The 144,179-nt window shown below is 47.4% G+C and overlaps 1 protein-coding gene across 1 annotated transcript; it reads right to left on the bottom strand.

Annotated features, from left to right (window-relative positions):
* Positions 1-36,308: 36,308 nt before the first annotated feature.
* On the bottom strand, positions 36,309-138,890 carry LOC119383345 (insulin gene enhancer protein ISL-2). The gene is made up of 4 exons (XM_037651423.2): positions 138,676-138,890; positions 79,030-79,366; positions 40,981-41,106; positions 36,309-40,204 (listed from the first exon to the last, which is right to left on the bottom strand). Exons 1-4 carry the CDS (start codon positions 138,680-138,682, stop codon positions 39,724-39,726), a joined length of 951 nt encoding a protein of 316 aa, XP_037507351.1. The 5' UTR covers positions 138,683-138,890; the 3' UTR covers positions 36,309-39,723.
* Positions 138,891-144,179: the final 5,289 nt, after the last annotated feature.

The following is a 144,179-nucleotide window of genomic DNA, read 5'->3' as shown; positions in this document are numbered from 1 at the left end:
AATCCCCAGTGACCACGCTCAGTCGCCGGGGTCCGCTGTGTGACTGCCCCTAAAAGGTCGCGGTTTCCAGGAACTTTTCGTTTCCTTCCCTCAGCCACCATTATGGATTACGGTCGGCGACACTCGTTCGCGAGGGGTTGCACTCCATTGAAGCGTAATGTGAGATGATGCGTAACCCGGGAAGTGGCTATCGCTTCTCCATGCCCCCGCAGGGTTGTCTCGGCCAAATGCTGTGCGCACTGTGGCACTTTGCCCGTATCAGCGCACTTGCTTTCCCCTTGAAGGCAAGGTATAGGCCTACCGTGACTCAACTCCTTCGGAGTAACTGAAACCCTGTGGTTCCCCTCGGACGTCGACACAGGTCTCCCCAAGTTGCCTGCGTTTCTACTACCGTAGTTGCTTGCGAACAGACGTCTATTATTATTATATTAGTATCATATTGTTGTCGGTGTTGCTTCTTTTTCTGCAATGTCGCGAGATGTTGTAGACCATGGACAGCGTTATGTTGGTGCAGCTTCAAGTTACAGAAAAATCTTATTGCACGAATTAGTCGTGACAGTTGTGTTAATCTTAGGTGAACAACAGCTAACCTCCAGTAGAAGAACCGGGCAGAGAGAGATAATTCGCGGCTACGGGCTGTGTTCGGTGGTTCGAAATTACGGAAGGGAAAGAGAAATAAAATCGGCGACGATCTTTCGTCGGTAAGCAAGTTCTCCCTCTTAATCATAAAGAAAATGTTGAAGCTCTCATGGTCACCGCTTGCTTTGTTCCCCTAAAAACTGTCGGCCAACGTTCCTATAGTCCAGTTTCAAGAAATTTACAAATTGAACATATAGCAACTACTTGTGTTTCTGATCGCTCGTCGGCCCACAAAGCAGTTAAAGGACTTTTGTGCTTTTTAAGGACTACGGGCCTTTATAAACGCTTGTGACTATTGACTATTGTACAGTGCCACCGCGACATACGTGTCAGCGCATTTATTAATCATTTCCATTTCTTTTCCTTCCTCTCACTCTCTCTCTCTCTCTCATGTTCTCACTCCCCTTTCCCTTTCCCCCAGCGTAGTTTAGCCAACCGGACTGCCGTCCGGTTAACCTCCCTGCCTTCTCCCTTTTTGTATTCCTTCCTTCCTTCCTTCCTTCCTTCCTTCCTTCCTTCCTTCCTTCCTTCCTTCCTTCCTTCAAGGAGCTTCACACTCTGCTGTAAAAAGCAGTAGGGTACAACGAAAACAGCAGTGAAGCTTCATACAACTGTCCTACAAGCCCTCTACAACAGTGCTCGCACACGGGTATAATTCTTCGACATGCCAATTGCTTTGCTCCTATCGTCATGCTTGTAATCAAACTCATATATTTCGAAACAACTGTACTGTATTAATAGAAAGGCGTTGTAGCCAAATAAGTCCGCCCGCGTGGCGTTCTTTCTTTCTTTCTTTCTTTCTTTCTTTCTTTCTTTCTTTCTTTCTTTCTTTCTTTCTTTCTTTCTTTCTTTCTTTCTTTCTTTCTTTCTTTCTTTCTTTCTTTCTTTCTTTCTTTCTTTCTTTCTTTCTTTCTGTTTTGCGCATGCATATTGTCACGTGTGGCACATTATACCTGACTGCTTCGTGGACACCACTTACCCCGAGGCCCAGAAGCAGAAGCATCGATCAACCGTAGATGATTGTCATCCTTCCGTTAAGGCAATTGCGAGAGAGCTGAGAGACGACTGCCCCTCTCCGAATCAGCTTGGCGTGGGCGTCCAGTCGACAAGAATGACCGAGTCCTAGGACAACCTCGGTGCATCGTTACGCTGCGGGGCACAGCCGCATGAAACCTTGTAAGTCGATATGCCGCGAGCTTCGCGATCATCGGTCTCTTACTGAGGAGCAGTAAAAATCTCATTACGTCATTTTTATGTCGTTTCTCGTATTGACGCAATCGAGACTACGAAATTTCGTTTCAGGTGCTCACTAGTTGGACAACTTATATTCGGATACAACTAAAAGGAATACTGACTCCTCCCTTCCCCCCCCTCCGCTCTCGTCCTACCAGGACCCCTCCAGGCGCCTGTCGCGTGACGGAGACTGCCGACGCGTTTTGTCTCCTCGTGTGCAGCCCTCGCATGCTTTCGCACGCTTTCACTCGCACATAGACTATACAACGAGCGGTTTGATGTTATATATTTGGACTTTATACTGAACATTACAGCGACGCCGACGGCGACGGCAAAAGTGCGCATGGAATGTCCATAAAATTGCTATCGCAATAAAGGTAATCCTTTGATAGAGACCAAGGAGAGTTTAGCAGCAAATTCTTGGAAAACGTGAAGACTGACGAAACTTGCATTCTGTACAAAAAAAAAAAAAAGAGAGAGAGAGAGAGAGCGCGAGAGTATACTTGCACATGCACTATTTGCTTCATTGCCTTCTGGCGAAAAAAAAAATGTTTTCCCAATAATGCACTCAGCTCTCAGACAGATCTCCTTCAATCGATGTTTTCCCGCCCAGTGAACTGTTCTTGAACGTCGTGACGACGGCGCATCAATTCTTTTTTTTAATTGAATCCTATGCGCGAAAGTCTTCCTAATCCCAAAGATGCACTCATCAAGCTGTTTGTCTTTTGCACGTGCGCACTCGCGCGAGTTGGAGGAGGGGATTGCGGAAGAAATTAGACGCCGCTCTCGACGTACGGTACATATATATACTAACTACTCTCCTCGAATCGTCTTCAAAACTTTCAGATCCGTCATCTCCTATTCAAAACCGAGCAAGCAAAAGGCGGCAGCGAGCCACTTCCCGCGTTCCCGATCTAGTTAATACCTTAAGCCCACTGTCGCGCGAGTCGATTCTTTTGCGGCCGTAGACCGTATGTATAAAGCACGCGGCGGGTGGCAGAAAGAGTTGGTCCCAAACAAACTCGAGGGGCGTCGGGGTGGAAAACGTGGGAAGAAAATAAGACTCGAACCACTTCTCTGACACTCCGAGGAATCCGGTATGTGCATCTGTGTGCGTGCGAATAAAATGCGCGAGTTCGAACGTGACGAGTACTGAAGAAGCGTCTTCCCTCATCGCTGTACTCTCGTTCCAGGGGAGTGGCGGAGGGGGTGTGCGAGACGGGGCAATCTCTTCGGCAGCGCCCCGATAAGCGGCAACATCAACAGTTCTTCGAACAGCCCGAAATAAGCGCGAATATTCAAACACGACTCTCCTATAGACCCCCGAGTCCTCCCACACCCCCTTTCCTGTTTCCCTGTTCGCCCTAGGATAATCCAATTAAAACAGACCGAATCCAGTTTTCCGTTTTGTTTTTTTTTTTCCTCGCACGAGATTTCTTACCAAGGAGCGAGAAAAGGAAGGAGGACTGGAAAGACACTGGGGGACAGCAAACAGGCGAACGCGTATAGGAAGGCACGGACACGTATTGGGGACGACGGCGAAGCGCGATTGTGTTAGAACGAAGGCAAAATAAAAGGCGTTCCGACGTGCATATTAACCCTAGCCAGCCACCGAGTTTGCCAGCGAGCCAGTCGTCGGCGAACCCTCTGAAGATCGGGCGGGTATTCCCATCGCGTTTCAAACTATTGACCCTTCCCATTCGCAAGGCTCGCATAACATCTCCGCTAAAGCAGGAGCAGTGCGACGCCGACTCCTTCCCCCCTCCCCCCCCCCCCCCCCCCACCACCGCTCGGACTGAACGAGTACGAAGCGAGAAGAACAATCGAATACAGGGAGAGAGAGAGAGAAGAGGAAGGAAGTTCGTTTTTTACTCGCCGAAGCAAATATACACTGCACACTCTACTCTCGAACTTACTTGCCGCGGTTCCCCTCGCGCTCGTATGTGTATACCGCCCGCACCGTCCCCTCAACTTCAACCCTATCCACACTCTGAAGTGAAATCGTGAGAAACTCCGATGTGTGCCGGAATCCCCCACCGCTCTCACACCCGATCCCGACCTTTTTCTAACTCAGACTTCTTTTTTTCCTGCGTGAACTTCTTACCCACCTTTTTTTTTCTATCGTCGTTTTCAAACTCTCACGTCTCTCGTGCCTTCTAGGAAACGTGTCGTTTGCGAGGACAGATCAGAGGAATTTATTTAGCAGGAACAGGAGACCTTTAACCCTTGCATACATTCACACCGTTTCTCTCTCTCTGCTCTTGCTATTTTTCAACTTTTATTTCCCCTCCTCAGCTCTTTGAGCTGCCGGAACCCTCGAGACTTCTTAATCCCACGGTGACACTGTCAACTGAGCTTAATTAAATTGCAAAGACCGCCAACTTCATCAACTCCTTTTTTTTCCCTGTCTTGAATGTCGCGCCGAGTGAGTCGTTCTAGCCGCGTAGTCTACGCACCGTGGGCTGAAAGGCACTTTTGCTCTTTGGCCCTCTTACCGAACCCCTTGCTGCGCATTGCGTGACCTGAAAGCCAATGCGTCCCTTTTGTTACGGGTGCAAATGAAAGCAATAAAAAAATTAAATGAGAAGTTATATTATTCACAAGCAGCGTATACTTCTCCATAGTATGTTGGAGCGGTTTTTTTTTTTTTTTACATGAGAGCACGTAAAATTTTAACAGGCAGTGCATAAAAGGCCTCCTTCAAGACTAAGGCTGTGTGCGCCGTAGACAGATTGCTGCTATTTATCTTGAAGCGTACTGTCATGTCGGCTACAGTAATGAATTTTCGCAGTACTTTAGCGTGGTAGTGTCAAAGTTCGTAAGTCTAGCAAGGGCACTGACTGCGTTAAGTTTATAGTTATTGCAAAACTGCGCTCTAGTCTCTGCTTTACGTCACGGCTCACATTAGCAGCTATTTGCAGAAATCATGCAAGTTCACCATGAGGGAATAGGAGAAGTTCATAAAATAATATTCCAATGGTTGTCCAGTCACTGCGGCATTCAGGGAAATGATCAACTGGAAACAGCTACACGATCCGCCCACGACTGCGTCAGCAGTGTCGCCACGCTCCTATCCTGACCTGACGCAACAAAAAGATTTAGTGTGCTAGCACATAATTTAAGGACGTGTGGAATTCACTCACGTTTACAAGTCCACGCTTATGCATGCCTTAAACCCTGACTTTCAACCAGGTGCGTAGACAGAAATCTTTTTTTTTTTTTGGGGGGGGGGGGGTAAGGGGGGGGGGTCAGTCATACTTTATGGATGTTCGTGCGTGCGTTTGTCTGTGTGCATGTATATACGCAAGAAAAATTGAAAAAAAAAATTGAAAAGTTTGAACACCACCCCCCCCCCGGCTGCGCCCCAGCTTTCAACTACATAAGCCGTCCAAGCCTATCATGACGGGATTCTGCCCTGCTGGTCCGTCGACGGCTTGGAGTGGCATTCTCTAAGTCATATTCGTTAACTATTGGAATGGCTGATTGCCCAATGTGTGAGCTATGCGGGTGCAGCGATACTCACCTTTTCTGTGACTATACCCGCTTTCACTTCGAAAAAGCAGCCATATCAGCCGCTCCAGGCCACCCGGACAACCGCCGTCGGACGGAAAACAATATTCTATGGCACTGGCCTACCCGGACTTCAATGCGAGCCGCTATGAGGGCATTGTGGGGGTATCTCAGAGAAACCAGACTGAACGACATGTTGTGACAGTTTACTGACGATGTTAGTACGTTGCTTTTGGACAGTGCTATCTTTTTTTTTTTACTTTGTAGTGTCGCTCCCTTCTTCTCCTTTTCTGTTTTCGTTCCTGGAGTATCGCTAAAGACTCTCTTCTCTATCATTCTTTCACACCTCATTTTCCCTTCCCAAGTACAGGGTCACGCAACCAATTATTGTATCTTTCGAAGGCAAAAGACAATGTTGTAACGTCACAAAAACATTGCAGCCATTTTTCCATGTCGTTGCAAAGAGAATGGAGAACTTGAACTACGACTTTCTCCGCGACGGGCTCCGTCCTAAATGTTCTGTACTTAACTCCGTGAATGGCTGAGGGCTTTCTTAGCGATCTAATTTTATTTGTGGTCTTGTTTCCTTAGTTCACGCTCAGCCTTCCTTGCGAGTTCATTTAATTCAAAGTCCGAGACTTCTTCGCACACGAAAGACAAGCCGGCTGCAGGCAGGCAAAGTGCCCGTTTCGCTCTGCGTTAGCGCTTGGCATAGTGGCTCTCGGAAAGAAGCCGTGGCTTCCTGCGCGCCTCTTCGGCCGTCAACGTCCAAATAGCTGGAGAAACAGTCTATATATACTGCCAGCCCGCGAAACGCGTGGCGTAATAATAAGCACACAAAAATCGGGCGTTCGAGGCTGCCGGAGGAGAAGGGTATACGCACCCTACACGGCACGCGGAGTGCGGATCGCAGCGAAGAAAAAGCAGCGCGCAAAGTAAAGGCCTCCGGAGACCGATCTGACGGTAACATGCCTTTCGAAACCACTTCCAGGTCGCGCCGAGCTACAGCGGAAGCACATTAAAGGAAACGAGCGTATCTTGTAGCGCTTCGACTCGAGGTCCCCCTCCGATCCATCCCGGAGCCGAGCCGAGCCAAGCCGGCGCGAGGGTCTCGCTCGCCGCCGACGCTGAAGCCGAGGCCCCAATTGAGAACGCATGTTGCTGCTCCCCGAGAACAAACGGTCGTCGGAGAGCGGCCGTAGTGAATGCACGTGCCGTCCCAGGTCCGCGGCTTTTTGCGAAGAAAAACACAGCGGCCGCGAATGGTGCTGAACTTGACGCGCGCACTGTGCCAGTATCACCACACTTGCAATCTCTCTCTCTCTCTCTCGAGCGCGCGTACAATGCTTCTTTTAGCGTTGTTGATCTTGGCGAAAGGATTAGAAGGATGCGTGTAAACACATTCAAGAGAGTTGCATCGTAATTCATGAGTCTTTGTCAGCTTGTGGGGGCACGTCTACTGCCCTTTCCATGATTTCGTTGTACACCCTATGCATAGAGTTTCCTAATAGTACACTAGAAGGAAATCTGGCGCTAGTGTCTATGGGAGCTGCAACGCATGGCGCTTCAGCCAGCATGAGAATGATGGGTAGTGCATGGATCTGTCTAAACTTCGTTCTTTCGGCTCCGTTTGGATCCGTGCAGCAGCAGCCGCTTTGTCGCAAGACGAAGTTCAGCAAACGATCAGAAGTCCACCTCACTACCTTGACCTTTTTAGGCTCACCACTTCAAATCGGGTCACAAATTTACAACAATTCATTCTTTTATCCGAAACAAACGCCAAAACTCAACAATGAACAAAGCCACATGAGCATTTGAAGCCGCAAGCACGAAAATCGGGCAAATCCGTGTACTACCCATCATTCACATGGTGCTGTACGATTGCAGCGCCAGATTTCTCTCTAGTAAACATTGTAGGAAACTATATGGAACAACTCTGCCGTTGACCAAATGGCCCCAAACTCTTAAGAACCACTAGACCATCACACCGCCCCGACCAATGCCAGCGGTTCCGATTACAAACTCCGGCTGGCAAATCAGGCCTATTTATACAGATTGTCGGCCAGGAAGTTTCCGGCCGCCTAGTGGCCCGACCACACTTAAATGTATTGTTTAAATAAAGTTTAATCCATTGCTATAGCAATGAAATCTAGGTTATAGTGGCATGCACCGCGAATATGGTGCTGATGCCTCGGCCGACGTCGAGTTAACAACGCGGTGTGTAATGAATAAAGATTGCCATAGAAAAGAAATTGGAATTAATTTTGACCACATTAGGTTTGATGGAACTGTCTGTGAACTTGTCTAACGCGTTCGGACACTATCAAGCGAAGTTCGGGACAACTGTTAAGATGAAAAAAAAAAAAAACATAAAATCCCAAATCACCAATTTTGATGGTTGAAGCTCGTTTGGTTTGAAGCCAGCAAGTCTTTCTTTTACAGAGACGGAATCTGGAAAGGACGCATTTGCTCGATCAGGCGCACGTTGCGCATCTGCGCAAACATGAAATGACAAGAACTTTGTTGGAGTCCTGAGGAACTCAAATCTGGGGAGCCGGAGGCTCCCAGATCACGTTGGTGGCTCCGCCCACGATGGGACTGGAAGTCCAAGTTCCGTCGCGATGTCGTGGGCCCTCTGGACGGCCTGGAGTTGGGTGTGTAGATCTCTACTCTTCAGGGATTCCTCCCATTGATCCTTCGACTGCGCAAGACCCCACTTTTTGCCACTCTTTTTCTGTTACCCACCCTTCGGTGCCACGTTTAAGTGCACGTGCGTCGCTTATGAACGCGTGTTCTCGGTATTCGCAAAGGAAACCGAGTCGCTGCGGCCGCTTGTGTTTCAGTCTTTTTTTCTTGCCATCTCACTCAAAAGCACCTCCACTTTTCGTGACTATAAAGAGTCAAGACAGGGCGATAATTCCCGGCACAGCTCGCGCTCGAAGCACGACCTTATCTGAATTTGCCCCGCCTTGATTCTCGTCGTTGAGATGAAAATTTTAATAGAGTGTTAAAATACAAGAAGAAAAGGAAAGTAAACCGCACAAGTTACGCGTGGGGCTACGCCCTGAGCGCGACTTCCGCAACCACGAAGAGCTGCGAGCGTGACGGGACGTCGTTAAACCGACACGATCGTTTCATCGCGACGAGGCGAACCACCTTCGTGTGGTACCCTAATTGGGGCAACAGGGCGCCGCCCTCCCCTTATTTTCTATAAGAGGCTGCGGATATATAGCCAAGTGTTGCGATAGTATAGTAGAACGAGACACGACAGGATGGCACGGGAGGGTGGGGCTCGTCTCTGGCCGCTGTTAGTGAATTGCCGACGGTGGCGGAGAGTTATCGACATCGTCTCTCGAAAGGGGCTCGGCATCTCTATTTGAACGCTAAGTCGAAAGTTTTATTTTCTTTCTTCCTGCTGTATACTTCACCGTCTTTGTGGAAAGGAAGTGAAGATACTGTCGGACAAATCATGTTCCTTAACGAATTCTGTTTCTATTTGAGCTAAGCACCCCACAGGCGATGACACTGTCATATCACTCTGTCCGGGGCGCCTCCTTGGGGCGCGCAACCCGAACGTCTCCATGGCGTCGACATTGTCGTCGTAACTTGGGTGCTGCTTCATTCCAGGCGCACGGTCGTGAAACTACGACTATGCTGATCCATGCATGCATACAGTCACGTTGAAAGAGAGTAGCGGGCACTTCGGTTTACGCAGCCTGAACTCGACGTACGTTCTGATATAATTTAAAAGCAGTTTGCCTGTTGCCAGTATAGAAGAATATTAATGAGAACAGACAATAACGCCAAGGAAAGTACAGGGGGTGTTATCTGTAGTATTTAGAATGTAAATGTGAAGAAAGTAAAGTGGACGAAAAGATGACTTGCCGCCGGCAGGGACCGAACCTGCGACCTTCGAATAACGCGTCCGATGCTCTACCACTGAGCTACGGCGGCGGTCATCCTCCCGTCCACTTTCTGGGGTATATATGTTGATTAAACCTAGGAGTGTTAGTCAGCGCCAATCGCAGCCATGGCGGCGAGTGTGGAACACTCTTTTTTTGCCTCTTGGCGTCACGTAGCACGTGATCTTTTTACGAGTTGGCAGCTGACCAATAATCCCTCGCATACTACCTGAAGGCATTAAGTCTGCCAGGACGAGACCCTCGCTATGAATGAAGGAAAGCTATGATTTTTCAAGGGCTCGTTTATCTTTGTTAGACACAATATTAATGAGAACAGACAATAACGCCAAGGAAAGTACAGGGGGTGTTATCTGTAGTATTTAGAATGTAAATGTGAAGAAAGTAAAGTGGACGAAAAGATGACTTGCCGCCGGCAGGGACCGAACCTGCGACCTTCGAATAACGCGTCCGATGCTCTACCACTGAGCTACGGCGGCGGTCATCCTCCCGTCCACTTTCTGGGGTATATTATTGGTCAGCTGCCAACTCGTAAAAAGATCACGTGCTACGTGACGCCAAGAGGCAAAAAAAGAGTGTTCCACACTCGCCGCCATGGCTGCGATTGGCGCTGACTAACACTCCTAGGTTTAATCAACATATATACCCCAGAAAGTGGACGGGAGGATGACCGCCGCCGTAGCTCAGTGGTAGAGCATCGGACGCGTTATTCGAAGGTCGCAGGTTCGGTCCCTGCCGGCGGCAAGTCATCTTTTCGTCCACTTTACTTTCTTCACATTTACATTCTAAATACTACAGATAACACCCCCTGTACTTTCCTTGGCGTTATTGTCTGTTCTCATTAATATTGTGTCTAACAAAGATAAACGAGCCCTTGAAAAATCATAGCTTTCCTTCATTCATAGCGAGGGTCTCGTCCTGGCAGACTTAATGCCTTCAGGTAGTATGCGAGGGATTATTGGTCAGCTGCCAACTCGTAAAAAGATCACGTGCTACGTGACGCCAAGAGGCAAAAAAAGAGTGTTCCACACTCGCCGCCATGGCTGCGATTGGCGCTGACTAACACTCCTAGGTTTAATCAACATATATACCCCAGAAAGTGGACGGGAGGATGACCGCCGCCGTAGCTCAGTGGTAGAGCATCGGACGCGTTATTCGAAGGTCGCAGGTTCGGTCCCTGCCGGCGGCAAGTCATCTTTTCGTCCACTTTACTTTCTTCACATTTACATTCTAAATACTACAGATAACACCCCCTGTACTTTCCTTGGCGTTATTGTCTGTTCTCATTAATATTGTGTCTAACAAAGATAAACGAGCCCTTGAAAAATCATAGCTTTCCTTCAGTATAGAAGAAGATATATAAGTGATAATGCCTAAGATGAGTACCTGACTTAGAGCAAGATTGGCCAGGGCAACCCATGCGTGCTAGCTGAAGCGCATCTTGCAAACCTCCGTAAGCTGAGGTAAAGACGTGGACTCGCTCAACACCCAATGAGTGAGACATCCGGCTGAATGACTGATGAATCTACTGGTAATAGTATTGCTTAAGTCAAGAAAAAAAAAAGCGCCGCCGCTAGAAGCACAACAACACTATCAAATATGTACAACGATCGTATTCTCGTTCACTTGTTGAACTAATTAGGAAAGTTGAGTATTACCTCGTCGGTCGTTTAAAAAATGCATTACGCAAAATTAAAGACCTACGGACTACGCCGCTAGCAATAAGAGAAAGGCAAGACAGCCGTAGGGTGCAGTATTAGCGAAACCATTGTGCGGCTCTGTCGCGCGTGCTGTCGCAAAAAGAAAAGAAGACAGAGAAGAACCAGAGAAACAAAAAGAAGCCATTAGTCAGGATGCTTCGAGTGTTATGTTTCTGCAAAACTCGCGAAGTAAGCCGTTCAGCAGTATAATTCCGCGCACATTCGTGAAAAAAATAAATAGATAAACGAAAGCCAACGCACTAGGCGCTCGGGAAAGGAAAAGTCTCGTCCCTCTGAGACTGCGAAATCAGGAAGCAGATTTAATAATGACAAACGTGCCGCTTTGGCAAAGAGGGAAGTCATGCAGAGCGAGCACGAAGCCTACTACTGCACTCAGCTGTGCCACCAGGGAAAAGGAAGGGTTGAGGGCGACGCAGCAGCAAAGCGAGATAGAAGAGGGAGAGGGCGGTAGTGAGGAGTGAGATGCAAATAAGGAAAGCTAGGACACCGAGGGCCAAGGGTTCGGGTTGGGAAGGCAAAATCGTTGATCGTCGAATATTATATGGCGGCACAGTTTTTCGCTGAGCGGGTGGAAACTTGAAGACGAATTCGCAATATGGTAATTTTCGCGAGTTGAAAGATCGGAGGAATAGAGGCGAGGAGCTTTTGCGCTTACTCCGTCGACCCGTTACGATCGTTCTCGCTCGTCCCCTCGCGAAAAAAAAAAAATTGTTTAGCCTCGCGCTTATCTCGTTCTACGGTTTGTTTGTTTTGTTGTATAATTCCCGTAAAAAATTATCCGTTAACACTTTCTGTGGCCAGTGAAAGTTTCTTTTTTTTTTCAGCGATGTGGAGAATGTCAACGCTCGCCTGAATCATATCTTGTTTTATGCACAAGAAAAAAAAAAGGCAGGATGGGTATGGACAGAGGATTACATCAGTTAAGAACAATTTGCCTACGAGACGGAACCTTTTAGGAGGTACGCGCCCCATTCCAATCTCGACTCTGTAGATATTTTAAAAGCAAGAAGAAAAAGCACGACTAAGGCTGCTGCTGCAAGCGCTATAAAACCGACATCTCCTTTGGGCCCCGCAACCTCGTAGTGAACGCTTAATTAAAAACGAAGTGCTCGGGCCTCAATTGGGGCCCCGGCAAGAGGATACCTTAAAAAGCCGGCGCGCGTTTCCCCTCTAAGCTTTTATTAAAACATAATTCAGTGAGGGGAAAGCTGTGCGCGCGATTATTAAGCAATTTCGTACGCCAAAATTAAGCTCTTTATGAATTCTGGGAGTGGGCGAAAGCAAAATAAAGAAAGGAAAGCAGAAAAGTCGGCCTGTCAGCGCAATATTCGTTCTGTGCGGCTTTCGCTGACCCGTTTGGCGCTGAGTGCGCCGAATGTTACACGTCAATCGATAAATTGGCAGTGAAGACTCATTTCAGAGTCGCAGTCGCTCAGCAGTTGGAGCCTGTTCTTCGTGTATTCTAATAAGATTCTTAGTCGCCATACTAGCTGCTCGTGTGCATTAGCAAGGCTGATCCTCTGGTCATTAGTGTAATTGAAGGGGCCCTGAATCAGCCGCATCGTGATCGTGCGCTAGAACTACGGGACAGAAAAAAAATTAAGGTTGTCCACTTTGCGGTGTGATTTCGTGCAACGCCCTTATTAGTGCAAGCTCCGTAGGATCTCTCGCTAAGCGCGTAGCCAGTAGTAACAATGTTTCATGGGCCATGGTCAACGACAGGTGAATAAAATGGAAGTGTGTGCGCATAGGCGTTCACAAGGTTCTCGCCATTAAGAGAAGCGATGTTTCACCCCCCCCTCCTTAATTGGTCGAATTCGAAAGCAAGCAAGCTTCATACTGGTTTGCCACGTTGTTCGGAAATGTGCAGAAAGAATTGCTTTGAGAGAGAGAGAGAGAGAGAGAGAGAGAGCGAGAGCGGGGCAGATACAGATGCAGAGGCAGTTTAATGCATGACATTTAGTCTACCTACGCCAGAGCTGCGACGCACTGGGTCCTCAGGATAAGTTCTCTCAGGCAAAGGCGGATTCGTCACCCGGGCGTCGTCAACACGAAGCGCACGAAGCATGGCGCGCTTCCACGCGCGGCGGCCATCTTGCATCTTGGGACCCCTGTATAGTGTTTCTTGGGAGTGAAAGAGAGAGCGACCGGATCAGTTGTACGCAGGATCACAAAGGCAAATAATTAAGGCCAGGGATCGCGAGCGGCGCGGTGCCTGCGCGCTAGAAGGCATGGAGGGGGGGGGGGTGGTGCCCAGCGTGTAAGCTGCCGCCCCGAGGTCATTGTGTTGTCTCAATGCGACGCAATTTCGTTGACGCCGCCCGGCCCACCCTTTTCGCCACCCACCTTTTGTTCCTTGCTTTTGTCTTGGCGTCTCCGAGTGGCGCTGCAGCCAGCATCCGTTGTGTCGAAAGCGGGGTAGCAGCAGCAGCAGCTGAAACAACAGCTTTCTCGGAATAACCACGTGGTATACAAGCTTGCGTATATAGCGGGCTCATTTACCCACCCGTGCAGGGTTTCGATCGTTGGGCTGTGTGAGCAGACCATGCGCACCTGGGCTAAGAAATCGAGTGTACTTATTGCTTGTTTATCTTGTCTTAGTGTCGCTCTTAGGAGATAACCTTAACCTTTCGCGTTACTGTTAGCGGCTTTGCTATCGACTTCATGATCTTTTTAGGTAGGGCATCAAAGTAGACCATCGTGGCAGCTTAGCGACTAAGGTGTAGCGCCGCTAAGCTCGACGAAGCGCGTTCTATTACCGACCACGGCACAGATGTTTGGATGGGGATGGAATGCAAAAAATGCCCGTGTACTTAGATGCCGTCAAAGAACCCCATATGGTCAAAATTATTGTGGGGTCTGCCACTACAGCGTGCCTCATAATAATGTATTGGTTTCGGCACGTAAAACCCGATATTTCCTTCTTTTCTTTTTTTGACAGCAGAGCTGTTATGGTCGAGGTTACCGAGTGCTGTAGATAGAAAGTTATGATCATCATGAACCGGCACGCGCTCTTTTCGTCCTCTTCTTCATCGCCTTCCTCTTCTTCCTCTTCTGCTTCTCTCCTAGAACTCGTGCGCCGATTTTTCCGGCGCGGGATGCAATAACTCTGATGGGCGAGAGCACGAGTACAGAGAGAGAGAGAGAGAGAGAGAGAAAGAGAAATAAAGATAAAGACAGAAATTCTTGGGGGAAAATATTTCTTGACGAGGCGAGATTCGAACCCGCGTACCCACGATCCGAAGACACGATCCTTGCGCGACTTCGTGCAAGCTGCGCTTTTTTTTTTTTGACGCATCGAAAAAAAAAAGCAAAAACATTCCTGGTTACACAAACAAATGAAGCGCCTTCAGGAATAAACTGTAAAGAAAATAGGACTTACATAAGTGACCAAGATATTTTTTTTTTCGTACGCGTGTTTACATGAGGACGTAATGGTTTTTGTTTGTACCGCAACCTGGACCGTGGTGCTCATTATAGCGAGCTTCAGAACTTTAGAAGTCGTGTATACGGGAGCCTCGTAAGAAGCGTCGTGTGGCCACGAGTGTGCTGTCACGTGGTGACGTTTGTCGAAGACCGTGCCACATTTTAAGAATGACACACGAAAACCGCACGCGACCTCGTCATCTAGAACGTAAGTCGCGTGGTGAGTCAGTTGTTCAGTCACCGCGATTAATACTTCACGGTCATTCATTCGTTTTTAATACAGCGTACACGTTTAACCCTTTAATGCCTGAATTATGAAAGCGTCCAAGAAAAAAAATGGTTTTAGTTTTTCAGCTTTAAATAGCAACCGTTAATTAAATGCACAGTTTTAATATACCAAATGCAACTTTTAATGTATACTTTTAGGTATGTCGCGAATTCGCGACAACCGGCACTTAAGCCAATATGTAGCTCAATACAGGGATATGTTCAAGGCAACGCAACTGTGGCATCGCCGCATCGATAAAGCGGATCTGTGCAGGGCGACGTAACTTGGTGTCGTCATTGGTGTTAAATGCGAGTTTGACTTTATTGTCTCCCAATGATCACGTGACATCGTGTCGGCCACCGTGTCGGCCCTAGTCTCCGCCACCCAGTATAGCCGACTCCTTGGGAGTCGACAGCGTGACATGAGTGTGGGGGCACCGAGAAATTGATCTAGCTCGTGACGAGACAGAGCAAGTTCTGTGTCGCAAACAGATATCCCTGCTCAACGATGTGATCCATGAATCTGTCATAAAAAAATTCCTTGAAATATTCAATATGAGCTCGGACAGTGTCACATTGAGGAAGAGTAGTTTTCTAGTGTGGCATTTCCTTATGTTCATGGCAGTGTTTCTTTTTCCACCGCACTGTATGTTTTAGAGAGGCACGTGGTTGGTCTACCGCATCTTCGTCTTCATCCTCACTGCTCAATGAAGACACATCGTCGTCTTCGCTGTCACTAAGAAAGCTGTCGTTACTTTTATCTTCAAGTGGCAAGCGCATGCGAAGCCCTTTTTTTCCATAATTGGGTCAACGTCTATCACAAACTTGGCATACCGGCAGTCATCACTGACTGACTCAAATGCCGGATGTCGCGAATTTCGCGACATACCACAGAAGCTAGAATCGCGCAAGAAAAAACGTACTTCAAAACAACGTAGCATGTCATGTGCAACCTCTTGGATGCGTGCACACCGAAAAAAATTTATAGGCGATGGAACATACGTCTTTCAGGCTGAAAACAACGAAGAAGTCAGAACTGTTGCACGTGCTCCGTGCTCTCCGGCAACTGATACACAACACTGGGTTCCAGCTTGGAAAACCTTACATCAGATGGTGCTATATGTCACGTGCTGAGAGCTACGTTCGCCGCAAAAACATCACAGCAGGCGTTGAAGGCAGCACGCGTTTCGCGCGTTACTTGGAAGGCATTTTTCGGTATGTCGCGAATTCGCGACAACCGGCATTAAGACATTACATACCCTTCCATATTGGGTGTATATTGTAACGTGCCGTGACGGTGAACAAGGCTCCAGCTGGACTCAGAAATACGGAACTCTTTATTTAGACGAACTTGTGCCCGGAAAATGAGCGGCCAAGTATACAAGCAATCGAGGCTGTGCACTGATAGCGGCGAGAACAGCGTCGGCCGTAGAGTAATCTGATCTGTGGTAAGGCACGTCGACATTTATACACGCGGCATCGAAGGCTCTAGCGTTATCGCTGGTGCTCGCGAAAGCTCTCGAATAAACTTGACTGTTCGCGTCCTGTGCATAATCTTAACGGAATGATCTCAAACAATCGCGAAGGTTTCCAAACATTTCAGCGTGGTCTGCGCCGAGCACTGATAACAGTTTTTGTGGGTGACACCCGAATACATCAAAATCAGACAATAAACGCGCTTGGCAATATGGTCGCGTTTAGCTGGTGATCTACGTAAACTGTTATTATCCAGATGAGGATAAATCTCTGATTAAATATTCTTTGCCTCAGTTACTACATTGGTACGAATGCGCAGTCGCCATTCTGGTGCGTCGCAACCCTCGCTTTGCGAACTTTTGTGAGGATTACGTTAAGCCAGGAGTCACTGAGGCGACGACGCGTTTCGAGAACTACGGCAGTAATGACTTCATTTGGTGGCCCAGGGAAACAAAAAAAAAGAGGCTTCGGTAAGGATAGTTGCTTATGGGAGGCGGTGGATGCATAAATCAGCGTGTGGGCAGATGGCAAGATTATGAAGAGGAGGTCCGCTTCGTGTGGGGACGGTAGACAGTGAAACGCTGGAAACGTGAACAATGCTCCGGACTGGATCGCAACAGTGGGCGCAGTGTGTTATAGTCACAGAAATCTCTTAGGCAGGGAAAAACAGACAGGGAGAGAGAATGAGCGGAATGGGATAATGAAATGAGGGGAAAACACGGATGGCACTGAAAAGGTGCAATCTAAGGGATGTCGCTCCCCTATGATGCATGACGCTTGAGTCAACTGCCGCGTGCATCCGCGGCTAGCGGCTGGCTCACGTGTCTCCAGCGGTCGTGATCAACACCGGTCGCCATGGGAGAAGGCGTGGCGCAGCGAGTCCTGCCATGCGCGCCGAGAACTGTCGGGGGAAAGGAAAGCCGAAAGAAAATTTGCCCCGTATACGAGCTCTCCCGTTCGGAATGGCTGGTCGGCAGTTGCGAGCGCGCGCGCGCGTGCACACGTGTTGTAAAATTTATTCAAATGAACAGGGCGCGCTTTCGCGCTAATCCCATTTGCGCTCGGACGCTCGCTTTGTCTGAGCAAACAGTGATTCCTCTTCAGCGAGTGAGCGCAGCCGTCGCAGAGAAAGCGACGCCGCGCGGCTGCTGTTGGTAATAATTTAGTTTTGGAGACAGGCGCAGGTTGGCGAGGCGCGCTCCGCGAACCGAGCACGCTTTATAGCACGCGGAATGATCCTGAGCTCTTCCCTGTCTCCCCTGTTAAACTAACAACTGAACGGCTGGGTCGCAGGCTCGACGCAGTTTAAGCGCAGTTGCTCCGCATTTCGAGCGTCGGGTTGCCAGCGAGCGACAGTTGATACTGCTTGATGACAAAGATGCCTCTTCGTAGGCGTACGGGTTGTTACTTCAACGGCACGGGATAAGCTGGTATACACAATCTATACATTTTTTTCTATGTACTTGGATCACAATTGTTGCGTGACTCTATATTTGCATTACCGAACACTTGCTTATAAATTATCATGAATAACAATATTTAAGTGTAACGGTTATCGCTTCTAGACAGACAACACGTTGGTTGTTCAAGAAGTTATCGATTTCTTGTGTAGATGAATCCTCGTGCGAGCTTGAAAAGAAATTTGCGGTGACTATTGTGGGGCTTGTAGGCTTTCAGGGGCTACATTATGACGACAGGCAATATTGGTAAGGTATTAACTCTTTATAGCGATCCTTTCCTGCGAATGCCTCCCTGCACCCAGTTACATATTAATATTGCTTCAATCCCTTCAGCCCGAATTACTTTTACAGGAACGATATGTTTGTTTAAATAGCAGGGATTGCATTAAGGACAAATTGTGTCAGTTGCCTTCTTCGGGCTTTTATGAACCGATTATTTTCAAAGCTTAATGTTTCTTCAACTTATTCTTTCTACCAACCATTTTCCCTGGTCTCCTCTGATGATTAGCTGACTGGACGGTTACACCTGTTAGAATGTAAGCTTTTTTATCTGTCCTTTTATCTCTTTCGAGCTGTCACTCAGTTGTCAAGCGTAGACTCCGAGCAGCACGTAAGAATAGGTATTAGTTTGCAGACCGTACGGCGAATCGTTGGTGGAATTGAGCCAGCTATTTACAGAGAGTCTTGTCCATAAAAACCTGGTTTATATCTTGGAGGTGGTTTCGCTAAAAACATAATTTGTATCGTATTTGGCAGGCACCTGATTGTACATACTTTTTTCACCATTAAGAAACGATTTTTCGATATATACCGCCCGGCTGCCTGCTTTCCCACTCGTTCACGTAACCTTAAAGTGGAATGAAACCATGTGCTTGAGAATTACCGCACGGTTTGGCTCCACTTGTCGCCGCTATAGTGCGGGATACCTAAAGCCGCTAACCAAAATCACAGGTTCTGGCTGCTTTGAAAAGAACACGATGAATATACGGAGGTCAGAAGTTTAGCCCTTACCTAAGTTCAGTAGCATACTCTTCTTGTTACGGCAGAGCTGTTATGGTTGAGCTTTGCCGTGTGTCGTAGATAGAAATCTATCATGATAATGAACCGGCACGCGCTCTCCTCGTCCTCCTCTTCATCGCCTTGCTCTTCTGCTTCGCTCCCAGAACACGTGCGCCGATTTGTTCGGCGAGGGATGCAATAACTCTGATGGGCGAGAGTACGAGTTACGCAGAGAGAGAGAGAGATAGATAAAGAGAGAAATCTTTGGCGAGAAAGATTTCTTGGCGAGGTGGATTTCGAACCCGCCTCCTCACGATCCAAAGGCGAGCGTCGTAGCCACTCGGCTATCCAGGCACGATAGCAGAGCATAGCATAGCCTTGTAGAGTATAGTATAGCAAGAGGCTGTGAAAAGGAAGCGATGGTGAGGACAGATGTGATGGTGAGGACGAGGGAAAGGAGGAGGGGAGAACGAGTACAGCTAAAGAGAAAGAGACAGAGAAAGAGAGAAATAGATGGAAAGATAGAGAAAAAAAAGAGTGAAGAAGATAGAAGGCAACTGTTGAAAACCAGGAGCCGAAGTAGAGAACGTCTTGTTTATTTGACGCTGGGTAAAAAACTAAAAACGGAATGCAGGCGCGCGCTCGGGCCCACGTTCGCCTGTCACTTCTTCGTCTACTCTCCTCTTGACAAGCATAATATTTAACAGCTCCCGGCCGAACAACTTGTGCGGGGCTTGCTTCTTTTCAAGTGTCTTGTTTACGAAGTACCGAATCTTGTCCAGCAGATTCCAGGTGGTACAACATCTGTACTGGTCTCCGCAACGTGGTGCCACCATGCAGGAGTGCGAATCTTGCATGAGCGAACTTTGCCGTCGCTGCCCGGAAATACTTCGGTGACCTGTCCCATCTTCCACAATTGCCGCGGCGAGTTTAATTCCGTTATCAGTACGATATCTCCTGTCTTCACGGATTCTGTGCTTGTAGTTTCATTCACATGAGCTGAACGAAGTTCTTGGAGGTACTCTCGTCGCCACCTGTTCGTATAGTGGTTAGTACCTTGCGTTGTGGCCGCAATAACCCAGGTTCGAATCCTGGTCACGGCACCATACTGTTGAAAACCAGGAAGCGGAGCCGAATTAGAGAACGTCTTGTTTATTTGACGCTGGGTAAAAAACTAAAAACGGAATGCGGGCGCGCGCTCGGGCCCACGTTCGCCTGTCACTTCTTCGTCTACTCTCCTCTTGACAAGCATAATATTTAACAGCAACCGAACGACTAGAGAGAGAGAGAAAGACATTCCTCCGCAGTCCTCCTCACCTTCATCTCCCTTTCTCACCTATTCATATACTATACTATAGCAACGCCACCTAAAGAAATTTCGTCGAAGTTTCTTTAAGTGGCGTTGATACAAGACAGCTCCACTAACGGGAAACTTGGGGAGTTGTGAAGCACCGGTGTTCCCCATAGAGACACGTCAATAGCAATGAGTCGACAGCGTCCTCTCATTACTACAGACAGCATCCAGCGCCCATCGCACACAGCGTCCATCGCAGAAACGGAACTTTTCGCGATCCAACGCGCCGTCTTATTTGCCACTCGGAGAAGCGCACGAGGCGTTGTCTGTCGCGGGCGAGCGCGCGTTCTCGCGAGCTTTTCCTGAGCGAACGCGCCGTCTTATTTGCCACTTGCTTTACCGTGACGGGCTACGACGACAGGAGGCACCGTCAGCCCGACAGGAGGCACCGTCAGCATAAGGTGCTTCGCACCTAAAACTTTTTTTCCAAACCTGTGCGGGGCAATCAGTTACCGCCAATGTGTAGACCACATTATTTAGCTCTCGCATCCCCGATTAGAGCAAGTATACATAATCGCGAATCCAGTTATCAAATGTCGGCGCTGCTAGAGCTGGATATGCGATTTTGTTACGTCACGGGAGATGGTGAGCGAGCACAAACGGCAAGCGCACAACTTAGAGCCGGCCGGACACCCCTGTGGCCGATGCTCCACCTTATCCGCAGCCACGGCCGATCATGGCCGCCCCCTTCAAGCGATGAACATTCTCTTTTATGGTTACAGCGGAAACCGGGACCAGTAATTTAAGTCAGATGACGTTAAATTCATCTGGCGAGTTTTCATGGAATCACTGAGCATGTCGTTTCGTCTTACGACTCTAAAGGCAGGTGAGACTTAGTAATAATATCTGGGGTTTTACACGCCGAACCGACAATATGGTTATGAGCCACGCCGTAGCGAAGGTCTTTAACGCGCACAGTGCACGGCTTTCAAGCATTTCACCTCCATAGAAATGTGACCGCCGTGGCTGGTATCGAACCCGCGACTTTTCGGTCAGCAGCCGAGCACCGTAATCACTGTACCACAGCGGCGTTCAAGCAACCAAGGTTTCGCTACACTATAGTCACAGAGGAGGGCAAAATAGAAAGATAGAAACTGGGCCCGTATATTAACGCAGCCTTTAAAACGAAACAGAACGGACTTTCACACAAAGACAACCTTAAGAGCCGCTAAGTATAAATCATAAAGTAGCATTCTCGGTGCTCGAGTGACGTAGTTTTCAGAAGAAGAGAAGGCTTATTTCTTAATATCTCACAAATGACTGCAGAGGTTCTGATCAAACGCATATACGTTCTGTAACAAAGAGCTTCGACTTATTAGGTGCGCGTATTTGCCGCCATTAGACGCTCTGTAAACAAATGAAATCGAGTTCCCGCAACTCTGACGCAAACAAAACACTCGAGATTCGGAACAGAAGCGGACAAAGAAAAAAACGAACAACGCGAGCGACGCCGAGAATACGTTCCACCGACCGAGTCGCCTCTGGAAATGTAGCTCAACTACGCAGTAAATTTAATCACGGCAAATCTTTCATTGGACAGCTCTCACGCGAGGCTGCTGTACGCTCCTTTCGTGTTTTTTTTTTCGTTTTTTTTCTTTTTTTAACGATTGTTTTCTTAGGGCGTCCCATTAATAACCTCGGCCGAGCGCGCGCACCGATGTTTATACAATAAAAGTAGGCAATAACGAATTTGCCGCGGATTCCGCCCCTAATGCGGCCTATATTTACATAGTATTCTCCGACAAGGACAGACCGCATAATCTCCTCCATTTTCTCAATCCCCGCACTTTATTTAATATTCTATTACTGACACCGAGCAAGATTTCATTCCCGGCACATAAAGCACACATATCTCCCGAATACGCGCAGGAAAAAAAAAATACAAAAGAAAGAAAGAACGTGAAAGAAATAGAACAAGAAGAAAACGTATTCATGGAGGACTGAACTTTTCGTTTTCTTTTTCAAGAAGAGCCATTGCATTTTTTTTTCTTTCGTTTGTTAGCGCGTTTAAGATGAAGAGCTTCGAGCGAACGTAAAAGTGCTATCAGTGCGTCGCGATCTTTTCGGAGAAATTGCTCATTGGTGAGGGAAGAAAAAATAAGGCAGTTGAATCGCGAGCGTGCCGTAACTTAGCGCGGTTGCGAACTATAAAGACAAGAGAAACATTTTACCGAGTTTAATAAAGCGCGCCACCGTTTCTCGCTGTTCGTGCTTAACAGCAGACACGAGCCGATGGGCACAAAACGGAACAGAAACAAAATACACTAACACACAGTCCTCCTCGCTCTTCCCCCATTAATAACTGTCTCCGACCGAGCACTATAGCTCCCAGCTGCAAATGAATATTAGCGACTGAACACAATAAAACAAAATTTGCGGGACTAAAATACCGGGAAAAGGAGCGAGCGGGAAACCGGTTGTACCGAGACATGGAAGAGTATGGCAAATATAGTCGACGTAAAACGAACAGTAATGCCGTAGTGAAACGAGCGTAAGAGAGAGAGTAATGAAGAGGAGGGACAGCGGGCCTTTCTTACCCAGCCGTTGACGCATGGTCCCAATTCCCTCGATTTATTATTCCAATCGCATTACAAAGCTGGCGCTGGCGCGCACGCTCGAGGACAAAGCGACGTCGTCGTTCGTCGTCGTGATGCGCTGCAAAGCCGCATTAAAACGCGGCAGGAGGACTGCGAATCGCGAGTATACAAACACAGAGCGCGGAGAGATCCTTTTCTGGCTATCGTCAAGGGGGCAACGTGAAGATGGGGAAAAAAATTTAAGAAAAAATGGAGGGAGAGAGAGAGTGGTGCTATATGAGGAACGAGAACTGGAGGAAGAGGACAACTTTAAAATCACCGGATGAGAAGCGTGACAGAAAAAAAAAATTAAAAAATAAGGAGAGTGCTCAACAATGACCCGAAGATGAAGCAAAATAGGAGGAAGTAATAGGCGGAGGCAGTAATTTTCTATCAAGCCTCCTTTTAGAAAAGACATCAACTCCGGCGTCGTCGTTTTCGGGGGTTCTTTAACATACTCCTTGTAGCCGCGCGCTTGCTCTTCCACTCGCTGCATGCTGGAGAGAGACTAGTTCTGCTTCTTTGTTTTTTTTTTTTTTAAATCTCTCTCTCTCTTTCGATCGTTCCTCGGCGTCGCCTGCCCACTTTATTTCCTTTGTCCGATTGCCATGCAAAGAGCACTCGTGCCCATGACGGCTTCACTTTGCGTTGTCGTCGCCGTCTTTTCGGTGCCTCATTCTGGGGTTTTTTTATAAAGAGAATAAAAAGCGTTTGTTATCCATGCTGATTTTTGTTCCTTCCCCCCTTCCCTTTGGATTTCAACAGCTCCGCGTGCTCTTCTTTTTCTTATCCATTGCTTTCTTATGTCGGCGTGCCTTTTGGGCCCCAATATCTTCGTCTGTAACGAAAAAAAAAAAAATACCGACGAGGCTCGCCTGTTCATTCCGCCCGAAACTAATTTGGCTCGTGGCTCCGTAAAAAAGGCGTTTTGAATTCTCTCGAAACGAAACGACGTTTAAATTAATGCCTTGATTTGAAAAATGGGTATCTTTTGCGCAAACAGTCGCCGGAGCTTAAGCTCGTTCCGCCGCTTCGGAGGGAAGAGCTCGCAGCCGGAGAGAAACGTCAAAGCAAACAATAAGGGAAGCGCGGATGCAGCGCCCCTGCACATAACCTGCGTGTCGTTTTCTAGGGGACTGAGAGGAAGAAAACAGTAAACTAGCTTACTGGCCAGCGTCGGATGCGAGAAATTTTTAGCCCCCTCCCCCTTTTAACAGCAACGCTGTTGTAGCTCGCCGTAGTTTATGCGGTGTAACCAGAAAAGTCCTTAAGGGGGTACGCGCCGCAGGAATTGGGCAAGCCCCACTACCGCGTACAGCAGGTGTGAGTGTCTAACGAAAACGAACACGTGAAAAAGAGAGGTAGAAAGAAAGAGATAGAAAATTAAAAAAAAAGAAATAGAGAAAGAAAGCGATAGAAAGAAAGAGGAAGAGAAAGATATAGAGAAATAAAGGGCATAAAGACATAAAAAGATAGAGAGACGGAGAAAAGCATAGAAAAAGAGAGAAAGAGCTAGAAAGAAGCAGAGACGAAAAAGAGAGAAAAACACACAGCAAGACAGAAGGAAAAATGCAGATAAATAAAGAGAAAGAAAGAAAACGCGAGAAAGAAGCAGAGAGAGAGAAAGAGATTGAGCTTAAGATGGAAAGGCATAGAAAGAGAGGGAAAGAGGCGAAGAAATCGAAATAAAGATTGAAAGAGCGAGAAAGATAAGGAAATAGACAGAGAAGGAAATAGAAAAAAAATTAGAAAGAAATAGGTACGAAAGACAGATACAACGAACAGAGAGAATGAGAAATAAAGAAAAGAAAGAAAGAAAGTATAAATAGAAACAAGGAAGGCCGCCCAGCTGCGCTATTCCTTCAGGTTTCGCAGTACTAGGGCGAAGCTGCCGTCATTTTCTTCTTTCATCTCCATTTCACCTCCTTTTCGTTTGTTTCTTTTTTACCGAGCTTCCTCTCAAACATGAACGCCGATGTACTTCTGAGTCTATAGAATGCAATGAAGCTTGGAGCTACAGTAAGTTGGCATATTTCGTACGGGTTCGGCGTAGATAGTTAGGCGCGCACATGGGTGTAAGAGAAATGAAAATCGTCTTTGTTTGTGTTCCTTGTATACGTTCTCGCGTCGATGCCTGTAAGCCATAGCGTTAAGTAGATCTCGTCTAAACGTGGCCGCAGAAGGCCACAAAGTGCTGCAGTCCTGAAAGGGGCTTAAAAGCGTAGCACTTCAAGGGCCCGGCTCGTCGTCCATCCACAGATCTCATGGGGCGTGATCACGCTCAAAATCAAGTGGTAAATACAGACCTAAAACAAAGCTAGCAATGCTCAAAACCGGGTTAAAATAAACGAACAAGTCCTGAAATAATATGATTAACAGAAATAACCAAGAAGTAATCGCAATAATTAACTTCAAATTGCTAAAAATGCTCAGAAAACGTGCGACTGACACCTGCGCCGCGCGAGAGAGGGCGCCACCGCCTCACCAGGTGCATGATTCTACCTCCCACCAGCGCTTCTTCGGCGCCGGTGTTACGAATTTCTGCGAGAGATGATTCATAGACAGAGACTATTAGCAGCACCGCGGGAATCGCTGGGTGCCCGTGCTACGCACTTCCTAGAGTTTCATAGTAGTGGAGCTGCATTTAGCACAGGATTAGAACTACACCAATCGCTGCATAAGAACGACGTTAGCTGTGGACGTTAGGTAAGAGTATTGCAGGGTATTCAGGTAATGGCGCAATCAAAGCAAATATGTGCGGTGGGTCTCTACACAGTCGGTGGGTCCCTATATATATATATATATATATATATATATATATATATATATATATATATATATATATATATATATACAGCTTTGTTAAATCGGTACCACTTCTAATATTCGTGAATAGAGACGTTATTCTTGTTTTAGACCAAAATGCATCGATATACCTTTTTTTCCAGAGCATGCACTTATCGCGTTCATCAGGATAGAGAGCTTGGCTATGGCGCTTCATTCTCCTATGGTGTGCGGCTCCTGAACGTAAACCTATCGTATATTTATTTTTCTCCATATATTCCTGCACTTTTGTCGCGCTTTATTTTCTGAACGTGCTGTTGCCCCCCCCCCCTTCCCCCCTGCAACCTTACAACTGCTGCTAATTGATTAGATTCCGTAAAGAGACGTACATAGAATCGCTGTTCAGCCCGCTTTTGTATGCAGTAAGCCGAACACCGCTGAACGCCTAAAAATGCCACGAGAAAACAATGAAAAATCAGTGGATCCTACGGATATCTGAGAATTAGATAATTAAATGTAAGCGAAGCTTTCGCTTATACTTTTCTAACAACCCTTCGCTTCTGAACTAGTAGCCCAGTAGCCCTCCCTGCTGCTCTTCAATTAGTCATGGAGCAGACCCCTAATTCGTGGTCTATGTTATGCGATAGCAAAGCAGCCCTCCAAAGACTACCCTCCGCTTTACGTCATGGCTCACATGAGCAGCTCGTCTCGGAAATCAGGCAAATCCACCATGAAGCAATAGAAAAAAAAATTGCAGTGGCTTAGCTCGGCTAAGCCAGGATACACGTAGCGTTAGGTAAGGTTCAGCTGATTATTCTGAGTTTTCCAGATTGTCTAGGATTAGCTTGATTGTCATACTTACTGCTGCTCCAATGACACACACACGGTATACGTATTATGTGGCACATGCATATTTATTTTTGCTCAACGTCAGGTTGCTTCTTCATTCTTCGTGCGCTGAACCACTAATTCCAAGGCAACTACTTACGGGATCCGATGACACAAGCTTCTCGGCTCTTCTGCGCCGTTGAGCAGCATTCGCGCTCTCCTTCTCCATTGCGTTACCCACCTGCAAACGCCAGTCAGAGGCGCTATCAAGAGGCACCAGCGCATTGTCAGACGGCGACTGCACAGCGAAGGCGAATAGCTGTGCGCGGCTACGACGTCACCCCTCTCGAATGCGCAGAGCAGCAGCGGCGAGTCGCGTGCGCCGGCGCCAGTCTGTCTGCCCGGCTACGACGCCACTCCAGCCACTCCTCCCGCTCTCCGCCACCAGCAGCGGCTAGAGTCACTGTATATGCTACCTTTAGGTAGCAGAGTTGCGCATAGGTCCGGCTAGCAACCACAGTTATGCGGTAAAGTCGCACTTCGTTTTTGCAGGCGACATGCCTACCGTGTCGCCGATTAACCTGTCTGGCGTGTCGAAGACCGACGATGAACATTGGCTGTCGATGGCTAGTGTTAATTCAGCTCGCTGCAGCGGCGGCGTCGAGAAATCAACAAATTCGCCCAAGCGGCAGCTTCTCCGCAATGCATGGTTGCTAGCGGCGTTGGAAGACAGATGCGCAACTCTGCTACCTAAAGGTAGCATATACAGTAACTCTAGCAGCGGCGAGCCGCGCGCGGCGGTGGCGGAGAGCGCGTGAGATGCCGGCTCCGCACTGATCCGCACTGATCCTCCGCACTCATGAGGAACCACGTGAAATCGGCTGCGGCTAGGCAAGCATAGCTAACGCTACAAAAGGGCACCGAGTAGTACACTGCGGCATTCAGGGATATGCCCAAGCGGACGTAGCTGCCCGATCCGCTCATGACAGTGTCAGCAGTATCACCGTTCCCCTGTCAAGATAGGAAGCCGCAAGAGAACTTCTTGTGCTAGCTCGTCGTATAACGTTGGACTTGTGGAAGTCATCATCGACATTTACAAGTGCGCGGCTGCATGCCTTGGACCCTGATCTTGAATTACGCATCCCGTCCACCTTATCACGACGTGACTCTACCCTGCTGGTCCGTCTATGGCTTGGAGTGGCCTTCTCAAATGCCTATTCGTATATTATTGGAATGGCTGACAGCCCGTAGTGTGAAGTCTGCGGGCGCAGCGAAACAGTCGCGCACCTTCTCTGTGAGTGCACTCGCTTCAACTCCGAAAGAGCGGCCCTCTCAGCCGCACTAGGCCAGCTGGACAACCGCCCTCTCACGGAGAACAAAATCCTAGGGCCCTGGCCTACCCGGTCTTCAGCACGAGCCGCTCTGAAGGCGTTGTTGTGGTTTCTCCAAGCAACCGGACTCAATGTCAAACTGTGACTGTTGGCACAAAATGGCACAAAATGTTGCTATGTAGTACTTGGGCTATGGTCATGACCTTGCGTTTTTGTTGTTGTATTTTGTCGCGTGCTGTCGTCACATCTCTTCTTCTTTCGTTTTTTTATCCTTTTACATCGCATTTTTCCTTCCCACGTGCAGGGTAGCTAACCGGAGAATTCTTCTGGTTAAACTCCCTGTCTTTCCTTTCTCTCTCTCTTCTCTCTCTTTCTTCGCTTCTCCTTCACTTTTATCTAGCTCAACGTTCATCCCTGAATCCACGCTTTGGACTTATTTTGTTCACTCATCTTCCGATGCTGTTCCGTGTGCTGGAACAAGCTGCCCCTGCTGTAGGCATCACTTAGCCGCTGGACGAGGCGACTTAACTGTTATACGAGCCCACATGTTTTCTTCGTTGCATGGTATTCGTGCTGCCACGTCCCGAGAGACAGTAACGACTGAGTTGCGCTCATCGGAGCGTGATGCATACAAACCAGGGTGTCGGAATGGAACGAAAACCAAAAACGAAAAAAAAAAACGATATTTTTGACCGGAACGGAAACGTAACCGAAACTTTATCTATTATTTCGTTCCGCAGTGAAACCGAAATTTTTTCAATCGTTTTTCGGTTCACGAGAAAACTTGGCAATCCCGAACTGAGGTCATGCAACGTGAGCAATTATGCACATCTCAGAGTACAGTATTAGCGCGTACCTCAGGCAGGAATTCCAAAGGAAAGATATGTTGAAATTGTGCGAAAAACGAAAACAGTAGCAACCAGATATGTTTATATTAACGCAAGTGGACTTTTGCGCGCCTGTCACGCAGGCCAGCGTGGAGAGGGCATGGTCGGCACCGAAGTTTGTTACAGCGAAAGCTGTTATGTGATCAGAGCAGCCGATTTTGGCGCCATCCGCCGGTGTCCGTAACCGCTAAAGCGTGAAATAAGAAAGAAATGAAATGAGAAACAAATTTCTAGGATCGGAATGGATTTTAACCAGCGCCCTGTGCGTGGCAGTCGAGTATCCCACCACAGTGTCACGCTGGTGCTTGTAACTCCTCCGCAAAAATACTCTACACAGGCGTCATGTCGGTCAAGGAATCGTGTTAACATATGTTATATAGCGTGGCAGAAGAGTAAAATAGCAACCTGGCGTCACACAACGCGAATTGCTCAAGGAGTCAGTCGTTGAATGCTTTCAACCCGTTACAAAGGGCTCAGCCATAATTCTTCATCGTCATTAGCCACAGCACAAAGTGCACATAATGGATCACAGATGTGTAGCAGGTAGTACGATTCTCTGAAGAATGAAGAAAAATGGCATAGTGGGTGCTTCGCTACTACAGAAAAATTATGATTTATGGCGTGGTGGGTACCTTGCATGTGTACTTGTATTAGTTTCCCCAAGAAAGTATAGAACGGGCTCTAGAAAGGCTGCTGTTCCAGCTTACGCTGTGACTGTGCTGCGTGTTCCGCGCAGGCCTGGCGAATTTTTTTATTCAGATCAGCGGTCTCGCACAGAGAGTGCACTCACTGACGTGCTGCTTTTGAGATCGTGCTCACTCCCTTGACACAAAGCATTGAGCCCGCTAAAAAAAGTCGTAATTGACTTTTGAGAAAATAAATATTATGACTTTGAAGGGTATAGTACTGGTTTATGCTAGTTGGTAGGAATTCGTGGTAGAATTTTTTCCACTCCTCTGAAGAACGTAGAAAGAACGTGTTTTACCTCTCTCCCCCTTTCTTAATTGAGAGGAGGGCAGGTAACTATATCACAAGTCCCATGTTTTTATGAGTACTCTAACTTCAAATTTTTGCATTAAAAAAATAAAACGTTACGAACCGTTACGGAACATTTCTTTTTTTTTTCGTTTCGGAAGAGAAACGGAACGGAACTTTTTGCGGTGAAACGAAACTAAAACCGAAACGAAAAACATTTCGTTCCGACACCCTGATACAAACACATATATACGTGCTTGCAGTGTGAGTGCCTGGATTCTACTGTGCTTTAAGTATTCGGAAAACCGGAAGTAAGTACTCGACGAGTGCTCGGAAAAGAAACAATTGTCACTCGTTGCTCGTGCCATGTGCTAAAATAACTTGGATAAAGAATGAGGAAGAGAAACATACCTGTATTGCTTTCTTTTCTTTCTTTTTTTTTTTAACGGGCGTTGCCACATTCTTCCCTCACGTGTTAACCGACCGCGTAAAACGCTTTGCTGGGTTTCGCAATGTAGAGAGAGGGAGAGAGGGAAGGGCAAAAAAAATGGCAGGGAGATTAACCAGGACGTACCCTGTTTTCTACCCTACACGGGGGGAGGGGGAAGGGGAGAAAAAAATATATAGAAAGCAAGCAGGAAAGAGAGAACAAGTAATGCGCGCGCACACATAACAGCTTTCATCGCGCACATCCAGACAGCCACAATCGCGAAACATTTGAGATCAGTTCCTTTGCGGTCGTCTAAAGGTAGACTGGAACCGAGATGTTAAAGGACCCCTCGCGAGGTCTGAACAACTTGAGCTGACGAACGCAATGCATACACTGGGCGTTCACGATCACGTCTGCCAAAATTTCCAAGGCTACGTGCCGTTGAACTAGGTCACATTTCAAGCTGAACGCCGATTTCCCTTCGTCTCGGGGGCGCGCGCCCAAAGAAGGAGGGGATGACGCACTGCTAGGAATGGCTCTACGTAGTTGTCAATATTTTGAGGTCGCTCCTCTACGTAGACATCTGTGCTCTGACGTCGCCCGCAGTAGCGCGTGACACTGCGATAATTATTTGACGCGACATGTGTAGTTTGCATAAATTTTGCTTGAATAGATGAATGAAACTTTAGAGATGCATGTTTTTCTTTTTTTTTTACTGCGAATCGCAGCGAGATGCGGGACCAATCCGCATCCGTTTCGCATGCGTCCGCGTTCTCGTTGTTTGCGCGTCTGGCAGACGCCAGCCCTGACAAAGAAAATAATCTTGTGGCGCGTTCGAGCGTTCATTAGGCTCATTTGTTCTCCCGCGTCTACCTAAATGTTCATGCGGCACTGGCTCTTGATACCGCTAGTCTCGTGCCGTACAAATGTCGCAGCTTTTCATGCCCGTCCCGCAGACACAGGCAGTAAATCACAGAGAACGCCGACACAACGACCACGGCCGCTATATATTGTTACGGGGATTATTTATTCGGCAAGCACTGGTCGAGCTAACACTGCACACAGTGCACAGGAACGCAGGTCAAAGTGCCCCACAGCAGCAACGTCGTCGTCGTCTTCATCCATCCGGTATCAATGCGGCGCCCGTGCCAGAGTGACCTTTCCATACCCGTGACAATATATATATATTATATATATATATATATATATATATATATATATATATAATATATATAATATATAATATATATATATATATATATATATATATATATATATATATATATATATATATATATATATATATATATATATATATATATATATATATATATATATATATATATTGTAATGACGAAGAACGACAACGGGGCTCTGGCGCGAGAGCAGGATGCGCGAAGAAGAGAAGAAGCAGGGAGAATAGAACAGCCGGCCTTGTCAACAGGCGTTGTGTCTATTTCTCTGTGTCTTTCCTTTACAATGGCGCAGTCTACGAGCTATATGAACCGTAAGTGCGTCCTCGTGGCTCATCGGCGCTGCGGACCTTCGCTCGAAGGAGCGATTATGCAGCCCATCTCGCTACTACTGCCGGAAGCACCTGTGCCACCATTCAAGGACGGCGTCCAGGCCTCCTCGGAGGCTCAAGGGCAGGCTTACCCCGGCGCCGCCAAGACAGCACACAGCCTACCTTTGCCCGGGAATGCCCTCCACGCTTCCCGCAGCGACAACGGCACTACTCAGCACTACATCGGCTCTACATCGGCACTACATCGGCACCCGAGCCGCTTAGGGGTGCTGTCCAAGCTCCCTCGGACAAGGGTCCCTCCTCAGTGAGTACGCTGATCGTGTCCTACTCCCCGGACGTCACCACTGGCTCCACGCGCGGATCGCCCGAGAGCGCCGCCGAGCTTTCCGCCACCATCGCGCGACTCCGAGTCACGGTGAACGCCTTGGCAACGTCAATCTCCGTGCTGTGTCCTGCCGCCTTGCCAGCACTGCACTCGCTCAATGCCGCGTTGGCCGCCGCCGCCTCGCAAGACCATGAAGAGAGCTCACCCGAGAGCCGCAGAGAGCTGCGGTATACCCTCACGGAGCTCTCATACCAACTCGGCTGGTTGGCGTCGTCATGCTCCGGAGTTTCGCCTACCGTATCACCATTACCGGCTGCCTGCGAACTACCGGAATTCCGCGGCTTTCAGGACGACGTTTTCGGGTGGGTTGAGACCATAAACTCGCTCGGCACCCTCCATGCCTGCTCGGAAAATCACAAATGGCTGGTGACCATTTACCGCCTTCGAGAAGCCGCCAAGGCGTGGCACGCCTACGAAGGCATCAGGCTAAGATCCTGGTCTGTGTGGTGTGCCAAGTTGACAAGCCTTTTTCGGCCGCTTTCTGATGCCAGCAACCTCCCCACTGCCGACCCATTCTCTACCGCGGATGAGAAGGGTGAGGCGCACCTTCTCGACGCTGCTGTTTGGGAGTCCACCAACGTGCCCTCCCTCGGAGACCAAGCCCACCAACACCATAGAACGGCCTCCGTAGGCACGCCTCATCCGACCCAGTCAAAGACTAGGCCCCAAGTTTCGCCGTTGCTACAGGTGCACGTGGTGATGCCAGCTCCTGTCGTGCCTGACACGCAACGAGCATCGGAAGAGCCCATGGTAACCATAAACGTGCTCGTAGACCCACCGGAGCAGCTTCCCCAGATTGCACAGCAGTCTTCGGCACACGATCACCTTCCACCGAGCGAGAAGGTTCTTCCGGACAAGCGCAACATTGTTGCGGCGTCGCTACTCCATCCGCCTGTTGACGTGCCATCTATTCCGAAGACGTCTTCGTTGGACCTCCCACTCAAGGCACCCGGTGTACCCGAAGGACCGCCTCCGGAGCTGTTGGACGGCACCGAAAGTGTGGAAGATGAAATCCCCGTCATTAACGTGGACAATGCGGCTGAAGAAAATGATTTCTCGGTCTCCCCAAAGTCATGGAAGATTTTTCCTGACGATGTCCCTCACTGTCCTCCCAGTGGTGACCACGACTCATCTTCAACCGGCTTTCACAAAGACGTGGCAATGACACACCGACAAGCCGTGCCAGCCCCTATGGTTTCTCGGATGCTGTTCCGGCAGCCTCCTCAGAGCAAACCACCTACGCCGTTACGACCACGACAGCAAAGCCTATGGCGCCCTCCTGAGTCGCCATCTGCAGCTCTCCATGCCAGATGCCAGCGTGGCCAAGACCAGCAACCCCTACGACACAGCCAATGCCGACCGCCGGAGGCATCGTTGGCACCTGATCGGACCGAGCCGCAGCTGAACCGATATCTACAAAGACCGCTAAGGTGCAGTCAGTTTCGCCCACCAGAGACATTTCGGCAGCTCGTCATGGTACGTCGCAGTCGTGGCCGAGTGTAAGGAAGACAGCGCCGCTGGGGCGCGTGCGCGCGCTCGGCTACTAGAAGACGAGACAGAAGAAATAGGGAGAATAGAACAGCCGGCCTAGTGAACAGGCGTTGTCTCTGTTTCTCTCGTTACAATGGCGCAGTCGACACGGCCTACCGTTGCCCAGGAATGCTGTGTCCTACTCCTCGGACGTCACCACTGGCTCCACGCGCGGATCAACCGAGACCGCCGCCGAGCTTTCCGCCACCATCGCGCGACTCCGAGCCACGGTGAACACCTTGGCAGGGTCGATCTCCGTGCTGTGTCCTACCGCCTTGCCAGCACTGCACTCGCTCAATGCCGCGTTGGCCGCCGCCGCCTCGCAAGACCATGAAGAGAGCTCACCCGAGAGTCGCAGAGAGCTGCGGTATGCCCTCACGCAGCTCTCTTACCAACTGGCCTGCTTAGCGTCGGCTCACTCTGGATTTTCGCCTGGCATGTTACCGTCGCCGGCTGCCTGCGAAATACCGGAGTTCCGCGGCTTTCAGGACCACGTCGGAAATTGGGTGGCGACCGTCAACGCTGTGGGAGCGCGCGAGGCCTGGACAGACCAGCAGAAATTGTGGGTGGCCATCGACCACCTTCGCGATGCCGCCAAGGCATGGCATGCCTACGAAGGCGTCCGGCAAGGATCTTGGCCGGAATGGTCAGCCAAGCTGATGAGTCTTTTTCGCCCGCTACCTCATGCCTTCGACCACCTAGCTCAAGATCCACTGTCAACCCCGGATGGGAGCTGTCAGACCCATAGCCTAGACAGTGCACCTCAAGCCTCTACCACCCTGCCCTCCCTCAATGACCGAGATCTTGAAGGGCATCATCCCGACGGTGCAGGTGCGCCCTGCACCGACGTGCTCACTCTCAGGTACCGAGTTCCTGAAGAGAACTGCCGCGACGATACAGCTGTGACCGGCACCTCATTAACAGCAAGCTTTGCGGAACGCACCACCACAGACACTGACGCAATCCGCAAGGCGGGCATCGCAGTGCAGATCTCAGACTCCGCGTCTGGACACACCTCACGACATACCTTGCTCCAGACCAAGACCACCTGCGGGCCACCGAAGCCGATGACGGGGACCCCAAGCTCATCATCACTTCGAAACGTGGAGACTCCGGCTCATCTAATGCCTGACACGCGTGCAGTCCAGAAGCCGAACGAGCCCATGACAGCAGATGGTCACCTTGCGCCTAATGGGAACCGGGGAGACCCCCCGAAGGCCGGGAGGCCCATGGAGGCCGGGGAGACCAACACGGCTGCAGACATTGAAGACATGCCTCTGCTATCTGTGTTACGCTCCCGCGACGCCAGCGCAAGACGTTTCCTTGCACACACATCTGTCACCTCTGTGCGACGCTAAAGTTATGGACACTGATGACTCGGCAGCGCTGAGCCTTCTCCCAAGGTCGCGCAACAAGAGTCATCCACTAGCGTCATTTCCTGCCGCTCAGCCTGCTAAGTCACACCGCGACCAAGGCCTTCAACGACCACCCCGACACAGCCAATGTCGCCCTCCGGAATGCTCGGCAGCTCAGCCGGACAAGTCACGGCGTATCCAACAACGACCACCGCGACACAGTCAATGCCGCCCGTCTGAACTACGTTTGGCACCTCATCAAACCAAGTCACTACGTGGCCGAGATCGGCCACCTCGATGCAGCCAGTGCCGCCCACCAGAGGCACTGTCGGCAGCTGCGGCCGCTCGCAGTCGTGGCCGAGTGTAATGACGAAGAATGACAACGGGGCTCTGGCGCGAGAGCAGGGTCCGCGAAGAAGAGAAGAAGCAGGGAGAATAGAACAGCCGGCCTTGTCAACAGGCGTTGTGTCTATTGCTCTGTGTCTTTCCTTTACAATATATATATATATATATATATACATATATATATATATATATATATATATATATATATATATATATATATATATATATATATATATATATATATATATATATATATATATATATATATATATATATATATATATATGAAGGGATTTGGCTTGCGAAGGCTACACGGGGCGAGTGGCAAGGGTTTGAAACTCACCCCCTCGCATCATGGTTTAGCGCCGCTACAAATTATTATTTTTATGAAACGATTTGAAAAATTCTTGCGGCATAATGCTCTTCATTCGACACAAAACTTCTAGCGTCTAACTAAAATTTGCTTTGTGGCCTGGTGAGGGGTCCTTTAAAAAAAATAAAGGTATGCAAGGACTGGCTCCAAGGGATCAAGAACTTGCAGTGTGCATTGAGATGGTGTAGTTGTCATTCTGTTGAAGAGAGTGCGCATGGTGGTCATGAGAGACCTGTGGACGATGAAGTACATTGCCGGGCATTCGGCGCCGGCTCTTTATGAGTGCGCAGTGGTGGTATAGTGAGAGCCACGCGACATCCGCCGCCGCTTTCAAAGCCTCTGCGTCTTTTTGGGCGGTGGCGGTGGAGGCAGTGGTGGTAGCTGTCGCGATGTAAACGTACGTAAGTAAATGTCATAGTACTCATTCTGCTGCAGTCGCGTATCTTTTTTCGATATTTTTAGTATCTGCGTTCATAACTATAACGTGTGCAGTCCACTTCTCTTCGCTGGGGAACGTTTATCGTCGAACGCTTGATACCAATATTATTAGAATAAACTTCAAAAACAAAAATGAATAGAGTTCCTCTGTGTTCGTAACGTAAAGCAGGTTAAGCGTAGCCCACGATCCTAAGTTTTCCTGTAGACCAACCAGATGGGACGTCATTAAAACAACGTCGTTCCGTTTTAAGGGCTCTATTTTTACATACGTGTGGGCGAAGATGAGAGACACCGTAATTAGCCGAGCGGGCCTTCTTTAGGAAGCAAAGAACTGCTATTGGAAAAGGACAATGCCTCCGCGAAGAGACGACAATAACATAGCGGATTACGTTACGCTAATGGACAAGTATCGATTTACTGTGCACGTGCTCCATCGGAAGGAAAACCGTTATTAGAAAGAGTATTCGGCACAAAAAGGCTATTGCAGTAATAACATTGGCCGCAAAAACGCAACAAGGAAGAACACACAGGACACATGGAGTCAGCTTTTGTGAAACGAGTGTATTTATTGGTCTAGAGACCTTCGTGTTTCTTTATTTTACAGAGGTGGGCTTTAATTACAGTGGAACAACGCGGAAGTATGTCTGATTTGTGTTGCTTACCGTTGGGAGTCTCTATTTTTTGAAGTTCATGGCATAGCATACATGCTATCTGGTTTTCGCGTTTGAGTGCTCCTCTGACTAGCTGAAGGTTAAACCATAAGGGGCAAAACAAAAACTGTAGTAACGGACTAGCATTTTGGGACAGGTGAAACATGCGGAAAACCATTACTCTCGACACTTAAAGTTGCATACGAACGATACCGGTGTGAAACAATCGTTTCGGCTGTGTTTGTGCGAATGAAACAATGACGTGAAGAAAAAAAACATGCGAGCATTGCCTAGCTATTTACATACTCAACAAGGTGAATCACCAGTTGTTTCATCCAAGCGGGTTTAAACAAGTCACACAACAAACCCCCGCAAACGAATTCCTCGACGCTTGTACTACTTTTTGTCGACCCTGAACCATCATGACGTTACGATTGCTTTAGCCACGTGTAACTCCCGTGTTATAATCCCCCGATTCATTGGCCAGTGTAATTTAAAGGCGCTGCAGGCGCCTTACCATGCACTCAGATCGATAACGCGAAACGGAATGTAACGGTAACGGAATCAATGCCGTATTTCGCTGCTTGCACACTCCAGAAGTCGGGGATATTTTTTTCACCATTCGCAAACACTGGCAAAGCATTTTTCTGGAGGCTATACCTTGTATGAATGACGCAATTAAGGAAATAACATAAGTATACCAGTCTTTCAATGAATGGAATAGAACGTCTGATGTGACTATACCGGGAAGTGGATGCCTTGTTCGCAGTTTTATGCAAATGGGAGCGTATCAGGGGTAAGATTACAATATTTGGATCACTCAATACTCATAACACATAAAAAAGGAACATACTAAAAGTTAGGAAAAGGTACTCAGCATCGATAATGTGCTAGAACGTCCAAGTGCATCAGTAACATTTTTTTTATATTTCGACGGAGGAAAAAGGAGAAGGGAAGGAATGGCAGGGAGATCAACCAGATGCGCGCCCGGGTTTGCTATGCCAACTTTGGGTGAAACGAATTTGGTAATTCGTCAAGTTGATGACGTGCAGCATGCGTCATTTCTGTTTGCTTAGATCTCAATGAAATTGCTTTCACTATGTTTGTATTTGTTGAGGTGTTATGTAAATAAAAAAACTGTGGCTAGTAGACTCCGTTTGAACGATTAAAAAAAAAGAAGAAGAAAACGTTGGGAGCTCTGCCGACTGCTGTCGTGGCACTACAGATAACATTGATTGTTGACTAGACTCTTGATAACGCCTTGCCTGTCTTTGTGATCGTAAATGCATGGTGTAGCTCTCATCAGCAACGGCTGCATTTCATGCTCCGGTCTCTTTTCCTGCTCAGTATATTGCATTCATTACAGAGAGGACTGTTTTCACGGTAAATATTTGCGTCCACTATTTCGTCGGTATCTGCGCGATTGTTTCGTGTAACATTTCGCAGAGTGCAAATATTTGTCACATGAGTGAAGAATACAAAGGCCTTCGACAGCAAAGGTTTCTTTTTTGCAATACATAGAGAAAGCCAATCAGGACAAACGTAATGATATTGAGAAGCAAAAAAAAACAACCTTTTGTTGAAGTTTTTACCAACTGGAAATAGCTAAGACCCGTAGTCTGTCTTTTTTTCTCTATTCAGTTTCTTTTTATTATATCCATTCGGGCCTGCGCGCTCACGCTATGTTATGAATAGGGAATGCAGATATGTAGCGTTAAAGGGCACTAGTTGGAAAACTCGCCAAGACACAGGTTCATGTTTCAGTTGCTTGAGCTGCTACCGCGTCTCACTACTTCAAGTGAACAAATTAACACTGTACAAATGTGAGGCGGCAAATAATGACTTGCTTCTCGCTTGCAATTGCGTGTACAGGTGTGAAACGGCGATAGACAAACTCACAAGCCGACTCCGTTTCCCTCTAAAGCGCGGGAAAATGTGTACCGAAACAACGCATGGGTATCTGCACACGGGACCACTGTTTCACCATCGCTTGTTTAGCGCGTGAAAGTACGCAGCACGGCGCTTGCTCTTTGTTTAATCGCAACACTGCTCTACGGAGATTTTGATGCTGCAGGGGGAATGCCATCGAGACGTTTGATAACTGCATACGTTCCTTCAGAGAATTATCGCGTAATCGCGTCCAATAGCAAGTGCAGCGCGTGTGCCGTGGTCGGAACGCTCAAACGACCAAAGTGGCGGTGGGAACGTGCGACGCTCTCTCGAAAGAAGTGAACAGAAAAGAGAAAGATATGGATATTTCAGAAGTGCGCATACCCCCCCCCCCCCCCACTCCCCCCCCCCCTTTTTTTTCTTTCGTTCAACTGTTCCTTCATCTCGAAGTGATAATAATACACTGGCGCGCCAAGTGGTGCGACATTCTTCGCCTATAGTGTAACGTGATTTGTCAAATCCGACCACTGCCCTTGTGTTGTACTTATTTTGGTTTACATTTCGCATTTGAGCGCGATCAATGTTTTAACAAGATATTCGGTTACTACAGTGATCGGCAGACGTGACTAGAATCTGCCCTGCCCCCTGGCAGTTAACGCCACCATGCATTGTGCAACAATGTCTCGCGGCCCAATGAGCGAACATAAGAGCATCTGTGAATTATCTGTAATGGGGCATTTGCAGCACGCAGTCGCTCGAATGAGAGCATCGTCGTATACACTGTCAGTCCTATCGGCGCATTATCGCTCCCAGAGTACAGCAAATGGCAGAAAGAGATGGATATACGTGTTGCGGGAATGTCGATGTCTTCAGCCCCTTTTTCCTCCAACTAGAGCTAGCCTCGCAGGTGGCGCCAACAGCTGAACCGGGAGCTACCTCCGTCCACGGCTCACGTGCTGCAAGCACTGTTGAACGCGCTAGCACTTTTGTCCTTTTTCTGGCTGCTTGTCTGTTTTGAGAACATTGCGTGCATTCACACAAAGCGTGCTACTGACGACACAAAGACAGAAAGAAAGAGAGAGACAGAATAACCCCAAATGAGGTGTTTCAATCGCAGACACCCCCCCCCCCCCTTCTTCAAACATGAAAACTTGCAGTATTAATGTGCGCTGTCATGGTTAGTCTCATGCAACGATTCTTTTTTCTTGTAACTCAAAACACAAATGCCTTCTGTAAAATAATCCAGTGACGTCTAACGTAGACTTCATCCCCCCGTTCTCTCCGTTGCGGAGTCACCGGATGACGAGAATGAACGATAATTCCGCTGATGGAAACGCTCTATTACACCAGCCCAGTACACCGTGGCGGCGCTTTCTTGAATGAGCCCGGCTAAGACAACGGCAGTATAGTCTGGTTTCACTTGGCTTCCAGCATGGACTCTGTGCCGGGTGGCTGGTTCCCGTACGGGCCGCTGGTGTGCGCCGAAGGGTGTCCCACAGTGTGAACACCACCCGAGAGATGGTCCGCGCCGTCCGTCATGTGGTGACCCGCCGTGCCGTTGGGCAGAGGTCCCGGAGGCGCCGCTCCAGCCGGCCCAGGGGGTGCTCCACCGGCTCCAGCCATCGGGGGCACGGGCACAGGCGGTGTCTGTCCGGGCAACCGCTTGGGCTGGCCCCCGAGACCGCCTCCCGCGGCCGACGACATTCCGGGTGGCGGTGGGCCGTGGTGATGGTTGAGGCCCATCGGTCCACCGGCTCCTGGGCCCGGCATCCCTCCGGCGCTAGCGCCACCGGCGCCGCCGAAGTACGGCATGTTAGCGAAGATCATTCGCTCCTCGTAGTCGTACTCGCAGAGGATGCGATTCTCGTGTAGATAGAAGCGGTCACCCACGCAGAACCTGCGCAGATACGTTCGTGTGATGTTCAGCGGCTCTAGGTTTATCACATGCTTTTGTATACACCATACGATGAGCGTAACAATCATAACTAGTGAATGCATGATTTGAAAGAAGACACAGCAAGTACTATTGATACAGCACTCCTATGAAAGCTACACATGTTGTGACGCACAATTCCACGGCCTTCGCGCATCCCTGTTTAAAAGAATGTCGCTAGATAAAATTGCGAACAGTAACAGTATTCTATATGTCATTATTACCTACCGTGGTACACCGAATGAGTAGTTTCTCAGTACTAGCATCGAGCTACACAAGTGCTACGTTTGCTGCCACGCTGGTTAACTAAAGTGAATTGAAGTAGCTTTAGAAGTGTCTTAGTACATACCATGCACATGATTACATTAGGCTGTCATTGCCCGAAGGCTTGCACGAAACAGTGCACGAAAACATTTGCCGCGTGCGTTTGTGTATGTATGTATGTATGTATGTATGTATGTATGTATGTATGTATGTATGTATGTATGTATGTATGTATGTATGTATGTATGTATGTATGTATGTATGTATGTATGTATGTATGTTTTGTGCGTGCGTGCGCGTGTGTGCGTGCGTGCGCGCGCGTGTGTGTGTGTGTGTGTGTGTGTGTGTGTGTGTGTGTGTGTGTGTGTGTGTGTGTGTGTGTGTGTGTGTGTGTGTGTGTGTGTGTGTGTGTGTGTGTGTGTGTGTGTGTGTGTTCACGCGCAGTATGTTCCTGTGGAGTCATGTGCCAGACTTACCTGTGATTGCACTGCTGGCAGGCAAAGCACTCCAGGTGATAGACGTTGCCGCGTGCTCTCATGACCATCTCGAAGGCTGGGATGGTCTTGTTGCACGCTGAGCACAGCCCGGTGGTGCCGAATAACCTGCGAAGTTAAGAGGTTCGGTGTTTAGTGTCTGAAATACTTATACGTCACTACAATGACCGGCAACTTCCGGGAGGAGTTACAGCGGAATTTAGAGTGGGTATGGAATGTTGACAGAGTACTAGTCTACTCGAAGTTCTGTTCCCGAATTCAATACGGAATCGCGACGATGACGTATTTTACCATTTTGCTCTGCTGCGTTGTTCATACACAGTAACATTACCAGCGGTACTATATGTTGAGTAAAGGTTGTTTGGTGCACAAATTTTGGGGCACTATACCTCAGGAGGGCAGCATCCCTGTTCGCCGCGCTGCTGCGCACGTGCTCTCATGTTTCGCTGCTTATTTGTGGATCTAGTAAACTAACTTAAATGCCGTCCATACAATTATTTTAGGCACCTTAATAGAGCTGGTTCAAACGTACCTTCCCCACTCTCGCCAGTAGCAAATCGCTAACTGTACCGGTAAAACTTAACGCCAACTATGCAAACGAGGCCTTTGCCCTGCAGTGGGCGCAGACAGGATGACGACGACGACGACGATGATCTAACGGATAAACTAACACCGTTGTCAGCGCAAGCAGTAGTCTACGTGGGTTACTTCAAGCAGTATCACCTTAGTATATATGACTGATACCGGAGATGTACTTTCAGAGAGACATAGGCCAGGCGCAATTCTGACTGAAGCGATTGTACAGGCATTAGTTTTGTGCAAGAACACGACTGCGCTTCTACGAAGTTAGAGGTCACAATCACTGTGTCACACACGCTACACAGAGTTTTAGTCAGGCATAATGATGTCACAGAAACAAGTCAACGATAGCAACAACTCATCAATGAGTTATAGAGACAAGTAGCAGTGTGACAGCGGATGTCTGTTTCGGTGGCTCACTATAAATTCGTTACGCTACCGTTTTATGCGTTCGATCAAGGAAATATTTTGCGTCTTTAGGAAAAGCTTCAGCACAAAAGCGTCTGGCCTAACTCGGCCTGTTAGGTTTCACAAATAGAATGTGCGCGGTATTCCATGTACATAGACTCGCATATGCAATAAGAAATTATGCAGAGAGCGTAATTGCAGAATACCCACCCTAATTATATAACTCACTGGAAAAGGAGTCGACCCTATAACATTGTTCGACAAAAATAGAACGTTGCAGAAACCGAAAGTGAGAAAGAAATTTTTGTGTTGCGATAAGTGATAGAGGACAAATAGATCCTAACAGCGTTATTGCACGAACGGAGGAGTTTTTTCCGGGTGTCTTCGGCAGAAGAGTGTGTGTGTGTGGGGGGGGGGGGGGGGGGGACTTTTTCTCCGCATTATTCTTCTTCGTCGAGCTATATTCAATCTGAAACATCCGGGCCTCGAGGATGTAATGTAAAATAGCCCGTTTCATAATTGCTTGGTCGGTCCATAGTCGCGACGTACTTAAAAAAAAATAAAGAAACAATGAGCACATAGAGCGGGGCACTTCCATGAAATCAAACGTGTTAACGGAAGAAACTCGCCACATGGACCGAGGCAAACAGGCATTAATGAGAATCAAATTATCTCGCGGTTTCTACGATCGGGTCCGGGACAAAAATGAGATGGTGCTACGTACACCCGCCCACCACCCCCCTCTTTCCTAACATTTTGTCCTAAGAAAAAAAAAAAGGAAGAAAGAAAGGAAGGAAGAAAGAAACCCACGCGAACGATCCACCGCAGTGCCGCGGGCACGAAACAGGCCCCAAGTATGTATGCAAAACGGCAATAATAAATGAGTGCCCTGTTTAATTAGATTTCGCGATAAGTCGAAATCGTTTCGCTAATGCAAGCCCCACCGCGGCGTCGTGCCCGTTCGTTGCTGGCGAGAAAGAAATGCAGACATAAAAAATTATGACAAGAGTTGGGAGAAGAGAAAAATGTAAGGACGGCCCCACTCAAGAAGAAAATGAACACGCGCGCCACATTTAATAATTAGGCAGCGGACAAACAAGAAAACTTGTTTGATTTGAGAAGAAAAAGAGAAAAAGAAGCGAAATTATCGGCGGGAACGCTTTCGAGAGCGTTCTGGTGTAAAAAATAAAATGTAATGACGGCGTATATTTCTGTCTAAACGCCTCTCTCTATCGCGCGCGCCGTTCCATGGCTCGTTCTTTCTAGACGGGCACAAGTACGGTCTGCGCTGATTTTACATTGATTAAATTTAGCTTGATTTCTTATTATCGCCGCTATTCCTATCAATATCTTTTTTTTTTCTCGAGCACCTCTTTAATTATCATAAGCTGCATGCAACAAATATCTCCAATCTCCACAGCGTACTTTGGAGGGCTCCCCTTTTTTTATGAATGCGGTGTGCCTTGCGAAGCGCCTTTAAAGCACCGGTGGGCCTTTATTTGTCTTCATAATTTGTTCTACCAATTTTCTTTTATTATAAATGCTTTTTTTGCTTATCCAAATGTGCCCATAACGTTCGCGATGTTTCGACACGATAATGAACACTATGTTTCTTTTTTTTTCCTCAGACTTTGTTCTGTTATATATATCTTTTTGTTTTGCTTGTCGATGTCTGATCGTTACCTTTCGAGTATGGGCACTAAATTTTATTTGAACTGCGCATATCTGGGTTGTATTTGTTTTTGTTTTTTTGAAGTTCTAATGCTTCCGCTTGATTTAAGTATCACAGGCGAAGAAGAAATGCGGGAAAAGTGCTCGCGATAGATTTTCTTTTAAAATGACATCCCACGTGATAAGGCAGCCCAGCTTCGTAAGCGTCGCGTTAGTCTTCTTTTTTTTTCTGAGCCTATTTAACATTAAAGAGTTAGTGCATGACAGAACGCACGCTCATTAACTTGTAAGTTGTGAAACCATGACTGCATAAATAACGCAATGTCTTAATGCACAGTGCAATACAGGAAACATACCATATCGTAATTTCGCGACTTCCCTGCGTACCAATCCGAAAAAACAAAACAAAAAAAATGTATCGCAACAGCCGAGGAACGTCAATTATGGGCGTGAAGACATGACATGGAGTCATACTTGTGCGTTAGTTTAAAATTTTGCGTTATTTACAGTGGTCGGTGTTATATTTCGTTATGTTTGTCCCCGACCAGACGAGATTCCATCCGACTCTTGACTATGACATGGAGTTTTCGGAAGACGGAAGTTACCTATCGGTCGTCGATAATAAATCGTCACAATGCTTCCTTAATACACTGATGCGTTCGCATGCACAGGACACCGATATCTTAAGAATCTACGATGTTTGATAGAGATCGTTTTACGTTTTGGTAGGCACTGAGCAATTATACGCCAGTGCGTGCTCTGCGCAGAAGAAAAGGAAATGATTTTATTTTTCCGGCCTTGACGGGTAAATTCTTAAGTCGTAAAATAGTCGTCAGTTGATCTCTCGCTCAAGATGAAGGGCTAGAATTTGTTTCCGCGCCTTAAACTTCTTTAATATCATTAAAGCGACGGCCACAGCGTCAATACAATGAGTTTTGCCGAGAATTACTGCGCGTGAGCGCACGATCATGGATGAACAACAGAGGAAGAAAGAAGCGAGTAGTAACGGACTTATTTAGCCGTACTGGAGCCTGACAGCTAACTGTGCGACATAACGACGCTAATTGGATATCGTGTGCCCATTAATGAATAGTCAACATTGATTACAGGACGCCTTCACCATAACTACGCGTCCTATATCAACTTCATTCAGCGCTGCGATGAGCATCACATCCAACAATGGTCGACATATGGTTCAGTCCCAATTAATACAACAGCGGCAGCGTACTTGAAGAAGAATATGATGTATAGATATTTGAAGGAGGGGTGTCAATGCAACTGTCTACATTACAGACACCTCGCCCACCTCCAACTCGCCCACCTCTCTACTTTACTACAGACACCTGAAACACTCCGCTCAAAGAACGCGTGCGGCTACTATTCCTGTGAAATGCTTTAAACATGAAAAAAAGATAACGCAGGGCAAAATAACGTGTAGACTTATGAAACTACGTCGCGTCACAAATGCTGCCTTTTTTTTATGTTTCTCGCGCTGATATTTGCTGAGCACAGCGCATTTTGTATTCATCCATTGAACATCTATGACCTAGGGCCCGCATCGAACTCTTCGGCTGAGCGGCGCCATCAGTGAAATTACGCGGCGTAATTCAAGAGCTGTACAGCCGAACGCCCGAGCTAAGCACTGCAGCCTTCGTACCGAGCCGCTAATGAGCGCCGAACCGTATTACAAAACCAAATAAGATGAGGCGCCGCAGAACAAGGCAAAGCGCATGGGACCACGGTACAAGCGTCGGGAGCACAGCGGGCAGCTCGAGGCAACAGGGGTTTGATTAGCGAAATTAACCGAAGCTACGGGGCACCGCGAGAAACGCTATAGCACGCGCCCGCCAGTGTCTGCTGCGGGCCACACAATTTGAGCCGACCTTTATCGCGGGCCGCTTTCGTCGTCGTGAGAGGATTGGCGAGAGAGAGAGAGAAGGGGGAGGGTTTGGTGGTACTAGGCGCTGCTGGCCGCCTTTCTCCTTTTCTAGTAGGGAACAGATCACCGCACTCCATTACGTTAACAGCCTAATTTGTGGAAATCCCGAGCGAAGAGAGGAGATTGCCGGCGACCGATATCGACTGGAGCCAATCGCCGTCGCCAGGCTCGCGTGTGTGCCAGCCCGGTGTCACGTTTCGGCGGCCCAGCCGAGCTCGCGCACAATGGTGGTGGTAGCGCCAAATGCCCCCCCTTGACCAAGCCGTATATATATATATATATATATATCTGCAAGGAGGAGGCCAACTGTATGGGGTTTTCGCCACGCGGGCTCCTTTTCCGTACATGCCGCGGCGCGCACAAGATGGGAAGGCCTACAAATATTGCCCCGGGAATAAAACGTGCGCAGGCCACGGGATCGCTTTCGAGCGGAGATCTTTTATAGGGGTCTTTTCTCTCTCACGCTCTTTTTTTTTCTCGTTTCTTTCACGCGCGCCGTCCGAGAACAGAGCGAAAGAGAGAGGGAGAGAGGGAAGGTAAAGGAACCAGATTGGCTCATTGACAAAGGCGGCTGCTTCTACCATTGTTATCGAGAGTGGGCTTTCTCCTCTACGATTCCCTTTTTTTCTCTCTGTCCAATGAATTTTCGGCGAGAAAAGAGAAGCAGTTCCACGTAAATAACGACGCTCCTTATTATTAGATGACGAGAAAAGCAAATTACGGCAACAGCGCGGGGCTAAATGTCCCTTGCGATGTGTGGCCCTACTATAGTAGAGCGTGAAAGCACCGGCTACAAATTGCTTCACGTGACAGGCACTGTGCAGCGAAAGTTTGTGCGCGTGTTTGTGGCCGCGTGTGGATAGGTGTGTGTGTGTGTGTGTGTGTGTGTGTGTGTGTGTGTGTGTGTGTGTGTGTGTGTGTGTGTGTGTGTGTGTGTGTGTGTGTGTGTGTGTGTGTGTGTGTGTGTGTGTGTGTGTGTGTGTGTGGCGTTGGAATAACTAGAAGGCAAAACCTAAGTAGGATTTTGTAATTACGGTCATTGGCGTAGCCGAAGGGGGGGGGGGTATGTTCCCTGTAATTTTTCAGGTTTTCATGTCTTCAGGGCAAGTCTATGTCGCAATAAAAAATCGTATGTATACACGCATACATACAAATGAACACACGAACATACACACAGTGTGGTTGAACAGCTATAGGAAAAAAATTTTGGCTACGGTCTTGATTCCGGCCTGATTATCATAACTGAAACATCAGAGCGTAATTGAAATCTCGCCTGCATCGCCTGCATTGATATCCATCGTTACAACGTCTAAGAAAAGCAACGTTTGTTAATGAACTTTGTGAAACAATAGAAGCGTTTGCTATCAGCGTTAATAAAAGCATTTGCGTCAGCGTCCCTTTCGTTGGTCTGTCACAGAAAGAGCTTTAATATTTTTATGCATATCTGGCACATACAAAGTGGTGACGTGTGAAGCGCGCAAGAAAGAACCCTTCGTAGTGTGATGTTGCGCGAGCGCGCTTGTCCAGCGGGTTTTCGTGTGTTTCCTTGCAATAAAGTAAGTTGATATCTATAGCGCCCGTCCTCTCTACGTATCCTCTCTTGTGTCTGTGTCTCTATATATATTTTTTTTTTTGCGCTGCTGAAATGAATGTCGGAACTTTGAGCACCTGGGGTGCAGCTTCATTGAATACGATAACTCTATATAGCCTTAAATATGTTCACGAATTTGTAATAAAGCATTGCCACCCAATTTAATCAACTTCTTCCAGCTCGATCTATTTCCGTCCGTTTCACGCGTGGGGTATGGCACCTACGCTGCGTAAATAAGCCCAGCGTCAGCTCCCTCTGCAGGTGAACCTTTGCTCTCCTTATTTTTCTCGCACTTTAAAGAGGAACTGCAAGGAAGTTTCACTTTGGCTACGTTGGTATTAAAAGTAATGCGTGAGCAAGTACATTATACAACAAAAACAACCTTCGCAAAGATGCAGGTCCGGTAACTGCGCACCCGTCAGCAACCTCTAAATAGCGCCTGATAAGGCTATGCGTGTGTTACGAAGTTCCATCACTTCGCTTCCGATAACTTTCGGCGTAATCCTCGAGGTACGCTAAAAACTGACACATTCAGAGGCTGCGAAAGGTAAAAAGTTTGCTGCTGAAAGTACATATATGCAGGTTGCAGATTCGTAGCATGGGTGTCAGGAACTGCATCTTACTTGCTTGGATGACAGCTATCCTGAACGTATCTAGGTGCCTTTGGTAAAAAGAATAATGACAATCCAACGCCGTTCGAAGTCTTGTAGCTTAGCTTACGTGATAGCGATCTTGTATTTCTGCAACCCAAATGAAGTATGCGTGAATTGAAGAGGCAATTTAGGGGTTCGACGAAATCACTTGTTCAACTAGAAGGCCGCGGGAGATCGTTTGCCGATCTGCCACCTGTTGACCTGTGCGGCATGTCAACCTCATTATTCTGTTGCTCACTATAATTAAAGGTACAAGGTATGGAAGTTAGCGTGTGCGTGTCTAATGAGTATCGTAGTGGATAAATAAGATGTGGTTCTCTGGTCTAATTAACTGTATACCAAATATATAGCGCCCGCGAGGTGCTCTATAGAAATAAGTGCGGCAGCGTTGGCCTTCCAGATCGCTGAGTTTCCCAAATCGCTCGGCCTTATGGTATGGAAGAAAATCTTTAGCTTCTTCTGCAGCCGTCGCAAGCCATATCGAAAGCTTGCCCAGCTGATTACATACGCATTGGCGCGTTTTCACGCAGTGTAGTGATCATGCACGCCAGACCGCATGTCTGGCAGAGAAAGTCGTCATAAATTTGCTTGTCTGTATGGGAAGTCACTACAATCTCACATAAGGAAAAAATCATGCGCAAAAAAAAAAGGCTAGCAATCATGCAACTATGAAAACCTAGATCCCTTCTGAAAATTAATTGAACAATCCTCCACCATATGATGCTGTCGTGCTCGCAAAAAAAAGCACCAACTATTTATTAGCGCAGAAGGAATCCACGTCCACGTTACGTTCACATTTTGCACATCCGTGTACTTTCGTTTTATCGTCATGACTTCTGTATACCCGGTGATTTTCTGATTTCTTTTAGTATGTTCGTAAATGGAGTACATAATTGTCTCTTCCCCTCATCCTTGCGTTCTTCAAGACAAGACGCCAGACCGATCTTCCACGTTTCGCGCTTTCCCAAAGGTTCACAAGACGTCTTTCGTAATCGCTGTGCCCATCAACTTTCGCCCGCAACCTGCAAACGAGCTTCAGCGTATTCATTAAAGAGGGGTTGTTACAGTACTGCACTGACATTCGGCGCTGATCATCTTGCGACTCTGCGACGCGGCCGTCGAATAATAAAAAAAAAAACAGCAGCCGTTCACGAGAATTGAAAAGAACAGAACGAACCGAGAGAAATAGGGGCTCGTAGCAGTTTCTTAAATTACCCGAATTCGATCTCTGGCTCCGTGCACGAGTCGTTCAGACATTTCCCCCGATCCACCTCCGCCAGTCCGTGCATTCTAGCACGACCAGCACCCACGCGGAACGCTAATAAAGCCCTAAATTACGCGCCGCCGCTTGTGTGCTCCTGAAGCACTTTATGCAAACGAGCTCGTTCTTATATACGTGCGCGGCCACGGAGAGCGCGCGCACGTCGATCGTGCGAGAGACGACCCCTTGGACCGTTACAACCCACCACCGCCTCGGTCTGCCCAAAAAACTCGGGAGCCACGGTGTCCAAGCTTCCGCAGCCACCGCTTCATTCCTATCTCGACTCTTGCTGCTCCGGGCACGGACAGGACATTAAGCGCCCCGTCGTTAGGACAAGGAGAAAGGGCGATCCTTTCTCTAAGGGCGACCCAGAGGGGGAAAACTAAAGTAAAAGGTGTAGCTAAAGATGCGTTGCGTACGCTGTTAGCCCAGTGTATACCGCAGTCCCACGCGCACTTCAAGGAAAGAGTGGCACATAGGGAAGCGCGACTTCGTATCTTCATTGTTTCTTTTTCTTTATTTTCTCGCATAAGCGAAAGTCGTCCTCAGAGTCGTCTCCCCGTTTATACGCTTATTTTCTTTCTTTCATATTTCAGTACACACAGTCTCAAGCCTCCCCGCTGTCCCTGTTCTTCGCTACTATGGCGTATCGGTTTCTTGACGCCCCGACGACCGTTCTTAGTTTTCTGTATTCTTGCGCGCGTGCGTGCGCTTAATATTTATTGCTAATCCGAGTTCCTCACCGTCCTTGACGATATAGGTACTTAAAAACGCGGCGGGAGCTGGCCGGTGTCACAAATGGCGGGTGCCCCAGAACAGCGCTCGTTTGAGACGAACGAATTCAATCAGAGACTGCGTAGCATATACGGAGACATTACTACAAATGACGTATTTCGTATACGAGCCGCGCTTTTTTTTCCCTTCACCCTTCACATTTCGGGGGAGGGTCGTACGCTTTGTCGTCTAGAATTAAATAAAAGGTACAGAGAACACTACAGGAACGTCACCATTACTTTTCTCTCCTCTTCTGTATTGTCTTCTCAGTTCCCTTTCTTTCGCTTTTCCGATTCCCCCCCCCCTTTTTTTTTTTAATTTGCTTTAACGATACCCATCTCCTCATGGACTCCTGAGGGGACACTCTTCACCGTTCTTCGAAAAAACAGTATAACGTTACAGCGAGCGGCAGCCGCGACACACACGAGGGAGCAAGAGAAAGATTTCTCCGGAACGTGGTCTGAAATAATAAGGCGTCGTTAAGAAGGGGTAATTTGCCTGGCAGTTCGGTCTGCCCGGTGTTCCGGACGCGATGGCAAGGAGGGCTGTATATGATGACGACGCTAGGTGGCGCGCGTGCGCTGTTCTCTAGGCTATTAACCGAAGGGCCCGTGCGCTCCAACGGTCTATAGCGTCCTTCTCTGCACCTTGCCTCCTTTTTTATATACATACTGTATTCGTTCCGATCGTCTCTTGCCTTGTCGTCTCTCGTGCGTGATGATACCATTACTTTTGCTGTGTAAACGAATCGAGCGATAATTCTTCTTTTTTTTTTTTAGGGGACGTTTTACTTCCGCGGGGCCGGAGTTTTTCGACCGTTGCCTCCTGGAGACGTAGGTCTTGGTTGTCACTTCTCTCTCCCTTGTTTCTTTATTATTTTTACATGTTTGGCGGGCGTAATCTATCCTGCCAGTTATTGGAGCTTTCTGAATTGCTCCCGCGGGAGCGCTGACAGTATTCTGTGACGGGTCGCGACGTTAGGGTCGGCTTGGGAGTAGTTCAGCCGAGAAAGATGGATGAACACAAAGAGCCAGTGTCGAGGTTCGGTCGCAATTATGAGATCTCGCGTGTAGTTAAGGAGCAAATTGATTCATCAATTATCGGGGTGGCAAAGTTTTTTTTTCTATCGTTACCTACGTGGTAACTGATTTACGCCTGTCTTAAGGTACATATATTAGCAGCAGTTGTTCTATAATCTAGTTTACATTTATATTGTTCGAAATCATTTAGCTGGTGTAACTATAATGACTAAGTTCCTTTCTAAATTCTCAATGTTACCGAGAAATTCAGCGTTTAGATGCATTCGATGGCCTTCACTTTGATAAGCTTTGAAATCATCCCATAAGCTATTTTTATCAGTCAAATGGAATCTCTCATCAGTGTCTGGCATTTGTATAGTGGCAGCAATCTGATCTGCCCATCTATGTTCGCAAAGGACATTTCTTATGCTGAGTAACGCCCGACACACACACTGACGCAATCAGTACTTCCTTTATCGACATTCCTTAGCTTGCATGGTTAGTACAAGGCCCATCGCAGACTGCAGCTCCTGAGAGGACCCTCTCAAAGCACATTTCAAAGTACATCAATTCTGTAATCTTACTTCTGTTGCAATGCTAGTATTTACGGTGGCTTCGATCAATTTTTATTTTTCTTCTGAATCCAGGTTTCGCGATGTCTTGGCTCTCGACGTTTCTTAGCCGTAGTCCGCGGATTACTTGTCGTAAGGAGCACCAGTCTTAAGCCCGGTTTAGGTTGTTTACATTCCTTGTCGCTGTGTACCTACACTGGCAACACTTCGCTCCACGACACTCGAAAATCCTTGCGGATTTTAGTCGTTGATAGCGATAACGAAAAGATGCAGGAAACCTTCTGCGACAAGAGGCTCAGTAGCTTGTCTCATCAGCATTGCCTACATATCCCGAGGAAACAGTCCAAGAAATAAAGAGCTAAGAACGCGAGTAGAATGCGGCTACAAGATCAGCGTTGCAGCTTTTCTCCTGCCCGTATCTCTCTCTAGCTCTTCTTTTCTCTTTGCTCGGTCTCGCGCGAGGACTGGTTTCGGTGGCAAACCGACGATCAGACGGGGTAGATGGGTAAAGGAGGGAGGGTAGCGAAGAATGGTTTTCCGATAAGCGAGGATCGATGCCGGAGCTGCGCCGATTCCGGTGGCTGCCAGAGGCACTCATCCCTCAAGGGCTGCTGCGCGAATATGCCACTCCGGCTTGTACCTAGCACGAGCCAGATAGCCGCGATACGGCCGCCCCTAAGAGTGATGGCGGAGCGGGAGGGGGAGCGCCGGCGCTGCCATTGAAGAGCTCGCTGAGCACTCCTCATTAAGATATCGCCGAGCAAGTCGATCGCTTCCTTCTTCCTCCGATGTGTGGTTCGAGCGTGGCGCGTATGTCCACCAGTTGTGTTTTTCTCTCTCTCTTTTTTTCTTTCGTTCTTCTTGTCGCTAGAGTATTCGGTAATGTTGCGTCACTTGCGGGCTGTTTGTGTTCTCTTTTATTGCATCAAATGAATGAATGAATGAATGAATGAATGAATGAATGAATGAATGAATGAATGAATGAATGAATGAATGAATGAATGAATGAATGAGAAAATTAGGTGAAAATGCGCAATGGGTAAGGTGGTATGGAATATATTGTTTAGTATTTTCAGACTACTGAAAAAAACGGCAGATCACGATACCTTGGCTACGTGTACCAAATTGTCAGTGTATGGTTGTGTGTGTATGTGCGATATTCCATACTTCGACGCTGACGTAACTGGATGTTCCCTCTCTGGTAGCCTTTATTTTTGTGTTCCTCACTAATAAGAGTGTTCAGACAATTAGCAACCCCTTTGAAATGGATGTTTTTATTCGCGAAAAGAGTTTATTTGAAGAGTTTAAAGGTGTCAGTTATAGACACAGTAGAACTGCCTTAGGGGTGTAAAGGGGTTCACTGTAAAGCAACTAGAATGTGCCGTTCGAAAATTCCTTTGGATGGATGCCTATATGGTACTTGAATGTTACAGTAAATTAATGTGTACCCTAGCGGCGCTGCTTCTGTTTATGCAAGTAATTGCGCAAATATTTCGTGGCATTAGAAGCGCCATGCCACACTACAAATACAGAAGCAGCCTCACTCATTTTTCTCTTTTTTTGTCTCATTGTTTCGGAAAATAATTTCTTTTCACTTTCCTTTTTCTTGTTTACTTGGCCTTCCCAGGTAGCGGGCAGCAATAGCTGAAGCTGTGAGAATAAATCCCTCCATTTCCTTCTATAGATCCGGCGCCTCGATTCTGACCACGTGCCGAGGCAATATATTTTTTTCTAATCACGGCTCCCTCAGTCGCCCCAGAGCCGTTGCAACGGCAGCGTTACGTTGTGTATATGCGCCGTTCTTTCCCTAATGCGCGTGTTTTAGCATTCTGGTGGTTTCTTTCCAGCCGTTTCTTTCAGGACCGACAAGCAGGCCTTGGAACATGGTAGGGCAATGCTGCCTACTGTGCTATTATGCATTGGAACTTTAGTTTCAAGCATATATTTGTATGAACAAAGACGATTGTCTCCTTCACGCTTTATGTATAATAACGATTATTCTTTTTGTGTGAGTGTCCGCGTTTTTGTTTGTGTGTGTGTGTGTGTGTGTGTGTGTGCGTGCGCGCGCGCGCGCGTGTTTGTGTGTGTGTGTGTGTGTGTGTGTGTGTGTGTGTGTGTGTGTGTGTGTGTGTGTGTGTGTGCGCGCGCGTGTGTGTGTGTGTGTGTGTGTGTGTGTGTGTGTGTGTGTGTGCGTGTGTGCGTGCGTGCGCGCGCGCGCACGCACGCACGCACGTGCGTTCCTAAACGGTTTGCGCGAAATATTACAGGCAATATATGATATATAGGCTTATCACCACAAAGACTGATCGTCCTTCCTGTTATTTCAACACTGTTGCTTGTTATTCGCGACAATCAATTAGGGTCTTCACAAAGCGTGAAACTGTGCAATGGTACAGACTTAGCCGCGAAAAATGTCATCAGTCTACTATATTTTGGCTAACATATGTCTCGGCCTTAACCGATGCACACTGACGGCCTTAACCATTCCACATGTAGCATTGGGAGACATTGCTCCCGGTGTTACATGTGGGGTGTTACATGACATTGCAAAAGAAAACTAAGAATGGAGAGAACAGAATAACCAGCGTGCAAACGGCGCCCGCGTTACAGGGCACGAATGGCCAAGCCGTATAAAGCAGCTGCTGCGTAAATGGAGAGACGGGAGAAACCAACTGTATTTTCTCCTTCTTTTCTGTGTTTACCCGTAGTGGATTATGTGCGGCAGTTTGAGAAGACGGACGGGCGGTCCGTGAAGCCGCTTCTTAATTGGCGCATTATACGTGCCCCTTTATGCCCCGAGCACGGATAGCAACTGATCGGCTTCTCGCAACGGCGTTTCTTCCTATAAGCTCTCGCGCGTGAGGTGGCTGTCTAGTACCACGATCCGAGGGCGCAACGCGTGATCTCTGAGCTGGATATAGAGGCTTACCGCGGCGTGAGGAATGGGCTCGGCTGTGACGCCGACGGGGCTTTGACCGGGCGCTCGCGAGTACAGTGGAGAACCACGCTTTGATGTAAACCCGTAATAATCACCCGTATAGCGGAATCTTCGCCGAAAATTACTTGGCCGTAATATTGCGCCGTAACTAATGCGCAATTTCTAACGACCGTTATTTATTCGTGTAATAAGCTTAAACTTGTGAGCGTATCTGTGAATGATAACGCAATTAGAGAAAAACATGGTTGATCCCTCCGTCATAAGAATCGGTACAACAGGAAAGTGAAACTTGTTTTCACAGAAGTAGTTGATTGTTTATTGTGTATTGATATATGAGAGCTTGTACAATGTATATTGGTGTTTGGCAGCCACAGCACCGTTCGACGTGGATGCACCCACGTTGACGCGTAGTGGCACATCTCCCTCGCAACGGCTAACGCCCGCGATCATGATTTAATGGTTGTGGTAGCTGAAGTTGTTAACATATACCTGGACACAGCATATCGTGAATCCCGCGCAAAGATGGCATCAACAAGCACATAATAAACACTGGTACTCAATAGGCACTTCTTCAAATTGTCGTCAATTGAGGAGAGGAACGGCGCGGTGTCTGCTCACGAGTATAGTAAGGTAGCCTATGCCTCTGCTCATGCATACACTGCCACACTGCCTCAGAAACACGAGAGGCCCAGGCTCGTAGCTTGAGCCGCAAACGCGCGAAGGTGTTCCACATCCCGCTGGCCTCTGTTTCATTCCACCAAGGCCAGGCGCCAGTCGCCAGTTTAATTGGCCAGTCGACATCCTCGCCTTTCTGCGTCGCTTATTGCCGCAGCTTTATTAGTTGGTGCTATCGCACTCGAAGCAGCAGGCGGCGGAGAAACACCGTTAGTGCATGTAAAAGCTGTACTACTCCGACAACGAGCTGTCACACGCGAACACGAAGCGAAAAGCAAATAACTTAACTGCGTCTAGGGCGACTCCTCGTTACTAGCGCGGTCAGCTTTCATCGAGGATATTGATATCCTTTAACTGCGTCGTCGCCTCTCCCTACCGGCGCTCGTTAGTGTCATGACGCAGTACTTCACTTCCCCGCTCACAGGCGGCAGCACCGTCCCGCCCTGCTGGCGTAGTCGGTAGTGCGCCGGGTGTCCATCGTCGCGGATCGAGAGTTCGTGGGTTCGATTCCCGGCGGCGGAACTTCTTCTAGTTTTTCTTTCTCATCCGTTAGTGTGAATTTTGCCATTGTCATATGCTTGACGGAAATACGTCACTGAGGTCTAGGTGGACCCCGACATAAAACACTTTATAAATAATAACAATTGTTGAGGTTTCGCATCTCAGAACCAGGACAGGAATAGAAGATATGCCCTTGTGGAGGGCTCCTCAAATTTCGACCACCTTGGCTTCTTTAGCGTGCACCTAAATCTAAGTACACAGACCTCTAGCATTTCGCTTTCACGAAATGAGGCCGCCATGGCTGGGATTCGATCCCGCGACCTTCGGGTCAGCAGTCGAGCACCATAACCATTACAGCACCGTGGTAGGTGTAACATATTATTTTTGAAGAAATCATTATTATTAATGTACTTTCTCATGGTCTCATATGACAAACTTATTCTAACTTTATGCAAAGAACATGAATCGATATTTGTTTTTAAAAATACAATCTAAAAACACTTTATGTTCTTACCTAAATATTTCTAAAAAAATAACCTCCCAAGAACTCCACACAGATGGTCAACGAGCGATGCTGAAACACGCGGCCCCGGTGTTTAGCACTGGGTAAAGCCCGATGGTTCATTGAAGTCTTTCTCATATATTGGTTACGTCTGTCCGGAACCTTTAATAGGTGCTTGTCGTTCGTGTGTTCCCTTATATCATGTTTAGTGGACCAATGGTAAGTGGCGGGGCTTCCCGATTTCCGTGACACATACGCGCTAGAATTTCTTGCGTACACAGGACGGACGAATTTTGGCTTCGCCTAGCCATATCCAGCTTCGCTGCCAAAGACAAGTTCCGGCATGTCTGCTTTGCCATCACAAAACGTGCCACGACACGCAGAAAAAAAAAGAGAAAGTATATATATCGCTCGTTTATTTTATGCTAATGCGTCGTAATCCGAAGCCTCTTTACGCTACACTCTTCCGCACTATAATATCCAACCTCACCGTCATCTATCACGCTACTCGACTCCAGGCGTTTAAAACTGCGACGTGCGCCCGCGAGCGGCCCGCGAACCTTCGAGCGTTCGTCACTCAGTATTGCGATGAGTCAACAGCGTCTCACAGTTACTGCGATCCTGAAAGAGGATACCGGAGCGTGTCAAGCACACGGGCCAGCTTACCACACTTTTTGAGCGTGAGTAATGGATAAGAGACAGCTTCTTGTATTAGTGCAGTATGTAAAATACGATACAGCCGCCATATCTGTCTATCTTCCGACGAACCAATCATATCCGAGCTCGCGTTGTGCCTGGCTCGGGTGTCACCACCACGGGCGTGGTTACGAAACATAACTAGATTTACAGGATGTCCTTGCCTCTAACGTCGTTGTCTGTATTTACCGCGGTGGTGGTAATAGATTGACAGATTATTATAGTAAAGCTCACGACGAACGCAGCTGATCCGTGGGCGACATTTGGGCATACGCTCAGAAATTCGATTCATGATTTTACAGCGAAAGCTGTTATGAGATCACAACAAGGGCCGTTTTTGGCGCCGTATTTGTCCGCCGCCGCCGCCGGTGTCCGTAACCATTATCCCGCGAAATAAAAAAAGAAAAACTAAATAAGGAAAAAAATTTCACCATCTCCCACTAAAGCGAACCATGTAGGGATGCGAAGGAGCGCATGGGTCGGCTTAAAGTTCCGTTCATCACGGGCACCTTGCCCGATGTTAACGCGTCCTTGCATGTGGAGCACACCATGAATTCACTGTAGTTGCTGTTACTCGTCCCAAACTCTTGTTGGAGCACGCCACGCGAGTTCACCGCGCGCCTGCAGAATCTCGTTCCCCGACGCCATCACGTGATTGCTGAGAGAGTGTAAGGGGGAGAGGCCCCAGCGTCTTACCAAAATACACAGGCCGGACCAATGCCACCTAGAAAGCTGGCCGGACCGTGCTACGCGCGTGCCAGCACACGTGGTTTTGTCTGCGTTACGCCAAGCTAGGACAGCATACAGCATCCCGGGCCCCTAAAGTGCTCTGCACGTAACATTATCAAGGCGGTCGAAGAAGACGAGGAAGACTTCTCCTAGGCCCGAGCGCGCGCTCTGCACGTATCATCATCAAGGTGGTCGAAGAACAGGCCGAAGAAGACTTCTCCTCGGCACGAGCGCACGCTCAATATGTTACAGATAGCTATGGTAGGTTTTAGAAAGCGGACGCTCGCCGATGAAACTACGGACAAAGCCCAGCGCAAAAGCTGCTTCGCATCTAAAACATCCAGGATGGAGTGAGGTTCGAACCTGGGTCCTCTGCGAGGGAATCCAGTATTCTACCTCACAGCCATGCCGGTGCTTGATACTGCTTTGCAAAAAGACCCGATACAGGCTTCATGCCGTAAAGGAACCACATTAACATATGCAATGTAGTGTGGTAAAAGAGTAAGATAACAACCAGGCATCACACAACGCAAATACCTGTAACCAGGCGTCACACAATGCGAATTGCGCAATGAGTGGGTTGTTGAATGCTTCCAACCCATTACAATGGGATCTGCCATAATTCTTCATCGTCATCAGCCACAGCATCAAGAATGTGCACATAATGACTTACAGGTGTTTAGCGGGTACCACGGTTTTCCGCAGAATGACGGAAAATTGCATAGTGGCTGCTTCCCTACTTCAAAAAAATTATGATTTATAGCGCAGTGGGTTCCTCGCAAGTGCACTTCTATTGGTTGCCAAGGAAGCCCATAAGGCTCCCATGATTCATTTCCTCAGGGTCTCAATAAAGTTAATTCCCTCTCTCTCTCTCTCTTTCTTTCTCACGTTAACGTATGTTATAAAGCGTGGTGGGAGAGTTATATAACGACCGGGCGTCACACAATGCGAATTACGTAACTAGTGTGTCGTTTAAATCTTCCAACCCATTACAAAAGGCTCAGCCATAATTCTTCGTCGTCATCAACCGTCGCATCAACAAAGCGCACATAATGCCTAACAGATGTGTAGCGGGTACCTCGCTTATCCGCAGAATGACGAATAATGTCGTGGTGGGTGCTTCCCAACTTCACACAAATTATGATTTGTGGCGTAGTGGGTACGTTACTAGTGTACTTGTATTGATAGCCACAAGAGAGTTTGTAACGGGATCTAGAAACGCCGCTATTCCAGCTTTCGCTGTGACTGTGCTGCGCTTTCCGCGCAGGCCCGGCGTTTTTTATTGAAGCGAAGTATAAACAAGGAATTCTCGAAATACACTCGAAGTTGATGTATTCTCTAACGTGGTTATGCGACCACAGGGGTTTTCTTTCAAAACAAACGCATATATCTATCACGTAATTTTTTATTGACAAGAAAAAAGGAAGCAGAGGAAAAGAGGGAGAGACTATTCGCATATTTCAATAACCACCAATTTGAAACTAGCCTACAAATGACCGCGAATGTTACGAGTGCGACAGCCGAGGTAAATGGTGCGCAGAAAAGCGTAAACTGCTTACAAACTCATGGTACTATCGCGCTCAATATAAGCTACACCACGCGAGCGCGTGGCCGAGCGCACTGCAAGGTTGTACAGCGGCGCCGATCATGGCATATTTTCGAGTTATCGGGAGAGAGTTTGGCTGTCCCTGCAAACGCGCATCGCCCCCACTTGCTTGCTTCACCCTCGAAGTTATCATTTTCGAAGTTGATGTGACCGCAGGGCGCAACGAGGGCGAGAGTATAAGTAAGTGGAGGCGATGCGCACTCGCAGGCAGCCAAACCAAACCCTCCCCTGATACTCATATACATTTCATGATCGGCGCCGTTGCGCTTGGCCACACGCTCCCGCACTGTAGCTTGTAATGAGCGCGATAGTACATGCAAGAGCTGCTTGGGAATGAAAGAAACGCACGGTGATTGTGTGCATTACGATTTAATTTAGAGCTCCCACGAAGCTTTTCTCATAAATTATAAGAATTACCCTTCAGAGCCACATAAATGTTAATCTATGGCGCGCTGAACGCAATACTGCTCAAGATTGTCGGTAGCAGCTTATAGCGAAGGCCCATTATCCTCCCCGTGTTCATTTTCCGCCTTGAACTCTTCGCTGAAGTCTCGCGCACCTCCGGACTCGGAGCGCTTCCGCTGCTCACGCTTGAAAGCCTCTTGTCTCTTGAGTTCAGCGTGAAGCATAACCGTCAAGAAGCAGCCGAGCACAAGCATCCCGGTTAACACCAGGTTAGCGGCGACGGTTCCAAATTGGACACGCACGATTTCGAAAATATGCGTGAGGACGAGACCCGTACCCTGTGCAGACATGCTCAGCACGCTCGCCGGCAACGCTTCGTTTAACGGATACGTGATTTCGGCGGCCAGTTCCACCCCGAGAGACATGTAGCCTGTCAAGAAGAAGCCCAGAATCACGCACGCAATCAAGGTCAGTGAGTGTGAGCGCTCGAGAAGCACGAACGTGTGCAACAGCAGCGCCATTGTGGTTAAAACGTAGGTGGCGAGCGTGACTCCCTTGAACATCTGCGTCTTGTCGACCACAACGCCGCCTACCCAGGATCCCAGAAGGCCAGATACGATCATACACAGGCCGAGGATGCCAGCAAATTTCGCTTCCCCGGGGAAGTAGTTTGTGATCACCGGGTTCAGCGTAGTCGAAATTGAATAATAACTTCCGGTGTTGATCCCGTAGGAAAGCAACAAGAAGATGAAGTTGCGGTCTTTCATCAACGTACGCATGTCTTCTCCGAACGTTGTCCTTTTGTGGCCGTAACGGTTGAGCATCTCGGAGAAGCTGGGTGGGTGCACTGGCTTGTCTTCGAAGAACGCAATGACTACGAGGAACGCTAGGCAGCTCGCGATCGCGACTCCCATGCAGAGTGAGCTGAGAGAGCCTTGTACATCGGCCTTGTGGAGCACGTGTGGGGGCACGACAAATCCCAGCGCGCTGCCCAGCTGAACGCCTAATATGCCTACCGAGGTGGCCTTGGATATCTCTTCGTACTTGAACCAGGCCGACGCAAGCCGGGCGGGTACGGCGGCCGTGAAAGCCGTGGCGAGCGCTGGGAATGCTTGGCCGATAAGCACGTAAGCGAAGCGATCGGGATCTACGCTGAACAGCTTGATGCAGGAACCGATCGCTGAGAAACACGCTCCGCAGAGGATGGTGATGCGTAGACCATAGTTTTCCAGTATCCACGCACACGGGAGGGCCATGGTGACGTAGGCGGCGTAGAAGACCATCGCTGTCCAGGACACCGCAGTGCTTCCCGCGTGGTAATATTGCTCAACTATGTTCGATACGATCGAGTATTGTAGCCACTGAAATGCGGGCATCGTGGTGGCGACACAGAAAATAGTTAACATGAAGAACCGACGAGTTGTTGCCATCACGACTATGTCCCGGAAGGCGGACGAGACGGACGTGGTGAAGCGGCCAGCCGCGGAAGCCTTGCAGGGCGTTGTCGCGCCATGCTCTTCCCCTCCTTTCGATCGGAGAAGCTCCCTTCGAGTCTCGGAATGCGGCGAGACAGGTCGGAACTGGATTTGGGAAGATACCGGCGAAGCGGCTTCGCCTTCGGTAGCCGGGCTGCTGCTCTCCCTGTTCTCTAGTCCTCTGACATTCGAACCACTATAAGGACCTCCCGGGGCTGCGAGTGCCACGTCGACGGAGGTGTCATTGGAAGCGGATACAAGTAGAACTTTCTTATGAGTTCCATCTTCCAGTTTGGGCTCTGTTTCTTGACCGACTGCTGTCGGCGCATTTCCTGTCACGGGTCCACTGCCACTGGGGATAACCTGCGCAGACGTACTTCGAGGTTTTTCGTCGACCGGCGTCCTTTTGTCGCTTTCAGTAAGCGTCTGCCAATACACAGGTTGGTCACTGGGCTCAGTAATCAGTCTCTTCCACTTTGTGAGGCTTCGCGAAGGTTTGCCAATTGCCTCTGGCGCATCCAAACTGTCGCTTTTCACTTCCTCGGTGGTGCCAGCAGAAGTGTGAGACGAAATTTTGCTTCTTTTCTCGCCAGGAAGCTCTTCCCTCCTATTTGCTTCCGCTTGAAGTTTTTTCCGGCCAGCTTTTCCACTTTGTGATTCGGCAGTAGCCACTGGTTCCGCATTAGTCTTCGGAAATGAGGCTGACGCAGACCCCCTGCCTTCGACGTTCTGGTGCGTTGTAACTTGATAGGGTAGCTTTGATGGCCGCGCAGTAGTCCTGCTTCTTTCCAGCGGTGCTCTTGCGGTGCCAACGGAGGTCTCCTTTACGCGCGATTCACGTTCACGTGACTTAGTGGACTGCCGCAGATTGTCGCTTGGAAGAACTGCATTAGTGGGCGAGTCGGAACTTTCAGTGGGAGGAGTCTTGGTTGGGCTCTCTGAAGAGCTTGGAGAAGACCCTGCAGTTTTCTTCAATATCGATGTCGGAAAGTCCGATGCGCTCGCAGGTTCATATTGCGTTGGCTTAGTTTTGCTGGAGAAGCTAACTGCGTTTGTGGGCTTCTCGTGACTGTCACGCGGAGCAGAATGAGGTGGATCAGCTAGAGGTCGTTCTGCGGTCACCTGTGATAGCTGTTTCTCAAGTGTGGAAGCGTTAGTGCGCACGTCTTGTTCATGGGCGGTACTTTGCATTTCCCGTGTGGCAACGCGTGTCTGAGTCGTCACTGGGATGGTAGGCTTGGAAGTGCCCTCGTTCGACAAGCTGCTTATGGAAGGGTCCCGCGGCGCGTCTCGACTTTGAGTGCTTGCGGGCGAGTGGCTGCTCGTATTGTCCAATTCGTACAGCGGCGACCAGTCATCGATCCGGTGATGTTGAGTCGCACTTTGTGGCTGTTTCTTCGAGGGAGCTTGACTAATCGCACCATGGGAAGCAGGAGGCTTGCTGGAAGAGTTGGCCTCATCATGAGAGGCCGCCTGGTCAGTATTAGCCGGTGTTGCAGACAAATTCGATGGCTTCATTTCCATGTTTATCGGGAGTCGAGCCTTGCCAAACAAGTGGCAGTCACCGGCGCCTTCGCGAGATGACAGAGCAGTTGTAGAAGCTTAGAGGGAAAGCCGAGCGTGGAACCGACGCGTTCGCGGGCTCTAGGTCTTCGTTTTCACCTTCTTTGTCTTCTCTACCCGCGCACTTGATTTCCGAACCGTGGAGTGAGGGATGATGATGATAATGTTCCTTCACATATGGCTCGTACCCACACTGGGAGATTGGCCAAGAATTGTTCATATAAAATTTTAAATAGTTGGAGTTATAGCGAATGATTAAACAGAAAAGGACAGCAAACGTATAAAGGAAATAGTTTAATGATTATTTACTTGTACGTCTCTTCTTTTTCATGTGGTGAGCACAATTCGGGCATTAATACGGTACTCTTTCAGTACGCTGATATAGCGGCGCATCAGTTTTGATTCGGTGACCCAGATCCAGTTAGATGTAGGCCCTATACACTGCGTGTCAATTAATAACACTTTTTAATGAGATTACTTCTTTATATTTTTGCAGGACTAAACTGCGAGGCACACATTACCGTAATTCAATTTTATGAGCGCGGATTTCATTTTTATTTACAATCTTGTCGTACTACAACACGTGTCATAGACAACTCCTCGCAGTGGGTTTATGTCATATTGTCACGTGGACGCAAAAGGAAAGGATAAAACTGAATTGGTTTGACGATGACAGTGATACCCACACCATGACACATGTCCACAACGGGGCATTGGCCAAGAAGTGCTTAGTACATGCGTTTAAGATAGCGAGTAAAAGCTAGAAATATCGAGAAGACATCCCACTCTGTGAGGGAGGATGACCACAGAAGCTGTCTAGCCGCAACAAAGAGGTGACACGGAATTTCCAGCCATAGTCGATTCCACACCCTGCAACTAAATTCGAAATTTCTGTTCAGGGAATCCCTTTCGAGCTTAGCGTATGCTCCTTGAATGTTTTACGTTTGAGCAGCATGAGTCTTTTTTTTTTTCGGGGCATGCGTCGTGTTGTCTGGCTAGTCGCATGCGCTTGGCGTTTCGTGTACGGCCTTAATTGGGGGCTTGCCGTCCGTGTGTTGTCTTCTTCAATTTTAGTGGACTAAAGGCGAGTAATGGCGTTTGCCCAATTTCTGTGTTACACACGTTTTTGTTCGCACAGAGACGGATTGCCGCAGCCCTATAAGGTTTCGCTGTAATAATGATAAACTAATAAACAGGGGATAGCGAAGTAGTCTGGCCGATCAGATCGGCAGCAACAGATCTGCAATACCTTTGTGAGGAACATTCTCCCGATTTAATCATATTTCTGGAAACTTGGCTATACAGAAAAAAATCTTTTTGTCTAAGGAACTATCACTGTCTTTGCTTGTACCGCCATTCTTGCAGAGGAGGTTGGTCATCTTTAACAAGCCGGCCGTAATCTGTCTGTCACGAACAGAAAACTTTCATCATCATGAACGGGCACGCGCCCTTTCCGTCCTCTTCTGCTTCGCTTCCTGAACACGTTTTTTTCTCGGGCGCGGGATGCAATAACACTGATAGGTGAGACAAAGAGTACAGAGAGATAGAAACAAAAAGAGAAAGAGAGAGAAAGAGAAAGAGAGGGGAAAAAGTAAAGAGAAATAAAGATAGAGAAAGAGAGAAATTCTAGGAGGAAATTTCTTCGAGAGGCGAGATTCGAAGCCGCGTACCCACGACCCGAAGGCCCGGCGCGCCAGCTGAGCATAGTATGGTATAGTCTTGTATAGTAGAGTACAGCAAGGGGGTGCGAAAGGGAGGTGAGAGTGAGGAGGACAAATGCGAAGGTGAGAAGGGGAGAGCGTAAAGCATAGCATAGAGCGAAAGAGAAAGAGAGAAATAGAGAGAACGATAACCAGAAAGAAAGAGGGAGAAAGAAATAGAGAGCGAGAGAGAGGGAGATAGAAAGAAAGAGGAAACAAGGAATACAGAAAGAAAGGAAACATAAAGAAAAATACAAAGACCGAGAAAGACAAAGAAATGGAGTGAGAAAGAAAGAAATAGAAATAGAGACAGAAACGACATACGCAAAAGACAGAGAGAACAAGAAAGGAATAGAAGATGAAAGAAAGAAAAAAATTTGCAAAGCTTAGCGACACAGCAACAGCCAGGACTACCTAGGTGCCCGTCAGCGCCACTGTGTCTTTAGCATTGCGCCTCCAGTGCAAGCTACGCAAGTTTATTTTTGTCTTTTCGAAAGTTTGCCATGGAGCGACGATTACACGTCAGTCAATGTCTACAGAGAGTGAAATTTTGGCAGTTCTAGACATCGATGCTTCCGCACGCAGACGCTCCCAATAAGTGTTTTTTTAGTGATTAAGACAATTTTTCGAATGTCAGTGGTCACGGCTATAGACTGTCCTCAAATAATTTTCGCGCAGAAGGTGTTGGAACTATTACAGCTATTGACATTGTATCCGTGATACAGTTTTCCCAAATGTACCGAATCATACGGCAGTAACAGAATTTGATGTCATATTTCCAAAGAATATTGAAATGCTGTCGATTGGATATCTGAGCGGCTTGTGCGAAGAGCCCCTTGAGGGTCTGGAAATATATGCAGTCGTAGCCACAGATGCTTCCTTTAGTGATGAGAAGGCAGGGGTGGGCGTTTACTTAGAAACATTAAAGTTGTTTTTTTCACTTGGACTTTCCGACTTCACACCTATATTCTAGTCAGAGTTAATTAATGGTCGTCATTCTAGCTTTGCGCGGACTCCCAACATTTCTTTGGTGGTTATATTGACTGACTCCTTCGCTGTTCGTCCTGCTTCAGCAGCACGAAAGTCATCCACCAGCTTCGCAGAATTTTATGCTGATAGGCCCAGTCATGTACGTGAGTCATGTAAGTCCGTTTGCTTTGGATGCGAGGCCATACGATTAGCGTTAAACGAGATTGCGGACACATTGGCGACAGCATCCTTTTAAGGACCAGTCATGAATATTCTAGATCCGTCTTCATATAGTACCGTTGCACAATTTCGAAAACTTTCTACTTATGAAGAAAGTGCCAAATCTTCGCTTCTAAATAGCACAGCTTTTCAGCACCTTCAGTTTCCTTGGCACAGCACATCGTAGTGCTCAAGGAAAATTTTAAGTTTCACTAACTAATGTGGGCTGCAGAATACCGGCATTAATGTTTTTATTCGTAAAGGTCTGGTTTCGCTCCTTCCCCTGTGTGTTGTTATTGTCATAAAGAAGAAACCATAGAACATTTCTTTATAGAATGACGCAGATATGAAAACCAAACGGAAGAACTTCTGAAAACAGCTCTTCGTAAACTTGGGCTTCAGCTTCCTGTATCGATGATACTCTCCCTGGGGGCGTCTGGACTAGGTCACTGAAACAAGGACATACGTGACGCCATATTTAATTTTATACGCGAATTAATCAAACTGCTCTACTAATATTGTAAGTATTTCTTCATTCGTAACAACTTAATTAAAATAAATTTAGCTTCTATTATTAACATCCCATAAAGAAACCAACATCACCACCCTAATATTCTCATTTGTTTACAAACTATATAACATTCTGCTTTCTTTTTCATTTTATTTTCGCGACTCCTACTGCCGCACGATTGATGGCCAATATCCCGAAGTGGTTTAAGCCATCCCTCCAGGAACCCACCAACCAATATGGCGACGGTGCATGGTCCAGTTCGTATTTCTACCTCTTCGTGCGCTATGCACAGCTTTAGGACAACTGACAGGTTGCAGTGTCTTAAAGGAAACTACATTCACCAGCCGGTCTACCAGGTTACCCCTATAGGCCAGTGTATTCGTATTTCGTATTCGTATTTCGTATTCACAAAACTTATCTTGCATAGGACAGGCAGCAACTGGCTAACATTCAGGCAGCCGTCGGCGGATGCTAGCACTTGATGTGACAACAATACGATGGCTGAGGGCAGAATTCTTGGATAGCGCTACTACACAGGCAAGATTTGTAACCCCAACCGCAGCAATGGCTTACGTACCTGAAGCCCCATTGGCTACCACCCCTCGCTTGAGCGTTTCATTGGTGTGCACAACATCCCTTTGGGGGCTTCTTTCGCTTCTAGATGACAGCGAAAACTACATTTGAAGCATTGGGACATTCACTTGTCTCAAATAAATGTTATATTGTATTCTGCCACTCATAATTCCGCATTCACTTATAAGAAATGTGAACGTTCAGTAAACAGAAAGCGCTTCTAGATCAAAGTACTAGTTTATCACACAGGAGTCCTCGCTTCATTCAGCGGATGTTTAAGTCGCACTATACAGATGCTGTCATGTGATAAGTATTGAGCATTGAAAATCGACACTATTACGTCACGATGACCAGACAAACCATAGCGGCTGCACAGGTAGGATAACGGTTGTTTCTGCACAATACCGAATGAAAGGAAGTTTTGCAATCACGAGCGTACATCAGTACTGAGCTTTGTACTCACGATATAAGAGACATCGTAACTAAACTTCATTGCGTAGTTTTATATGCATTCGCTCGGCGTGTAATAATAAATCTTTGTCTGACCCCGGAATGCTTCGATAATATTGAGAATTGATGGTGGTTCGAGCACTTGCATTATAGCGCACCATTCATTGCTTATAAGTAACTAATCATGCTACAAAATGTTTGAGTCACAAAGTTATGCAGTGCAATTGCTGGAAGACAATGAAGCGGAATAAATGACCATTGCTGAGCCTAAGTTTTAACAATAAAGAAGCCCCACGTGGTGGTTGGGCGTGAACACATGAATGCCAACACAAAAATCATCTGCAGAGCTCGTAATACTTGAGCATGTCGTCAAAACGGGTTATTAGTGCTTGAATTGCGCGGTCAACACATACAGCAGCAAGGCAAATCATAGCTTCCCTATGATTCAACACGCACTTGTTTTCACCACACTGTGCTTTAAGAGTCAGCATTCAAGCACTTTTAATTCACTTGTACATTTGTAGATTTCGGCAGTAAGTGGTTGTCGTCAGCGAGTGGTGGGCTAAGCAAGGGACTACTAACGGACTGAATAGGCTGGTCTTCTGGCGAGGATGCTATAACCTCGGCAGTTTTCTCCACCACAGAGGGTAGCGTAGAGAAGGAACGCCTCGCAGCCTCCAGCTTATAAGCTTGCTGTCTCCTAAGCTCTGCCTTCGTCTGTACAGTCATAATGCATCCCACGACCAGCAATGCCGACAAGCAGACATTAGAAACGACGTCGCCGTACGCATCCTGGACCATAGAAGACACGAGAATCATGACGAATCCGACTGCCTGGGCGGACACGTTCATTAGGTTGGAGCTGATTCCTTCGGGCGTCGGATAAGTTATCTCTGCTGCCAGTTGCAGGCCGATAGGGATATAGCCAGTCATAAAAAAGCCAAGGAAAATACAGCCGAGGAGGGATAACCAGTGTGACCTGACCGAGAGAATGAACGTGTAGATGAACAGCCCCACGGTCGCAAGTATGTAAGTTAGTAACGTGACCTCCTTATACTTTCCCGTCCGATCCAACGTAAGGCCACAGAGCCACGAGCCGACGAGGCCGGACACGATCAATGCCAATCCCAGCCATCCGGCAAACGTCTCCTCGCCTGGAAAGTAGACGAGGATCACTGGATTCAGCAGCGTCGAAACTGAGTAGAATGCGCCAGTGTTGAGACCATAGGACACCATCAAGAGCCAGAAGTTGCCGTCCATGAGCAAGGCGCTGAACGTGGCCGAGAATGATTGTCTCCTCGTCCTGCGGCGATTCAGCATTTCCGAAAAGCTGGGTGGTTTCTTAGGCTTGTCATCGAAGGCGAGTAGTATGACGACAAAGCACAAACAGCTCGCCAGTCCCACAGAGCCGCACAAGTAGAGGAGAGAAGTTTCCACATCCTCGACGTGGACGACGTTGGGCGGGATGACGAAACCCAAGGCGATACCCAGATTGTTCCCAAGCACACCCATAGAGCAAGCCGTCGAAAGTTCCTCGTACTTGAACCATGCTGAGGAAAGGCGGGGAGGTACCCCTAAAATGAATGCCTGGGCGAACGCTGGGAAAGCTTGGCCGACAAGAACTAGGGTGAACTGGCCCGGTTTGACGGCGAAAGTCTTTATGCATGCCCCAAGGGCAGTTCCAACAGCACCAATGAGGACCGTTATCCGCAGACCCATGTTGTCCAGAATCCAGGCCGATGGGAAGGCCAAGGTCATGTAACCGATGAGATACAATAGGGACGTCCACGATATTACTGTGTCACTGACACCGTAATGATCTTTAATCACGCTGGCTATGATTGAGTACTGTATCCACTGGAACGCATTGAGCATAGACAGCGTACAAAACGTGAGCAGGATCCAGTACCGTCGTGGCGTCACGTCTACCGTGACATCGCTTAGTATGGCAGACAAAGTTTGTTTTACCTTGGAAGCGCGGGATGACCTTGAACTGTCTTTCCGGGGAGTAGCGCCACCGCTTGACGAAGACTGCGCGGCGCCCCCGCTGTCTTGATTGTCGGGCGGAGAAGGCGCGTGGGGATCTGACGGCGTCTTCTTCGAGGGATCTTCAATCTGGTCTTTGTCAAAATTCAGCACAGTGTTGGAACTGTACAAAGGTGAGTAAACTTCCAAAGCTGCGTCTACGGCATCTGCGCTTGAAGTGCGTTTTATATCTATAGACTTTCTGTGTCCAGCCTTTGTAGTAGCGAGATAACTGTCACCGTCATCTGGAACGTCAACTTCAGTGACACGGTGACCGGCGATGGAGCTGGACTTTCGCTCTGTTGGTGCCACGTTTGGTGATGTAGCATCTTTGGTTTCGTACAACGGTTCCCAGTAGACTGGTTCCTCTCTTTCATATGATTTTATCAGCTCTGTCGTTTTCGTCAGTATAAACGATCTTTTGCGTTCGGCAGGAGGATGTGGCGGACACGCTTCCAAGTCCAGCATTTTGGCGTTCAAGAAAGTAGTGCTCGCCGGGTCTGGAATTATCTGCCAGTCGTGATTCGGCCAGTCCTTGTAATGAGGCTTAGTATGGTGTACCATATTTCTCTCTGGCGGAGGGCTTGTCTCTCTGTCCTTCCGGTTCAAGATTGTGTTTTCACCGGCATTCTCTGAACCTGTAGTTGGTTTCTCTGAGGTTGGAATTTTAACAGTCGGTGTCGTACTATCGGTTGGTGGTCGACGTTCTTCCTGAGCGCTCCGCTTTGAACTTTTGCTTGCCTCTTCAGTTGTTTGTTCAGAAGGCAAATGTTTGCTCACGTCTCGAGATCTCCACGAAAACAGCTCAGTCTTCACCACTTTCCCGGCATCTTCACGGCGAGACTGTTTCTGCTTTTCAGCTGGTTTGTGGGACTTGTCCTGCAGCATGACGTACCAGGGGCCCCTTAAAGCGCCGAGTTCTTGGGCCGTTTGGAAGGCGCTAGAGCGTTCGGAATCGTTGGGGTTGGACTTGGGCGTGGACTCCGCTGTGACGTAGCTAGCTGCCTCCGAGATGTTAGCGTTCCCTGGGCCTTTACTGGTGCTGTCAGTGCTGTCAGTCGTGGCGGAAAGTTGAGACGCACTTCGCAGTAGCGGCTCTTTCCTACCTGCAGCAGCGTCTTCCTTAACTTTCTGCTGCTGTGGCACCGTCAGTGTTGCACGAAGGACTATCTCTGGAGAAACTGTCCGCGGTGATCCCTCCTTCGCAACATGCGGGCCACCTTCTTCGCGGCACCCTTCCCCTTGCGTAGCTTTTGCGGTGAAAACTTCAACCGCTTCCTGGCTGTCAGTGGGAGCCGATGCTGCGGTGCTTGATTGTGAAGTGGTACCTGCTACAGACGTTGCGCAGCTTTCAGCCTTCTTTGAAGGAGCTGGAGGATCACTTGAGCTCATTTTCGAGTCGCGGCAGCGTTCTATCAGTGAAGAAGCCCGTAGTCTGCGAGGTTCGGCTTCCTAAAGTGGCAGCATAGGGGCACGAAGCATCACCTTTCTTCTTCTTCGTCTTCTACTACTGCTATTTTACTACAACCGTTTTTCCTGCTAGATATATGGCATGTACCCACATTGGGGTGTACGTACACAATAAATCCGTCAGGCTGAAGGGGCTATATTAGAATTATAATTTTCTCTCCAGCTGTTGCTGTCTCGCTGCCGCTCGTGTTCTTGTTACTTTAAGTGGCGCGTGCATGGCAAAAAGCCCGTCTTTACTTTTAATAGCGAAGCTGTTTAGCAAATCGCTCCTTGTGAGTCGATCGCAGAAAACTATCATCATCTTAACGGCTATGTGCCATTGTGCGGCTACCTGAGAACGAGTACAGAGGGAGAGAGAGAGATAGAGAGAGAGAAAGAAAGAGAGAGAAAGAGAAAAAGAAACATAGAGACGGAAAGAAAGATGTAAAGAAATAGAAAAAATCTTGCCGAAAAAAGTTCGTGACGAGGCCGATTTCGAACCCGCGTACCCTCAATCCCAAGGCGAGCGTCCTAAGCACTCGGCGAGCCAGGCACGTTCGCAGAGCATTGCATAGCCTTGTATTGTATAATGTAGCAAGGAAGTGGGAAAGGGAAGTGAGCGTGAAGAGGAGAGAGAGATGAGATGGTGATGAGGAGGGAAAGGAGGAGGGGAGAGAGTAAAGCGTAGCGCAGAAACAATCAGAAATAGAGAAATGGAGAGAAATAAATGCAGAAAGAAAAAGAGGGACAGAGAGAAGATCAGTCAAAGAGAGGGAAAAAAATAGAAAGAAAGAGAAAGCAAGCATCGCGTCGTCTAGCGACCAGATACCGCACCACCTGGCCAAGCCGCGCATGCGCAGTAGCTAAGCTACGCCCACCCAAGGAGACGTCGCGCGCAACCACCGCTGTATAGTGCACAACCTGGCTGCCTACTTCCGAGGAGGAAGCCGCGCACCTCGAAGGTAGACGCATTGGTCGACGGGGAGTACGAGCGGCGGAGGGTTCGTGCTTCGCTGTACCAAGCTTTGTGCGACTTAGCGCAAACGGCCCGCAATTTTTAAGTTCCCCTCAATGCTCTCCTCTCCTCTTTTCCTGCCATTTGTTAAAGTCTACACCTGTTGGCCATTTTTCCTGCACCAGTCATCGTCTGCGCAGTTATGGTTGCGGTTATCAGACTTTACCTCCCCCATTTTTTTTTTTCTGATAACCACCGATGAAGAAAAAGATCACCACCCAAGCACTTCCTACCGATGGTTAACCAGCAAAGCTAGAACGTGCGGCCCAGGTGTTTATTCCTGGGTTAATCCCGACGGTTCATTAAAGTCTTTCTCTCAATTATTGGTTACTTCTGTTCATAAATCTTAGTTGGTGTTTGCCGCCCGTGTGTTCCCTTCTTCAACTTTTTAGTTGAGCAGTGGTGAGTAGTGGGATTTGCCCAATTTCTATGGCACATACGCTTTTTGTCTTCGTTTTCTTTCTTTCTTGCCCGCGGACGACACCTTCATTTTTAGTGGACCTGTGGTGAGTAGTAAAGCTTGCCCAACCTCTGTGGCACATGCGCACTAGGAGTTGTTGCGTACGTAAGACGGACGAATTTTGGTTTCGCCTAGCCGTACACAGCTTCGCCATGAAATCCTTGTTAATTTTATCGCTCTATAATAGCACTTTACCAAAGTGGCAAATCAACCACGAAGACTGTGGTAAAAGGAGGGTATCGATAGCTATGTACCAGGAAGAGAGAGCGCAAAAAAAAAATGAGGAAATAGAGAAAAGTGAGCGGGGTTTGCCTTTCTAAAGAATCGAACGCCTGAATGGCTGAGCGTGGGGATTGAATAAGTTTGCATCGCGCTACAAAGCTTGGGCATTGGCGGAGCAGAGGGTCCTCGCTGGGCCTCTCACAGTTCCGCTGGTCGAATACGGTCGCTAGCCATTACAAAGATGCATATATAGTAAAAATATTTTCAAGCTAAACTCAGTCATACAGGTGATGCAGGAGTGTAGTGTAAGTGCTCGGAGAGGTCTGTTGGTTATTGCTAATGTAATAAATAATAGTTGGGGTTTAACGTCCCAAAACCTCGGCATGATTATGAGCGACGCCGTAGTGGAGGGCTCCGGAAATTTCGACCGCCTTGGGTTGTTTGACATGCACCTAAGGCTAAGTACACAGGCCTCACGCATTTTCGCCTCAATCGAAAATGCGGCCGCCGCGGCCGGGATTCGATCCCGCGACTTTCGGGTTAGCAGTCGAGCACCTTATACACGGCCACCGTGGTGGCGGGCACATTGGTAATCGCAGCTGCAGTGACGTAACAAACATAAACAAAGGAATAAACGGCCATGTGAAGGCTGCAATACGCGCTGATTGCCTTGATTCTTTTTCTTTTTTTTTTGTCACGGTACTGATAGCAGTCTTCAGGCATTTTTCCTAAATGATGAATTTCATCGCGTACAAGATTTAGTTTAATTTGACAGAATTCAGAGAGCGTACTGCCGGTAAATGCCGTTTGTCATTGTTCAGAGGGCCTCTAATGATGTCACTTTCGCTACCCCGGTCGTCAAGCGCCATATAATATAAGCTACTCTAGCTTAGAAACATTGTATATTCAGGCTATGGTTCTCCACAAGATCTTACTCAGGGCGAGAAGGCGCTCATCGCCACCCGTCGGCAGCTGCACGTACGTTGCCGAGGATGATGATGCAGAATCAATGACGAGGTGCAATTGTGTTGATCGAAGAGAGTCGTCTTTGACGTGCTCGGTCAGCGCTATATGTACATACAAGACGCAGCAGGAACAGCGGTGTAGTAACGGCAACGGCAGAGCAGGCCGACCGTTGCACCGGCCAGAACCACAGGCATTGATTCGCATCGTTCGGCGGCTGCTGCTGCTGCTGCTGCTGCTGGCATCGATTCTCGATTAAGACGACACGCCCCGTAATGCAACCGAGTTACCTTCGTGGCACTGACACCCCAGTGCGTGGCATCGCTGCCGCTTCGGATTCGGCTGAACCCTGCCTGACCACAACCAGTTGTGCCCTGCCCGGCGGCTTTGACCCCATGGGGTCGTTCATTCTCCAGGCGTCAGAACCTCTCTCCCCCGTTGCCCCATCCCCCCGTTTCTCTCTTTCCTTTTTTTTCTTTGTGCGGTGCGAAGGAAGGAGGGGGGGGGGTTCTACTATTTGGGCTGTAACATCTGCTTGGAAATGAACTGTGACGCTGACGAGCACCGCATAGTCTGCGAACTGTTCTATGGAAGCTTCGAACGACACAAACCCATTGAAGTTATTTTGATAACGTTTCGCGGACGCATTCTGAGTACCGCCACTTTGGACAGTTCACGCTTCCGCTTTTTACGTATACCGTGTTCCAACTAACGTAAGCGAAAGCCTTGTTTGTTTCATTTTTCAGTAATTTTTTTTTTAATAGCCGATTCACTAATGCGCTGGCATAGCATTGTTAGCGAAAGTGGACAGGTAACCAAACACAGCGTAGGTTCGTATATTGCGCAAGTTTTTGCTTGTCACTTCTTTAGACTTGACTAACCTGAGCTTGGACGCCCCGTATAATAGCCACGAACCTTGCGTTATAGTCATTTCGTGCGCATGCAAAGGATTGTACGCATGCATTCGAAGCTTGATTACCGTGTTAACCACACGCGTCACTGTGTCCAAATCTGGGGAAATTATTCGGGGAAAAGATCAAGACGACGGCAGCCGTGAATTGAAAATAATTGGTGCAATAATGGGTGCAATGAAATTTTCAGCAACCTGGCAAATACCTCCAGCTCTGTAAATAAGGCTACAACAAAGTAACTCCGTTAAGGGTGTGTCGTGCGAAATCACTGAGTATACCCGTATAAACTTAGTTGTCAGCTGTACTTCTTGCCAAATCTTTTAGTATGGTGTACGCTTTTCGCTGCGGGCTGTGGTCAGATGTTAAACTTTTTAGTCTACTCAGAACCGCGTAAAATGTATGACCGCATGGTGTATAGACTCTTCACAGCTTCAGCTTTTTTGTTGTCAGACTAATATTCACTGCTGCTTCAACAATAAATACATTAGAGGGTTTCAAGTTCTCCACTTAAGCTTATCTACCTTTAGCTTCAAAAGTTGCACGTAATACTTACGGACGAATTACGAACGAGACAGCATCATTTTGAGGTGGGCCATACTTTCTCCAGATATATGACCGAACTCGGTTATTATAAGATACGGACGAAGATCACGCCGCGCTTCAGGCAAGTTTGCTTTGCGAGCCGTCGATTCCGTGGACCAGACTCCTCAATTAAGAATACACGCCACTCGAAAAGCTCGTTGTGATCGCCGTTCACGTGCCGTTTTCTCTTTCATTCTCTACGCAACGCAGAGGCAAGAAGTGCCGAATCGCGCTTCCTGGGGTGATTTGGCGTAACGACTTTGCTCCATAACACCCGTGCGGCTGTAGCGGCCGGTCCTTCCCAGTGCGCTTCTCTCGCGTATACGTTTTCGTGCCACTGGAACCGGTCTTGATCCCGGCACCGTTCGAGACGACCAATTCCGCGCCGTTAAACCAAGTGGGCCGGAAGTTTCTACCCAGCGCGCGCGCGCGCTATACAGTCATGTACTCCAGCCCGAAATGTTTTCCGGCGTAAAGTTCGTCTTCTCGTTTCGAGCCACTTCGCTCACGGGTGATGCCTCCTGCTTTGCTTAGCAGCCGTGGTCGAAAGTAGATGGAGCAGTGTGCAATGGGCGAGGAGGGGAGGCAGTAATGGCGCAGATTCGTATAGGGCCCTAATGGCCGGAGACCACTGCCGCAAGCGTTCGAGCTATATAGCGCCGCCGAAGTGCGTACGCCTTAACGTCCAAACGCGCGCGTGCGCCCATGCGTCGGTCTCTCCAAAGCTCGCACGCGTGTGGGTGTGATTCCTGAAGCAGTAAGGCAAAAAGAGAATGTAACGCAAAAGAAAATGTATCGAGGGGCGCGAATAAAAATCGACCATAAGAGCTAAGCGAATGAACCACGGTCCTGACGGGTAGCAGGCGGGTGAGGGCTGCCGTAGTATTGCTGCCGCGTGCTGTAGTGGAGAGAACGAGTACGGATAGAGAGAAAGAGAGAGATGGGGCCCAAGGAGAAGAAGAAGAAGCAGTCGCGGCCATTTCGCTCAATCCACGGCAGCTGCGGCTATCCAGAGCACGCGTGGGTAATGGCCGAAACGATTTCCCTTGCTGATCACGGTGCATTCCTGGCGCAAGACGGCCGGCCAGACCGCGGCAGAAGAGCGGCCCACAAAGAAGCATTAAGGCTCGAAGCTGCGTGAGCGCGCTCGCGCGCGCGCCAGCGGCACACGCAGCGGTTTGCCGACGCGTACAGCGGCGGCATCAGCGGAAACGGCGGCGGTGGCTTCGAAGCCGACTGTCCGCCCGCTCTCTGCCACCATCCTTCTCCGTTCTAGAGAAGCGGCGGCGTCTGTTTCTTGTTATCTTTATGGCCGGTTAGGAGGAGCTCCGGGAGACGTCTCCAATGGTCCATTAATGGCTTCTAACGACTTCTGACCGGTGCTTTCTTCTTTTCCCGATGCGCGCGAGCACTAGGACTCGGTAGCGATGGATATAGGCAAAAAGAGAAAGGAACGACGGAGACACGCGCGCCTGTGTGGCGTTGTGAGGGTGATTCGCCGCCGCGGCGGTGCTGGTGCGCTAGTGGAGCGTGTTACGCCGTCAAGCACCGAGAGCTCTCGTCTATACGCGCTGTTTGGCTTCGGTCATTCCGAGTCGCTCTTTCTTCTTTCATCTCCCTGCTGCCTCTTACGACGATTTATTTTTTCTTGCTTTCTCCAAAATTCCCACTTTCTCATTCCTTAACGCTTTCATGTGCCAGGAAAGCGTGATCTATGTCGTGAATTGCTCGAACTTGCTATAGAATTTCTCGATTGGAAGTCCTCAAACTTCTCCGTACCTGTGCGTGTCTAAGTTTCCAATTTAATTAGTACGCGCAGGGCAACATTCATTAGGTTAACGTTAAACATGTCAGTATTTAGCTCATTATTTAGAACGGGAAAACGAAAGTCGTTTTTAGACACATAGTAACGAGCCAGAAGGATCGCCTGTTGATCAAGTCCCCCGGAGACAATGAGTCGAAAAACGTTTGGTTCAAAGCTCGGATTAATGACATAAAATTCTAAGGTGGAGAAGTTGCAAGCGAAGCACGGCAGGCACCACCGGCCTAAAGTTGCCTTTATTTATACGTTTTTTCGCGCCGCAAACTCCGTAAGACCGTAAGCACTCGACTTACCTGCTGCGCAATTTCGAGCACACCAGTGTAAGTAACGACGTCATTTCCCCATTGCCATGACTTGACGGTGCGTATTTTGTTGTTTATTACTTCATTCATCTCTTTGTTTGCACTGACGGATGAGCGCATAATCTCGTTTCCGTAAGAATGGCCTCGATATATGTATGTTTCGTTTCAGGACCTAGCTGCCAATCCCACCTATTTTTTTTTTCTTGAAGCTATCTCAAGACAGTTGGCACTTCAAATACGTTTGTGTGTTTGCCCTCCAACGCAGTTAAGATTAACTCGCTTATATAGAGCATTTCTCGGAACTCATTAACGCCAAATGCCTTCGCAACGGCGGGACAAGGCAGGCAGACGCGTTCCCGGGACCGAGTCGAGAAGGAAGAATGTGGGAGCTCGCTTAATGCCCGTAAGGAAAGCGGTAAATAGGGCACCTCCACAAACTCAACGGAGAGGGGCAGGCCAATTTCGGTTGCCCGTTTAAATACCCCGCAGAGCTCGCGCGGAGCTGTTCTGTGTGGGGGAGGCATTCGGAGACGCTCGCGTCTTGCGTGGAGGCCGGCAGGCGACTAATGACGAACGCCGCAGAACAGCCGTGAGCTATAGAAGGGGACTATACGACCCAGGGTCTAAACGGCATCACGCACCGAGACACTGGCGAAACTCAATCCCGCGGCCCAGTGACTCGAACGGACGCGTCGTGCGCCGACCTTAGCCACGGGTCCCAACCACCCCCTCCATTCCGACTTTCCTCCTGCCCCCTTCGCGCTCCTGTATCTCCCCAACGCCTTCAGCGCCGGGCTGTACGGGGTAACCCTTGACAGCGTCGCCGGCGTCTTTCCGACTGCTGGAAGAAGCCATCGGCGTGCTGCCGTCTACTCGCTGGGGGTTGGACTCCGAGTTGGTCGGTGCGGTCCCGCTTACGAGTTAATTCGCGGGTCCTATCCCTGGCCGGGGCTGCGTGACCGAAGAGATAACGCGCGCGCTCACGCGCGCACGCGGGCGATTTCTTTCTCCCCCCCCCTCTCTCTCGGTGACTTTCTCCGAGCACTGCGTTCACTAAGACATCGACGGGAGAGAAGGACAGCTTCTGGGCGACTGTGGAAGAAAGGCACCGGGGTCCCCGCGACCATCATAGCCCATTTAACGCGAGCTAACGGGCCCCCCATTCAGATCGCTATCCTCCCCGACCCCAACTGTATCACTGTGTATATAGGAACGGCCGCTCGTGACCGACTCCACGAACGGGTTGCACTGTTCGATCCGTATGCGTACTATAGCGAGCGGAGCGCCGCTGGGAAGGGCTCGATTGCCCGTAGAATCCATTGTGCCGTCAGGCCTCTGGCTAGGGCGCTATTGCCCTCTTAATTTCCCGGTGTACCCTTCCTACGTATACGTGCGCGCGTAATCGTTCGAGTCGGGCGCTCTGCGGAGATAATGCGAGTTGGAGGGGAGAATGATGAGCGCGCATTGATGTTTCTTGGGCAGTCTGTGTGCGTTCCGTATCAATAGCTCACTGAGAACTGTTTAGATTGCATCGCTTTCCGCCAGGCAACTGTTCGACGTGCGGTATCAATACACATCATTTGTGACCTTCTGACGTCATTTCGTGGCAGAGTTTGAGCTTTTATACGATACCGCGGGATCCCAATGTGTTCGACCTGTACATGAAGAACGTAGAAGCTTATCAGCATACAGAGTATGTTGCAAAAGGAAAAAGGAAGACTTGAGCAAATGTTACAAACACAATAATTAAAGAAACCACGAAATGTCCTTGGTGAGGTAAGTACAGAAATAAACACGCACAAGTTGTTTTGCATCGGCGATACAATGACTGTATTATTCTTCATGTCAGCGACGAAATGTATAACGCGTAGTTCTGCATTTTGTTGGAATTTCTGTGGGGTGGCAGTGAATCTCTTCTCTGAGTGACGTGCTGTGAATGTGCTCACGTATACGACAGAAACATTGTGCGCATGTCTCAGCATGCAAAATGAATATGTATGACATTTCTCTTTCAGACGCCTCAGTGACCTAACATACGTTCCACTAAGCATTTTTGTGTACGTATTCCTTTCACTGCAGGTTCTCTTGAACCGATGACGACCACAGCGCTGTCACGCGTGGAGGAGCATGTACAGGCTATTTCACACTTAGGCAAAAGCACGGAGCACATTACAATGCGCTCCGATTATCCTCCTATGTGAGAAACACGCTGTGAATTTTCAGTACAGAGGTTTGCTCAGTAAATCTGGCCCATGTCTGTAAGATTTGTACAGCTTTCAGTCGAACATTAGTGGAGCTCACCTGAGGTAGTCCCTCTTGCAGAGTATGAGGTTGGCCTTGGTGAAGAGGGTGGAGCCGACCTCTCCGAGGCGGCAGTCGCAGCAGGCGCACTTGAGGCAGTCCTCGTGCCACAGCTGGTCCAGCGCCTTGAGCAGGAACCGCTCGCGTATGGGCTTCTGGCAGCCCGCGCACTCGGGACCCGGCATGGAGCCGGACATGGCTGGGTGGGGTCCGGGGCCTCCGCCTTGGCCCAGGTGGTTGGGGGCGCCGCCGTTCCCCCCCGCTCCTCCCCCTCCACCTCCTCCGCCCCCAGCGGCGCCCCGTCGAGACGAGCTGGTTGTCTTCATCTTCTTGGGTCCTGCGAACATCAGAAATGTTTACATTTAGATTAATCATGGTACTGCTAGCTCTTTCTAATAATAATATCTGGGGTTTTACGCGCCAAAACCACCATATGATTTTGTGGCACTCCGTAGTGGAGGGCTCCATAAATACGACCATCTGGTGTTCTCTAACGCGCACCTAAACCTAAGCACTCGGGCCTCTAGCATTTCATCTCCATTGAAATTCGACCGCCACTGCCGGGATCGAACCCGTGACCTTCGGGTCAGCAGCCGAGCACCGTAACCCCTGCCACACTTAGGTGGACTGCTAGCTCTTTCTTGCGCTTTCTTTTTAATTATTTCTTGTTGCAAATGTATTACAAACTGTGTTACATTGTTTCTGTATTCAGCTACTGTGTATACCCTCCTGCTATGATCCCTTTGGGATTGGCAGCATATCCAAATAAATAAATGAATAATAAGACAGGACGACCAACCGTTTCATCGCTCTTCCTCACACCTGGAGGCACTTTAATGAGAGCTAAGTACATCTTTATTTGATTGTGAAATTAATCTATCTCGGGGATGACTATCCTGTTAAGCCGACACTACGCAGAACGCGCTGACGTTTCGTCCTGTAACTTCGTGACCCGTGTATGAAACGTTCATGCTTGCGAACTAAAGCAACGTTTGTCCTACCTTCCTAGTGCGCAATTGTGACGTTATTTTAATACAATTGACAAGAAACGGAATAGCATGAATTTCTGATCGCGTATTGTGATGCCGTGTCAGAAGTGGGAACGGCTGGATGCGTAATAAGACAAAGCTTTCATCCACGGACACCATAGAGCTATTACTATCGCCCGTAAATTTTTGAAACGTCACACGTCATTAGACTATCAACACTGCCGTCTTGATAAGATTTGCAGCACTGACAATACCCCCCCCCCCCCCAAAAAAAAAGAAAAAAAAAACCAATTCTTGGTGAAATACAGGATTGGAATGACTAACAGCGTTCAAACACAGATTGCCGATGAAGTCAACGTCGAAATGTTCGCTTCGGAGAATTTCTTTCTTTGGGTACGGTCAACGATGTCAGCCGTATGCAAGACAAGGCCGAAGGCAATATCGTCAGCGTCTTGCACAGAGACCCTGAGCTTTACTACTTAATAAATACTTAATAATAGACTTCACGCAGAATGTCGAGCTGATAGTACGGTCACTAATGAGCTCTTCTTCACAGCTCTCACATCATTCCAGCCCATGAAAACAGCTGTCAATAAAGGTGTGAAGTACCTTTACTGACAGCTGTGACTTGGCACAGCGTTCTCAAAGTAACATACCCCCTTGTGCGCTCTCTCCGACACTCATGGGTATACGTCGCGAATCGTGTTGTTCACCATGTCTAATTAGCGAACTGTTCTTTATTATTCCATGTGATATGGAGAAACTGTAAGTGTCGTTTGACGAAGTAAAGTCCCGGTAGCTTTTCTTCAGACTACAATGCTTTAAACACGCAGGTAGGAAATGTGAAGATCAAGCGAGTGATGCGAAATGCTTTGGTGGCTAATTTGTTTCACAAGTTGCCACGGAAGAAGCGTACTAATTATTCATTCTTCGTCTGTTCCACGCTCATTTTGAGTCCCCGACAATATCCTCCTGGTCAATCATTCGCTAACCGCCTTCGGACGACTCTGCGTCATTTTTCTAGAACCTTCCCATATTATTGATAATCAAGTATGCTGAGCACATTTTTACGCACCTATTCTAACATTCGTAAAATGAGCTCTTCACTCAGTCAGATTACGCAGGCGTTAGTCCTCGCTTCGTGTGCCAATAACACTAGAAAGCGCTTCTCTTTACTATATACATTGCGTTTTTACTATATATATATATATATATATATATATATATATATATATATATATATATATATATATATATATATATATATATGTATATATATATATATATATATATATATATATATATAATATATATATATATATATATATATATATATATATATATATATATATATATATATATATATATATATATACCATACTTGTATGTTTGTTTCCCTAGATGGCACTATTAGTGATGCAAAACTATCGGTAAATTGACTATCGATAGTGCAATCGGTAGTACCATCGTTGTTATTACTAGCGATATTACAGCCACGCGTTTATTGCTTTGTTTTGATGTATTCGGGTTTCACCCACAAAGACTGTTAGCAACGTTTGACAGCGCCTAAATGTTTGAGAAGCTTCACAATTGTTTGAGATCATTCTGTTAAGATTACGCACCGGGCGTGAATAGTCAAGTTTATTCGAGAGCTTACGCGAGCACCAGCGATAACGCTGGAAGGTTTGATGACTGATGTATAAAAGACGACGCGTTCCACCGCTGATCAGATTACTCGACGGTCGATGACCGTTGTCGCCGCTATCAGTGCGCAGCGTGTATCGCTTGTATTTTGAGTTTTGATTTTCTGGGCACAAGTTCGCCCAAATAAAGAGCTCCGTATTTCCCAGTCTTGCTCCAGCATTCTTCACCGTCACAACCACGTGACAATACTGTTGATAGTATTGTGAATAATGATGCGGTTGCTGGCCGGCTATATGGCCAAAATATTTGCGATAGCCTACTATCAGCTTCGCTTAATTTATGAGCAATTTTTGGCGAAAGAAATAAATTATCTCCGCAGTGAAAATGGCGGAATATGTCCCATCAATAAATTCACATCCAAAAACAACCAGTTGCACCTTACAATTAACAAAGAAGATGTTTTTTTTTTTTAAATCATAAAATGCAATATAAATTTGAAGCTGCGCAGTTCCACCACATGTAAAGCCTTCCTTTCTGCTACAAATGAACACTTTGACTTTATGATGATGTGTCAACACAGCACTCTGGTGAAGAACGCAAAGCATGTCAACTTTCTTGCCCTTCAGCCTGTTCCTCCGGCTCCACCATGTACCACGCGCCCAGGGAACGAAGTTTATTCTGCAATGAGTTCGTGCTGTCAATTTTATACTATCCATAGTACCATCGAGTTTCTTACTATCGACAGCGCTATCGATAGTATTCTTTACCATCGATAGTTCGATAGTGACTCAGCTATCGATAGTATCGATAGTACCATCGATAGTTCTGCATCACTAGGCAGTATACGTGAATAAATTTAGTAATAATGTGGGCATAAATACTGCCATGTAGTTTCTTCACCGTTGCTTACGCGCACCACTTTAATCACCTGATAGGAAGCGCTTATCACCTTGGAAGTTTCACTCAAACCGCGACAGTAGAAGTTCTCAACTTTCTCTGAAGAACTCCGATATATGCTTCATTCTCAGTGCGAGACGGGGGGGGGGGGGGGGGGGGGGGGGGGTGACAGTTTCGCAACTTTTGCTTTCAGGCAAAAGTTGATGTACATATTGCCGATTTTTAAGGTTAATGCGACGTACTCCTCGCGGTTGTTATACTTTAGAGGAGAAATGAGTCGAATTTGCAGAAAGTGGGCGTTTCAGGGCAAGGAAACAGGGCTATCAGTGGCGGCGGCGAAAACGACCACGAAAGAAAGGTGGGCGGGCACGATGTCAACATACCGGAAAGAAGCGGCGGTTCGGGTGGAGAAGGGGAAAAGCGCGATGTTATAAGCGTACGAAGCTACAGCGTGAACGACGTTAGCTATAGGGCGCTAAACATTTTCTCCGCGCCCAGCGCACTTTTTGGGTCTCTTCTTTCAGGAGGCACCAATCTATCACTCGTCCGAGTGTGAACAGCGCTGGGGACGAGATAGCGAGACTATAGCACCGCCACTAACGCCACTGCTGTCGCAGAGCGCCAGCGTCGACGACAAAGTCTGCGTAGCTCGCCTCTCTATCTTCTCTTCTTCTTTTGTGTTGTTTGGAGGCATGATGAAGCGAGTGAGCCGTCTGACCGTGTATGCCCGGTGCTATACGAGGGGCAGGCTACGTCGCTACCGCTTGACGACACTTTCGCGACCGCAAGCCTGTGGGAAATATCTGAAAGAAAAAAAAAGGAAAACGGGAGAAGAAAGGAAAGATGAGGCGGATGAGGCTAGAAGTGCCTTAAACGCATCCGTTACGCGCGTTCACTTGCGATTCGCCGCTTACGCGCGCCAGATATGGCATTACAGCGAGAAGCGGGCGCGCTGTGTAGTGTACGCCCGGCTTGTATCGGTTGCGCCGTTAGACTTCTTCCCTTATCGCGGTTGCGGCGACACGCTAAGGGGAGAGGGAGGAGAGGTTGTTGAAGAGGCCGGCGCTCGGGAGGTTCATTAAATTTCAACGAGGGGAGGGGACGAAGCTAGGCTGCGGAGAAGGACAGCGAGAGGCGGAGAGTTTTGGAAGCTGCGTTGGAGCACTGGAAGAGGAAGAAAAGAAAGAAGAGGGCGAGGAGGACGGAGGACACCGAAGCCGCCGAGCGGCGATTTTCCGGAAATGAAGACCAAGAGCGGAGCCCGCCGGCACGATAAGACGGCCGCGGCCGGACCAAGAGCAATCATGAATAAACCGCAGATAGCGAGCGTGCGCGCGGGGTAGCACCATTATGGTGGCGCGCGAGCGGCAAGAAGGTTTTGGGGTTCTTGTAAAGACCCGAGTTTTGGGGAGGACCAACACCACCCGCGCTCGACGACAGGCGGGGGGGGGGGGGGGGGGAGGGCTCGTAATGATGCTACCGAGACTCAATAGAGGGGTTGCGCCGCAAGAAGAGCGAAGCGGGGGGTTTCCGTCCCTTCTAGTTTTCTTTTCTCTCTTTAGATATTTTTTCGGCGTTTTTGTATCATTACTCTCTCGGAGCCGGAAGAGACTGACCGACGGGCGGTTTCCGCGCTATCTTGCAGATAAGAACTGGCGGTCAGTGGAGGCCGTCGTCACCTGTCTTCGCGGTGGCATGCCGGACGAAAAGTCCCAGATATAAGCCGGACAGTTCCTTTTCTTCTTCCACTGATTATGTGTCCTTGTGCCACTAAGAGAGAGAGAGAGAGAAGAAAGAGAAAGCCCATGTCGACGTTATCGGCCACCGGCTTCTCACTTTCTCTGCAGTGCGCGCAGCGAGAATCAAGCCGCGTCGCTTAAGCTCATGAATTCAGGATTGCCGCCTCTTGATTCTCCGAGTGGAGGGAAGAAGAATAAGATGAAACGACGTGTGTGATATTCAGGCCGCGGTGCTTCTGGACGAGCATCCAGAGTTATAAACGACTGTTACCGCTTGTGGTGCTTGGATGGCGCGGCAACGGAGATAAGCTAATGATGTAACAGCTGGTATGAGGCGTGTAAGATGGTGGAGCCGAGAGAGCGCCACTTCGCTCGCGATGAGCGCCGTCTCTTTGGCGCGTGCATATCGGACTGGGCTTCATTGATGAATTTTAGTAATTGTATGAAAAGCGCACCACACTTGCCGGGCTGTGGACTAAATTTCGGGAATAAAGAAAATACCTTGCCTTAGTCGGAGAAAAGCAGCGCGATTTGACGAACACAGGAGACACAGATAGACACAGACGTTGCCTCAGACACAACACGGGCCGCAGTAATTGTTTAACATATAAAAAGAAAAAAAAATCTTATCCGCCTTACTTCAACTAAACTTGCAAATCAGTTCCGCGGAATCCCGCAACGTGGCAGAAGGTTAAGAAAGGAAAATTTACAACCAATCGTTTGGAAGAGCGACCGCCCCGGAAAGGCGTTGGTCCCGCGTTCGATCCCAGGACCAGGACGAATTTTTCGGCAACTAAGGAGCCTTCTTTCTGAGAAATCCGCATTAATTTCTTTGTGGCCTCGTGCTACAAAGGAGTGGTTGTCAATTTCTCTTTTCAACTAAACTTGTGATGCAGTGAAACATATCATAGCCAGTACTTCCTGAAAAAAGAAAAGTATGCAATCATTGCACTTCGCCACACAAAGCTACCATAACAAGCCTGAAGGGTAAATGAGAAGTTAACGAGAACAGCACAAACGATAAATAATAGAATAACCGCACTTTAGCAGAGGGAGCAAACTTAAGTAGGCTGTTTTGTTTGAAATAAGTACGAAGAGCTCAGTCATCTGGGCAACGTAATGGACAGAGTAATTAAGGTAGAAAGCTGACGGTAGCGAATAAGTCCTGCCTCCTGCTTGCGTATGCGTCAAGGTATATCCTTCTCAGTCGCCACGAGACTAGCCGTCATTTGTTTCAGAAGGTTCATAAGTCGATGACAATGTTGCTTCTTTGCCGTAGTCTTTTTGTTTTTGCCTCAACGCTCTCTTCTATTAACGCGATAGCGTTAAAGATATCGTTTCGCAGTAATTTCGGTGTGGGCGTCGGCGTCGGTGTCGTTGGTTGTGGGCGAAAAATCAGCGTTCTCCGCGCGCTAAAATTCGAAATAGATGCATATAAACAAATAATACAAAAAAACTTCGGTTCGAAGGGGCATCCAACCCAGGTCTTCTGCGTGGCAAGCAGGTGCTCTACCACAGAGCCACGCCATTGCTTGAAACTGCTTCCGAAAAAAACCCCATACGAATGTCATGAATGCGAGGGCACTCCTTAGAGCATGTAATGTTGCGTCGCAGAAGCGTAGAATCACGCCAGGCGTCAAGACATGGGAATCGCACAACAAGTGAGGGTTTTAAAGGCGCACCCATTAAAAAGCGCTCCCACCTATTTAATCATAATCAGCAGCGAAAGCACCAACAAAATGAACAGCTGCGTAGGTTTGCGTGTTGCTTTACGGACGCGTAGTGGGTACATCGCGATTCGCAAAACGAAGCATTATGGCATAGTGGGCACTTCGCATCTGTACTTGCAGTAGGCATTCTGGGCTAGTTTTAAACGGCCAATGTTACTCGCACAGACGTTCCTTTCCTTGAGGCATGGATGAGGTGTTCCACCGAGAAGCGAAGCGAGGCTAGTGCTCGAGAAGGCGATGCGAACCGGGCCCGATTACGCCATCGCGTTCTACTCTTGAAGGCGAAGATCAAGGGTCCTCCCAATTTTTTTCTTTACTCCTCCTTATGTGTTGGAACGTATCTCTGGGTAGAGTTGTCAAGCGGTGGTCTATAATAGCTAACCCAAGGGGTGATCATGAAGGAGACAGCTATTGAAGAACGAACAGTCGATGAGCTAGTTTCGTGAAATTTGTACACGGCTATAGCACAAATGAGATGACGCAATACAAGATTAATTATAACAGGTTTATAGAGCGGTCTTCTTTGTTCTTTTAGTGCAGATAAAGTATGACTATTAGGACGATGATAAAGCTTTCACTGCACATTTTGACGATCTCAAATAAACAAAGTCACTTTCATAACGGCGATTTATGAGAGGAAAGAGAACTGGGGAAAACGCGGTGACTAATAAATAAAACATGACGGTCATGTGTATAAGCATACAGTCAAAGTGCCAACGCGTAACGTATTCGTTTTATTCGTCGCGGTGCACTTTTGCGTTGCTCGTGGTGCCGTTTATCGAGGACAACGACACTTCTAACGGCGGGTCGTCAAGTGCGCAACATTCTGCTTCGCTGCGGCACAGATTGCCGCTGCACCGCCACTTGAGCGAGAACAGCCGTCCGTAAAAAAAAAAAAAAAAAAAAAAAACGGACGGTGACGCCTCGCGCCGCTGCCCCCGCGGCTGCGACCGTATAACGGCGGACCGCGCTTTCCCCCCGTTATGACCGAGCTCTCATAACGGAGCTCACAGCTTCAGACGCCAGGAGGTAGACTAGAAAAACAAACAAGAAAGAAACGAGAAAACCAAAAAGAGAGCAAAGGAATGCTAGGAGAAAACGGGCGTCCTCACTTTCGGTTTACGGTCTGCAGTCATCTCCGAGAGGCGGCAAATACGAGGCGACCTTTTGTGTAACCGTCCGAGATGGAAACCCAGGCGGGACCACTTAGTGTCTGCTCCAGTCGTTCTGTCCTAACGGCGCAGCACCCGATACCTGACGTCAGCGACAACCGCTGAGACGACTCTTTTTTCATGCATGGCCTATTTCGTCAAGTGCGAAGACCCATTCTTTCTGCAGCAGGCGCTGTACAGTTAAATAGAGTAGGGGTGCAGGATCGTCTGTGCGTACGTGCGAACGTGTTTGAGGGCTAGGGAAGAGGGGGTGAGGATGTAGAAAGCGCGAGCATTTAGCGATGACCTTACTTGTGCGTATGCGGGTCGCTGTCGGTAGACTTAACGACCCGACATCGTGATATTTGGATCCTTCAGGATGAGGACAGCAACAAGCCCCGCAATGACGAGACACTATCGGTACCAATAGGCGTAAAGGAAGGAAAAGGCAAAATAAGGAGGATATGGTTCGGGGAATTGAGAAAACAATAGGGAATAAAAAAAAACAGAGGCGTGACGCAGTGGGTCGGGGTGAGAGGGAAGGGGCTTGCGTCAGCTCGTACGCGCAACTGCGCGAGGTTCCCCGCATTATACGAAAAAGAAGAGAGGCAGCAAACGTAAAGCGCGCGCTCCATAGCCGAGGGTCTACGCAATTTCAGAAAAGCTACTTAAGATGATTGCGCCTCGTCGCACCCTCAAGTATGGTGAGACGGCGAGGCACGGACCTCCGTAGAGAGAGAGAGGGTGGCAAGGAGACGACGAGCGTACGGGCAACAGAGGGATTGAGAGAAAGAAGGCGGCATACGGGGCGAGCAGCGCGAGATATGAAAGGCCTTGTTACACGCGGGCGCGAGCAATATCTCGCTCTCTACATTTTTTAAAAATTCTTTTCCTCCCTTTCTCGCTTCCATAGTTTCTGCCAGTCTTTCCCCTTCTTTCACGCAGCACGCTGCTCGTATTCCTTTCTCACGTATCGAGCTGAGTGAAGCCAGGCTTCCTCTTTCTGCTCATTTCTGAAAAAAAAAAAAAAAAAAAAAAATGAGCGATTGATTTGAAGTGGTCCGACGCCCTGCTCGGTTCTTACTCGCTCACATTTTGCACCTTTCTCACTCGCACGAATTGTGCGCCTCGTTCCTTATTTTTAACTCACCAAAGCCTCCGATTTTTTTGTATACATCTTATTCGTCTCTCTCTCACTCCATCTTTTTATGTTTCTTTTTATATTCTTTCTTTGCTTCTGCAATAGCAGTACCGCTGCCAAGTTATTAAATTTTTGTGGGAAAATAGTCACTAAATGTCTTGATAGCGCCCAGAATAAGTGGGGAGGCCAAGAATAGAGATGCTATTTTTAAGGGAAATGAGAGAAAGAGAGAGAGACAGAGAGGGAAAGTTCTAAATGAAAGGGAAAATAATTATGTGAATGCTGCTGTGGAGCATATTAAGACCGGAGAAGGAATGGAGTGCGCCCCTCGGTCGACTACTCTCCCTCTCCGTGGGTTGTTATGTGGGAAAGAAGGAAGAATGGCAAGTGGTGGAGCAGAGGGAGAGAGATGGCGAGGAGCTGCGCGGCAGGCGCGTGCCGGCTGGTTTTAAGCTCACTCTTGGAAATTAACGGCGACTCGCCGGGTGTCGTATATGTCGGTGCCGGTACGGAGTGGGCGGCCTCCCGTCGCAGCCGCCCGGCCTTCTTGGCAAATGAGAATCGAAGACTAGGCTGCCATAAAGAAAACGCATCGTGTGCGCCTCGTTTGTGTACGTGTGCACGCGCGCCATTAGCCACGCCCCCGCGGCTCGACTTTGCGCTCTCACGAACGAGCCAACCGATGGCTGGACAAGATAGCGATTGGCTTGTGGAGTGTGGCAGGCTGGTCGACAGACTGTGGTGGAGGTAGATGAGGCATGACAAACGGTCCATAAGAAATTACCTAGTGTACGGTATGGGTCATTTACGAAATTGACGGGAGCCATGCCTAGCGCAAAAACTCGCAAGCACTTCCCTTGGACCGAATCTTTAGCGTATATGCAAACACGTGTTGATCGCGTTGTGTCAATTCTTCTGAAGGACCCTCCGCGGTAGTCTAATGGTTATGGTGCTCGGCTGCTGAACCGAAGGTCGCGGTATCGAATCCCGACTGCGGCGGCCACATTTCTGTCCATGGGGGCAACATGCTATGGACCTGTGTGCTTAGATTTATGGGCACGTTAAAGAACCCCAGGTTGTCGAAAATTCCGGAGTCCTACGGCGTCTCTCATTATCGTATCATGGGTTTGGGACGCAACACTCTTCTAACATTTATTATTATTATCCTTCTCAAAGAGCTCCTGCCTTTATTTAAAAGGACATGAATAAATGGATTTATCGGTAGCTAATTCTGCACTACTCCCCCGAGAATGAAGGGGTTCTCCTAAGGACGATACTTTTTGAAATATTAAACAATTACTTGAATTTTGATGAGCGCCCAAGAACATAGCTAGCGTTCATCTAAAAGCGCAGATATCCGGTTTCAGTCAAATACCGTGCGAATGAAATTACTATTTGTTCATGATCGATTCATTTATGATATCGGTTATCACAATTGCAAGTTTAACTGTAACGGTATACTTAACCGCCACCTATTTTACCTTGTTTCAGAAAGAAACCCGTCTTACATACTAGTCATCATCATTCCAACTTTCCTCAGCTCTTCTAGAGTGTACTAGAACAGGGGAATGCTCGGAATGGCCGCAGCACCAATGTACAGAAAGGGAAGCCCAAAACAGGGTCAATCCGCTTGTGACGCTGCGATCGGTAGTCCGCAATGTGTCGTAAAGTATTGCAGGGGTAGAATGCCTGCTTCCCACTCAAAGGCCCGGGTTCGAATTGCAGCTGTAGATGGTAGGTTTTTATTCTTAGTATCACCTTTTATAGCTGTATTGGTTTTCCTTTGTTTCTTAAAACTAGCTTAAGTTGCTACGTGCTGCTACAAAAAGTAACGTAAAATGTGAAATCTCGTTTCGAGTCTCGTATTTGCAAAAATCTCGGAGGCCATACTTTACGTTTTTGTTGAATCCCGGGCGGTGGCGCTGCAAATAACTATGCTCACTGTCAAATTTCTTCTATTTTACTTCACATTGGTAGTTAGTTTTAAGCTAGTTTTAAGAAACGATAAAAAACCATTACAGCTATACAAGCTGACACTAAGAATCAAAACCCACCATCTGCAGCTGCGATTCCAACCCGGGCCTTTTGAGTGGGAAACGGGCATTCTACCCCTGCACCACTTCGGCGGAGACGCGCTCAACTCTTAAACGACGACACACTGCAGTCTGCTGATTGCAGCACCACAAGCAGATTGACCCTGTTTGGGCTTCACTTTTCGAAGCTGGTTCCGAGCACTCCCCTGTTCTAGTATACTCTAGCTCTTCGGTGCACGTAGATAGACTAGTCTTACTTTTTATTGCACTGTCCGACATCGAGATTTCTACTGTGCACGCCGAGCGTATTGCACGCAGAATAAACTTTAACAGAACACACGGACATGTGCCTCGATAACTTGCCGGCAATCGCGAGTATTAAGCCAAAACGGCTGTGCATAGGTCCCGTGGGTTAGAACTAATTATCAATGGTTCGATCAACGATGCAAAACTACCGTCACTTTGCTGTTGAACTGAAACGACGCGTCGCAATCATCGCGCAGTACCGGTGCAATCAGCACATCCTGAAAACTTTCTTCGAGGCTTGTTGTATAAGGCAAGCTTCGTCCAAACAAAACTGTCTGATGTCGCCTTGACACTCGACACCACAGTTTTCCTTTTGCGGAGAATCGCGGAGGCTCACTTGCAGCTTAGTTAGACAGCTTGTGGACAACACTGCTTTTTTCTTAGCGCATACTGCTGTCGATTAAGGCAGATCTTACATCCCCTGAACTTGTGTTTACTTCATCTCGTAGACCACGAAGCCCCTACCTCTTTCCGGACAAGGCCATTTCCATCGTTTCGCGCGTAGCGCCTTCCTTTCACCATGAGGCGCGCTAACAGACACGAGAGAAGCTTTGTACCCAGCACCATTATATGCTTCCACCAAAAACACGCGCATCGCGCGAGCTACGAAAGGCGCTCCCGGGCTCCGTTTCCGACGTTTCGGCCGGAAGTTTCTGCCACGGATACGGCGGCAACGCGTCCGTCCATTGGCTTCTTGCTGGTCAGAAGTTGCCATTCCCGCGCTCCCATTCAATGCCACTCTCCGCTGCGCGAACCCCGCAACAATGTGCCATCGTTGCTCCTTCCTCCGACGTTCTCTGCGCACGAACCACGCTCATACAAACTCACCACAGTGCCAACTAAAGCGATGCCGAAAGCGACGTGGCCCAGCAAACAGAAGCAAACTGCGGTCTTGCGCTCGTGGTGTGTTCGCGTTCCGTCCTGAAATCGGCCCGGACGCAACCGAGATAGCCGCGCGCAGTGCCTGTATGCGTGGCGCGCGGAGTTGCCGGGACGTTGCCGCATCCCCGGCGTGCTATGGACCCACGAGCGAGGTGGAACGGGCTCACGCGTTCGCGACGCGTATAGCGCGGCTTCCCTTCGCTGACAATTGGCGGAAGTGAGCGAAAGGCCCGTCGCGCGCGGCGTTAGGAACCAGCGTCGCGTTCGCCGGCTGCGTCATGCAAGACCGGAAGTAGCGGGGGACGTTCGTTTCCTGTCTTCCACAGTACCGTTATACGGGGAAACCGCTGGCTCCCGACATTCCTCGGGCTGCGCGCTGTGTGGCACGCTTCGCTGCGGGCACTGATAAGAAAATCACTGCGCCTCGACGAAAACGAACCACCCGGAAAGTGAGAAGGCAAAACTGTGTTCCGCCGTATAGGCAGCGTGGGGCTCGGCAAGAAAACTATGAACTGCACTGACTTCGAGACCATCTATGGTATCGTTTTGCTAGCTATGTAACTAGGAAAATCTTCGATCAAGTTCGACCGGAAAGTCACGTCAGTGTTTGTCCTCAGCTTTATCGAAAGCATGTTCCGCAGCACTGTGCCAAACCACCGTTTTAGAAGTGGGTAACAGGCGAGATGCCTATACAAAAGTTTGAAAGTGTTGTACTCATCGGAAAGACAGGCTCTCTTTTTCTTCGCCTGCATTGATCGATAATTAGTGAGGTGACTGAACTATCCGCAGTCGCTCTTTATCCTCTTCAAACAACAAAGGCTGTTGTGTTGAAAATATTGCCACGCTCACTTCTTGTTTTATTTTTGATGTATTCGAGTTTGACCAGTAAGGACGGTTATCAACGCTCGATGCTGTCCGCGCCGCAGTGTTCGAGAAGCTAAGCGATTGTAGTAGATTGTTTTGTTAGGATTGCGCGCAGGATGCGAAGCTGCGCAATGCAGCTTTTTTGCCTGGTCATCCTCGCAACCTTGTTGTGAATAGTCTAGATTATTCCAGAGCTTGCGCGACAACCAGTGATAAGACTGGAAAGTTCGATGCGTGATGTATAAAAGACGGCGCGTCCCAGCCATGAGCAGTTTTTTCGACGGCCGACGCCCTGTTCGCCGCTACCGGTGTAAATCGCGTATTGCTGTAGTTTGAGCTTTCATTTCCCGGCCACAAGTTCGGCCAAATAAACAGTTTCATCTTGAACACGCCGGCTGCTGTCTTCGTCGACGTCACGACCACGTGACAATATGGTGGTAACCACATGGTCACAACTTCAGGGTCTTCAAAAACGGACCACATCACGATTTCACGAGAGTTATCAGCATCTCACCCATAGTCACTGGCTTTTAGTTATGTTTTGAAGGGATCGCTATTTAAACTTTATTCAGAAAAGAAAAAAAAAGCTATTCGATACATCTGTCTAAACTGACCATAAGAATACAGCCTACGTTGGTCCTTAGTAAAACGTCGCGATTATGTTTACTATCATGTTTCTGATAATGCTCGCCATACAGTCAAGGCCAACTCCGCTTGCACTATAGCCGCCGTCGTGTAGCTGTTGTTATAGTTGCGACGACGCTCTTCCACGGAATTGTCGTCACTAGAGCCGTTATCGTTGCCTTTATCTTCACCGCTGAGTTGTCATTGCCAGACGGGCTGTCGGTGCTCTGAGCGGAGCTTCTGGACGTCCTGTGCGTAGCTTCAGATTGTGCTTGATAACGTTTCTATTGTCTTTATGCTCTCGTTTAGCTGCAACCTCCTCGTCAGTTGCCTTTCTAATCGCACTCCGGCTGTAGGTAGAACGGTCGCAAATCAAGCGCTTTCGCGGGGCAAACGCTCACTCGTAGTACTCAAATTGAACAGTCTCGAGTGTTTTGAACCACCGACAAAATTTACCGAGATAGCAGAGCTGCGCAAAATGCGTACAAAGTGATTCACTTCTGTCAGAGGCAGTGCTTCAACGAAGAGACTCGTTGGGGAAACACGGTGTCACGAGGTTAATGGAAAAGCGCTGGACTTGGCGCGCGCCGCCGTCGTTGGAGACAAGCTCTGAGAGATTTACGATCGTCCCAGCAGTTTTGGGGCAGCTCTCGGTGTACCTATGTCCACGCAGTTCCCCAACCCGCGACCCCTGGTCCAGACAGTCTTTCACTGTTCTGACTTTCGAAAAATGTTTGCCAGTCCGCTCTGTGTAACAACACCGCCGCGCGTGTCGTCGCGGGTGTGGACAAATAAAGTGGCCGTCGTGCCTTGTTCTGTCGCTGAAGGGCAGTACGAATAGTACCCGTCCCGTCTGAGGTCGTGCATAACGCTATGATAAAACGGTAAGTCTCGCAAAATTGTGTGCTGGAAACACACATTGAGATACAAGCACCCTGTTAGAGTTTGTTAGGTACCGTGTGCTCATATGTAATGTGTGCTGCCACGCACTATGTGTCACACAAATCTCCAGGCCATCGCGCTGATGGTTACGTTGGGCACACCATACCTCAGTTTCATTTCAGTGACCGCAATTGACCTGAATTTTACTGTGGAAGAACTGAATCCCTTGTAGATCGTTCGATGTCATATCATGTGTACTGCGCTCGTGGTGGCATTCGAATTTTAAGAGGGATACGGTTGGTATCGCGTTGGCCTCACTTTTCAGTGAGAAGACTTAAAATGAAAGGAAGTCTTCTACCAATGAGTGAAATAAATGTGTGAAAACTGTATTTTATTTCTCGTTCATTTACGACATCAATATTGCTCCATAATTTGCTGGTACTTGCCTGTTACACATGCTGCCAAGGAGCCGTTTGGGCATCTTTCATGTGTTTGTGGCCCTCTTGTACTATGCTTAAGCAGCTTTCTGTTTTTCGCATACTGTTCCCGGTGCCTATAAGAAATTTTGGAGACTTTACTTGAAGCCGTTTGCCACTTTAACTTGACACTAATATTTAAGTGTCTCTTCAGCGCCTGTCAGGTACTCGTGTGTGTACCTAAAGTCAGGACATGCAGGCTTCAACCATGGCCTATATCATTATTCCAAGTCTACAAAAGCGACGACACTACAGCTGTCGCATAATGTATCTCATGTAAGTATTTTTCGCATCTCGAAGCTGGGTGCTGAGCCGCCGTGATCTGGAGATTTTTTTATTTATTTGGCTATGGTCTGGTGTGGTGCTGGAAGTGACTTTGCTTGATGGGGCATCATACGTGAATTCAGCAAGGCAGGCAACATCCGAGCATAGCTCTTCCACGTGTCCGAGCGCCCCGAACCTCGCCCCAGCTTTCCACACATAAAAGTAAGCTCGCTTTGCGACCTTTGCACCGATAAATATCTACATCTGCAAGCCTGCAGATAGATCTGCCCATTCATTTCGTTTTCAAAGCCACGAGTGCAGCGAGTCACCTTAAGACGAACTACTCCAGCCCATCGACAGTAGCGCTGTGGGTCTTAAGACAACTATCTCATCGTCTTCAATAGAGTTGGCTTCTGTGAAAACGCTTCCTCGAACATGTGCAGCCTGAAGTAATATGATGTGTCAGGAGGCGAACCAGTGCTTTGCCAGGAATGTTGCAGGCGAGAATTACAGCTCTGAACAACAATATTTGTTTCAGCTCGGTGGGTAGCAGTGGCTCCTTGTCGTTCTGCGGCTCGCTTCCTCTATTCGCGACGTTTAATGTTACTGTTACGTGGAAATAATGCGATGAACTCCACATACGTTCACATTGCTGCCGATTTTTCAAGGGAGTTCGCTTTTTTTGGGACTCACGGTGCTCCTTTCTGGTACTGCGGCCACGGCATCCGCGGATGTGTACAACATTTCTATCGGCTTCGCAACCCGGAAATCCGCATGGTCATGGCTCGAACGGGCGCAAACACGTTGGTTGCTGGTGTCGAGCCCCTGTCATGAGAGACCAACCGTGACATAATGCAACCGTTGTCCTCCCCACCCTGCCGCGATATCCCTAGGACGGTCCACGGTTACTTTCTGACGTTGCACGAGGCGTGTGCATCAAATTATGCGTGCACGTATTAGCTGAAGCCACAGAATCATGAGTCAGTCACGTTATTAACACAGACACGTCACGCACCTGTACAAAGAAAAGATGTCTCGCTGAGACGGAAAGCTCATTATTCGGGAGATTGAGCTTCCAAAAACATACTGTATAATAAAATCGCGAGACCGTCACTCTACCGCGGCATTGTTCGGCCTTAGAATGTAACGAAAGACAGAATTCTTAAATTCTTGCATATGCGCATAATCCTTCGCAATGATACGTTCCCCCGCTAACGGGAAGACGTCGTATTCATTCCTTCATCCATTCATCACACACGACAGTGAGCATCGAGCAATTCAGCATCTCCAGCGGAGCATGCGTTCAATTTGATTCGCTCCGATCTCAGCCCGAAAGCTTTCATTCTTGCATTAACGCTTTCTAATTTGCATATAAAGGACGCACCCATTACACTTCTGACTCTTCAAGACACTGCCACTGTTATGTCGCCTTATTTATTTCCGCAAAAGAACTTAGAAAGGTGCGCCTTCGTTCGTCAAATCACTTGGGAGCAGATTAAGTAAAAGATTTCCATCACAATACGACTACTCCCTGGTGAGGCGAGGAAAAAGAACTCATTGGGGCTTGTGCTTACGTGCTTTCTTCTTATGCGTACTTACTAAGCCTCGCGCGTCTGCGATGTACAAACCCACGAAACACTGCTACGTTCCTTGAGATCCACCAGTCTTATATACCGCATTTGACTGACTGGGGAACATAATCAGCGAACATGTGTGTATGTGCGTCTTATTAACTTTCGATATCTACTTTTACCGGCTAAACCTGATAAACCTTCCAGCATTCCTTTTATCACTCATCTCTCTCTCTCTCCCTCTCTTTCAATTTGTCATTTGCATAAACAATCCTAAGCGGCTCCTCAAGCGTGCCTTATAACGTGTCGTCGAGCCAGGTGAAACATATGTTTTTAATGGCGCAAAACGAGGATCTCATAGCCGCATGATAGACGTACTGGTGCTGAAAATGATTGCAGTTTTATATTCAGTAGCTTCACTGTCTCTCAGAGGGCAGGAAATAATTGTGTACCTTTTCTGAAAACACATACAGCTGTCACATTTGCGTGTCACGTTAAGCGTAGTAGCAGGATTTAAGTACATAACGCTATTTATTAAGACTGTCGCGACAATTTTCCAGAAGGTGCTTCTTTTTGGTCGCTGGGTACGAAAACCGATGTAAGAGCCTGTCATGGTCATGGATGCTCATACCGTGAATCAATACCCACAATTAGAACACTTTTTTTTTAATTTTTACGCTCAAGTAGATAGTCTCTGTCGTCGTAGGGCGTACCCTAGTGCTTTTACATTGTGGCTAAGAAAATACGGTCGCTCCGTGATGGCTCGTCCAATCTTCTTCCGCACCGCGTCGACCACAATTGAGCTTCATCCCAAATTGACTGGCCGCACGAATCGGCGACGGAGTGGCGACGGATAAAAGCTCGCGGATTAAATAAAGAAAGCCACGAAGAAAGCCGTGTAACGTGTCCGCCGGCTCCTAAGAGCACCCCACTATTAAAGAAACGCATTGATCGGGGAAAAAAAAAAAACTAAACCGCAAAGGCAGCAACCGGCAGGCCGCAGAAAAGGCAATCACAGCGTGACGGAAAAACGGAAGCTGTGAGAATGCACTTCGTTCCTCTGCTCTGGCGAAAAAAAGAAGGCAGAAAAGGAACGCCGCAAGGGAAACAATAGCTGAAACAAAACCAATCCGCGCAGAAAGCAATTGCGGCTCTAAAAGTGGTGACAAGGATTTGAAAATGATGAAAGAGGAAGTTTGTTTTACGCGTCTATTGGTTTCGCTTTTCGCTTCGTATTCTTTTGTTAGCGCCCAAACTCCTGTATCGCTTAAGAATGACGTTTATCCGTTCACTTGAGAAAATTGAGATATTTAAAGAACATCGGTATCTGGTGCGTTCCATGTCTTGGAAAAAATTCAGCGTATTCGTTTTCAAAAAGTATGTTTCTGTGTTTTTTTGTTGTTGTTGTTGTTTTGCTGGCGAAAAAGCCGACTTCACTCTTGGAATTAAAAATGCACCCTCTAGTATTTTAACTCAGTTCAATACGTGGCTAAGCATTACCGAAAAACAAAACAACGACCTTCTATATAAGCATGGAACAAGTTCGCAAAATCACTCAAGGAATTAAGGTATCCAAACCGCTACCTTGTTAGGATAAAGGCGAACACTCATCGGTCCATGAAGATGTTTATAGATCGTTGTTCTCTTTGAACTATATATCATGGTTTGTACTTTAAGTGATTGTATCCGGACTGCATAATGGTGATGGTCATTGAGTGAGTTCATAAAGCCCGCGTGTTCGAAAGAGCACCAAATCCGAAGTGACGAACCTTTTGGAAGTTGTTGTGCTAATCAATTAAAGAGTATTTGCTCTCCAAAGTGCTGTAACCAGTGTATGCAAGAGCTATTACAAGAGCACGTCGAACTTTTGCCTAAGGTGTAGCGTTTTTTTTTGTTTGTTTGTTTGACGAGTACTTTCTTTATTCATCATTAGTACAGAAGGAGGTCCCGGAATTACAAAACTGCCAAAACTGACGCACTCTGTTCAGTATTCCTCTCTAATACTCTGAACTACTCATTTAAGGTGGTATTGGGTATAGGGTGACACTGTAAAATACTCGCTCGCAGAACAAGCGTATGAAACGCAGATTCGATGTTCATATAGACTCATACGTTCAACGCACTCGCCTAAGACAATCGTACCTGCAGCTCTTAACGGCGGGACATTGAATATCGCCGTAAGAACATTCAAGCACGTGCTTACTTTCGTAAACCAAGGGTGAAGATGCCATCGCATGGTCATATCCACGCCGCTCAGCTCGACTCACAGTTGCTCATTTTCCGTTACACTGTTTATGTGAAAAGAAAAGAAAGAATGCGTTCGTATCCTGGGAAAAGGAAACAAAAAAATTATGACACTCATAAAAGGGCAAAATCACTAAGTACAAAGCACCGAGGAATACGAAGCGAGGCGAGGCAAGACGGCGCTTGATAATAGCAACAACCACCGTGACGGAGCGCGCGGGCGTAATGGCAAGCTTTAAGCCGATAACACCTCCGGGGCTTGCTGCCTCCTAAATATCCATAAATCTTTTGAAAAAGGATTAGCCGGAAGCGGGGCCCCCCGTCGTAATGACTCCCGTTACGTGGTGTCGTTCGGCGGCGCGCACGAACAGACCCATCGTTCCAGGTTCTTGCCTGTATATAGCTCCTGCACCCCTCTCCCCCCCTTCCTCCCCCTCCCCTTCCACCTAACTCCTACTCCACCAACCTGCTCGCTGCATCCTTCCCAAGGAGTGCAGCGCAGAACGCGGGCAAATGGGATGCGTCCTGCCTTCCAGACAAACTCGCTTCCCTACCCATGCACCCGTTTTCCTATTTCTCTCTTTTTCTTTAATTTGGTGTATTTATTTTTTGATTTTCATTTCAGTCTCACAGCGAAGTTGTGAGCACCGCTTCTCCAGCGTGACTTGTACTACGTGTACGAATACACGAGACCACAAGAAGAAGGAAGAAAAAAAAACAAAAAACAAAAAAGCTAGAGCGGCGGAAGGTATAATGTAAGGTTCGATAGAGCTTCGCATGTATGTCTTAGTGTTCCATGCAGTTGCTCTTAGTTGCTCTTAGTGCTTGGCAGTTGCTCTTAGCCCCGGAGCGGTGTGAAAAATCATACCCTCGCATAAACTTCCTTATTTCGCTTGACAGTTATTTTTCCTTTCTGGTTTTCTTTCGTTGTTTTTCTTTTTGCGTCACCGCGATTATAGTGCACAGGCTCCTCGCTCGACGCACACCCCATCGCTTCAGGGCTAAAACCTTAGTGACATGAAAGTCGCTTCGCATACGTAAGCGTTATATGCGTGGACTCCGATGCGCTAACCATCTTATACAGCCCCCCCCCCCCCCTTTTTTTTATTCCTCTATCGTGTTTCGCTTCTTTTTTTTCTTTCAATATCTGGCAAATGTGCTTCATTTTATATTGTCCCGCACAAAAATGAGCGCGTTGAGGCACAATGGAATGGCATGTTTTACGACATAAATGCCGGCTTTAAAAATATATGGTTTCCAGCCCCGTTTCGGTGCCAACGAAACGAGATTGCATTTTTCTTAAATTATTACCTCGTTAGATATTCCGTGCTGGTGCGTATCATACGATCAGTGCCGATGTTAATGCAATTAGGGTTGGAGTAATGTAATGATGTGGTATAACCAAATTTTTTCTTTAATCTAGCAAACTTCACTTTCGCCTGCTATTCTTTCTTACATGACATGCAAATCGGTGAAAGCCACCGACATGACGAAAGCACGTAACATAAATGTCAACTCGCACAAATCAGACAAATTGTCAGTCATCTCATAAGAGAAAAGCCTTGTTTTCTTAGTTGCAAGGTCCAGCCAGTGCAGCTTAATTGCGTCAACATCTCCTATTTTATTATGTCGCTAGAAACAACACAGAATTCGCGAGAACCCCGACAAAAAATCGGCTCCGGCTAGGCAAGTGTAGCTAACGCTACAAAACCTTCAGCTACTGCATCCCTTATCCCACTTTTCTGCTTCAGAGGTAAGGCTCAGAATTTAAGTTCTATTATACGTAATCCCTCCATCTCCCTTTCTTACTACATCTAACGTTTATTATGCTTGTTCGTTTAAGTCTTTTTTTTTATTTATTTGCGAATGTTTTGTGAGGCTTTTTTCGCTAGCTATCTCCAGTTTTAGCTGTTCATTTTACTGTAAAGGACACTTCACCTATGCAACACTGTTTATGTGGCAGTGCGCACTTTACGAAGCTTCTTAATTCTGAGTTTGGCGTAAAAAAAGGGAGCAGGCTGTGGAATAAACGGTGAGTCGTTTATAAATCTGAATTTCGTTTTGAAAAGGCCACAATAAAAGTATATTTACGCAGCATTATAAATAATTAATAATTAATTAATTGATTTGCGTACGTACATACACAAGGACACAGAAAAGAGGGAGAGAGCAAGCTGGCAACTGCCACCTAGAGAGGCACAACGCCTGCCTACTTTTTCGGGAAGAGAAAAGGAAGATAGGAGGAGAGGAAGAGGAAAGAAGATAGGAAAGTAAATAAAACAATCGACGAAGACTTGGACAAAAATAGGTAAACACACAGACGACCACACACACACACACACACACACACACACACACACACACACACACACACACACACACACACACACACACACACACCACACACACACACACACACCACACACACACACACACCACACACACACACACACACACACACCACACACACACACACACACACACACACACACACACACACACACACACACACACACACACACACACACACACACACACACACACACACACACACACACACACACACACACACACACACACACACACACACACACACACACACACACACACACACAAATTCTGAGATCCCACGCGTTGTTGTAATCGGTTTCTTGCGAAGCAGTCAGCGAGTACTTCTATGCTGTATTTTATGGATTTGAGTCAAGCGTTACGAGGTGGATCGACGTGTTTTTCTAAGTGTAGTAGCTGTGTGCACATCATGGACTTACCAGGCACGTCGACAGCACTGACGTTTAAAGGGTAACTTATGGTGCGTGCGACGTAACGTCAGCCCTCGCGGTAGAGTACATACGCCAGTATTATCGAAACAAAGTGCGCCTTATGGCGCAATCAGGTGAATATCACACGTAACTGTCGTTAATGTATTCCTCCGGGGTCGAGCAATGCTTCAATATAGCTTGCTGAATCATAGGAGTACGAATGTAATGTTTATTAGACTGCTATAAAAGCGGAGCCAATGCTGGAACCACAGACATTAATCTGATATGACACCTTTATCGTAGGAGTGTATGTAGTGTTTACTGCTTTCTTGTAAAATTATATAGCCAGCACCACAACCACAACTGACGTTGCACCGACATTACGCGTGCATAGGCTGTTTTTCCAAACCAGTTTATAGGCCTGCCGTGGCTCTGTGGTAGAATACCTGACTGCCACGCAGAATGCTTGGGTTCGATTCCTGCTGGAATCCCAATTTTTATTCTTTCCGTTCGTTGGGTCAACGCTGTCGATATCGGTTTCTCTTAACGCTCTCGCATTTAAATTACCGATGTCCGTTCTCGCCGTTCCTGGGTAGATTTAAACTGTCAGTTACCTGTGGCGCATACCCGTACACCGCGGCTCGTGGTAAACAGGTATGTGCCACACGTGTTTGGAGGAAAAGGTTTAACGACGTACGCGACAGGATTTTCACGTTATTCATGTCATTACCCGGCAGTCATATTCGTCAAATCCTCCTACCCTCCCATGCCAATTTTGGTGTACGCCAAGTTAAGGAGGCGATCATGAGAGCACCCAGACGCAGGCGTCTAGATAGATAGATAGACAGAAACGCTCAAAGTGTGAAAGGTTCGCTAAGAAGTGCTTCGCATTTAAAAAAAGAAAAAAACGTTTATAAACGGGTGGCCAGATCGCTTTGGTGCATAAAGCGTAGGAGTTCAAGATAAGAATTAGCAGCTATTGCATAATAATTAGAGGGAAACTAAATTTCGTGAAAGCAAGCTAAAAGCGACAATTATAACACAGAAAAAAAAAAAACATTTGAAAACGTACTCACATAAAGCGAGTACTATAATGTGTATCTAAAATTAAGATTTGATAGCATACACAAAAGTGCATAAAACTGCATAAAACCGAGTTCATTATTGGCGAGCCAGCAATAGAATACGAGATACCTTGGCTGTGTTGTTTTATTTATTTTTCGTTTGACCAAAAAGCAATGGTTATGCGTAAACTTGGATATTGATAGCTGAGATACAATGGGTGGCAGCCAACGGTGTACCTAGCATCTCCAAATAATGCGATGTGTCCTAACCGAGTTCTAGTTTGCATAGGACACTACTTTAGTTGCATCGGTACGTTGTTCGGGTTGTTAAAAAATGACGCTACTTAATTAAGTTATAATTTCAAGCAATCCTTTCCTTGCTTCGAACCGAGCGAAAGTATTGGTCTTGGAGTTGCCAGCAAAAATTTTAACACTCATTTGGAGAAAGTCGAAGGTGAACGAAATGAAGGAAATTTCCCAACTACGAACCTTCTTAACGACTTCACCCCAGGGCCTCGAACGCATATTTTGCATGTATCATCGCCCTATGCATTATAATAAACGTATATTTCACGACTAAAGGACGTCGATACATCGCTACAGGTCCGGCGCAGAGCGAGGCTTCGTCTTTTTGTCTTTTAGGGCCCCCGTTCCTCGCTTTTCTTTCTGATCCTGCGTCCCATTTATGGCTTCATATTCCTACGTAGCCGTATATATAAATGACGCGGCTCAGGGAAGTCGAGTGTCGGGGACTGTATAGCTGGGGGCCTTAACTCTGCGAGGCGCTTGGCGTCCATGAGAGAAGACAAACGTCGTTTCCGGGCCAGGCCTGAGCATAGAGGAGTCGCCGTGAATCGCTCGTCACCGCTGGAAAGAAAGAGCGACCCGCAACTTCACCTTTTGTTTTACGGCCGCGGAGGGATGATAGTTTTTGAGAGCTCGCGCGGTGCAACTAGAGAAAGACCGAAAAATATGTATATAACGAAGAAAACCTTAAGTCTGGAGAAACAAAAGTCACGCGTCGCTAAAAAGGTGACCGAAGGAGAACGGGAGATATTGGTATAATCCAGCCATAAATCTGTCTTTGCAGAATCGCTGCGCCGCGTTCTTCTTCGCCAGTATTCCCCGCCACCTTCCGAGCCTTCTCTGTCACATTTTTTTCGAGTTTTTTTATTAAACTGCACGCCCAATTGTGCTCGCGTCCTCCTCAGTCTCATCAACACTCTCTGCCTCGGTACGCCGACCACATTTCTCAGCTGCGTCCTCCGCTCTTTAACCCGCAAGACACACAAATATCTTTATTTCGAAAACGCGGGGCAGAAAAAAAGGGAGAGATGCCACTTACTTCTTATCCGTCTATGTTTTATTTCGTGCCTTATAAAACGAAAACAAAAAAAAACTGCGAGTTGGCTTACGTTTCAACTTGCTCCCTTTTGTAACTTTATAGCGTAGTGATGACTGAGACGTACACTAAATGTATTTATCGCGGTGCCTTGGCGGGGCTTTCGCGAAGTTTAAAACGCGAAGCGCACGAGGGGGTGCGTGGTCGGGTCCCATCCTCCGACCTCTAGAACCGCCTTCCTCCGCTATTTCTTTCCTATCTTTTAAGTGCGAAGCATTTCTTTTTTTTTTTTTTCGTTTCTCCGGTGTTTGTTTTCCCCTCTTCCTCCTCAACGAAAGAGAAAGTTTCGAAGCGAAAGAAAAAGCCGAGACGAATCGGAAGAGAACGTCGCTCTCCTCTCGACTGTTGCGGTTCGTGTCGCAGATGCGACCGGCGACGACTGAGGCTCAGCGTGCCTTTGCGACCCGCTTTGGCCCCGTGTCAAGACTTCTTCGCTTCAAGGGGTTTTGCGGTGGTGGTGCGCTCTGTCTCCCACCCTCGCCACTCTCCTCTCACTCTCTAACATTACTCCTCTCGATTTCCCTCGTGTTTTCCTTTTCCGCTATTTCGTTCTGCTTATTTGACGCCTCTCTACATTTCTTGTTCTTGCCTGTCACGGCACACGCCTCGTCTGAGGCTTCTTTAGGCCGAGCACGGCGCCGCCGAGGCTTTAAAGTAAAGTGCGGCCGACGAAGGGAGACCAACGTATAAGGCGGCCATCATAATTCCTGGGCACGATCACTTTTAAGCGCCCTGCCCCGGAGAGCGGCGTGGTCTGTGCGCGCGCGTGTGTGTGTGGAAATCCGTCGCCATCTATCGACGCTGAAGCCTCCACGCCACGGCCCCCGCTGCTTTGCGGCGAGCGACGCGACCGCAAGCGCAGGTTGGCTTTCGGGACGTTATCCCTTAAAATAAAAGCGCGGCACTCTATCGCGCAGAAGGGACCGTAGTTAAGGCAACGAGAAGCAGAGGAAAGTGTGAGAATCGAGAACGCGAGGGATGAAAGAAGGGGCCACGTCTATTTTTGGGCCATCACCTTCGCTCTCTGCGCTGAAATTTCATTTGTTGGCGTTTTTAGTTCGATAATTTCGAACGTGACGAGCGTGTTACACGTAAAATTTACCAAGGGTCTCGTGTTACAAGTTGGCTGACCAAAACTTTCAGCTTTGATCTGGGGCCTCTGGCTCCCCAGATTCGAGTTCCTCAGGACTCCAATAAAGTTCTTGTCATGTCATGTCTTGACCGGCAGTTCGGCATAAACATTGCAGTAGTTGTTTTCAATGTAATTTCTAGATTTCTTCATGCTTTAGTTTATTGCTTTTTTTTAAATTCTCAAATACAGGCTACCTTCGGCCAGTCCTCAAGTGCACGGATGCTGAAATGTTGCATAAAGCCCACGCGGCTCATATTTACAGCCGCTGTTTTCATTGCCCCTTTTCTCTCTCTCTCTCTGTCTTTATTTTGTTTAATGCGCAAGAAGTACCCGTCATTCATAAGTTAAGCCTGCTCGTCTCCACGTTTCCGGAAAACAACGAAGTACAAGTTGCGGTGAAACATGCACCTATCAAGCATCGAATGCAACGTTGAAGATACATAAACAGCTAGTATGTTCTTTTTGTAGCTGTTGTTGTTGTTCGGTTTTTATTCATCACCGGAGTTATCCCACTCACGACGTCACTATATGACAAGCCCATTTAACTGCAACAACTGTCGCTACAGCTTCTATCAGTTTACGACGTATCTTGACTCCCGCTGAGGTATGACTCAAGTGAGTGGAGTGGTGCAGGGCAGCAGACTGCAGATGTCGCGAAGAGGCTGATCGCTATGCCATTCCCGCGCAAGATGGAAGCTGTTTTGATAACAAGCAGACGGCACACAGAAGCAAACAGCGGAAATAGCGCGTAATGAATAAGGTGGGTAAGGGAGGGAGGGGGGTAAGTGGCGGAGAGGAGGGGGAGCGTTTTCGTCCTGCTATGCATATGAGCGCATCTTTTCCGGCAATCCATTACTGTCGCTCCGAGCAGCCACCTAATGGCTTTCCGAAAGGCGGGTGAACAAAGTGCAACGTCGAGCAGTTTATTCACGCCCGAGGCACGATCGCGCCACGCGACTAATGCTTCCGCTTGATTAGCAGCTGCGAAACACAGCGTTGGCAGAGCCGTAAGCTGACAGGTATATAGAGCTCAACGCGCCACGCCATAAAGAATGAAAGCCCCGGAAAACGAACGGCACACAACACAACACGCACGCGCGACGGCGCGCATTTGCACTCCCAAGGGGCTGACGCGCGCAGGCGTCGCCATTTGTCTCGATTGCAAGCAGCGCTCTCGAGCTGCCGCACTCGGAGTTGCCGTATATACCGATAAAACGAGAAATTAAACCAACCTGCAACGCACACAAGGGCAGCGTGAGCGCTTTGTTACCTTCTTTCTTAAAAAACAAAAAGCAGTTTTCGCCAAACAAGAAATATAACGAGTGGAAAAGGAAGAAGGGCAGGGCAACTAGGACTCTAGAATTTTAGGCGTGTTCGCGGGAGCTGTTTTTTTTTCTATATATTTTTTCGAAATGGTTATTATATACACAAACGGCAATGAAGAGGCAGCGCTACCGGCGTTCGCCGGCAATCAGACTTGGGCGGCCTAATCCAAACAAGCGCGAAATCAGGAGGGAGATTGAGCGTGCGTTTTGGGGCGAGGGGCGGAAGGGGAGAATTTGTGCTTTGTTCGCGCAAGAGCTCAAAACATAGAGAAATCAAGTGGTGCTACGAAACGCTGGAGCAGTTGACAACACCGGAGCTAGGTCGGGAGAGGGGAGGGGGGAGGCGGAGTTATCAAGAGCAGTTTGCTGAGCGATGTCTTTTTCAAGTAGGCAGGTACAAACAGGGGGAAAGCGAGGAGAAACAGAGACCGAGGATGAACAAAGGGGGGAAAAGGAATTTTAAAGGCTGAAGCCCGAACTCGGCTGTGGAAAAGAGTGAGAAAGAGTTTAAGAGAGCATGAGTCTGGAGGAGAAAGAGAAGGGCAGCGAATAAGAGCGTCGTTGTTCATTTCGGAGCAAATGGAGTAGAAAAAGCTGATTGCGACTGTCGAGTCGCACGTGGCTTGTGGACGCAGGGGCGCAGCACTTTAAAGCTTGACAAAAAAAATGATCATAACAAAAAGAAAGGAGTGGCGCCGCTGAATTGAAGGAGCCTGCGCGATTGGATGTCCCCAGAGAATGCTGATGTTAGCTTTGCGTGGGCCCTGCCTTGTAACTTTCTTCTTCTTCTTTTTCTTGCTCTATTTTTTTTCTTTCTTACTTTATTATTGTGATCTCATTCGGTTTTAATACGGGTTCAGCGCTACAGCGTCATTTTCTTGTGCTAGCTCACCTATAGGACTTGTGTCAACATGGTCCCGTATGTATGTATATACCATTTTCTTCTTGCTGGTGTTTCTACTGCAGTCACATATATGTTATCACTGTGTGACGAACAACGTGTACCTTCGTTAAAAGGATACTGTTGTTAAGCGGGAAAGAAGTTATTTTTTTTTTTTGGGGGGGGGGGGGGGGGGTCGCGGTGTTCACCAGCGTGGGCGTCAGTGCCACTCGAAAAAGTAAGCCCGAATGCTGGACAGACGGTTGTTTTTAACGCTATCGCGTTAAAGAGCTCGTTTCGCAGAAACTCCGGCATCGGCATCGCCGTCGTTGGTTGTTGTCCGAGAGCGGAAATTCTAGACAGATGCAAATAAATGAATAATGATAAATTTTCAGTCCGAGTGAAAATCGAACCAGGCCTCCTGCGTGGCGAGCAGGTGTTCTAGCACGGAGCCACGCCAGTGGTTGAAACTGCTTCGTAAAAAACGCTTTAAGAATGTCATCTAGTGGGAGGAATCTCCTTAACGCATGTAACGTCGCGTGGCAGAATCATAGAAACGCACCAGGCGTCACAAACATGTGAACTGTGCAGCGAGTTGGTATTTAAAGCTGCCCGCCCATTACAAAGTGTGCAGCTGCGCAGGTGCGCGTGGCGGGCACCTTACGGACGCGTAGTGGGTACTTTGCCAGTTTGCAAAAGGAAGAATTATGGCGTAGTTTGCGAATCGCCACTGTACTTGCAGTATGCATTCTATAGGATCGTTTGAAACAGCCGATGTTACGCGCACTGTCGTTCGTTTCCTTGCAGCACGGTTGAAGACGATGCGGACGGGGCCCGATTACTTGAAGGCGTAGCTCAAGCGTCTTCCAAGATTTTTTTTAATCTGAACCAAGACGTCCATTACATGCCCAGGAACAGATCTACTTGTATCTTTAGCGATAATGGTGAGCGTCGCCGACACGTATCCGAACTTGTTTTCTTTTCTGATTCATTATATGCCGCATCCATTTGTATGAATACTACCAAACATACAGGTTAATTATGAATTTACAGCTACATAGATGACGACAGGGTATCCCATGTCTTAATATAACCCAATTAAAATTCTTCCTCACAAGCATGCGCCTTTCGTATACTGATTCCTAAAGTGCTAGTGCGAAGCAGGCAGGAACAGCTCTGGCTTACCACAATTGCGGATGTGCCCAAATAATTCGTATATCTTAGGCTGTGACGCGGATTATGATGGTTTTTGCAGAAACTGTCGAACGTGTTCGCCAGAAAAGCACGTTGTTTCAAAATTAAAAAAAAGAGAATAACTTCTATAAAGCCGAATAATTAAGTCCCCCAATGCGCGTCGCTTAGTTCACCAACGATGACGAAGTGAACCCGCTAAGAACCTCGTATAACACGTAATGTTTATTACGTATTTATTTTTTTACATGGTTGAGTCACAAAACTTCGAAGTTTCAACCAAAATGAGCCCTATTTCCGCAGTATGCGAACTCTGTGTTGCTCAGCGCTCTCTTCGAACAACGTGGAGCACAGCCAATAACGGTCACGCACCTTCTTTCCATAATCGTGAGAAAACGCACATAACACCTTCGAGCGCTTATGTATTCGCACTAGCTCTATCCCTCGAGTACTAGCACGCGAGTACCAAAAGGTTCACATTCGGTAACGAAGAAGAAGAACAAAACTTTATTTGCGCAAGACTTCGTTGCCTCGAAAACAAGGCAACGCTGTGTGGTCCGGCCCCCATTACAAGGCACCGCTGGCCCTCGCCATCCTTTCGGCCGTCCGGACCAGCCTGAGCTGGTCACCGAGGGCAGGGCTGGACAGCAATGCCTCCCACCTCAATCTGGTGTCGTCCACCTCTTGCTCTTCGGTATGAGCCGTGCATTCCCATGTAATGTGGTAGAGCGTCGGTGTGCTCCCACACCATGGGCATATGTCTTTGTATGCTGTGGGGTAGTACACATGTAATCTATGAATGTTTGTATATGTGTCCGTTTGGAGCCTACGTAACGCCGCAGAATCCATGGCTGAAAGGTAACGAAAAAAAAAAACCCAGCAACTCTTTCAGGCTTAGGACAGACGAGTCGGCGCAAGAGGACGGGACATGCAGATACGCAGATACTATGCTCTATCTGATACACAGATACAGATGCACAGATACAGCACTGTATCTGTGCTGCATCTGTGCGTATGTTTCTGTGCTGTATCTGTGTATCAGATACAGTGCTGTATACGCACAGATAGAGTGCTGTATATGTTCGCCTATCCCTATGTTCCGTCTATTAGCGCTCTTTTGTCCTTCCTTAGTATGACCCAACTCGCCCGAGCATCCGCTTTAACTATTTTAGACGTTTCGAACTCAACACACAATTGACAATTACCGAGTGCTCACGGAAAGGGGGACGGGAGGACTCTAAGGAAGCAGAAAGAGACTTCTGTGCAAACACTAGACGACACTTATATAGACACATCTAAGAGAAACGAACACAATATCGATGATAAGTTGATAACTAACAGACAATCAAGCAAAGGAAGGTATAGGGGATGCTATTTGCGGTAATTGTAATATAAATGTGAAAAAATGAAGTGGATGAAAGGATAACTTGCCACGGGAAAGGGCCAAACCTGCAACCTTCGAATAAAGCGTCCGATGCTCTACCAATAAAGCTAGGGCTGCGGTCATCCTCCCGTCCACATTATAGGATACATCCGTGCATTTAGACATGGGAGAGTTAATCAGCACCGCTCGTGGCCACGACGGCGAGTGGGGAACGCTCTTTCTTTTTCCAGCTGGCGTCACGTACCACGTGATGTTTTTACGAGCTGGCAGCTGATCAATAATCCCTCGCATACTACCTGAAGGCATGAAGGCATACTACATGAAGGCATGAAACGCTATATGGGTAATTCGTCATACCAAGGTCTGTCATTTATTACAGCAGTAAATAGTTTATAGAAGACTAGTCGTTGAAACAATATTTCAAAGCAAGACAGATAATGCTTGCATTTCTCACTGAGGCTGCAAAAGCGACGTATTCGTGTGTTTGCGTGCCATAAAGAGGGCCGAGGTAAAATGTCGTGCATTTGTTCCCACATTTGTGTCATTGCTGCTGACGCTAGTGTCGCACACATATGGCACACGTTCTAATACTCCTTCAGCAAAAAATCCCGATGCAGAGAAAGTACGCGTACCATAGTAAACGCATTATCATTTCCAAATGAATCTTCTCATTGAACAGTGCCCAAACTTGAAGAAAATTAACTAGAAAAAATCTCTCCCGTCAGCTTTAAAGAAAGAAAAGACGATCATAGAGACAGGCCTACGCTGCTAAAACCAGATTTCTTTTTTTCAAGTAATTTTAAACAGTCTTCTGGGAGATGGTGAGATGCATTAAGCCTAGATAATTAGGTGCTAAAAGAAAATCCTCCTTTTCGCACGCGCTTTCATCAACGTTATCGTAATTAACGAACATTGTCAAGCAATTCGCCGGTACGCCCGGCTCTTCACATCTTCAGATGAACAATCCGCTTCTACGATGGCTATTTGCACAGGCTTGTCGCTTATGGACGTTGACAACGCAAGAAATTATCGCAGCCGTACATGTACAAGAAATCCAACAGGGGTAGCAGCAATCGCCGCCTCTGCGAGTTGCATTAGAAAAAGAGAAAACAGAGCTTCGAAATTGAATGAATCGCGCATTCTTTTGGTGCTAATTCTAGTTATAATAAAAAGAAAAGAAGAACAAAATAATCATAAGAATAGGCACACGAGCACACAATCGTCAAAGCTAAGTCGAGGCTTACAAGGGCTTAAGCCACCGGAGCAGTCGGCGCTAGGCAAATGAGGGAGATCCCCAATCACGCGAAAGATCGCTTAGCGCCAGACACGCTTACTTCGTTATAGAGCAGGTATCGCATCGACAAAGTCAGGAACGACGTCGCCATTTCGACGGATGTATCTAATTAAAGGTACGCTTTCCACCCTGCACCCTCCGGTTGTACTCAAGCGAGCGAATTTATCAGTTAGAGCGCAGAAGTGCAGGCTGAGAGCGTTGAAATGAATGTGGTATAAAACGACGTACCTCGGCTGTCACCGTTTACTTTTTTAATATTTGAGCTTCGCTTCATAGTTTCAGAAGAGTGGAAAAAACGGAATACAGAATAATCAAAAGTTTGTAAGGTCTGTTCGTAACGATGGACATGAAGCAAGTTGCTGTGATCATAACTGATGTTACGATTTTTATAAAGGGACATAACGCTGCTGCAAAGAACGCATCCGCCTGTACAATCAAAGTTGGCTCAGCATGTGGTAATTGCTAGCTTGAATTCGTTCAACTGTACTGCATCAATATTAGATTTGAGCTTAAGTTCGCTGATGTAGTTCTTCAGTTAACGTTGCTACAACGTCAGGAAATTTGCTTCATTGTTTTCTTTTTTGCTTTCATTCTTTTTTTGAAATTCAATTTAGATCAATAAAAGACAGGGTAGAACCCTCAGTGGACAAACGTTGTAGGTTCTTTATCATACACGTTAGATATTAATATGCTTATAGCTCACAGTATGAACAAACTGCGTGGAAACATAATTAAGTACTAGGAGCACGAAATAATGTATGACTGGCAACGAAAAAAAAAAGTGAAATAAAGCGAGTGATGACCGTTATGCCCCCTTTTCTTTAAGTTTTGCTTATGAAGGGTGGTTATTGTACATTATCCTTGCTGTGCAAGGGTATTGGCATTATACACACGCAATATTATGCCTTAAGGGCAAGTCTATGTCGCAATTAAAAATGTATTGGCATTTGGAGATATTTTTTGGAGTTATCACCAAGTTTTTACAGTCACCAAATTCTACAGAATCCTCCTTCTGTAGCAAATATTGGCTTCCGTAAGTCTTTGTTGTTAGGCCGTATAACGTATAAGTTAGGCTGTTAAACGTATAAGTTTCTCTTGCCCTCTTTTAGGTGACTCTGAATTGTCTATTTTTACTTCCAATAACCTTGTAATTGGCTGCCCATTTTCTTGACGGCATCCTTCATTTCTTCACTCTATTGAGGTACAAATACATGCGCACTCATCACGAGGTTATGGGAGGTGGTGCCATCTTTCCGCGGAGGCCACAGCATTTCAGCTTATTTCATTCGGAAATAGGCTAAACAGAAATCATATCTGACGAACAAAGCTGGTTATCAAAATTGCATGAAATTTTGTTATGGTAGAGACCCACCGAAGCAATCCTGGTAGAACGCCACTGTCGTTTTACGAGAAGGGTGCATATAATAATCGTTGGGGTTTAACGTCCCAAAACCAGAATGTGATTATGAGGGACATCGTAGTGGAGGGCTCCGGAAATTGCGACCATCTGGGGCTCTTTGACGTGCACCTAAATTTAAGTACACGGGCCTCACGCATTTTCGCCTCCATCGAAAATGTGGCCGCGATGGTCTGGATTCGACCCCGCGACTATCGGATCAGCAGTCCAGCACCATGACCATGGACCACCGTGGCGGGTTACGAAAACGGTATATAGGCCTCCAGGAGGCTCGAATATATATAACTTCGTCTATAATAGCATCATGAGCCGCATTGTACAATACTGCTTTATTTGTACTTTGTCCTTAATATCATACGCCTACTCAGACATTACACTGGCTAGGACATTCGTACGAAACCGCAGCAACGGCAGTAGAAGCAAGCTGAACTGGCATCATGGTATACTGCGCTTACCTTCGATGATTCTCGTTTTGGGAGGTTATGTTTCATTTTTCTTTTTGCCATAGTTCGAGTTCACTATTATAAGCTTTGATGATATGTGCGCAGAAACTCCCTGATCAGATTAAGTACATCGTTACCTTAAAATATGTTATATGTTATGATGGATTACTGCAAATTTGACGCACAGAGTTAGCCATAACCTCCACTGGCCGGAGGCTACTGAGCTTAGCACGGCGTACCTGGTGGTTCTTACGGGGGAGTCAGTTAATGCTGAAGTTTTGAGCTTACATGCGAAACAAGCGTTTCGGCGCGCGGTCGGCGTCGAAGACGAAGAATAAAGTCAAGCAGATTAGGATCGGGCAAAGCGCTGATCCCCGAAACAAGGGCACGTCATTAGCGGGGCGTTCGCAATTAGTTTGCGCGCCCGGCCCCAAGAAAACGAAACGAGACGGCGCGGGCCTTTTGAATGTTGCCCGGCAACAAGCGGGACCGGGCTTGGAAGAACCAGTGCGTACGTGCAGTTTAGTATATGGGACGCTATGAAGTTCGTGCGCGCGCATGCGACATCGCCAGCCTTGGCGGCGGCGACGACGGTCGGTGCGAAGGTGCTCGCGGAAGAAGAGGCTTGAAAGGAGGCGAGGGGTCCGAAAAAAATGCCCGGGGCGGGTGTACGTAGAAAAGGCGGGCAGTCCGGTCCGGTGCAGAAAAGGAGTGGGGACGAGGCAAAGCCGGGATAATACCTCGTTAATGCTTTAACACACGTGATTGAAAAGATTTAAAAGGATTTATGTACACGTAATTGGGATAGGTTCCGCGCGGGACGTTGTTAATTCGGGCGGCGGCGCGGACTTTGGCGCGCATACGGGGCGCGTTGGCTGGCGCTCGCTCTCGCGCGTAACTGCCGGCCCGTGTCGCGAGCACTGCTCTCATTGAGGATAGGAACAGCGGCTGGCTAATTAAAGTGGCGGGGGCCCACGGGGTTAGGAGGCGGGGGGGGTACACCGACTTCCCCCCTTTCATTCTCAGCGCGGACCCTCATTTCATTAGCCCCGCTTCGGCTGGACGGGTTCCGAGATGTCATCTGTTCTTCAAACAGCACGCCGAGGTCTTCCCTTGATTAGCCCCGAGCCTCACTTGTGCGACGCCCTTGCGACTCTCTTCCCTCTTCGTCGCCATTCCCTTTCCACGCAGACCGCTGTTCCAGCGCCAGTCGCAACCTCTGGACAGTGACTCCGAACGCGCCTGCTACTTCGCAGAGCAGTTGTTACGGCATTCTGACGCGGCGCGCACGCGCCCAGCATCCGTCTCTCGTAACTGTGGTTGCTTTGCGCGACATCACGTTGCCTGCTGTCGCACGAGCATGTCCTATACGCGGAGGTAAGCGTGGGCACGAGACTCGTATGCTACCGCGTCTCAGGAGATCAAGTCTGCATGACTTCGCGAACTGACGTTTCGTTTTACAGCGATGCTGTATACGGCTAGGATAAATCAAAATTCTCCCGTCCTATATACGGAAGAACTCCTATAGTGCGCATGCGCAACAGAAATTAGGCAAATCGCACTACTTACCACTGGTCCATTTACAATGAAAGAGGGAACACAAGGGCGACAAACTCCAATTAAGATTTCTGGACAGACGTAACCAATAATTGAGAAAGGCTTTAATGATCCGTCGGGATTAAGGAAGGGATGAAAACCGGGCCCGCGCATTTCAGCTTCTCTGCTTAGCCGTCTGTACGGAGTGCCTGGGCGGTGATTTTTTTCCTGCATCCATCATTCTATACATTTTAAGGTGAACAGAAACACGTTTCAGTCGGTTAATCTTCACGTAGCGCCGTGACTCGTTCTCTAACTGCTGTTAAACATACTGTCAATAAATATAAAGCTGAATATCTGAAACTCTAGGCACTAAGTAACGAACCATCGCATGTGACTCCACCTGATAAAAGTGTGGTATCCATGCAGAAACTGGCAAACTGCGCATTCATGATGTATTTGAGAATACAACCCTATGGCAGCTTTCGCACCTTACGTGTGACGCAGCTTCAAGAAATTAGTGAGTTGAAAAAGTATAAGGAAAGACACACTAGGATGAGTACGTCTAGCGTCTCTGTCTCAATGGGTGTAAAAAACAAAGCGGGTGCGACTCTAGCTAACGAAACAGTTGCTTGAACTGGATAAGCTTATCTACGGTTGATAATAATTGTCCCGGGTTTAACGTCCCAAAGCCACGATATGATTACGAAGGAATGGAGGGCTCCGGAAGTTCCGACCACCAGGGTGCCCCTAAAGCTAAGTACATGGACCTCAAGCATGTTCGCCTACACCGAAAATGCGGCCGCCGCAGCCGGGATTCGATCCCGCGACGTCCGAACCAGCAGTCGAGCACCATAACCACTAGACCACCATTGCGGGTTTATCTATGGTTGAATATGTGCTGTTTTGCAGCTGCGGAATTACATTCGTACGGAATTGGTTGTGGGCAATTCAAGTGCGAGTTGTGTGAGAAAACCCCGTTTTTATTTTTAAATATTGGGCCATAGTTATTTATTTGTGGTGTTATTAGTCATCGTGTAATGTTTATCTGCCATTTATATGTACTCGTATTTTGTTTATATATTATGTAATAATAATAATAATAATAATAATAATAATAATAATAATAATAATAATAATAATAATAATAATAATAATAATAATAATAATAATAATAATAATAATAATAATAATAATAATAATATCTGGGGTTTAATGTCCCAAAACCACGATATGATTATGAAAGACGCCGCATTGTAGGGCTCCGGCAATTTCGAACACCTGGGGTTCTTTAACGTGCGCTTGAATCTGAAGTACACGGGCCTCAAACATTTTCATATATTATGTAGTGTAAATTGCATGTGTATAAAGAGCAAAGTTGATGTTACTCTTTTTTTTCTTATTGCTGATTGGTTAACAGGATGAGTAATAGGATGAGTATCTGTACATGGTTCCCACCTGCTATGGTCTCATGGTCTCAGTAGAGACTGGCAGTATTGTAAATAAATAAATAAATAAATAAATAAATAAATAAATAAATAAATAAATAAACAAGTAAATAAATAAATACATAAATAAATAAATAAATAAATAAATAAATAAATGAATAAATAAATAAATAAATAAATAAATAAATAAATAAATAAATAAATAAATAAATAAATAAATAAATAAATAAACGGCTCGTTTTTTCTTCCTCTCTTCACTGACATTCTCAAAAAAGTAGCCTCAATTTTATATTCGGCAATGACCTATTTCGGAAGCATCGTCTAAGCGCGATCTTTATTCAATTTCTGTGTCTACTGAGTAACAAAATGAGTCAGAAAGAAAGCCAAAGAACCAGTTTACTTCTCACTCAGATCGCACCTTATCATTTTGCTTATCTCAGACACGGCTTAATTTCATCCAATAACCGCCCGCGTTCGCCTCTCCGGTTCGTTTTTGGAGCCGTAATCCGTGTACAACTCGCCCGCCAACAATTCGTCTTTGCTGCCCGCCGGAGGTGACACGTCGCTCTCGAATATTGCATCCGTTATTGCCTCTCTCGGCTCTCACGAGGAATGGCAATTCCATTAAAAGGGGCGCTACCACTCGGCCATAGAACAAACAGTCCGTGGGAGTGGGACGGGCCACGCTCCTCCTATGCGCTCGCCTTCCCGCTTAGCGCCATTGATTATCACGTTTTAAAAAATGATCCCCCATTTAAATAATTCTGTTTGCTATGTTCGACTGATGAGTCTTTCTTTGAAACCATCGTGCCTTCTTTTTTTTTTCTCTTCTTCTCTCTTTCGACTGGGGAGCCCAGACGAAACCCCTCCGAAAATGTTTACGCTACAACTGAGCTTTGAGCTGTGATTTATTAATAAATATTGATTGAGACCGGCCTCGTTTTAGTTTATGGACTCTTAGCGTGATTGCCGCGGCCCTCCACGCCCTTTGAGTCATTGGTGAGAGCGAGGTTTGAGCGTTTCGCTGAAAAGATGGATATCGCGATATGCGCGCCTATCTGCTGCTTTTTTTTTACGGCCGCGGACGATCATTGTTTCTAAATACCCTAGTGCCGGCGTAAATTCTTCTCTGTCTCCTGTGCGGCTTTCGAAGTATGGGCGTTATCGGAGAATGGTCCCCGCAGCAACCGAATCAGAACAAGAGCTGTTCTACTTTTACGACGCGCTGCGCGAAGGCGAAGTGACGACTGTTTTCTTCGGCAATAAGGGTTTACACGAGCGCAACCCAAATGCTGATGGCATCGGCCATTAACATATTTCGCTCTTCTTAGATCTAGCGCTCAAAAGGTCGCGGCATCGGCCGCTCAAGCATTTTCGATGGAGGCGAAAATGCTTGAGGCCGCTCAAGCAATCCCGGCCGCTCAAGCATTTTCGATGGAGGCGAAAATGCTTGAGGCCCGTGTACTTAGATTTAGGTGCACGTTAAAGAACCCCAGGTGGTCGACATTTCCGGAGTCCTTTACTACGGCGTCTCTCATAATCATATCGTGGTTATGGGATGTAAAACCCCAGATATTATTATAATAATTATTATTAAATCTAGCGCTCAATAATTCGAGCATTCCGGCCCCAGCTTTAGCTAGTCGCGACTTTACAAAACCTCGAAGTTAAGATATGTGGGTAACGGTAATGGACTTGACATGGAGGTTTTACGCAACCAATGCATACAGCGTTCAGCGGTCTGATAAAATAGTGCTGAAACACGATGTGGATCACTCTTGCTCTAACGTTTGACACCATGGTTGCCTTTTGTAATGAATTCTTCGAAACGCTTTGAGAGGCACTCTGTAACTAACTGAATAGCATTCGTGGGACGAAACCAGAAAACCAATGCCTAGTCCATAGCCTTCACTCTAGCGAGGCTATGTCCACCTGTGGCCAACAATATCATCCTCCCTCCTCAGTGAATTCTGTGTCGACAGAATTAGGTAAAGAACAGACGACAAAATGAATATATTTGCCTATCGAGCCCCTAAGACCCAATAATGCTTTGGGACCGAACTCAGATTTTTGGCCAAAGGTCGGCATAAACCTTGATCGCTAATGAAATTACTTCTACAGCGCAGTAACTCTCCTTTTCTTTCTAAATTTAATCGAACGTACGTACCGACACATACGTTTATTTAAATAAAAGAGTTGACGTCATCGTCAACTAGGATTGCGGCAGTGGCTCAGCAAAATTGTTATCCAAGACCGAACGCCTACAAGTATCTGGCTCATCCACTCGTAAACATTAAAGCTCTTGAAAAACTCGTAGACCTCATTCCATTTTCATAGCCACAACCAGAAGCGAATGTCCGCTCCAGAGACTGAAGCGGCGCAGTGTGAACCGGTGGCATAGCCAGAAGTTTTCTTTCTTTTTTTTTTGGAGGGGGGGGGGGGGGTGGCAGTCACTTTTTATGCATCCTGGTGCGTGCGTTCGTATGTGTGCGTGTATACTGTCACGTGGTTGTGACGGTGAAGAAGGCTGCAGCAAGACTTGGGAAATACGTAACTCTCTATTTGGGTGAACTTGAGTATGGCGAATGAAAACTCAAAATACAAGCGGTACAGGCTGTGCACTGATAGCGGCGAGAACAGTCGTCGGCCGTCGAGTAATTTTTCAAGCGGTAAAAAGCGCGTCGGCTTTTATACACGCGCTGTCGAAGATTCCAGCGCTATTCGCCGCGAGATCGGGCTACAGGTGGCAGCACCGTCGCGGCGCTAGTGTGGATAGGCGGTTGTCGGCGCGTATACAAACGTGCACAACAGCGCTTCGTTGTGAGCGATGTGACCCGATTTCCGGCAAACAAAATGCGTTGACTGCAGCTTTGTGGTAATATCTGCGCTCTTCATTCCCGAATTAATGCACGAAGCGCGCCGAACGTTACTATGACTTGTGAGAGAAGCGCATTCTGTCGACGAACGGGTTGCTCGCCTTCGGCGACAGTCGCCGTTTTCGCAATGAGTGACGTTTTCTTGTTGTTTTATTTGTGCATGTTTAGCTTGTGTTCCACCTACTACGCACTGCTGTATAGCGCGACTGAATTAACTATTTAGTTCTTGTTCATTTGGTTGCCCCTCAACACAAAGAAAGTCCGTATTCCTGCACGATGAGTTGAAATAGCACTTTGTGCACTGCGCGCTCAAATATTCATTAGAATTTCTTATTCAGTTCTCCATGAAATGTAGGACAGTTGTTAAGTTTACTGAGGAAAGCTACGTGGCTGACAGCGCTTTAGCGCTACGGAGGCCTTTAACACGCACACGCTTGTTTTTATTCCAGTAACAGTACACAAAGGTAACTGTACAGCACGGCAATTTCTTCGATTGATTACTTGCACGACAGTAATGGAACAAAGGTCTGGTTATTTTACGGGACCAAAGTACGTTTTCTCATACGAATAATGTTCTCGTCAATCTAAACAACGCATCACAAACGCTCAAGATAATGTAAAGAAAAAAAGATGTGGCTTCGCGTGAAATTACCATGACATAAATGTAAACTACGCCGTTTGGATTAATTTTGACCATCAGCGCTCTTTAACGCGCACCTTAATCTAAGCACACGGGTATTTTTGTATAAATTTCGCCACAAGTTAAAAATGCGCAAGGCAACTCAGTTTTGCGATTTCCGTGTCATTTCATTTTCTGTTCTTTTTAGGGGACAATTTAAGTACCGAAGTGTCAGACGTGACTTAACAGAAATATTTTTCTCTAGTGAGACCAGGACCGTACAAAACTAAAACTCGTGGCGTAACGTATAAACAACACCTAGCCACAACGCTCAAGTACATGATGGCTTTTTTTTTACCACCGCGCCGCTAAAAGGCTATATTCACATGAGATTTAATACTTCTCATCTCTAGGGCAACGCCAAGTGCACTTTGCAATGCGCTTGAACCACAGAGCGGCACCTACACTGATATGACTCTCGTGAACGGACGGTATACGACGACCACACACAGCACTCTCGACAAGTGCACTCACTGATCTTATTACAGTACATGTACAGCCGATCAAGGCCAAATGCTTCTTTACATCGTGTTAGGCATACGTACGAGCGGTTAAAGTTACACCAACGCAACGGAACAAACCGCCTTTTGAGGCCCTGCATGACGTACGCGCACATGCAAACACAATTCGGCTAGCAGACGACGCATGGAGCAATCCACACTGGGCGCTGTTCAGCCAGAAGCCGCTAGGCGGCGACTCCGCTGGATCTCGCTGGTGGCCGCGAAAACTCTGGAATAAACTAGACTATTCGCGCCCTGCGCGTAATCTTAATAGAATGATCTCGAACAACCGCGAATCTTCTAAACATTGCGACGCGTTCTCCTCCGAGCGTCGCTAACAGTATTTGCGGGTGAAATCTGAATGCATCAAAATAAAACACGCGTGGTAATATATACAAATTCAAAACTGAAATATTTCAGGGGGGAGGGGGATTTTATGCCCCCCCCCCTACCCCCTTGGCCATGCCATTGATGTAGATAGTTTACAGGTTACTCCGATGTAAATTTCGGACCCAGGTGACGGAAGGTGTGGTCGCCTTCGCCGCCTGTAGTCGCTCATGAGACCTGTCCTCCATTTGCAAGCATTTAAAGGAAATAAAGTGTGCGTCTTTTTATTGTTAAGAGAGATGGTAAAAGTGTATCCGCATTATGTTCTTTAATGAGTCCGATATTACGTTCTATAGCCATGAATCTAACGTCGACCATGCTGCTGTAGCGATCTTCTACTTTCGTTGTCCGATTTTCGGTTCGAAGCAGCGCAGTTAAAAGAAAAAAATCTGCGGTCAGACTAACATTTCAGGCGGGTTTCTGCACCGATGAGCTAGAAATCGAGTTTAAAGAAAACACCTGTAAAATGATAGATTCTGACTACCAGTCATCGAAAATTTTATTAACAGTTAGATGTATTATTATCGTTCATTGCGGTGGCTAGCACGGAGGCAACATTATTTAGGACGGGAGCGATAGCTTCGACATTCATCCTCCGTGATTGCAGTGGTAACTGGTGTTTTCTTTTTCTTTTTCTTTTTCGCTGCTAAGCGTAAGGAAAAAAAATGATTTGCCGGGTAATTTGTGAGAATGAATAAAAGAAAACACTCTAATAAACAAGTCTCACTGAAAAGGCAAAATTGTTTAAGCGAGGATGAAAAAGATAAAGAAAATAAAAAAACACGAAAGGCGGGAGGAGGGCACAACTCGGCAACAATAGCGCAACAAATTTTCGACGCGCAGATTAACTCGCGGCTGAGTCATTTTCCGGCCGTAGTAAAGGCCGAGAATTGCCGAAGGAAATCCGGCGAGAAGCTGAGGATCGCTTCTATCCTCTTCTGCTTCGAGACGCGGCACCACTCTTAGCAATGGGAACAGGATCCCAAAGAGGGAAGAGATAGCGTCAGAGCGGCGCGTTCCACGCGCACCGCGACTCGAAAAAGTCTCGAGCGCCGGGATCCAATCTGCCAAACAGAGGAACGGTTTCAAACAGATTAAACTCGCGCTCGGTGCCATCTCTCAATCATTTCGTCTCTCCTCAGCCGGGCACTTTATTATTCTCGCCTCGCAATTTCATAGTGACTCCAATCTCTCTCTTCCCGATTCCTCCTCCCCCTACCACTTCCCGTGTCCCTTATTTTCTTTTTATTCTTTCACACGGCGAAAGCCATTTGAGTCGCTTCGTCGCCCGCTCGCTTGCAAGCTGCGCAAGGCTGGCGTGGCCGGCGCAGCCTAGCTGCTTGTCTGTCTGTTTCCGATCGTGTCTTTTACCGCTGCAGCCGCATCTGTAAGCACGAATATTTCATCGTTGTCCGACCCTCATCGCGTCTCTCGCGAGCTCTTATTACCGCGGCAACTCAAAGAGAAAAATTGCGCTTCGCACCGTCAATCGCGCATTTCACTTATTTTTCCGCGCCTCCCCAAAATTCCGGCGCCCTTCCTTTCTCTCTTTTCCCACCTTGCCGTCAGCGTCCTTATCTCTGGCAGTCGAAAAGCGGGATCGTAAGTTTTTTTTTTTATATATATACTCAGATGCACGCAGTTATGCCTTTTTTTAGCCCCTTTAGGCTTCCCCAGTTTTCCATCCCAATTGTCGTCATTTCATTCCGCGTGATGCCGCTTTTGTGCCTCATTTTGAGCGTGTAAAGCGCGTATTCCTGCATAGGCGGCGCATTCAGAGGCGTGGTGGAGACGAGAAGCAGCGTATTTGCTCATAAATTGAGGAGGAAGCGTGTTTCATTGTGCTTGCAAAGGGGGTATGGTCTCTATTATTGAATTGGTAGAGACCGAAGAAGAATCCTATCAGGTAGGCAGGCTTGGCGTGTACATCTCCAATCTCTCAAAAATCACTTCTCCGTGACGTTTCTGATCCGCGCCGTGTCATGCTTATAGTATTTCAATAAAGGAAATCTTGATCTGTGACACGGTTTTGTATAATTGCAGAAAATAAATGGCACGATTAAAATGAATGAACACATGCCTGGGACGATTTGCTACAGAACTAAAATAAATAGAAGGGGTGGTATGAGGAGATCGTGAGAGCGAAAGGGGGGGGGGGGGAGAGGGGGAGGGGCTGCATGTGGCACCTTAGATAACATGTGAACGGAACGCGAAAGAGCGCTTTACAAGGAAGCCGAAACGTCAATCGTCCTCTTTCAGAGTTCTTTATTATTTCCTTTTTAGACGATGATCTATACGGCTGGGTTCTGGCGGATTGCGTCCGCGGACAACACGACGCATAGAGCATAGAAATTTTCGGCGCCCCTCGCACTCGCCCTCTCGCCACCGCAGATGCCTCTTTCGCAAGTGTATCGATACTCGGCGGCGGCCCTTCCCACCAATTGTTGCGCCCCCTTTGTCGCGTGATGTAGAGATCGCGCTAGCGCTGTTATCAGCAGTTGCCCTTTAGACTCGCAATGGGATGGACGCGTGTCCTTCGTTAGGAGGAAGAACAGAGGGAACTGAATGAGCGCCAACGCGCACAGAAGCGCGAATGGGCGCGGAGATGACGTGAAACCGTAAACGTTGGCTTCACTGGCTTCCGTCTTCGCGGTACCAGAAGGGCTCCGAATTTCCTTTAATTGATAGCTCAATAAGATGCACTTTACGCTGCTTACGATAACGCTATGTTGTCTGAGCGTAACGCCGACTTTCAAACGAATCATCGGTCCCCTGAAGCAGCTTTTCAATTCTTCAACAAAAATAATCCACGTTGTTAGGGAGTGCTCGTGACTCTCGTACCAGACAGGCGCGGTGTCGGTCAACGAGAACACCACATTTGTGAGTCGATCATTTGCGTCCCATTTGTTGCTCTTGCTCACCCGCTCGTAATGGGTCAGTCATTGGTCGACGTCTTCCCCAGCTTTTCCTCCGTAGGGCCGTGGCTGTCTGTTAGGCTACGAAGGACAAGCAGGCTTTGATGTCGCAGCGTCAGCGTCTGTCAAGCTGCAATGGCGGAAGACCCGCAAGGCGACGTCTGCGACGAAGACTTCGTGGAACAGCTTACGTGGTTCGACTTACCCAGCACCTCCACCAAGGTGTTACGAGTCAGGAAGCGTTTATTGAAAACGCTCAGCGGCGGAGAACTGGATGGGGTGAAGCTACCGAAGCAACAAAAATGTCCTCGTTGTCGTCTTCTCTCAGCACCTCTTTCTCACTCAAGAGGCGCCGTTACAATATCAATAGCATATTAGTTCCCACGACGACCCCTTCGCTTGAACCGCAACCCACTGGAGTTCGAACGGATTGTCTCAAGTATTACGTCTTGTACTAAAGGTAACTTACAGGCCTGACGCAAATTTTTCGCCTGGCAAGAAACCAGCACAACTGTCCTCCAAGACAACACTCGTGGTCTGACCAGGTTTAAGTTTGCACTGGAACTCAATAAAAAATGTTTGTTTTCCCGGCGAGAATGACTCATATACTGACCATGTGGGACTGGTCAGCTTAAAAAAATATTCCTTCTGCATTTGCAGTGCAAACATATTGTTTAATTTAACCGCTGGGTGTGTGTCGCATTTCTCCGGACAATATTAACTTTAAGGGGAAAAAAATATCGCCTGTTACTCTTTACGGTGAATCCTGGCTTGCCACATATATAACTCCCTTTAAAGAAAAACGTATAGTCTCCTTCAAGCAGTCGTACCTCCCACGACAATCCGAAGATGGTGTAATCATCTCCAAAATAGAGCTAACGTGTATCTTTAAAGGGACATGTGGAGAGTCAGGACTCACCAGAAAGTGTAACAGGTAGTTTATGTTAATCTTAGAGCGTTGTCAGACGGGACGTCATGAATAGTTGAGGCGCTTTTCTCCACCAACTGTGTCGCCATTAGAGCCTTCTTAAACATGAGTACGTTCTATGCCTACAGCCAATCAACATCCTTGTCATGCACAAATAGAATGTTCGTATGAGCCACGTCTAAAGCTTGAGGCTCCTATCATAAATGTAAGATATGCATAAGTTGTGCCAATGGCACTGTTTTTACGAGTGTATCAACGATAGATTGCACGCAAAGATGGTTCTGTCCTTTGAAGAAGGCGTGTCGTGCAATTCACACATCGTAAACATCGTTAAGTACAGTAATCCTCCGTTCTAGGCTCTGGAATACATGTGCAGGGGCTACTGATATCGGAGTATCTGGGCTACAGAATACTCAGCAGCAATTTACCAAATTGTGGTGGTACCGTGCAACCAGTAAGATAAAAAAGTTAGACGGGCATTAGTGGAGTAGTGGAGAAACTTTTTTCGTTCGCTTTCTGCATGTGATTCTCGGGGTCCCCAGACTACGGCTGAAATCGCCGTTTTGTGACGCGCACTACGACAATGGCAAAATAAGGTTCGTAGAAAGGCTAATACCCCTGTCACACAGGGCAACTTAAGTGCACTTTGAGCGAGTGCACTTCGCCGGTAGTGTCATTTACACGCTGTCACACAGGAACGCTTAGTGACATTCGCTGCGAAGTACACTTGCCGGCAAGTGCGTTCGCCAAATTCACTTCGCTGCGACGGAGTGTCTGTCCTCGGCAGCAGTGGCTTGCAAATAAATACGCTAATGCAAAACGCGACGATCATGGTACTTTTAAACCATCGTTCTCGTTATTAGAAATATTGCCATGTATCCAAACAAATGATTACTACAAAAAAAACCTCGCTACTCTCGCCCTCGGGCAGTTTGCGGTCACATCCGCTAGGGGTATGCGGGAGCACATGCCGTGCAATGGCCGCGTCCGTCACGTTGTTTACTTTCGTGCAGATGTGCAGGTCAGTCATACTTTAATCATTTGCGGTGGCGTGTGCCACGGGTGCCACTTCCGCGAAGACAACGTGGTCCGACGCAGAGACGCGGGCGCTTATACGCCTTTGGGAGGAGCAAGTGACTGCTGCCAAAACACGCTCCAAACTCCCGTCACCACTACGCGTCCCTTCTGCACCGGAGTCCGCCATTTTCGTTTCGGATTCGTCTTGGTTATGATACTATCTTGTCTCGGCTCGCGAAGAACAATGACGTTATGCGGTTGCAATATTTATTTCATTTACGCCCAAAGTTCATTGCAAATTATGTTCATGCCTATAATAAGCAATTAAACTGCGAGCATTGCCAAAAATAACAAATATATGTTGCGCTACTGAACCACCAATTGCCACTGCCATCATTTCCAAAGCACACTTCTCTTTCTCGTGTAGCAGCGCGCCGCCAAAGTGACACTCTGTGAGCGTAAGTGCACTCGCTCAAAATGACACTAAATTTGCCAGTGTGACCGAGGTATAAGGAATATGAAGGAGAGTAGATGGGCAGAGAAGGTGTTCCGTTACTTGTATAAGAAGAGCGTGGACACACAGTGGAGAAAAAGAACTAGGAGGCTCACTAGTAAATATACGGCTGGTAGTGTAATCAGTATGTCAACAAAGAGCGTTAAGCGAAAAGTCAGAGAGGCGGAGACGATTTACTGGACGGCAGCTATGGAGAAAAAACCGGCTTTGAGTAACTACCGAAAGGGCAAAAATGAAATAAGGAGGGAGGCACTTTACTATAATTCAATGCGAAGCGCTTTACTGTTTGAAGAGAGATCGGGTTGCCTTAGAACGGGTAGTTATAAAGCGAGATTCAGTAAAGAAGAAGAACAATGCACGTGCTGCGGGGAAGATCAGGAAACGGCGGAGCATGTTCTGATTGAATGTGTAGACATCCACCCAGGTGTACGTTTGGGCACGAGCCTACATGACGCCTTGGGTTTTAGAGACAATGGAAAGCTGAACACACCCGCGATTGAAATAAGTAAGAGAAGGTTAGAGTATTGGTGGCAGAAAACTAGAGAGAAAGGACAAAAATAAATATTGGAAAAAAATAAGGACATTCTGCCGTAAAGGGCAGAGAACGGAGCTGAAAAGTTAAGTTCTTTTTTTTTCTGGAGTAAAATAGTTTTAATTGAAGTAAAGACACTAGGCCAACGCTAAGAAAAAGAAGAGTAACGGTTTTTTTTTTTTGTCCAGCCTGGTGGCACACTTGTCACCGCCCCGTTATAAAGGGGACGCTCATAGCATCCATCTATTCCATCCATCCAGCCGTCGTCAGCCAAATTGGATGTATGGAGAACGGACGGAAGGGATCGACACATGGCCAATAAAATTTCAACCTTTTAACTGCTGTAGGATTAAAAAAAGAATATAACGCATGCCACGAATTCACATGTTAACATGGGAGGCCTGTTTTTATGAACCGCAATAAAACAGCATAAGGCTAAATCACCAGCTTGCGGAAGCAAGTAACAGAATAGCAGAAGATGCATCCCTAGAATGGCACACCATCTCCGTTGTGCCTTCCGAAGTACGACGGGATAGAGAGAAAAAAAGATGAACAATCATGAAGCGGCCAATCAGCATTGTAGCTTACCATCACTGATACCATTCCGTAGTTCGGGAGAAAATAGACGCGTTTTTTCTTGCGCTGTTTCAAGTTGAGCACATGTGAAATTGCCAAACTCTTGATAGTAATGACTAACATACCCAGCAAGGGTACAGGCTACGATCTGGAGGCAAATCCAAACGGATTCTTTTCCCAACCTGCATCGCCTGCATAAAATTTACCCAGTGGCGGATCCAGGGGGGGGGGCGGTTGGGCGATCGCCCCCCCCAAAGCTATAAGCCAACCCAACCCCCCCCCCCCCCCCCGCTTTTCACCTCACCGAAGGCCATTTTTCAGAACGTAGAATTTTTTCAGGTGGTCGCTGTGTCCATCCCAATCCGAGACTAGGGAAGCACCCCTCACACAGCCCAGCGCTTTTGTTAAGAGCGAAACAGGCTTTCTAGAAAAGATTTCTTCTGCGTCCTGCGTCCCCACTCCCAGGGCCATCAGCTCTTCAGCAAAGCGAGGGGTCTTCAAATTCTCCCATCTTTTTCTCAGAGACAGGAGTCTGTTCTGTGTCATTCAAACTGGCATCTTTCGTCCCACCACGGCCGGGCTAGACTGCACGTGCGCGCTTGAGCGCGCACGTGCAGTCTAGCCCGGCCGTGGTCCCACAAAGCGTGCAGAACAAGTTACCTTTTAGTCAACCTTCAGCGGCTGGTCCAAAAAAAAAAAAAAAAAAAGAAGGAAGGCAGGCAGTGGTGCTGTGAATTATATTCGCCGAAGTACCGAGCAAGCCTCCGAGAGCACGTGCGCGAGGTATAATCGAGCGCGACTCCGAAAGCTCCGTTTGACCGTCCTTAGGCTGCGGAGATAGAAAGGGCATTTTCTGGCAACACGACCGGCCAGAAAAAAAGGCAATGGGGAGGAGGGGGCGGGGTAACAAAGGGAGGCTTACTCCGAGACTACGTTCAAGGAATACTAGAGCTCGCCGTTGTGGGAATACTCATTTATCGAGCAGGTGGCCTGCCCTTCCCTCTTTCACCCTCCTCTTACCAACAACACTGATACGTGTTCCCCAATGTTTAGCGGAAATATGCGAAATTTTAGATAATGAAATGGCACTGAGCGATGCAACTGAGAACAAAAATAATGAGCATTTGGTTACTAACGTGAAGTTTTAAAGTTGGGCAACGCCCCCCTCCCGCCTCCCCCCCCCCCCAACAACCAACCGCCCCCCCCAAAGCAAGCGCCTGGATCCGCCCCTGAATTTACCCGGATGAAATTCAACCAAACTTCCGACACCGCCACTGCATGAAGGCTGCCCAGACCACATTCTTTGGCAATGCGAGGGGGGCCCTTCTCCAAAGACAATGCTGCCACCTTCCTCCCCCGAGGCGTGGGAGTCACTCCTGTCTGTAACTGATTAGATTACCTTATTTAGATGGAAGTGACTAACTGGGCCGAAACGGCCACGGCAAGCAAATGGCCACCATCCCTTCAACCACCGGCAATGTAATATTAACAACGTTGTCCTTTGTTCTAGTGATATCACTGTCACGATGCCTATCAGCAACCATGGTCTTATTTATATTTCAGATTTGAAATGGAGCCAAAGTACAAGCGCAACGTGCTCTTCCAGAAGTTTTGTCTTCGACAGGTATAGCACCGACAGTCGTACAAAGTCGCGTCGCAAGTCCTCGATAACACTGCCCAGCAAACACGTTGTCTCGTCCAAACGGTTCTAGTCTACATTAAGTGCAGTTTTCCTTCCACTCTGAGCACCATATGGTAAATAAACGCATGGTCTTGCCTATTCTGAGGCCTCACGGAAAGTGAAAATAAGAAACTGGATTTCTGTTCTAGAAGCGTTTGATGGGAGGCTTGCATCACTGCACCAGAAATCAGTGCAGAAACCTTTCGCAATTAGTAGTGGCTAGGCCTATTCATTAACGCTGGAAAAAAAGTGCTCAGGGGTACCGGCGTATGTACCGACCAGCTCAACAAATTGCGGACACAAATGCTGCGTCTTCGCGAGGAACGAGAAGTCCTCAAGCAAATAGGGTCGCTAGCTCCAGCAAAATTCCGTCTTCCACGAATACTCATCCCTCCGATTCTTCATGTACCGCTCAATTTATTTCCTGTTTCGATTCCTACACGAAGAATGTGTTAACGAGTACATCTTTCGTGAAGGTGTGTGAGAGGGAGAGCATGGGAAGACACAAGATATAAATGCTTGCGTTGTAGAAACATGTGAAACTTGCATCTCTGTAGCAAAACTAAAGAGAGTTTTCAAAGCCCAACAACAACCGTGTTGCCTGGAAGGTACACCTAAGCTGCATTGCAAGAAGTTAGTAAGTGAACTACAGCAGTAGCAGTACCACTAAAAGAAACTGCAAGGGGACTACAACTCAAAAGGAACCCGCGTTGGGCAGTTTTCTTAACTGTGGGAGCGTCCGTCGATAGGTCAAAGACGAAAAAAAAGAAAATGTTAGTTCCAATTCAAAAAAAAAAATTCAACAGGAAAATGGTTGCTTCAAACTAGTTGCCACAACAAGGCAATCAAACCGTCTTGACATCTGTCGTACCGCACGAAACTGATCGTGTGTCCTTATTAAAGGCACATTGTACATTTGCATTTATAGGTAAGGTGAGATATCACATCTTGCATTGTCACAGATACGTTCTTTAGCCTTTAAACCTTCCTTAACACTCTTCTATCTAAAAAGAACTTGTGTTAAATACACTGTTCAATGCGGTGACCATCAATACCCGGTATTTGAGGTGCTACTGATAATGGGGAAGGGTTGCTCGCTTTATAAAACGTACCCAATGTAGGGCGCAGTTGCGAACAATCGTCACAAGTCGGCGCGCGTTTGGGACTGTTCGTCGTGATTCGCTAAGCACAGAGTCATATAACTCGCGCATTCTATAGGCACACAAAACAAGATGTGGCTCCCCGCCGTGGCGGCGTGGTGGTTGTGGAGTTGAGGTACTGAACAGGGTCACGGGTTCAACTCCCTGTCACGGCAACCTCGTCCGATACGAAGTAGATGCGAAAGCTTCCGTGTACCGTGCACCGAGTGCACGTTAAGGAACCACAGATCGTCAAAACTTAATTAAAGTCCAACGATAGGGCGTAAATCATGATTATATCGTGGTTTCGGTGCGTAAAACTCCATAATTTGTGTTGACAACTTACTATTTCGCACAAGCAGTGTTTTTGCAGCTTCCAGCGTTCGCGTGTGTACAGTGGAGGTGGAAAGAAACGCGAACATGCGGCATCTACATTCCCTGCTGTTTCGTATTTATTTTCAAGCGGTTTTAGCTTGGGGGTTGATAAAAAGCCACTAGAGTCATCCATGACGCAATCAAGAACCACCTAGCATTTTTTATTGCGACCAGGGTCAGTGCGCCGCGCTGTTCGCGATTATTTCCATCACCCCTGTACACTAAGAAATCTAAGGTTGCAATGTTAAACTACAGGAGCCTAGTTTTGATCACAGGAGCTCATATCAACCGGATAGTTTTGTCCGCATCTATATTCTTTATATTTGCAGGACACCGGATCAAACTGCGCTGACTTCTGAGCAGAGAAGAAACATCGAAGACGAAACAACGATATTTGACTGAAGTAAGTTTATCCGTATGACATTATGACTCGTTCACACCTGCGACTAGCATCGGTTGCGCGACTAAGTTTGTCGCAGTGCGACTGGCCACAATTGGTCGCAAAGCGACTGCTTTGGCTCAGTCGGCCGCGGCTAGTTTTTTCAGTCGTGCGGCTGCAGTCGCGAACCTCTGAACCAATCAGATTCGCCGGAACAAGACATCAGCTTATTTTACGGGCCAATGGAAACGCGATCCGCGATGCGAGCAGGCGGGATTTCTGTGTGGCGGCGGGTAGTTTTTATTCACGGGTGTGAACGTAGGTCGTCTTTTGAGTCGCGTTTTGGTCGCCAGTCGCAAATGGTCTCGCGACCGATGTAGTCGCAAGCGTGTATGAGCCTTTAAGAGCGTACGCGAACTTAAAGCCATAACAGACATTGAGCAGTGAATGTTGTCAGCGGAGAAATGTTCCAAGTTACGATGCAACAGAGAGAGAGGGAAAGCAACGACAGGAAAGGCAAGGAGGTCAAACAGACGAGCTCCCGGTTTTCTACTCTATACTGGGTGTAAGAAAATGGGGACGAGAAAAAGACTCGAAAAACTGCACTAAATTATTACTCACATGTTTACAAAAATTTAATGAAAAGTTCAATGTTCACTACTTATCGCACTGCCACAACAAGTAAAAAGAGTAATAAAGTGCTACTTTGAAGAATCACCACCTAATATTCAGTCTTGTAGTACTGTAGTAGTAGTACTGTAGTACTGTAGTACCATTCACGGCCGGACACCAACGCCGTTGTGTATACTCTCCTCCGCCAAACTTCTGTAGCATATTGGTCTTTACCAAGTAATCGTCACCGCCGTCTTCACGAATTAGACCCCGACATGCAAGTTGAAATACGGTCAACCAGGAAAAAGGTGCAGTTCAAGCTTACTGCAAAGATTGCGCCTAGGTGTGGCCTTCATTCGTCGCTATCTGCACCTTATGGGCCGTGCAGACAGTCCGAATTGCGAGGTATGTGGCGCTCCGGAGACTGCTGAAAACCTCTTGTGCGTCTGCCCGCGATATAGCATACAAAGAAAATCGATGGCCAACTTTCTGTCAAATTCTTTCAAGGAACAAGTACCGGAAAGAAGTTCTTTTGGGACCTACACGCCGTCATCAGCGCAATATTTTCAAAGCTCTCCACAAGTTTTTGCGCGAGACAGAACTGGACTAAAAGGCTGTAAATAGTTTTTTTTTTCTACATTCAAGGTTTAGTTTCATCGCCATCTTCTCCCTCATCATCGACACCTTCTATCTCCTCTCTTTTCCACCCCCTTCCTTTTCCTAACGCTGAGTAGCAGGTCAGAATATTGATTCAGGCCGACCTCTCAGCTTTTCTCTCATAATACCCCCCTCTCTCTCTCTCTCTCTCTCTCTCTCTCTACTGTAGTACCAACTTATGCAGTACTTGTAGTACAAATTTCAGCTCCCCCTATACTAAAACAATATACTTTAAAGTGACGCACGCGTTTCCTTTTCCTCTTTATGCTTTTAAGTCCTTATTGAGCAAATATTTACAGAAAGCCTAATTTATTCACACATATTTCACTACGCGAGAACATAGCCCAGAATGTCGCCATTGATGACACAATTTGACTTTGCTTGCGCCTATAGCCCCTTCCCGCACCTCCGGTGAAGTTAGATAAGTTCAGCGCTGTTTACACTCACACTCATGACGCTCGCGTCACGATCCCGAACACATGCCCACGTAATTCATTTTAAGAGCCGCCATCAGCCCAGATCCACTGAACTTCACCGACACGCCACCTTTCACGTGCTCCTTTCACAAGTTAAGGAAGGAAGGAAGGAAAACGGGAGAGAGGAAAGACAGGGATGTTAACCAGTTTGGCATAACCGGTATGCTACCCTGTACAGGGGGAAGGGATGGGGGAGATTGAAAGAAGAGTAAAGAAAGAGAGAGAGGGGAACACACACGCACACACATAACGTCACAGCGCAGAGCGGCAGTCTTGTGCGGTATGCGGCATCATTAAAAAGTCTACAGCCGCTCGTGTAAGCCTGTTGTCCTTGGGAATTTGAGCAATGCCTTGGTTGCTTGAATTCTCGATGACTTATCAGGATGACATTGTTGAATTGTTTCTAGTGTCAACGGTCTGTTGTGAAGACGAGCTCTTTGCGACGCCTGCGGCACCGAGGAGACCTTGCAGCATATCTTCTGCGACTGTCCTCGCTACGATGCGCAGAGGCGATCCCTCATACTCACAAGTTAAACCAAATGTAAAGAAGGTGACGTGTTTATTTGAGAGACGAAACGGGGGCACCAACTACGGACCAAATATAACGTGCGAAAACTAAAATGGCGGAGTAATTATTTGCAATCCTCATTAAGATTACGCCAGAGATTACGCATAATGAGCCCTCATTTTCACGTAACTTCAAGTCGGTGTCGTGTGCATTTCCTTTAGGACTATACGTAACTTTACGGATAATGGCGGTATGGCACACTGCAGCGCCTGAATATGTATTCATCAACACAACGCTGCACTTAATCTACACAGAGTAAGCGTTTACTCTTCGTTACTCACGACGTACTTCCTTGATCAACAAAGTATAAACAAAGTGAGTCGTATAGTTCACCGAGAAGACCGAGAAAACCAGCTACGGCCTTCATTTGTGGCATAAATTTTGGGAAAAGGCGAGTATGCGGTAATCTTGTTAAAAGCACATAATACACGTGGGCATATTTTCCGTCGTATCTGTACAGCTTAGGTTGTGGTTACGATATTCGCAAGCATAATTGTCAAAGTATTCATTTGTTTTTCTTTATTGCAAGTAATAAGGCAAAAATAAAAGCGCACGAAAATATTATTGACCACAGGTGTGAAGCGAACACACATCTTCAGCATTAGGCGTGCGCTGGCTTACCAAACAAGTTACCAAGGCTCCATCCCCCCGGTAACTTTCCTGAGTTACTTTCTTACATTTCTCATTGTCTATCTGATCTAGTTTGGGATACTGCTCCCAGTCATTACCAGCTAAAACTGCATTTCACTTCATAAAGCAAGGTTGGTGTGACGTGTCTTTTTGTTTTACTCAAGTTCAAAACGCAGGACGAAATTTATATTGAGCAAGAGATAGAAAAAGAGAGTTGTCAGAAATGTCAAATTGTCAAAATGTCAAATATGGCCCAAATTTTCTCGCAAAGACGAACGTTGCGCCTTATCTACATCGGGTGTATGCATTTAGCTGCTGACATTAATTGCGTAGCGTCAAGGGTCCTATCGCAGTCGTGTTCTCGAAATGCAAGAAATCGGAAGTTAACAGTGATGCGTTTGATCTGCCATGTTAGCGATACTTCTTGGAGCAAACGCAGTGGCTTGTAATGTTATGTACTTTCCAAGCATAGCAATAGCTTCACTTGGACCGGTTGCGCTAAATGTTTGTGTTGTTCTTTTGCTAAGAAATGAGAGATTTGGTTCTGCTTCCCAGCGTAACTGTCCTGTTAATATAACGGTAGAGCGTATAAGAACGCTCACGCGATTAAAACTTTTGCGCACTCGTTAATTAAATCAATTTTTACTTGTAATCTAAGGAAATCCTATAGAACAAGTCAAATTCGCTCGAGCGCACAGTCTTCGAGCGCAAACATACTGCTGTGGGCTCGTGTAAATGACGTGTATTATCTGAGAGCCAAGTTTCTACATTTCTAAAGGAAGTGACGTCAAAGGAAAGTTGTGCTCACCGCGTGGCAAACTCGATGGTTAATCTCGATGATGATAGCTTGGCTCAAAGCGTGTTGCTGTTAGAAAGTTAGAAAGTAAGCGCAGAAAGTTAGGTGTGAAAAGGTGTTAAAGGTATTGAAGAGCGGAAGTTCTTGGCGAATCCTAAGAAACGTTCGGCTGTCTCTCATCACTGTCAGTATTGAAGGCAGCGCGCGGGTACGCCTGAAAACTTTTTTTCAACATCTAATGTTGCGAGCAATGCCACCTTTAGACATGTTGCTCAGATGGTTGTACCTTCATGTTTTACACATCCATCAAGCTGCCTTGTTTCAAATCTAGTTTTAAAAGCCACAAAATCACTTTAATGGAGTAGTGGCTGGACCACAGATGGCATCATGTGAGCAGACTGAAGGATAAGAGCAGATTATTCGTGTCGTGATTTATTAATAGAAAAACGCATAAAACCCTTCAAAAGCCAATGTTATCACGACTTTTAATGTTTCCTCGAAAATACATGCAGTCTTCGACGAGAAAAAAAAAAGCATCAAACTGCAACGAAGAGCATCTTGCCAGATATGCTGACGCCTTCCTGTTTAGAGGCCGCAGTATGCGATCTCTTCTTCTCCATGTCATAAACAGATAGTTCAACTTGTAATAATATATGGGGCTTTACGTGCCAAAACTACGATATGATTATGAGGCACGCCGTAGTGGAGGGCTTCGGAAATTTCGACCATCTAGTGCTCCTTAACGTGCACTGACATCTCACAGTACAAGGGCTTCTAGTATTTCGCCTACAACGAAATGCGACCTCCGCGGCCGGGATCGCACCCGCTACTCTCGGATTAGCAGCCGAGGACCGTAACCACAGTACCACCAAGGCGGACGACTTCATCTTCTCGTGAAGATTACATGTAGTTGCAGTATGTTCTGATTAGAGCAGCGTAAAGCTAACGAAGTACAGCTTTGGCATCCTATAACGCCTTGGAATTTGTTATCAGCTTGGTTTTATGACGAGACACGTTGCCAAATCACGATGACAAGGTCGAGAAGCAGAAAGTTTAGCCGCGTTAAATACAATGGTTCCACTACAAAGCGATCCTTATTGTACTTTGCGAGTGGTCAGAGTTGTGTTACACACGAGTTATCAGCGGGATGAACCAGCCACGAATGGTGGATAATAAGAGTCGCACATAGCATCTAATGGAAAGGACCGCCCGCCCGTTTCACGTACATAAGACTTTCACTGCTTCTAACATCGCAAGGTTCGTATTTTAAATCTATCCGCTGTGTTTAATTTGAAGAATCTTCACCAGTTCAATAATAATAATGAATTATTTAACTTAACTGTGCATACTAACGAGTTTTCTTACATAGTTTAAATACATACATAGGGCATTCATTCTAGGCTAATTATTTCTGTGTAGGAGATAACATAGGGCACTTATAGCTGATAACTCTTAGAGAAAGTTCTAGGCTTTTCTTTCTCCACCTAAGAAAGCGATATGACACTATGTGTTATTACCGTTCGGATTGCTGTTCATTTGGTAAACGAGGCTTAATGAGAACGGAAATCTGGGCGAGTCTGTAAGAATGTATCATACAGTAGGTAACGCAAAAAACACGTAGACACAAGCCAGGAACGTAAACACGAGACGAGCGCTAATATTAACGCTTCGTTTCGTGTTTATGTTCCTGGCTTGTGTCTACATGTTTTTTTTTTTTTTTTTGCGCTACCTGCTCTATGAGCCTTAGTGAACAAAGCTCAAAAGCCCCAAGTCTATAGAAGACGTACCGCTTCGCCTGTCGGCCATATTTGCGTGCCAGCTTCATCTCTTTACGGCGGAACCGGTGGGAGGTCCCCGTCACATAAGTATTTCCCGATTAATCTGGATACTGTCGCCTTTCTATGAGAATACATTAACTAACCATGTGCTTTAGCACTGGATTACGAATATGCGCAAGCCAACGCTTACTACAAAAAAATTGCAAGAGCGCGTGTAAAAATATGAAGTCATCTCAGAAATGCCGCCTCCCCCATAGGACACACCGCTCTTCAGAAACCCGACGACAGCGCAAAACTTCACCCAGATTTTCCATTGAAATGCGTCAGCAGTCTTATTAAAAGTTTTACTTTAGGACTTTATGAACGCAGTCGTGAAGGTATGTACGAAACTTGGGGTCCACGCAGTAAGCAAGTGGTCATGATTGCGGTTAAAAGACTGATGTCTGCTGCGAATTGCGTTGACGTGCTTAGTATAGCATGTAATCCAATGTTGATTAGACCTTTTTCATGGAAACTACTAAGTAGTTAAACCTAGCAATGCGGACGCTAAGCAGTAGCAGCCATAAAACTTTGTTTGAGGACGTTATTACTAACTTATCGTGCACGGCATGAAAGAAAGCCGTATACACTCAAACACAGGTGCTTGTGCTGTATCTACGCCTTGTTTTGTTTTTGTTGTTGAGTTTGCTGTTGTTATGTGTCATGAACCGATAACAACTAGCCGTGCATTCCTTCCAGCTTGCATGGCACAATCGGTGACCAGATAAGAACAAATGATCTGCACTAACTGTCGTCTACTATAGTACTTTGATAAACCTGTGCATTTTATATTAAAGAAAACTAAGCTAAGAAAGAAAGGCTAAATCCTGTTCTCTCTGTCCTTCTTTGGCTGGTCCTCTGTCTCTTGCGTTATTTCAATTTCCAGTAAGTCGTACCAACTCACCCAAGCATCCGCTTTAATTATAATAATTGTTGAGGTTTAACGTCCCAGAACCACGATATGATTATGAGAGACGCCGTAGTGGAGGGCTCCGGAAATTTCGATCACCTGGGGTTCTTTAACGTGCAGCTAAATCTATGCACACGGGCCTGAACCATTTTCGCCTCCATCGAAAATGTGGCCGCCGCGGCCGGGATTCGATCCCGCGACCTTCGGGTCTGCAGTCGAGCACCATTACCGCTAGACCACCGTGGCGGGTCCTCCGCTTTAGCCATACCCTTCAGACTATTACCCTACGCCTTAAAGGACCACAGTAAGGTTTTTCAACCATCCATCCATCCTTAACTCTGTGTTGTTGATAGACTTGCACCGAATGAAAGTACACACTCTACAAAAAAGACAGAGTAGAATATGTGCCTTCTGAAATACTTTCGATGTCGTGCACAGCCGTTGTATGTTCATGTCAGTTGGTTATATGGCACATCGTGCAAGGTATAACATCGAAATCATTCAAAAGTCTAACATTCTCGTTTTGAAAGTGACGCTGACTTGAAATTAGCATGTCATGACAAAATAATACAAGGCTCAAGAAGATATGTGAGTGATTGACTAAAGCCACGGCCGCACCCAGGAATTTTTTTCGGGGGGTGTTTGTGTGTAGTACGGCTAACTTTGGCAACTGGTGGTCGCTGTGAAGGCGTGCAAGTATTTCAGTATCAACCGAAAAGTTGAAACATGAAAAAAATTTCCCCCTCAACCCCCCCCCCCTTAATTACGGCCCTGACTAAAGTTCTTATAAGCGAAAAAGCAGGAACAAGGCCCCGTCAACATGCTCACCCCAAGGCGCCTGTTATATTTCACAACCAAGCTTTAACACACAGTTATCTCAAGTTCACATCGCTACTGACAACCTAGACTTCGCTAGAGAGCAATTAACTATATTCCTCGTGGAGAGTTGCACGGCTATCGTCTAAGCATTAAATGACTGTCTAAATTTCATTAGGTGCTTTAGAGACCAGTGTAAGAAAGCTCATTTAAGTGACTGTATTATTACTTCTCTCGTAAATCGAGTAATTTCAGAACGGGGCGACTGCTTAAACAAAACGCGCAGTTTGTGTGAAGTTTCTTTTAATTCCTAAAGGGCTAACTGATCGTCGTGCTACCTGCAGCCATGAATAACATGATAAATAGGCTAAGCATTCAGGCGTTCCTCCAAAAGTTTATTTACGTCAAGGGGAAAGAAAAGAAAAGACATTCTGAACTATTACTTGAAATAAACCAAAGAAACGCGGACTTTTATGACACAGTGCGCTTTTTTTTTTGTTCAGTCAATTATTTTGTTTTAGTTTTTTTGTCAACCAGCGCACCGTACCGGGAGGTTGCGGTGATAGCGTAAGCATAATGCTGCTCACCTCAAAAATGATGTCCACAAAGGAATATAAACTTAAAATAATTTCCAGCCAGTATTATTCTTCTAGCAACCATAAGCATAAAAATATTAGATGCATGCCAGAGTTAAGCACAGCGACGTGCTTTTTTCTCGGAGGAACTATTGGAAAATGTTACGCAATACGCAACGTTTATAATTATTGTTGAAAGGCTAAAAATGTCTTATACCAGATGTACTCATCGTTCCTCCTTCCAAGAACTGTAGTGCATCTTAGATGCGTCCGCAGAGCTCTCGATATTGAACTTGCGCCAACCACAATTTAAGATAGTCCCGACACATCAAGAATTCTCCCGCCCAGCTAGACAGCTCACTATCGACGTTCACACTCGGAAAAACTGATTCGTCTCATCATCATAAATGAAAAAAAAAGAAAGGCACGAGAGCCCAAATGTGTTCCTCACGTTTTGAGAGGAAGCTAAGTCCCGCATGGCGTGTGACAACACCGTCCCCATTTCCCGAATGGACCGTGGGACGCATCCTCGCGGGAGGTCAAGTTCACGGCGAATGACAGCGTGCTTTTTCCCCTCACCGGACATGTCGTGGGCACGCAGCGCTGCCTCAGCGTGGCCGTGACGTCGAGGGCGACAGCGGCTGCGGCGCGGTGTTGCAGCACGTGGCGTGGTCTCGTGTGGCGCGCGGTCCTCCTGCGACGCATGTCTGTGCCGGGCCGATCCCGCGCGCGGCGGCCACTGCGGCTCGCAGAGCGGCGGCGACGTTGCGCGTGGCCGGCGGGCGGACGGGCGCGGCCCGCATTGAGCGGCGCCCGCCTCTCGGAGGCCGGCCGACGGGACCGGCGACCCGCGACGCATGCGCGCGCGCCCCGCGCTCGGCCCCCGCCAGCCAGCCCCGGCACGCCGTCTCGTTCAACCCGGGGCCCGCGAAGACCGGAGGTGTCGCCTCCCCTTCTTTCTTTCGGCCAACGCCACAGCGCTCCGCCGGAGAAGTTTTGTGGCAAGTGGGGGCGGGGGGAAGAAGAATATTCTCTCCCCATTCTTTCGCCACTCTCGTTGAGAAAGTAGAGCGTACGAGAGCTCCTCGTCGCGAAACGGGCATTCTCTCGTCCCGTTCGGGAAACGGGCCTTTTTCCCGGAGTGCCAGCGTTGACCGATCCAGGCGAAGGGCCTGCTCCGTGTTTCTTGTCTCTCTCGCTCTCCTTCTTCGCTCTTTCTCTAACCATCTCTGCTCGTACATGACACAAATAAGGTGTCAATGGAGGAATCAAGCGGCCGAAGCGAATCCTCCCACTTCCCATTAACAGCGTCCGTTTCAATTTCGACCACCGACCTAACCTTACTGGAAACGGGAACTGCGCTGCCGGACTCCCTTTCCTCACCGCTACCTCTCACTCTCTGGTCCTCTTGCGTTGTCTAATTCATTCGCAACCTCTCCCAATACACTTTCTTGCCTGCTGTTTGCGAAACATCTTCTCGTGTCTGATATTCATTCACTCTTTATTTTTCCAAAGACAAGGATAAGCAACTTACGAAATCTTCAACGGTTAGGCAGCTCCGTGTGGAGTTGCAGCGACAGGTTGAAGTAGGGCCGTATTCATTGCTTTCCACCGCGACACAAAGAAAATGGAGCGTTAAAAATCCACACAGCGATGTGAGCTAGCAAGCACGTTGCCTTGCTTGCATAACACTTGTCATTGTTAAAAATAACTTCACATAATGAATGTACAGGGGTGGTCAAAAGTTCCCAGGCCGCAACGCCCGACGGAGAAGCAGCAGCTCGCTTCTATTGGGGCGCTGTCACTGGAATGACGCCTCGGAGCACGCTGGCGTCGAGCGTGTGCGTAGATGGGGGGCTGTATCCGTCTCCCTTTCTTGCTCTCCTTGACAAGAAAGCGAGGTATAAACATCGTGCGTCATGTTCCCTCACGGTTAGCTCTTCGAATTTCACTACTGCGCAGCGTGTAGCGAGGCGGCAGTGTTCCGAAACAGACGCATCATGTTTGCGGCAACATTTGCTAGACACCGTATACATTACCGTGGTTTTCGGCTTTCTGGAGAACAATATCTTGCGTTTAACTTTCCATTGGCACTGCGGTGACTCTCGCAGCCGTTTGCGCAGGCCAATTCGCTGCATACGAACATGGTCCGAGCCCGAAATGTATTCACAAGAGCTAGTGTTGGGGCTAGTTGGAACATATTAGTGGAATAAGCAGCGCTGCACAGTAGTAAAATTCGAAGAGCGAACAGTGAGGGAACATGACGCACGAAGTTTATACGTCATTTTCTTATGAAGGAGAGCAAGAAAGGGAGAGGGTTGCACACCCTCTTTCTACGCACACGCTCGACGCCAGTGTGCATTGCGATGGCAGCGCGCCGATAGCTAGCTGCTCCTCCTCGGCCGGGTGTTGCGGCCTGGAAATTTTCGACCATCCCGGTACCTTCATAACATAGTGGCACACCTGCGAACCGGAAAACTTAAACAAGTTAAACAGAATATTCCAGTTGGCGTCTTTAAATGCAATAAAAGAGCCTACATTTGGACGTAATTATTTTTTTCTGAGCTACATCGGATGTCGCTTACGCTAAACCAAACCATCCTTTTTTTTTTTTGAAACATTAATGATGTAGTTTCATTTGCCTGCAAAAATTCGTCTCTGCACGTCAACCACCTGAATTTTGTTCTTTGTTGAATTCAGCTTATTTAACAGCAGACTTCTATTATCCGCAGCGCCCAAAGTCGAGTTTTACAATCTATTTAATACTATTTTATTATCGCTACATATTGCGGCTTATGCTTTCGAAAACGAAACCGATATCCAATGCTTATGAATATAGATAGACCTGTTACTAGACACTTCAGCACCTTTAAGCGCAACACTTTTAAACGAAGGACGAGACAGACACGGACACGTACTAAAGGTTCTTCGTCCAAAAGTTTTGCGTTTGACGGTGCTGACGTATGGAGTACCACCTAGCTCAAACCCATACGTGGCACAAGAAACGTGCATGCTTGCGTAAATCCTCAAAAAGCGGTTTGAAAGCAGGCTTCTCCGCACTAAGACTCTCTACGATAAGAAGCCCACATGTTCAAGATACAACCATCCATTTTTCTTTTCACTCGCTTGAGAAGAAAAAGAAAATGGTTTTCGCCTTCGAGTCGTCTTACACTCTACGAAAAAAAAATTAGTCCCTTGACTCTTTCTTGTTACATAAGTGACTCTCACGTGTATAACGCTCTTGAGAGAGACACGTTGACTCACTTTTGGAGAGTCGTGCGTCTCACGCCTTTCCTAACGAGAGTCAAAATGTCTCTAAAGAGCGTTGCACATGTGAGAGTCACATATGTATCAAGAAAGAGTCAAGGGACTCTTTTTTTTAAAGACGATAATCTTTCTTGGGGAAATTAAACGCAGAAATTTTGGTCTGTCTGTCTGTCTGTCTGTCTGTCTGTCTGTCTGTCTGTCTGTCTGTCTGTCTGTCTGTCTGTCTGTCTGTCTGTCTGTCTGTCTGTCTGTCTGTCCTGTCTGTCTGTCTGTCCTGTCTGTCTGTCTGTCTGTCTGTCTGTCTGTCTGTCTGTCTGTCTGTCTGTCTGTCTGTCTGTCTGTCTGTCTGTCTGTCACACGATTCAGCCACCCGGCCAAAGTTTAAGCACTTGTCGAACGCCCAGCCATCTTGAACTGGTAGCTGCGTTCATACTTGTGGACATTGTCGATCAAAAAGCAAATATTAATCATATCTGAGGTGTAAGATCAATACGTAAATGTTAGGTGGTGTTTTACTAGAAAATACATAGATACGTAATTATAAAGACCTTGGTGTCTCTTAGGCTGCGCTGAAAATGCTATTGTTTCTTAGGCTGCGCTGAAATGGCGCAGAAACGACCGGCAGAAGACTATCGTCTTTCGACGACATTTGCAGCGTAGCACGCAGATACGCGGTCAGTTTTTTTCTTAGGGTGAAGGCAAATGCATGAGGTACCGTGTTTAGTGGTCCAGGCCGCTTTTGATTGAAATCCGGCACAGCAATGTGAGACACAATTAGAACACGACTGGCCAACGCACCTTAGTGAGAACAGGTCGTCGGATCTAACAGAGCTACTGGTTTGACATTATTCTCAGTGCGCACGCGGCAACATAAACCGACCACCCCTCACTAGGCCTCCGCACTCGCTTTCCATAATCTGAGTATTACGCGTGTTTGGGTGGCATCAGCAACGCAAGAACTTATCTGCTACTACTATTGAGGTACCATACTGTGTCGTAACCGAGACACTGTCACTGTTGCGCGACATTTTTGACCGCTTCTGTTGAGCGTTCGTCTTACGATTTATCGCTAATAAGAAAACGCACGGCGCATGCAATACTATCTTCTAGTAGGGTGAAACGCGTGACATCAGCACGAATACAGGCCAAGAATATATTCGTGAATGTAAGGCGATATTTATCTCGAGAAATCGCCCGTAGTATCATATTCCTAACAATACTGCGAATTAAACGCAATTTCGACTTGACCTTTCCTATCTTCCGCTTTCAAGGAGCCAAATGCTCAGTCACTAAACCGCACAGTTTTACAGAAAAGCCAACACCACAACAAGGTTAGGTGTATGACAAATGAACATGTAGCTAGTGTAACTCTAGCACCCACTGTAGCTCTTGTGGGAATGCAGAAGCTCCTTCGTTAGCTTTTTTCTTTAGCCATATATTAAAAAAATATTCCTCGCTGAAGTGAATGTTACCTAGGTTTGCGTACATCCAAGGAGTGTTGATACGTAAGCACACTGTCCTGACTACAGAATTTTTCAAGGCCTACTAATGCGCTTTGCTCATATGAAAATTTTCGTAGGTGCAATATTTTGGTACTGTTTGTTAATAGAGATATGGATTTCGTGTTCTGCGTTCGAAAACAACGTACTTGGGCAACCGTCGTGGAAGCCCGCGCTGCATAAAAAAAAAAGATGAATAAATAAGAAGACGCATCGTTTTGCGGCAATCGTGAACGTAAAATACGAATTTCAACGCTTACTGCTGCTAGCTCGCATAATAATAATGCTGCGTAGATGTTCATTGGTAGCGGCAAGAAGAAATCCCCTTATACTGTCAACTTTATTATCGAATCTTCTGCGAAGCTGATTCGCTGTGATCATAATAATGGCGAATGTAATCCAAGGCAGGTAACTCATGTATGCTTCATTTGTCTACGTTTACTCTCAACTTCAACAACTCCCGAAAGTTCGCAGAACCCCAGACCAACGAGTGAAACCAACACAACAAAAAAAAGGCTAAATAAGAATCAGTTTTCTCACCACGTTTTCGACAGATCCACACATATCGAAAAACGTCCGAAAATCCGACCAGTGGCCACTCCGCTAGGCAACCGACCATAAATAAGTGAGGCCCAGCGCAACCTAGCTTCCCACGTGCCTGGGCGCCAAATGGTTGCAAAAGTCGGGCAGCGCTACAGCAACAGCGACCACCACACCGTCTATGCCTGCCGGTCATCGGAGAGATGGTGGATCGTGACAGACAGAAACGAAGAAAACACGGAAAAAACACGGTCTCTGGCTTCAGCAGTAAACTTGTTACGCCGTCCCGACCGGCAGTTCGAAGCGGGGGTCCGTACACCGGAGTGCCAGAGGGCTCTCGCGGGGTCTTGCGTGCGGGCCCCCTGCGTGGGGGTTATGTACGACGAGAGGAAACGGGGTAATGGGCGAGGAGGAAAAGGAAGAATCCGCGGCGGCGGACTCAATAATTCACCGTCGGTGCCTGTAATCGGAAGCAGCAACGGACAGCTTTCATCATTACGCATTAAAGCCGTGCCTGAGTAATGCGATTTGGCGCGTCGTGGCGTCTTTCCTCATCGATCACGCTTTCGTTCTTTTTTTTTTTTTTTCGGCGATAATTGAGTCGTACGCGCCGAACCGACCCGAGCGAAGAGACCGGCGCAGGAGGCGGACGGACCGACCAACCAACCATGTGACGTATACGGGCCTTGCGCTCCAGCTGCTTTATCCGCGATGTCTCCTCTCCGGCCTTCTGTTACCGCAGAGGCCCTCTGTCTAGCTCGCATCTTCGGCACGCTC

The sequence above is a fragment of the Rhipicephalus sanguineus genome, chromosome 2, assembly GCF_013339695.2.
Source record: "Rhipicephalus sanguineus isolate Rsan-2018 chromosome 2, BIME_Rsan_1.4, whole genome shotgun sequence".
NCBI classification, from domain to species: domain Eukaryota; kingdom Metazoa; phylum Arthropoda; class Arachnida; order Ixodida; family Ixodidae; genus Rhipicephalus; species Rhipicephalus sanguineus.
This window is presented reverse-complemented; position numbering and strand designations above follow the sequence as displayed.

Excerpts from the sequence above, each read along its gene's own strand:
- LOC119383345 (XM_037651423.2), bottom strand. Across the intron at positions 41,107-79,029 it reads TGCAAGAGGGACTACCTCAG|GTTATTCGGCACCACCGGGC; the intron begins GTGAGCTCCACT and ends TTAACTTCGCAG. Across the intron at positions 40,205-40,980 it reads TGCCAGCAGTGCAATCACAG|GTTCTGCGTGGGTGACCGCT; the intron begins GTAAGTCTGGCA and ends GTATCTGCGCAG.